At 44.1% G+C, this 144,179-nt stretch overlaps 1 protein-coding gene across 1 annotated transcript; it reads left to right on the top strand.

The window, feature by feature from the left end:
- The first annotated feature begins 41,826 nt into the window (after positions 1-41,826).
- XPO1 (exportin 1) lies at positions 41,827-124,818 on the top strand. The gene is made up of 25 exons (XM_044289459.1): positions 41,827-42,366; positions 72,723-72,854; positions 86,413-86,514; positions 97,879-97,951; positions 98,597-98,658; positions 98,745-98,789; positions 98,891-99,072; positions 101,155-101,203; positions 108,398-108,517; positions 108,628-108,756; positions 108,840-108,998; positions 109,119-109,316; positions 110,596-110,734; positions 111,574-111,755; positions 111,887-112,043; positions 112,142-112,305; positions 112,500-112,634; positions 113,234-113,417; positions 113,519-113,625; positions 119,840-120,034; positions 120,424-120,592; positions 121,402-121,536; positions 122,128-122,287; positions 123,017-123,113; positions 123,785-124,818. Exons 2-25 carry the CDS (start codon positions 72,729-72,731, stop codon positions 123,929-123,931), a joined length of 3,216 nt encoding a protein of 1,071 aa, XP_044145394.1. The 5' UTR covers positions 41,827-42,366; positions 72,723-72,728; the 3' UTR covers positions 123,932-124,818.
- Positions 124,819-144,179: the final 19,361 nt, after the last annotated feature.

Genomic DNA, 144,179 nt, shown 5'->3' with positions numbered 1-144,179 from the left:
CGAAAAATTTCAATAAAAATGATTAAAATTAAAATAAAATCTGTAAAAAGGAGATAAAATTTGCAAAAATATAAAACCAACAACAGGTGGCAAAAGAGAGCAAAACAAATCCCCAAAAATTATTTAAATATATAAATGCTAAAAAACCAAGGTCCAAGCAAGTAGGTCTCCTAAAAAATTGTAACGGGGCCCCCCTTAGCTCTGTATATACAAAAGAAGAGAAAGGAGCTGATATCTGTGGTGCTGGGGCTGTTAGTACATCCAGTGATATACTCAATTAGCTAACTGTAGATATGGTACAAGATAAGTTAAATAAGGTAAATGTGAACAAGGCTCTGGGTCCGGATGGATTACACCCAAGAAAGCTTAAAGAGCTCAGTTCAGTCATTGTTGTGCCCGTTTATAATTTTTTAAGATTCTCTAGGTACTGGTACAATGCTAAGTGATTGGCACAAGGCAAATGTGTTGCCCATATTCAAGAAAGGATCTAGGATGGTCCTTCACAGATAATTATAGACCTATAGGCTTGGAAAGTATAGATTGTAATTGGATTGAAAACTGGCTGTAGGACCGTGTCCAGAGAATTGTGGTCAATGATTCCTATTCAGAATGGTCCTGGGTTAGATAACTTGTGTACCCTAAGGTTCAGTGCTGGGCCCTCTATTATATAATTTATTTATTAATAATATCGAGGACGGGATAATAGCACCATTTCTATTTTTGCAGATGATACTAAGCTATGTAGTACTGTACAGTCTATGGAAGATGTCCATAAACTACTAGATGACTTGAACACTCTGAGTGATCGAGCATCAACTTGGCAAATGAGGTTCAATGTGGATAAATGTAAAGTAATGCATTTTGGTAGTAATAATCTCCGTGCTTCATATTTCCTAGGTGATGTAACACTGGGAAAGTCACATATAGAGAAGGATTTCGGTGTCCTTGTAGATGGTAGATTAAATTACAGCATACAATGTCAATCAGCTGCTTCTAAGGCCACCAGGATATTGTCATGCATTAAACGAGGCATGGACTCGCGGGGCAAGGATGTAATACTCTCACTTTACAAAGCGCTGGTGCGGCCTCATCTGGAATATGCAGTTCAGTTCAGGGCACCAGTCCATGGAAAGGACGCACTGCAGCAGGAAAAAGTACAGAGGAGAGCGACTAAACTGATAAGGGGCATGGAGGGTCTTAGTTATAAAGAAAGAATAAAAGGATTTAATTTATTTAGTCTTGAGAAGAGACGTCTAAGGGGGAGGGGGGACATGATTAACCTATACAAATATATAAATGGGCCATACAAAAAATAGGGTATAAAACTGTTCCATGTAAAATGCCCTCAAAAGACAAGGGGGCACTTCCTCCGACTGGAGAAGAAAAAGTTCAGTCTCCAGAAGCGTCAAAGCTTCTTTACTGTAAGAACTGTGAATCTGTGGAATAGACTTCCTCGGGACGTGGTCACAGCAGGAACAGTGGACAGTTTTAAAAAGGGTTTAGATGAATTCTTAAAAGTAAATAACATTAATGCTTATGAAAACGTGTAGAAATCTGAGTCTCACTTCCTTCTGGGATTCGCGTCCCCACCTATCCCTTGGTTGAACTTGATGGACTTATGTCTTTTTTCAACCGTATCAACTATGTAACTATGTAACTTTGTGACCCACACCGGAGAAAATACAGGGCAAAGAACAGAGCCCCTGCTTCGAATGCAGACTAAGCAAAGAATTGCAAAGTGACGATTCACTCTACAATGAAAGGAGGCTCCATCAGCAACTGGAATAGTGATGTGTTTGACAAAATTAGCCACTGGTGGGTCAAACTTTAGAGCGACGAACCATTTGAAGACCTAATCCGCTGTAAAGGGATAGAGGAGGGCTAGCTGCTTTGGGAAGGTAAAGCGACGGTCCCATCCCTTAGCAAGGACGATACAGAAATTGTCATGCAGAGGTAATACCTTAGAAACATGCCAGGATCAAAAAAAGGAGACACCCTAGTTGGCTAGTAGAGGGGGTAGCATCCTGGATATGAAAAGTGTCACGAATTACGGTGACTATGTTGTCCACCAACGAGTCGGAGTCCAGTTGTTCACCCTCAGACTGAATCTCACTTTGAAAGGAAATGTCAGATTGACCCTCTGGTGGAGGGGGGCAAACTGAGCAACCTGAAGAGGAGGAAAGATGTCCTGTTGAGGCCCATTTATATGATTGTCTGTCCAAGGGGTGGTCTACCAATGAGGAGGTCGGAGCGGGTGTGCCTGATCAACCAGCTGGTCCATAAGGGTAAGGTTGGACTGAGAGATCCTAAAGATCTTAAATAGTGATGTCCAGAACTATTCGCCGGCGAACAGTTCACGGCGAAAATGGCTTGTTCGCGTTCGCCGCGGCGGGCGAACATATGCGATGTTCGGGCCGCCCCCTATAAATCATCATTGTGCAAACTTTGACCCTGTACCTGACAGTCAGCAGACACATTCCAGCCAATCAGCAGCAGACCCTCCCTCCCAGACACTCCCACCTCCTGGACAGCATCCATTTTAGATTCATTCGGAAGCTGCAGTCTTAGTGAGAGGAGGGACAGTGTAGCTGCTGATTTAATAGGGAAATCGATAGCTAGGGCAGTGTTCTGTGTCCACAGACTCATCTGCTGTAAGGACAGCGTCCTGACAGCACCCCAAAAAGCCCTGCGTCTGTGAGAGGCTGCAGGCCCACAGACTGTACTGTGTGCACACCACTCATGTCACAGTACCTTGCAGATAAAAAAAAAGTCAATTTTTATTTTATTTTATATAATCACAGTTGCCAGAAAGTGAGAGGCTGCAGGCTCACAGACTGTACTGTGTGCACAGCATTCATACAGGGTGTCACAATACCTTGCAGATAAAACTAAAGTTAATTTATTTTTTCTCTGTAATAAATATAATCGCAGTTGCAAGCCAGTGAGTGTCTGGCCCACAGACTGTACTGTGGCCATTGGCCAGGCCACCACTCATACCGTTACAGGGTGTCACAATACCTTGCAGATAAAACTAAAGTCAATTTATTTTTTTCTCTGTGATATAATTGCAGTTGCAAGCCAGTGAATGTCTGGCCCACAGACTGTACTGTGGCCACTGGCCAGGCCACCACTCATACCGTTACTGGGTGTCACAATACCTTGCAGATAAAACTAAAGTCAATTTATTTTTTTCTCTGTAATATAATTGCAGTTGCAAGCCAGTGAGTGTCTGGCCCACAGACTGTACTGTGGCCACTGGCCAGGCCACCACTCATACCGTTACAGTGTGTCACAATACCTTGCAGATAAAACTAAAGTCAATTTATTTTTTTCTCTGTAATAAATATAATCGCAGTTGCAAGCCAGTGAGTGTCTGGCCCACACAGACTGTACTGTGGCCACTGACCAGGCCACCACTCATACCGTTACAGGGTGTCACAATACCTTGCAGATAAAACTAAAGTCTTTTTTTTTTTCTCTGTGATATAATCGCAGTTGCAAGCCAGTGAGTGTCTAGCCCACAGACTGTACTGTGGCCACTGGTGGTTGTTTGCAGTGCATTAAAAGGGGAGTTTGGTCTGTCAATGTCTGTGAAGCGGGCGTAACCCTTACACTACCTGATCGATACAACATCATACCTGATCGTATACACACACTGGATGTTTTAAACCACGTTGTTCAAAAAAAATGTAGGATTGTTAGGTGATTTATGCCCTTTATGGATTAAAACCCAACTCTGCGTCAACTATGTAATTTTCCATGGGAGTTTTGCCATGGATCCCCCTCCGGCATGCCACAGTCCAGGTGTCAGTCGCCTTGAAACAACTTTTCCATCACTACTGTGGCTAGAAAGAGTCCCTGTGGGTTTTAAAATTTGCCTGCCTATTGAAGTCTTTGGCGGTTCGCCCATTCGCAAACATTTGAGGAAATTCGTGTTCGCCGTTTGCGAACTGAAAATTTAATGTTCGCGACATCTCTAATCTTAAAGAGACCAGTTCCATTCGGTCAGGGTGGGTGGACAACTACTCACGTCCCGGTGAAGCTGCGGTTGGCCTGGGAGCACAGCACGCAGAGCACAAGGGGTCCGTATGACTGCAGAAAAACTTGAGATCACCCTTGGTACAGGTGTCATGGCTGGGGCGGATGCTGGACAGGTTGAATCACTTGCACATTCAGACTTGGCTGAGTAGTCAAAACTGTAACGAACCTACTGGCTAGCAATGGGGTAAGAGGGGGCAGCAAGAAGAGTACAGGGAAGTAACAATACTGTCCTACCAGGGAGCAGGTCGCAGGAAGGCAGGCTGTATCCTGATCCTGAGGTCCCCTGTAGAGAAGATGACGGAGTCTTTTGCTGCAGAGAGTAGTGGCGGGAAACCACGAGCAGGGGACAAATGGGTGGTTGTGGTAGTAGGCCACAAAAGCCAGGGCCTCGATTTAAAGTCGGGATGGGTAGTGCAGAAGTGGCGACCCAACCGGAGGAGAATGGAGGCAAGGATAGAAAAAATAGGGCAGGAGCTGTGGAGCAGAGGAAGGATCAGCAGCCTTGGTGCAGGAGGATGGGACTGAACAATTAACAGCCCCCGTGGAATATAGGAAGGAAAGATATGTATGCATCCCAGACCCACTATGTATGGTGGAACAGAGAGAAGATGGGTGAGCCTGGGGCGGGGGGTGGGACAAAGTAATGTGGGAAATGTTAGATAATACCACAGTCCCAACTTACTCACCCTGCCTTCATCCTCTTAGCTTGGTTGCCCCCCTCAGTGTACAAGCAGGGTCACCTCTTCAGCTGCTGGCACCGAAAGGGTAGGAGGCTAGAGTAAAGGGGAGGACTGCGGAGATCCAGATGACCACATGGCTGGCAGGTGACAGGGGAGTTGGGCCGCCCTATACCACTTTGTCTTCTAGGGGAGGGTAGAGCAGTGAGGGAAACCAACACCATTCTTCCTCCCCACGTAAACAGGGAGGTGAGGCCAATAGAATGGTAAAATAAAATATAACAATTACAGAAAGAAAGGTGCCCTGCAAAGGAAGGTCTGCCTCCTACGGGAATACATAAAGGGATTCAACAAGGTAAAAGAGGAGAGAATATTTAATAGAAGAAAAACTGCTACAAGAGGACATAGTTTTATTACTTTACTGAGAGAGAAGTGGATGCATGGAATAGCCTTCCTGCAGAAGTGGTAGCTGCAAATACAGTGAAGGAGTTTAAGCATGCATGGGATAGGCATAAAGCCATCCTTCATATAAGATAGGGCCAGGGGCTATTCATAGTATTCAGTATATTGGGCAGACTAGATGGGCCAAATGGTTCTTATCTGCCGACACATTCTATGTTTCTATGTTTACGGAGAGGGTATAGTTGGCAGGAGAAGCTAACACTCTTTTGGCTTAGTGTCACCTCCTAGTGGCAGCAGATATACCAATGGTTGTGTGTCCCCAATGATACAAGCGAGACATAATTTAATTTCCTCTAACAACTTCTGAAACCACATAAAGGTGAAAGGCAATTAATCAATTATTAATGCCGCCACTTGTGTCCTGCAGTAAAGCATTGTAGCACATGCAATAAATTACAGGAATCTTGCTTACAACACATTTAACACTATAAATATGTACAAGCAGTGTGAAAGAAAAGGGAGTCACCGTGAAAACAGGGCTGGTCAGCCAAATGTTACTTACATAACTGACTTACCTTATAAACACACACGACCTGTAATTCAGGTGACGAACACCAGGAGCTGACTGAGGGACGATTAATAAACAAAGCAAACTGCATGCCCAAACAGCTGCCACTATTTAGAAATACTGCTGTAATACACCTCATGTAAATTGAAAGATATTTATATAAATTCTTTATTTAGAAAGAAACATTAAGAACACAATTCCCAAAGAAACAGAAGCAATTAGCATAGCAATACTGATGTAGAAAGGGAACACCAGATATGCATAGCTAAAAAGGCAGAGCAACGAAACAGCAATGCAAAAACTAGCACTAAGGATTGTGGTGCACATTCGTTCCTCTGTGCTTCTCAAATGTCTCTCGTTTGACACTCAATAATAAATCTATTCGAAATACTGTATTGCTTCTAAATTAAAAACTGTCGAATAGCAAGTACCTGCTCAAAAAAGGATCCTTCAGGTAATGAACCCAAATGGTATATCTCTGTATGGCAAAGTTTGTGTGTTCTGAACTACAAGCAATACCATTATTAGGAGTTCATGAGTGCTCTACTGCATATCTGTGTTATATAAATCCATAATATGATGCCCATAGACTGCTAAGGGCTCATACTGTACATGTTATCTAAGCCATGTACACACAGCCTATAGAGCAGTGCAGAATCCTCTGGGTGCGTGGGGTACAGTACAGGTCCAATAGACTTTGTATTGCCACAATGCATCGCGCAGGGCAAGGGCTATTTTGTTTATATTGACACACTGCTAAGCGGCGGATTCCGCCGGGCAGTGTTGACGATGACGGCACTGGCACTAATGGGTGGTCTCTAGCGCTGGCCTAGGCTGTTTTACAGGGTAGAGCAGCGCTAAAGACCGCCCATTAGTGCTGGTGCCATCACTGAGCTCACTGCAGAGTGGAAACTTTCGCCTAGTATGCCCATCAGAAGCCCGGAACGTCACCAGATCTGAAGAAAAAGCCTTTTCCCTGCGATATACAATGCAGGGCAAAGGGGATCATCGGAGCATGAAATGCCCCAATTCTCCACGCACTTCCCAGTTGAAAACGGGGTTATGAAGCTGTACCCCGACAACCCCTTTAAACACTATCAGAATTCAGGTTTTGAGAGGTTATGTCGGAGACCACAGTTAAGGCTCATTTAAACGGCTTTAAAAAACACGGATACCAGCCACGTGCCTTCCGCATTTTGCGGAATGCACAGGGCGAGCGCTATATAGAAATGCCTATTCTTGTCTGCGGACAATAATAGGACATGCTCTATATTTTTTGTGGGGCAGTGGAACGGAACTACGGATGTGGACAGCACATGGAAGTGTTCATTAGTATCCACCCCATAAGATGCAGTGACATTTTCCCCCCACTTTGGGGGAAAAAAGTGAATCTCATGAGGTGAAAAATATAATAAGTGATTACCAACATGGTTTTACTAAGGACAGAAGCTGTCAAACTAACATGATTTGTTTTTATGCAGAGGTGAGTAGAAGCCTAGACAGAGGGAAGGCTGTGGATATTATGTTTTTAAACTTTGCAAAGGCATTCAATACTGTCCCTCACAGACAACTAATGGGTAAATTGAGATCTATTGGTTTAGCAACTATAATTTGTAATTGGATTGAAAATTGGCTTCAAGATCGTATCCAAAGAGTTGTGGTCAATTACTCCTACTCTGAATGGTCCCCGGTTATAAGTGATGTACCCCAAGGTTCTGTGCTGGGCCCGCTATTATTTAACTTATTCATAAGAGGATGGGATTAATAGTGCTGTTTCTATTTTTGTCGATGACACCAAACTTTGTAATACAGTACAGTCTATGGAAGATGTTAATATGTTACAAGCTGACTTGGATACACTTACTGTTTGGGCCTCCACTTGGCAAATGAGGTTTAATATAGATAAATGTAAAGTTATGCACCTAGGGGGCTAATAATCTGCAAGCAGCATATGTCCTAGGGGGAGTAAATCTGGGAGAGTCACTTGCTGAGAAGGATCTGGGTGTATTAGTAGATCATAAACTAAATAGCATGCAATGCCAGTCATCTGCCTCTAAGGCCAGCAAAATGTTGTCTTGTATTAAAAGAGGTATGGATTGCGGGACAGGGAAGTATTATTGCCACTACACAAAGCATTGGTACGGCCTCACCTAGAATACGTGGTTCAATTCTTGGCACCAGTCCATAACAAGGATGTCCTGGAGTGAGAAAAAGTGCAAAGGAGAGGAACTAAACTCATAGCCTGGAAGATCTTTGCTATGATCCAAGATTATGACAATGTATAGAAATCTTGTTCTACACACCCTTTCCCTTTGGCTCAACCCCTCCTTAAACGGAAGATGGACGTTGATCCAGAAATTTGTTCTGATTGCCACATCTGGAGTCAGGAAGGATTTTTTTCCCACCTCATATGTTTTTTTTTTTGTCTTCCCTTGGATGAATATAACAGGGTTACAGGTTGGACTTGATGGACTTTTGTCTCTTTCCAACCTTAACAGCTATGTAACTATGTAACTATGTGGTTAGTAAAAACACATGTAAAACCAGCATATGGTATTACTAAGGTTATTGGCCACACCGTTTTTACAGGTGAAATTTTTTTTTTTTTAATTCATACGTAAAGACCATGCAACCAATAACTGTATTGCGAAACTGTGGTAGAGATTCGGTGGCAGGGCCTGATAAAGCAGTCTAGCAGTACTGTTTCAGCAAATGAGCTTATCCATTGTATGCATTTATTAGTACATTTATTATAACTCTATCTTCCTGTTTTTTATTGAGCCGAGCATTAAATAATAAATAAGATTTATTTATTTAAACCAAATTGCAGGGCTGCCATTAGATACAGGCAAACTGGGCACCTGCCCAGGTCCTTCATTCCCAAGCGAGACACCCTGGCAATCTGAGGCACCGGATTACACTACATGAAATCTAAAGCAGCCTAGAGCTACAGCTTGCCTCAGAGTGTTTGCATATGTACTGTACTGTATTCTGCAGGCTGTTACTCCTTACATGCAGAAGTCAGTGGCCCACAGTTGTCATACTGCAAAGCACACAAACCGCTCACTCATGAGTGTGGAACCGCGCCCCCTCCCTATATGAAGTGAGCACTACATGGCTGACTCTGATATGCAGTTGGCAGAGCTCCATATTCAGTACGTCCTGTTCACACATGGAAGGAACAGCAGCAGAGGCAACAAGAGATGTGCAGGCAGCTACAGCCTGTCCCTGTGAATCCGTGCAATAACGGAGGGGGCTAATGGCTAACTAGAGAAGCTATATCTGTCTGCATATGGTGTATGGGTATATGATATGGAGACAAGTGGCTAACTTGAGAAGCCTTATCTGTGTGTGTGTGTGTGTGTATGTAATATATATATATATATATATATATATATATATATATATATATACATACAAAAATGAGTAAACCCCTAACAATTTAGTGTTTTATTATATCTTTTCATGGGACAACACTGAAGATATGACACTTTGATACAATGTAAAGCAGTGTACAGTTTGTTTAACAGTGTAAATTTGGTGTGCCCTCAAAATAACTCAACACACCTCCATTAAAGGGGTTATCTGAGGCTGGAAATGCCCCCCCATACGCCCGGGCCCCTCACACTGATTCTACTTACCTGGTCCCCTCACAGCCGACACTGCTTCTCCCCGTGCACGGATGCGGTGTCGGGAGAGGGCAGCCAATGGTAGGCGGCGATGGGGACCCGCGATCCTAAGAAGGCTTGTCCCCGTCAACGGCCATTGGCTGCTCCCCCCCGACACTGGATTTTTACAACGCGCACAGGAAGAAGCAGCGGCCGTGTGGGGACCAGGAGCATCGTAGGGAGCGGGAAGCCAGGGAAGTAGAATCAGTGTGAGTGCTAGAGAGCTGAGGCCCGGTGTAAAACCTTCCCGGACACTTGATGTACCCGTGTGCCAAATTTCGTGATTGAATGCGACGGTGCAGATTCCTTTAGCAGACAGACAGACATACATACATACATACATACACACACACACACATACACTCAGCTTTATATATTAGATATACAGTCAGGTCCATAAATATTGGGACATGGACACAATTCTAACATTTTTGGCTCTATACACCACCACAATGAAATGAAACAAACAAGATGTGCTGTAACTGCAGACTGTCAGCTTTAATTTGAGGGTATTTACATCCAAATCAGGTGAACGGTGTAGGAATTACAACAGTTTGCATATGTGCCTCCCAGTTGTTAAGGAACCAAAAGTAATGGGACAGAATAATAATCATAGATCAAACTTTCACTTTTTAATACTTGGTTGCAAATCCTTTGCAGTCAATTACAGCCGGAAGTCTGGAACCCATAGACATCACCAGACGCTGGGTTTCATCCCTGGCTTTTTTAGATGTTGTTTGGCAAACTCTAATCTGGCCTTCCTGTTTTTGAGGCTCACCAATGGTTTACATCTTGTGGTGAACCCTCTGTATTCACTCTAGTGAAGTCTTCTCTAGATTGTTGACTTTGACACAAGTACACCTACCTCCTGGAGAGTGTTCTTGATCTGGCCAACTGTTGTGAAGGGTGTTTTCTTCACCAGGGAAAAAATTATTCGGTCATCCACCACAGTTATTTTCCGTGGTCTTCCGGGTCTTTTGGTGTTGCTGAGTTCACCGGTGCGTTCCTTCTTTTTAAGAATGTTCCAAACAGTTGTTTTGGCCACGCCTAATGTTTTAGCTTTTTCTCTGATGGGTTTGTTTTGTTTGTTGGGTTTGTTTTGTTTGTTCAGCCTAATGATGGCTTGCTTCACTGATAGTAACAGCTCTTTGGATCCCATCTTGAGAGTGGACAGCAACAGATTCCAAATGCAAATAGCACACTTGAAATGAACCTTATATCTGCTAATTGTAATTGGGATAATGAGGGAATAACACACACCTGACCATGGAGCAGCTAAGAAGCCAATTGTCCCATTACTTTTGGTCCCTTAACAAGTGGGATGCACATATGCAAACTGTTGTAATTCCTACACCATTCACCTGATTTGGATGTAAATATCCTCAAATTAAAGCTGACAGTCTGCAGTTAAAGCACGTCTTGTTCATTTCATTTCAAATCCATTGTGTTGGTGTATAGAGCCAAAAATGTTAGAATTGTGTCGATGTCCCAATATTTATGGGCCTGACTGTATATATACTATCAGAAGGACCCGGCTTCGCACGGGTATATTTAATCTATTTCATTTAAAGGGGTTCTCTGGGAATTAAGAAAAGGAAAATACTTAAATATTACTTTATTATAAATATAATCCCAAATACCTTTCATTAGTTATAATGGCTTGTTTTCTCTGAGGAGCAATCATAAGGAGAAATAAAATGGCCGCCGTCCTATTAGTCCACATAAAACCTGTCCTCATCACATAGCAAGACAAGTTACTTCACAACACTGAGATAAAGAGCTGCCTCGTCCTCCTCTCTGCTCTGTTTTAAGATCTTCAGCTGAATCTCTGTAGGAATTGAGTTTATGAGACACGAAGTACAGAGAGGAAGTAGGATGTGGCTGATGAGCAGCAGCATTTGTAAGCAGTCTCCATTACCACAGCCCCACATTACCACCGTCTGTCCTGTCCATCCTCTCTGTACTCCATGTCTCCTCATCAACTCCATTCCTACATAGATTCAGCTTATTATCTCATTATCTGTATTCAGGATCATAATCCCTGCCAAGCAGAGCAGAGTGGAGGATGAGGCAGCTCTTTAGCTCAGTGTTTTGAAGTAACTTGTCCTCCTGTGTGATTAGGACAGGTTTTGTGTGGACTAATAGGACAGTGGCCATTTTATTTCTCCTAATAACTGCTCCCCAGAGAAAACAAGCCATTATAACTAATGAAAGGTAAATTGGAATATATTTATAATAAAGTAATATTTAAGTATTTTCATTTTCTTACTTTCTGGAGAACCCCTTTAATGTTTGTGTGTGTCATTGAAAGATATCGACAGTATCCACTATAACAGTGACATCCACAGTGCCCTCCCCTTTATTAGTGACCTCCACAGTACCCTGTCTCATTAACAGTGATTTCCACAATAACTCGCCCCCTTAACAGTGACCTCTACAGCACCCCACCCCTTAACACTGACCTCCATAGCAGACCATCCCCTTAACAGTGACATCCACTGTTCCTTGCCCCCTTAACAGAGACCTCCACAGCCTCCCGCTCCCTTAACAGTGACCTCCATAATAGCCCACCCCTTTAACAGTGACCTCCACAGCAGGCCGCCCCTTTAATAGGGACCTCCACAGTACCCCATCTCCTTAATAGTGATTTCCACAACACCTCGTCCCCTTAACAGTGGCCTTCACAGCAATCTCCCCCTTAACACTGACCTCCATAGCGGACCGTCACCTTAACTGTGACCTCCACAGCAGCCTGCACCTCGGGTGGCCAGGGGTTCGGTTTTAGCCCGGAGAGTCTGGCTTTCAGACTCCCTGTCCTCCGTCCGGCGTAGGGCCTGGACAGACACAGGGATGTCCTTTTGAACAGCTCACTCTCAGACAGCAGCACTGTGCTGTCTAAATGTGAGCTGCAGGGAAAAAGTCACCCTCCCTCCCTCCCCTGCAGCTCAAAGAAGTAGATTTTTACCTTTATTTTTTCAATCCCCATTGGCTGCTGAGTGGGAGGGTGTGTAGCCTAACAGGGTCAGGGGGCCTAACAGTGTCCTCCACAGAACCCTGCCCCTTTAAAGCTGACTTACAGCAGTGAAGAAAAATGGCTGGGTTGTTATGGAAACCTGGTGTAAAACTGTTTGTATGTGGAGACTAAGGGCCTGCGAGCTTCTATTGGCTGATAAGGGTCATATGACCAGGCTTCTTTTGGCTAATGAATTTTTGGGGAATATCTCAGGAACGGTAAGTACTAGAGAGCCGAGACCCAGTCTAAAACCTTACCGGACACCTGATGTACCTGTGTTCCAAATTTTGTGATTGTAAATGTGACGGTGCGGATTCCTTTAGTGGACATACATACACACACACACATACATACACTCAGCTTTATATATTAGATATATATACACTAATCGCTGTCTTTCAAAATTTTAAGGCTGGAAACAACCTGACACTCACTGTATCCTCTGGATAGGTCATCAGTATCTGATCGGTGTGGGTCTGACACCCGGGATCCCCACTGATCAGCTGTTTTGAGAAGGCACCGATGCTTCTGTGAGCGCCGATGCCTTTTCACTTCTTACCAAGCAACGGCTGTGCTTGGTATTGCATCTCAAGCTCATTCAGTTGAAAAAAAGCAGAGAGAAAAGCAGAGAGAAGGCCACGGTGCAGCTGCCTTCTCAAAACAGTTGATCGGTGGGGGTCCTGAGTGTTGGACCCCCACCGATCAGATACTGATGACCTATCCTGAGGATTTGTCCATCAGTAAGAAAATCCAGTCAGAAAACCCCATTAACCTCTTCAGGACACAGGGCGTACAGGTACGCCCTTATGTCCTGGTACTTAAGGACACAGGGTGTACCTGTACGCCCTGTGTATTTCCGATCACCGATTTAGCATCTCGGCTAAATTCCTGGGGGGCTCCCGTGACCCCCCATGTCGGCGATCGCCGCAAACCGCAGGTTAATTCAGACCTGCGGTTTGCGGATTTTACTAATTGCGGCGGCGGGCGGTGCCATCGGGTCCCCATGCGGCTGTAGGGGGGACCCGATGGCATGGAAGGCAGCGCGATGTCTAAGGAAGGCATTGCGCTGCCTTCCTGTGACGTGCCTGTGAGATCCAACCCCCTGGATCTCACAGGCCCCGGAAACTGTATGAGTAATACACACAGTATTACTCATACAGCCAATGCATTCCAATACAGAAGTATTGGAATGCATTGTAAAGGATTAGACCCCCAAAAGTGGGACAAAAAAATAAGTGAAAAAAAAAGTTTTCCCCACCAAAAATTAAAAGTTTCAAGTAAAAATAAACAAAAACGTAATTTTCTCCAAATAAAGTTAAAAAAACAGGGGAAAAAAAAAAGTATACATATTAGGTATCGCTGCGTCCGTATCGACCAGCTCTATAAACATATCACATGACCTAACCCCTCAGATGAACACCGTAAAAAAATCAAAACTGTGCTAAATAAACCATTTTTTTTGTCACATTACATCACAAAAAGTACAACAGCAAGCGATCAAAAAGGCGTTTTCCCACCAAAATAGTACCAATCTAACTGTCACCTAATCCCGCAAAAAATGAGCCCCTACCTAAGACAATCGCCAAAAAAATAAAAAAACTATGGCTCAGAATATGGAGACACTAAAACATATTTTTTTTTGTTTTAAAAAAGCTGTTATTGTGTAAAACTTACATAAATAAAAAAAAAAGTATACATATCTCATCTCATCCCGCAATAAATGAGACCCTGCGTAAGATAATCGCCCAAAAACTGAAAAAACTATGGCTCTCAGGCTATGGAGACACTAAAACATGATTATTTTTAATAAATTAATTTTGATTAAATCAATGTGTAAAACTTACATAAATAAAAAAAAGTATACATATTAGGTATCGCCGCGTCCGTATCGACCGGCTCTATAAAAATATCACATGACCTAACCCCTCAGATGAACACCGTAAAAAATTTAAAATAAAAACTGTGCTAAATAAACCATTTTTTGTCACCTTACATCACAAAAAGTGTAATAGCAAGCGAAAAAAAAGTCACACACACCCCAAAATAGTGCCAATAAAACCGTCATCTCATCCCGCAAAAATCATACCCTCACCAAGGTAATCGTCTATAAACTGAAAAAATTAGGGCTCTCAGACTATGGAAACACTAAATGATTTTTTTTGCTTCAAAAATGAAATCATTGTGTAAAACTTACATAAATAAAAAAAGTATACATATTAGGTATCGCCGCGTCCATGACAACCTGGTCTATAAAAATACCACATGATCTAACCTGTCAGATGAATATTGTAAAAATAAAAACGGTGCCAAAACAGCTATTTCTTGTTATCTTGCCTCACAAAAAGTCTAATATAGAGCAACCAAAAATCATATGTACCCTAAACTAGTACCAACAAAACTTCCACCCTATCCCGTAGTTTCTAAAATGGGGTCACTTTTATGGAGTTTCTACTCTAGGGGTGCATCAGGGGGGCTTTAAATGGGACAGGGTGTAAAAAAACAACAGTCCAGGAAAATCTGCCTTCCAAAAACCGTATGGCATTTCTTTCCTTCTGCGCCCTGCCGTGTGCCCAAATAGCAGTTTACGACCACATATGGGGTGTTTCTGTAAACTACAGAATCAGGGCCATAAATATCGAGTTTTGTTTGGCTGTTAACCCTTGCTTTGTAAAAATAAAAAAAGATATTAAAATGGAAAATCTGCCAAAAAAATTAAATTCTGAAATTGTATCTCTATTTTCCATTAATTCTTGTGGAACACCGAAAGGGTTAACAACGTTTGTAAAATCAGTTTTGAATACCTTGAGGAGTGTAGTTTCTTAGATGGGGTCACTTTTATGGAGTTTCTACTCTAGGGGTGCATCAGGGGGCTTCAAATGGGACATGGTGTCAAAAAAAACAGTCCAGCAAAATCTGCCTTCCAAAAACCATATGGCATTCCTTTCCTTCTGTGCCCTACCGTGTGCCCGTACAGTAGTTTACGACCACATATGAGGTGTTTCTGTAAACTACAGAATCCGGGCAATAAATATTGAGTTTTGTTTGGCTGTTAACCCTTGCTTTGTTACTGGAAAAAAATTGATTAAAAAGAAAAATTTGCCCAAAAATTGAAATTCTGAAATTTCATCTCCATTTGCCAATAACTCTTGTGGAACACCTAAAGGGTTAACAACGTTTGTAAAATCAGTTTTGAATACCTTGAGGGGTGTAGTTTCTTAGATGGGGCACATTTATGGAGTTTCTACTCTAGTGTTGCATCGGGGGGGGGGGGGGGGGCTTCAAATGGGACATGGTGTCAAAAAAAACTGTCCAGCAAAACCTGCCTTCCAAAAACCGTTTCTTTCCTTCTGCGCCCTGCCGTGTGCCCGTACAGCGGTTTACGACCACATATGGGGTGTTTCTGTAAACTACAGAATCAGGGCCATAAATATTAAGTTTGGCTTGGCTGTTAACCCTTGCTTTGTAACATCTGCCAAAAAAGTGAAATTTTGAAATTATATCTCTATTTTCCATTAATTCTTGTGGAACACCTAAAGGGTTAACAAAGTTCGTAAAATCAGTTTTGAATACCTTGAGGGGTGTAGTTTCTAGAATGGGGTAATTTTTGGGTGGTTTCTATTATGTAAGCCTCGCAAAGTGACTTCAGACCTGAACTGGTCCCTAAAAATTGGGTTTTTGAAAATTTGTGAAAAATTTCAAGATTTGCTTATAAACTTCTAAGCCTTGTAACATCCCCAAAAAATAAAATATTATTCCCAAAATGATCCAAACATGAAGTAGACATATGGGGAATGTAAAGTAATAACTATTTTTGGAGGTATTACTATGTATTATAGAAGTAGAGAAATTGAAACTTGGAAATTTGCAATTTTTTACAAATTTTTGCTAAATTTGTTATTTTTTTATTTTAAAAAATTATTTTTTCTTTACTTCATTTTACCAGTGTCATGAAGTACAATATGTGACGAAAAAACAGAATGGCCTGGATAAGTCAAAGCATTTTAAAGTTATCACCACTTAAAGTGACACTGGTCAGATTTGCAAACAATGGCCTGGTCCTTAAGGTGAAATAAGGCTGTGTCCTTAAGGAGTTAAATAAGATTTTGTTTAGGTAATTACCTAATTAGCACCTCAATAAGTAGAATGAGGTGTGCCTGTTCTGGAATTCAACAAACACTTGAATGGAATGGCTGCCATACATGTGGAGATGCTGATTTAAGAAAAAATTGGAGGGGACTCTTAAGAGTCATTTATTAAGACAGGTATTTTAAAACGCCTTTTAGCTGGCGGTGGATCCGCTGAAGTTATGTAGAGGTCTAGCTGTAAGCCAGCTTCCTTGCTGGTTTAAAGACCATTTTTTTTTTTACCTGGCGTGAGCGGGCAAAAGTAGCAGACTGGGGCGCAAATAACCTTTGTGCCGCAATCGGCACCAGAAATACGCGTACTATAGGCATACTTCTGATATTAAATGACCCCCTTAATTATTTTCCTGTGAATACGGGAAAAAACGTAATTGTCAAATGAAGTCGCAGTTAGCATACAAAATAATTATAAAAGATATTTTTTTCTTAATGCATAGGCACTTGTGTAGCTAAACAAAAAATGTGTTATTTTGGAAATAGAATGAATATGTCTTCACTGTGCTGTATAACAAAGCTGTCTAGAAAGAGCAGTATCTGGATGCTGTTATGATTAGGCAGAAACCCTTGATGCCGTTTTTAAAGGCTATGGACACCTTTGGGTGCAATTCTTTTATTATTGCATTTTGTTCACTTTGGGCTAAAATCTTTTTTTTTCAATTGGTCTTTATTAAGAAATTGTTACTCTACAGCTGACAGTTTCACTGCATCTGCAGACTATTGTTCTCTGCGTTGCACTGAATCCATCAGGGAGCTGCTCATGTCTGATCTCCTGAGAGCACATTAACACTTATTTAAGCCATACTCTAATCAGTTTTAGATAGAATGAGTGTTTATCAGCAAGGCAGAGAGCAATAGTCTGTAGATGCAGAGAAACTGACAGCTATACATGAAAAACTGTTGAAAATGTTTAATAAAAAAGCCTATAAAAAATTACTTTTAATTCAAAATGAGTACAATGCAATGATAAAAAGAATTGCTCCCCCCCTACCAAAAGGTGTCTATGACCTATAAGCCAAAGGCAAGTGTGGACTTAAAGATAGGAGAAGACTCAATCGGGAAGATTTATAAATACTGGTGTAAAGGAAAACTAGCTTAGCTTCCCATAGCAACCAATCACATTCCTTCTTTAATTTTCCAAAGCAGCTCTGAAAAGGGCAACCAAGCCAATTTTCATTTGCACCAATATTGATAAATCTACTCCAGTGTCCTCTGTTTATGATCCATTCTTGGATTTGGCTTTAAAAACTGCATAAGAAAAACTGAATGTGAAAATCTAGCCTAAATGGATTGTCCATGTATTTTCAAGTGTGTGTTAAACATTTAAAATGAGCAACTTGCTAATAAATTTTTTGTAGAGGTTTTGCACTGTTTTTGCTATTTCAGAAGTCAAGTACAGGTATACATCTCCTTCTCCCAGTACACACAGTAGAAGAAATCACAGCACTTCAAGTTACTTTTGTGTTTGTTCACATAGATATGTATAGCGGCAAGCCGGCAACATTTCAACTCGACAATTCAGAAGGCAATAAACAAGTTAACAAGTTAAGGCACTTATACTAAACATACAAAATATCACAAAAATATACCGTTTTTTTCTTTGTGCATAAAGTGATGGAGGGATGCATGATAAGAAATTTCTGCCACAATTACCAATTAAACATACTGTGCATGTGATGGACAATTAAGGAAACTGGACACACCTGCCCATAAGACACACTTAGGTTTTAGAGGAGGAAAATAAAAAAATATACATTTTTCATGAGACCTTAGCTCAGAGCCGCACTCAGACCCCCAATGTTAATAAGACCCCCAATCAGACACCCATATTGATCAGACAACAGAGCAGACAAAAATATTTTTTACTTACCTCTCCTGCTCCAGACCCCGCCACCATTCCTCACATCCAGCCCTATTTTGTATAAAGTGCCTTAACTTTATGTTTATTGTGCTCGCTCCACTTTTCTTTTTGTTACTCCTATATACTTGCCTAAGACCTGACTAAATAGATTTTTGAGCTGGTCTTTCTCAATTGTTTGGGTGAAATAGTGTTCTACATATTCATGTGAACAAACACAAAGGTCTGTGGAGACTGATATATCGCTAAATTGGAATTTCTGCCAGTTGCACATCACAGAAAAGAAAAACATGAAAACAAAATACTTACTAAACAGAACTTGTCACTCACTTGAACAGGTCTGAACCAATCTAAGTCCAAACAAAGCAACCTGTTATACAATACTTGCAGTTTCCTTGCACAGGGTAGCAGTGTCCTCTCAGCGAGATTTGGCTTCTCTCACTTCCTAGGCTGAGGGACCAACGCAGGGTTTACATGCTCTAGAAGTGTGCTGAGCAGTGAAACCACTTGGATTTGCTGCGGTTTTGCAATGTCGTTTTGGTTCCAAGGTTTTCCAGAGGTGTAACGCATTTTTTATATGCGTCACCTGTACAAATTTCATGGCGAAAAAAGCACATCTCAGAACCATGGTAAAAGCATGTGGTTTTGGTGTGTGGTAAGAACACAGTGTACCTCATCAAAACGCAGGCTACAGCTTCTAGATTTAAAGAGGTATTCTGTTTGTGAGAAGTTATCAACAATATGACCTTCACTGATTATGAATAGGACAGGTTATATTTTTTTGCGGACCACGGAACGGAGCAACCGATGTGGACAGCACACGGAATGCTGTCCGCATCTTTTGTGGCCCCATTGAAGTGAATGGGTCCGCATCGAAGCCGCAAAAACTGCGGCTCGGATGCGAACCAAAACAACGGTTGTGTGCACGGGGCCTAATAAAGCTAAAAAACATTGAAGGCAATGCAAATTTCAGTAACACCCCCCCCCCCCAAAACAAACAAACTGCGAGATATACTGCATTTACCCCAAATGGTACTATTAAAACTTGAAAAGACAAGCCTATATATATATATAAATTTAATTCCCTGCGTCCTCCAGGACAAAATTATGGACATAGTTTCAATTATTTCTCTAAAGGTGGTACAATGGGGCAGTTTTAATTATTGTGTCCAAAATGTTCCACATTTATCACAGAACACAGTACCTCATGCTGGACACCTTTCCAAAACTTTATATCACCTATTTTAGTGCACATTTTTGCACCTGAGGCCTGCATTCCCACTAAACACCCTCTTGTCATATGACGATTATAATTTTTGGCCCATTTTGCTTCATAAATATGCCTAAATACTTAATGAAACATTTTGTGCCAAAAATGCACCAAAATTAACACATTTTACAACAAGGTCTATATGCAATTACATGAAGAATTATGGGTCAATGAGTTTATGGGCACACTTACCTCTTCACATGTAAGATATAGATATTCAACAACATTTTTTATATAAACAATATATGTATTTGTCCAGGCTACTATTATCTAATATAATAACCAAAAAAAAGAACAAAACTATTAACCCCATAAAAAATGAGAACACTCATATAAAATATATGAAATTTATTAAGACATGAAATAAACATACAGTAACAAAAGGTACAAGGTACTGGGAGGATGGGGCGCCCCGTGTAACGGAACCACAAATCCTCACCCTCACAAATACCGTACTGACAGGGGAACGTGCCAAGAATACCTGGTGCTGAATCACATAAACATAGGTGAGATGTAACCTCACCCAGAGTAACAGATAGCTGCATGCATCTCACAGATGTACCAAATATCCCCAATCACACACGCCATAGCTGCCAGCCACAAGAAGCGTCCGGGGCCCGCCCTAGATATGGAGCAGGATGCCCGGTAACAAGGGCAATAGCAACAGAAGCGTGCATGAAAGGTAACCAAATAGACGAACAGAATGAAAATACTATGAGAAGCATAAGTTACCCATGACGTGTGAAGGCACCAAGTGTCTAAGCAGAGCTGCACCTCGATGACCGTTTCGCCAGGAAAAGGCTGAAAAGAGATGATTTTTTTTTGATAATTTGAAATTGGGAAAACAACTTATCATTTATTTTACGTAGATTTATGGAAGAGCCTTCGGGCTTCATTCATTTATGCAGTTTTTCTTGTTGTGATCCAAAAGATTCTGCCGTTTACCTGCTTGTTTTATGCCTAAACCAGATTGGTCCTGTTCAAAAAACTTTACGCCTCTTTTGTTTGAAGTTACAGGATGAAAACTGTCCTAATGATTGTTTGATATACTATTACTCTACAGTGATGTAAAAGACTCATCACAAGTTATTGCAAATGTTTGATTGCAGTAGTTACTGCCAAGGGTGGCACAACCTGTTATTAGGTCTAGGGGGCAATTACTTTTTCACTTGGTTGATATAGGTTTTGAGTAAATCTTTATCTTCAATAAATTGAAGGATCACTTAAAAGCTTTATTTTGCTTTTACTCGTATTGCATTTACCTAATTTTAAAAGTAGTTGAATAATCTGAAACTGTTAAATGTGACAAATCAGTAAAAAAAAAAAAAGAAATGAGGTGAGGGGCAAATACTTTTTCATGGTACTGTTAACGTATGTATACAATGCACTGAGAGATTTAAACAATTGTCTTTGCACAATTATTATTTATATAACACCATTATATTTAGTGTTGAGCGAAGCGAGCATCGGATGCTTCATCCGAAGTCACTTTGTTCAAAACTTCGGAATAACACAACGGAGATTCGTCTCCGCACAGTACTAGAATGTATTGGCTCCGATGAGCCGAAGTTAGTTATTCACAAAGTCGCGCGTGACTTTGTTGAATAACTTATTTCGGCTCATCGGAGCCCATGCATTCTAGTACTGTACAGAGATGAATCTCCGTGGTGTTATTCCGAAGTTTTGAACAAAGTGACTTTGGAACAAGCATCGGATGCTCGCTTCGCTCAACACTACATATTTTTTGCAGAATTACACTAAAAAGGATTGAATGCAGAATTACTGACAACTGCAAGAATTTAATACAAATCTGAAATGTAAAGGTGGCGGAAGGGAAATCTGGAGGCGTAAGTAACAATGATTAGGTAGTTTGTTAAAAAAAAAAACAGTTTTACGGTAAATAAAGAAAAGGGTACTTGCAACTTCCCTATGGCCTATGTGCATTACTTTACATTTATCGACATTAATCTTGCCTACTGCTCCAACTTATGACTTAGCAATATAAGGGTAATTTGACTATAAATGTTGTCTTATTGTTTTCTCGTATGATGCCCAAGAATATACTATTTATACAAATTGGTTTCCTTTTATTCTGAAACATTTTGGGTATAAACTTATTACACAATTCATTTTCCATATTGTGAAAACTCCTCATTTTTGTTTTCTGTACATTAACCTCTTCCTGACCCTGTGACCTTGCGTCGTACCTGTGGGCGCTGGTCAGGTCTTCAAAGATGGCACCCACTCACACAGCAGCGATATCTAGGGCTAAAGTTGCCAATAACACCAATCACAGACATTTAACTCCTCAGATGCCATTGTTAATTGTGACCACTGTACATTGTGAGGTAGCTTTCCCCAGGAGCACCACACACACTGCTCCCATTAGCATAGTTTTTCTTGTGTTTTACTACTTTCCTACGATCCGCAGTGATCGTGGCAAAGTAGTAATACACAAGAAAAACTATGTAAATGTGGTATCACTGTAATTGTACTGACCCATAGAATGAAGAGAACAGGTCAGTTTTACCGCATAGAGAATGCTATAAAAACAAAACTCATAAACGATGTCAGAATTTTTATTTTATTTTTTTCCCAATTCCACCCCATTTGGATTTTTTTTCCACATTGAATGTAATATTAAATGGAGCCATTAGAAAATACAACTTGTCCCACAAAAAATAAAATAAAAAAAGTTGTGGCTCAGGGAAGGCAGGGGGTGAAAAATGAAAATGCGAAAACACCTTGAGCTGAAAGAGTTAACAGTACACAATCCCAGTCAACAAGAATAGGACAGGTTATATTTTTTTGCGGACCACGGAATGGAGCAACGGATGTGGACAGCACACGGAATGCTGTCCGCATCTTTTGTGGCCCCATTGAAGTGAATGGGTCCGCATCCAAGCCGCAAAAACTGCACCACACACACTGCTCCCATTAGCATAGTTTTTCTTGCGTTTTACTACCGTATTTTTCGCCCTATAAGACGCACCGGCCCATAAGACGCACCTAGGTTTTTGAGGAGGAAAATAAGAAAATAAATATTTTGAACCAAAAGGTGTGCTTTTGGTGGGTTTTGAACTAATTGTGGTCTGTGGATGGCACTGTTATGGGGGATCTGTGGATGGCGCACTGTTATGGGGGATCTGTGGGTGACGCACTGTTATGGGGGATCTGTGGGTGACGCACTGTTATGGGGGATCTGTGGGTGACGCACTGTTATGGGGGATCTGTGGGTGACACTTATGGGGGATCTGTGGGTGACACTTATGGGGGATCTGTGGGTGACACTTATGGGGGATCTGTGGGTGACACTTATGGGGGATCTGTGGGTGACACTTATGGGGGATCTGTGGGTGACACTTATGGGGGATCTGTGGGTGACACTTATTGGGCTCTCTGGATGGCACTGTTATGAGGATCTGTGTATGACAGTTATGGGGGGATCTGTGGATGACACATATATAGCATCTTATGCTATGTGTCATCCACAGATCCCCTCCATAAGTGTCCCTGTAGTGAATGACCCTCAATACACGGGCTGGGGGCCGGCATCTGCTTTTATAATGACAGCGGGGCCCGTGCAGTGACTGTATTCTACTACACGGGCCCCGCTCACTGTATAATCGTATCTCTAATAGTAAATTGTTAGGCATATAATCGCATAATGAGCGCTGTGTATTACTTACAACTACAAGCGCTCGCCGCTCGGTAGGTAGCAGAGAAGAGGGAGAAGGCAGGCCGGGAGGACAGGTGCTGGCAGCGTTAGTCATACGTCATGCGCCCACGCCGCCTGCTTCATTCATAAAGTGGGCGGCGCAGGCGCGTGACGTAGTGACTCACACTGCCAGCGCCCGTCCTCCCAGCCTGCCTCCTCCCTCCTGAGCGGTGAGCGCTTGTAGTTGTAAGTAATACACAGCGCTCATTATGCGATTATATGCATAACAATTTACTATTAGAGATACGATTATACAGTGAGCGGGGCCCATGTAGTAGAATACAGTCACTGCACGGGCCCCGCTGTCATTATAAAAGCAGATGCCGGCCCCCAGCCCCTCCTCCCTCACAGCTGATACACCCGCCGCGATGCGTGTATCATTGAAAACTCGGCAAAATCAGCAGCATTTGCCGTATAAGACGCACTGCTATTTTCCCCCCACTTTTGGGGGGGGAAAAGTGCGTCTTTATATGGTGAAAAAACGGTACTTTGCCACGATCCGCTGTGATCGTGGCAAAGTAGTAATACACAAGAAAAACTATGTAAATGTGGTATCACTGTAATTGTACTGACCCATAGAATGAAGAGAACAGGTCAGTTTTACCGCATAGAGAATGCTATAAAAACAAAACTCATAAACTATGTCAGAATTGTGTTTTTGTTTTGTTTTTTCCCAATCCCACCCCATTTGGATTTTTTTCCAGCTTCCCACTACATTGAATGTAATATTAAATGGAGCCATTAGAAAATACAACTTGTCCCACAAAAAATAAAATAAAAAAGTTGTGGCTCAGGAAGGGCAGGGAGTGAAAAATGAAAATGCAAAAACACCTGGAGCTGAAAGAGTTAACAGTACACAATCCCAGTCTACAAAACTAAATGCATCCCTTTGATCACTACAATTTGCATTTCTCATATCTACAACTACTGTTTGCACCGTGTTATTATTAAATATCAAATATCATATCATTAAAACTAACCATATTATGGTACTACTGCCCATGTGTTCCTGGATCTGAACATTTGATATTGCATCTAGCCAATTACGCATAATCAAGATAACTATTCCCCGTGCATGATCAAGAAATATATCTTGAAATGGAAATATAAACTTTTTTCCCAGTTATTGGTCATAGACTGTTTTCCATTTGAAATGTACATTTTCACATTTTGTAAGCTTTTCCACTTTCCTGGTTTGGTGCGATCAATAAAAGCTCAGAGAACTCCTACAAGCAGAACTGATCTTAGCAACAAACGGTAAAGTTATGATACTTAAAGGGTCACTGACTTTTCAGAAAACTTTTAATATGTCTTAGAGACATATCAAAGGTTTAGAAAGGTTGGGGTCTGAGTACTCAGACTCCGACTGATCACTAGAATGAGTAGAGAGAATATCATACTCTCTCCTCACTGCAGGAAACAGAGTCGAGACGGGCCCTTAGACTTTCTATTGAGTTTGTGTCTCTTCCTCTCCTACAGTGAGGAGCACTATATGCAAGTGCTTCTCTCTCCTCATTCTAGAGATAAGTAGGGGTCAAAGTTTCATGGCCTTTGGCAATAGCCTGGTGCATCTTGGGAGGCACAGAATTAAGAAGTCTGACAAATGGCAGATACCTCTAGTATTCATTTGTTTTCTGGACATTTCCACAGTTTTTGGTGCATTTCCTGTTATACTTTAATTATGACTAAATAAATATAGCCAAAAGTAAATCTAGGCATACTGTAGGTAAACCCAGCATAGGTTAAAAGCGCAATATAAATTTATCCAGAGATGCCTACTTTATGGTTTAAACCGTTTGAAATAAAAGACTTGTTTTTAAAGGCAGTGGATGCTGGAGAAAAAAAAGCACCATAATCAACTAACCAACCACAATTCTACTTCAACTGAGCAGTGAGCTGGTTCCACATCATATTGGTGTGATTTTGCATATTTATTTACCATGCTACCTAGGTTTTGCAGATTAACATATGGGGTTCTGTATATATGTATCAATACCTTTACAGCATTTTTTTTTTTGCTTTGACAGGTTAAAATTTGTGGGGGGAGGGGGGGGGGGATGAAAATACATATATTTCAAAAAATTGGAATTTGCCCAAAACAGAATATGGCACAAATTGTTGTGCAGATCTACACCTGGTATAGACTTAATTTCTATGACAAGTGTATATTTCATTTTCTAACTTTAGGAAAGCCCAAAATGCATGCGTCTTTCTATATATTTGGCACAAATTGCTCCATCAATCTTTTTTTCTAGCCTGGTGTATGAAATGCCACTTAACAAATGTGGACCTCACTTTTGTGGAAAAATGTCAATATAAGACTATGCTAACACCATATTTGCCAAAGTATATGCTTATATTTAAGTGTTCTTGCATAGCCATATTTACCACCCCAACGCCTCCTACAGTTTTTTCCACTACATAGACAATAATATACCAAAAGGTGCGGATTGTTCCCAATTGGTGTGCTATTACTTTGTGACACGTTTCGCCGAATGGTTCATGAAATATTGGCATTTTTGTGGCGAAATTTGTCCCATAGGATTGAATGGCGGAATGTTCAAAACTAGAGTGGGAGCTGACAAAAGCTAGAGTGGGAGCTGAAAAATGAGGACATGATTTCTAAACTGCCACCACGCCCTCATTTTCAAGCCCACCTACACAAATCTTATATCAAAACATTCAGCTATCCCTGCTGTTACTAAAAATGTCAACAGCTAGGCCGCTAAGCCATAGTCCTGATAGTTTTTACAATATGACAATTTGTTTGCAACTCATGCTTCCCATTGATATTCATTGAAACTCCACTCTAGCCACCTCAAATTTGAAGGGCAATTTCTAAACGGCGATTGTGCCTTCATTTTTTATATTTTAGAGAGCCCTTCGCTGTAGCATTTATAATTTTTAAACTACAACCGTTTGAAGATGGCAACCGCCAGTAAAGTGAGCAAGTTGGAGCAGTTTGTTTTTAACTGCTTTTCTCTGCCCTTTCTGTAGAGTGAGTTGCCATAGGAATCCAGGTGTGTGAGTAGCCAGCAGAGTGACAAAAGCTAGAGTGTGAGCTGAAAAATCAGGACATGATTTCTAAACTGCCACCACTCCCTCATTTTCAAGCCCACCTACACAAATCGGCTGCTAATGTTTATATGTTTTAGGTCATCAATATCAGAAGCCTGGAAAACCTTTTTAATAATTTTTTATTTATTTATCTTATAATAGCAAATCAGACAGATTAAGGTTTTGGTCAACTAACCTTCATCAGACCATGTGTAAGAAGTCAGAAGAATTAACTCAACAGATCTAATTTCTTTGGTATGTTCCAGAAAAGCAGGGGTATTTAAGATGATGTATTTGTCAGTTTAAAATATTTAGGATTTTAGAGCAAGCACAAGTCATTTGCCTAAATCAGCTGTATTTAAGGACGGTACTAGCTTTGGAAAGTTTATTTTGATGAGTTTGCTCCAGGTGACTGCATTGCAACATGAGTACAGGAAGACAGAAGTGTTTGTTGTTTTAAAAACAGAAGTTTGCTAGATATATTTAGTGAGCACTTGTTTTATTGAGTAATTTTTTCATGTATCAGTCATAAGGATTTCTGGATTGGTGCAGTGTAATACTTGTCTGGCTACTGTTTTTCGTAGTACAATTTAGAACTTGGGGTGCTGTCCAATTAGTATGTGGTTGGCTGGTTTATATGGTGACATTTCTAGGCTACAGTCTTTGGTTTGTACTCTTCAGTGTGAGGTTACAAGTCTTTCCCAGCTAGTGTTCGATGTGAAGCAGCCCTATAAACAACTATCTCTCCCGCAAAGATCTCAGAGAGGAGTGCAGAGTGGACAAATGTTGGTTCTGGGAGAATGAGAGTTGTGGAGCATAAACGTGCTAATTTTGGGCTATCCTTATATGATTCTTATGGTGCGCCTTCTGAACTGGAATGTGATGTAGCTGCTAATACAAATAGGACTTCATATGTGCAGAATGATGTTGCTTCTAAGGGAGAGATGGTTTTGCATAAGGGAACAGAGAGGTGCAAACCAGCCAGGTGCGGTGGATGGAATAACCAAGAAGAGAAGGCAACCATTAGAGGTATTAATTTAGGACAGAATGGAGATGTGCTAAAAAAGATGAGATGTCTTCCAGGTGCCACAGTCAATATGGATAAGAAGCGTATTACAAATATAGTTAAGGCAGCAAGTAGGAATTGTGAAGTTGATCTGGTCACAAAATGCTTTGCTTTCTGGGGGAATTCTATCATTTCAGCCAAGAGCTTGGGCTACTTTCACACTTGCGTTTGGTGCGGATCTGCCATGCATCTGCACAGACGGATCCGTTCAGATAATACAACCGTCTGCATCCGTTCAGAACGGATCCGTTTGCATTATCTTTAACATAGCCAAGACGGATCCGTCTTGAACACCATTGAAAGTCAATTGAGGATGGATCAGTTTTCTATTGTGCCAGATTTAGTCATAGAAAATGGATCCGTCCCCATTGACTTATATTGTGTGTCAAAACGGATCCGTTTAGCTCCGTTTGGTCAGACTGACACCAAAACGCTGTCCGCCTCCAAAGCGGAATGGAGACGGAACGGAGGCAAACTGATGCATTCTGAGCAGATCCTTTTCCATTCAGAATGCATTAGGGCAAAACTGATCCGTTTTGAACTGCTTGTGAGAGCCCTGAACGGATCTCACAAACGGATATCCAAAACGCTAGTGTGAAAGTAGCCTAACAGGTTCAGTGACTTTTTCTGAGGTTTTACCGTTCTGTAATCAGAAACACCAGCCACTTCATATCTCAGAGTTTAAAGTGTGGTTAAAACAGAGGTATAAATCTGAAGGCTTTGTTAGCCATCATGCTGGTAGGTGGTCTAATAAGGAATTGTACAAGGACACAAATAACTGGGGCAGAATTCAGAAATTTTTGGGATAAACATTTAAACTAGATGAAGGGGACAGAAATTTAGTAGATCAGGATGATTTCTATCCCCAGTTAGAATGAAGCAGTGTGTTGGTATTGATCAGCATGTGGTTGCTTGTCCAGTAGATACCGGTCAAGAATAATACGGAGGGGAATAGTAAGGTTCTTCATACAGTGTCTACTAATGCTCGTAGGTTAGGAAACAAGCTATGTGAGCTAATAGCCAATGTTTAAGGAATATAATAACTGGGAAATAGTCATACGGTTACCTGGATAAACACTGTACAGGACAGACAGAGAGGACAGAAGAGGTGGGGGAGTAGCCATTTATATAAAGGAAAGTCTATAATCTACAATAATTAAGAGTTGGAAACTCTATGGATTTGCATGCAGGCGAAGTGTCATTAGAATTGGTGTGGTGTAGCCTCCAGGCCAAACTAAAGATTCTGATATCAAGTAGGTTAATGACATTTCTCAAATAGCATTAAAGGGAGATATTGTAGTTATGGGTGGCTTTAAGATGCCTCATGCAGATTGGAATATTTCTATTGCTCTGCTTTTTTTTTTTATATATATAGTTTTTGCCTTCCTCTGGATTAACTTGCAGGGTAGCAGGCTGAACTGGATGGACAGATGTCTTTTTCAGCCTCATAAACTATGCTACTATGTTAATATGGAAGAAAATCTGGGTTCCAGTGATCACCAATGTTTATGGTTTACTATGAAAACAGATTGGAAAAACTTCTACATTACGACCAAAGTATTAAACTTTAGAAAGACTATCTTCAAGTAAATGGGGAAGTGTTTAAAAAATAAATTAAAAGGTTGGGATAAAACAGCAAGAGAAAGCACTATTAAAAGTGGCCATCGTAAGGTCAACTAAACTATATATCTTAATTAACAGAAGTAAAAGGAAGAAGATACCACTATGTTTACTAGAGAGGTAAGTAATATAGTAAAAGAAAAGTCTTAATACAGGAAGTAAAAAGACTCTAGAAGTGTAGCTGATAGGGAGCTGTATAAAATTAGACAGAAGGAGGCCAAACATATTATCAAGGCCACCAAGGCATCAAAGGAAGAAGAAATGGAAAAATATATTAAGAAAAGAGATAAAACATTCAGGTATATTCGTTTTAAAAAGAAGAATAACTATGGGATTACTAAAATTAAAAATGGGGAAAATAATGTTGATGAGGATAAAGCTGTTGCTGACTATTTGAATAGTGACTTTTGTTCAGTATTTTCAGTAGGAGCGCTTAGGCCCCTTTCACACGGGCGAGTTTTCCGTGCGGGTGCGATCCGTGCGGCGAACGTATGGCACCCGCACTAAATCCTGACCCATTCATTTCTATGGGGCTGTGCACATGAGCGATGTTTTTAACGCATCACTTGTGCGTTCAGTTGAAATCGCAGCATGCTCTATATTTTCCGATTTTGACGTGACGCAGGCCCCATAGAAGTGAATGGGGTGTGTGAAAATCGGATGGCATCCGCAAGCAAGTACGGATGCCGTGCGATTTGCACGCATGGTTGCTAGGAGACCATCGGGATGGAGACCCGATCATTATTATTTTCCCTTATAACATGGTTATAAGGGAAAATAATAGCATTCTGAATACAGAATGCATAGTAAACCAGCGCTAGAGGGGTTAAAAAAATAAAATAAAATAATTTAACTCACCTTAGTCCACTTGCTCGCGAAGCCCGGCATCTCCTTGTGTCTCCGCTGCTGATGAACAGGACCTGGGGTGAGCTACTCCATTAAATAGAGCTTAAGGACCTTCGATGACGTCACTCCGGTCATCACATGATCTTTTACCATGGTGAATCACCATGGTAAAAGATCATGTGACGTACCATGTGATGACCGGAGTGACGTCATCGAAGGTCCTTAACCTGTATTTAATGGAGCAGCTCACCCCAGGTCCTGTTCATCAGCAGCGGAGACACAAGGAGATGCCAGCTTCGCGAGCAAGTGGACTAAGGTGAGTTAAAAAAAAATATTATTTTTTTTAACCCCTCTAGCGCTGGTTTACTATGCATTCTGTATTCAGAATGCTATTATTTTCCCTTATAACCATGTTATAAGGGAAAATAATACAATCTTCAGAACATCAATCCCAAGCCCGAACTTCTATGAAGAAGTTCGGGTTTGGGTACCAAACATGCGCGATTTTTCTCACGCGAGTGCAACGCATGACAATGTTTTGCACTTGCGCAGAAAAAATCGTGCATTTTCCCGCAACGCACCCGGCTCTTATCCGGGCAAAAAAACTCACGCCCGTGTGAAAGAGGCCTTAGACTTGTGAGGGTACTTTCACACTAGCGTTTTTCTTTTCCGGCATAGAGTTCAGTCCTAGGTGCTCTATACCGGAAAATAACTGATCAGCTTTATTCCCATGCATTCTGAATAGAGAGCAATGCAGTCAGGATACATCAGGATGTCTTCAGTTCAGTCTTTTTGACTGATCAGGACAGAGATAAAACCGCAGCATGCTAGGGTTTTATCTCCGGCCAAAAAACTGAAGACTTGCCGGCATTTTTTCCCATAGGAATGTATTAGTGCCAGATCCGGCATGCGCAGACCGAAAAAACTGTGAAAAAAATAAATGCCGGATCCGTTTTTCTGGATGACACCAGAAAGACGGAATTTGTATTTCAATGCATTTGTAAGACGGATCAGGATCCTGATCCGTCTTACAAATGCCATCAGTTGGCATACGTTTTGCCGCAAGTGTGAAAGTACCCTAAGAAGTTGTAAGAGAGGAGCTCCTGCTCTAACGGATTTCTTTAACCAGTCCCCTTAACAGGTGATGTTCCTGAAGATTGCAGAATGGCCAGTGTTGTACCCACAAAAAGGGTAGCAGAGAGTGGAAATTACAGACCAGTGAACTTAACACCTGTAGAAGAAAAAATAGTGTAAATCCTCTTAAAAAAGAAAAAAATAAAATTATTGGACCCAAAACTGCATGGTTTTACTAATGTCAAACTAATCTTATGGATTTCTTTGACTATTTCACAAAGTGTTGGATGAAGAAGGTGCTGTGGATATTGCCTGCCTGGATTTTAGCAAAGCCTTTGATCCAGCAGATGTGGTTGGGAAATCTATAATAAGGGAATTTAACCCCTTCAGGACCCTGCCATTTTTCATCTTAAGAACCAGGCAATTTTTTGCAAATATGACATGTGTCACTTTATGTGGTGATAACTTTAAAACGCTTTTACTTATCCTGGCCATTCTGAGACTGTTTTCTCGTCACATATTGTACTTCATGACAGTCGTAAATTTGAGTCAAAATTAGGGGTGCACCGAAATGCAAATTCTGGTCCGAAACCGAAACCGAAAATTCAGGATACCCTTGACCGAAAACCGAACCGAAACTGCCTTTTTGCCCAAATACTTTTAAAATACTTTTTTTAAGTAAAAAAAAAAGGAAAGTGAATTAAAATATAAAGTTAAACAGATACATAGATATTATACACACAATGCCACCCAAAGTGGTTATTTAAAAAAAAAAATTCACTCTCCCCCCCCTCCCTCCCTTGTCACTCTCATTCTACCCCCCCTTGTCACTCTCATTCTACTCCCCCCCTCCCTTGTCACTCTCATTCTCCCCCCCTCCCTTGTCACTCTCATTCTACCCCCCTCCCTTGTCACTCTCATTTTACACCCCCCCCTTGTCACTCTCATTTTACACCCCCCCTCCCCCTCCCTTGTCACCTCTAGTGTAGCCTGTGTAGCGTGGCCGAGCTCTGTTCGGTCCGCGGTACAGGAGCATTTGTTTCTTGTACCCGGCCGGACTGAAAGGAAGTGCACACTAAGTGAGCACTTCCTGTCAGTCCGGCCGGGTACAGGAAACAAAAGCTACTGTACCGCGGAACGAACAGAGCTCGGCCACGCTACACTAACAACAGCAGTAGCACAGAGCAGACACAGCAGGCTGCGCAGCACTGAGCAGGAGATTCTTTAGAGCGGCAAGCGTTTAGGAGGCACAGCATGAGGGGCGCCGCCGGCCGGCCGCCCGAACGTATATAACCAACCATATTTTCTGCCGATATGTACCAATATCGGCCGAAATGGATTAGGCCCATTTTCGGCCGATATTTTCGGCCGCCGGAATTTCGGTGCACCCCTAGTCAAAATATTTCATTTTTATTTATAAAAAAAATACCAAATTTACCAAGGATTTGGAACAATTTGCATTTTTAAAAATGTATATTTCTCTGTTTTTAAAACAGATAGTAATACCTCCTAAACTAGTTATTACTTTATATTTCCCATATGTCTAATTCATGTTTGAATCATTATGTAAATGACATTATTTTTTTTTGGGACGTTAGAAGGCTTAGAAGTTATAGAAGCAAATCTTACAATTTTTAAGAAAATTTCCAAAACCCAATTTTTAAGGACCAGTTCAGGTCTGAAGTCACTTTGTGAGGCTTACATAATAGAAACCGCCCATAAATGGTGCCATTTTAGAAACTACACCCTCAAGGTATTCAAAACTGATCTGACAAACTTTGTTAACCCTTTAGGTGTTCTACAAGAATTAAAGAAAAATTAAGATGAAATTTCTAAATTTTACTTTTTGGGCAGATTTTCCATTTTAATCCAATTTTTTCTGCTAACAAAGGAACAGCCAAACAAAACTCTATATTTATTACCCCGATTCTGTAGTTTACAGAAACACCGCATACGTGGTCGTAAACTGCTGTACGGGCACACCGCAGGGCGCAGAAGGAAAGTAGCGCTATGTGGTTTTTGGAGGGCAGATTTCACTGGGATAATTTTAAGTTGCCATGCCACATTTGAAGACCCCCTGATGCACCCCTAGAGTAGAAACTCCAAAAAAGTGGAAACTACAGGATAATGTGGCAGTTTTGTTGGTACTATTTTAGGGTCATATGATTTTTGGTTTCTCTGTATTAGACTTTTTGTGTTTTGGCACAGTTTTTATTTTTTGTTTTTTTTTAATGTTCATCTGACAGGCTAGATCATGTGCTATTTTTATAGAGCAGGTTGTTACGGACGCGACAATACCAAATATGACTACTTTTTGGTTGTTTGTTTCAGTTTTACATAATAAAGCATTCTGAAAGCCATAGTTTTTCATTTTTTTGGGGTTACCGTAGGGGCTCATTTTTTGCGGGATGAGATGACGGTTTGATTGGTACTATTTTAGGGTGCATATGACTTTTTGATCACTTGGTATTACACTTTTTGTGATGTAAGGTGACAATAAACGGCTTTTTTGACACTTTTTTTTATGGTGTTCACCTGAGTGGTTAGGTCTTGTGATATTTTTATGCAGCAGGTTGTTATGGACATGGCAATACCTAATATGTATACTTTTTTACATTTACACAATAAATTCATTTTTGAAACCAAAAAATGTATGTTTTAGTGTCTCCATATTCTGAGAGCCATAGTTTTTTTTTTTTTTTGGCGATTGTCTTAGGTAGGGTCTCATTTTTTGCGGGATGAGACTACAGGACTTCAACTTCTGGGCCTGATCCCCTCTGCAATGTATTACAATACATCCTGTATTGTAAGACATTGCATGTTAGCTTGTATGCTGACAGCCTGCCTGTGAGACCCAGCCTAAGGGCTGGATCTCACAGGCTTCCATAGAAGGCAAGCCCTGATGCCTATGGAAGCCATCGGGCTAGCCTTCTCTGCCATGACCACGGCATACAAGGCATCAGTGTTTTTTACCGATGCCGGCGTATGCAGCAGGGGCCCAGCTGTCAGTGACTGCCGGGTCTGTGTCGCTGATCGGTCGGGCGCAGCTCCTGCAACCGCCCGATCAGCCCGCCTTACATGTACAGCACTGGTCCTTAAGTGACGTCCACCAGCGCCATACATGTACGGCACGAGTCTTCTACTGGTTAAACATGCCTATCTTCCATGTTTCTATGTCAAAGAATTTAAAAAATGGAGATCAAACTGAATTAATCAATGCCACATTGGTCGACCAGCAGGTTCATCCAACAGTTTATGTATTTTTGGTAAAAGATATATTATAGGTGTGATCGGTGATGGTTTTTTATTAAAATATGTGTTACAGCAGGGGGTGTGGACCCACTGTACTAACCAGTTTGACACTCTAAGGGTGTTATCCTGGCAGTTCCCTGGTATTCACCCTTTAAAGGCTACAGTATGTACACCTTTTGGGATTTTTTTTATTTTTTATTATTGCATTATACTTATTTTGAGCTAAAAATCATTTTTTAAATTGGTCTTTATTAACAATATGGAATCTTTTTCTGTACAGAGCTGAGATGCTCTACTAGCTGCCTGTGGATTTTTTGTCTTTTCCGTCATCTGAGGAGTAGACGGACTTCTTACCTGTGCTCTCTCACATCATAAACATTCATTAAAGCCCAATCCTTATCTTACTGATAAGAATGTGGCTTAAATAAGTGTTTATGGCCTATCAGTAGTTTAGAAAAAAGGGTAATTAGATGACCAGCACAAAGTGAAAGTACCAGTCACACAGTTAGAAAAACAATTAACCGTTTGTGACTGAACAGCTCAATATATTTTTTTTCCCAATTTTTTTTAATTAAAGATCAAACTATTATTTTCCATAAATATTCAAATCAACATTGTTATTACTTTTCTACCTTTACCCATAATACCCCACTACCCACCCTCCCCTTTGCGATGCGTCTCTCTAAAGAAGGAGTTAAGTGAACAAAGACTACAATTTCCAAACACCCTACATCCTAGTCCTTTTTTCCTCTATATGTCTTTCTTTATAAAGAACCTTTTCATATGTCTTGATCTTATTAACCAAGTTTAACCATGTAGTTGCATTTGGTGTATCCAGTGAAAACCAGACACGTGTAACCAAGAGTCTTGCCAGAAACATTACTTTTAACTAAAGAATCTATTCATCTTTATGGCAGTTTACCCTAGATAGATCCCCCTAATACCCAACATTCCACCATAAAAGGGATCCCTACTTTTAATATTCTGGTAATAACAGTGTCACTTGCTTCCCAATACTCTTTTAGTTCTGTACAAAACCAGAACATATGCAAATAATTAGCCCCAGGTGAATAACACCGTGGACAATTAGATGTATTTCTCAAACCACATTTATTAAGCCATGATGGCGTAACATAAACTCTAAGCAAAATATTCAACTGAACAGCTCAATATTTTTATTAAAGGCCAATTAAAAATATGATTTTTAGCCAAAAATAAGTTAAATGCAATCGTAAAAAAAATTGACTCCAAAAGGTGTACATAACCTTTAGCCGCTGTATGGGGATCTGGACTTCGCCACGAGGAATCCACCAGGCTGCAGCTTCTAAAATAGTGTGGCTGTAGGCTGACCCTAAAAGCTCAGACACCATCACACTGGGCAAGGTTAGTTATATACTTTGGGGTAGCCAGTCATAGGTTGTATGAGCTCCCACTGTCCCGGCCACCAGAGAGGTTTGCACTTTTTTCTATAGTGTGCAAGCATGGCCACCACTGATGAATTGCAGGATGGTAGCCACCATGGAAACGAGCAGTGTATAATGGGAGGGAAAAATTTATCCAGCCAGCAAAGGAGGCAATATGGACAATAACAATACATTGGTAAGGCTTCTTTCATACTTGCGTTTTGTGCGGATCTGTCATGGACCGCTTGTGAGAGCCCTGAACTGATCTCACAAACGGAAAGCCAAAAGGCGAGTGTAAAGTAAACTAAGAGGCTTGTATTAACTTCCTCTACATGGTAAATGCCACTTGCTGAACTGAAACAATCCCTTTAAGGGCCTATTTCTCAATACTAGAGAGATTCTTAGAATAGTAAAAATCTCCTCTAGAGACAGTAATTTTTTCTACACACATGAAATAAAAGTTTCAACACCTTTATCGTTTTTTGGTGAGTTAAAGTCGCTCTTATTATGTAATGCCAAATCACTCCACGTTTATGGGGATTTTTTTAAATAAATAATCTATTTCTAAGATTGTTAGTCTCAAAAAAATGCATTCTCAATTGATTAGATGTGCAGAAGGTTAATGAGAAAGTATCTAATGAGAAAGTGTCCCGACTTGTTTTAGAAATGTTCCCTACTTGGAATCTGGTTCTTATCTGTAGTCGACTTGCCACATTGGTCCTCAAGCCATCTTCTTGTATTTTTCAGAAGTGTCTCCAATCTCTGCCTAAAAAAAAAGAGTTCATCTGTGGAATTCTCAAATTTCCATGGTATTTGCTTTTCAAACTTGTATGTTGATAGATTTGATGTGGAGTTGCACCCACAAGGCATAGCCTGTTAATCTATTGGCATCCTGCCATCTATAGGCCCAAACTTTTAGATGCATAAACTTCAGTCTCTTCTTCTTTTCACTTTATTTGACTTGATCTGCTAAGACTACTTTCACACTCGCGTTTTGGCTTTCTGTTTGGGAGATCAGTTCAGGGCTCTCACAAGCGGTGATTCCACAAGTCCCACAAGTTTGCATTCTAATGCATTCTGAATGGAAAAGGATCCGCTCAGAATGCATCAGTTCGCCTCCATTCCGCTTTGGAGACAGACACCAAGTTTTGGTGTCCGTCTGATGAAACTGAGCGAATAGACACAATAGAAAACGGATCCGTCCTTCATTGACTTTTAATTGTGTTCAAGACGGATCCCTCTTGGCTATGTTACAGATAATACAAACTGATCAGTTCTGAACGGAAGCAGACAGTTGTATTATCTAAACGGATCTGCACAAAATGCAAGTGTGAAAGTAGCCTTAGATATAGGTTCCCCTTTCTTTAGGAGCTCTGAATTCTCCTTCTGGCAATTATTTAATTCTTGTTCAGTTGACTGTAGGTACTGTCTCCGTTTGTTAATGGATATTTGTAGATCGATGGTCAAAGTCATCAATTCAAATGAGCATTTCTGGAATATTTGCTCAAATTGCTTAAAATGTTGTATTATCTTTAACAGACTTGGGAGAAGTATAACTCTTAGGCTTCAGGAAATCCTGTGGATCCTTACATATTCAGCAGCCCTTGCACAGTGAAGTTTAGAATGTAGTAATCTTTAGGGGACTATTGAAAGCACCATGTTCATAATTCACTTGGTGAAACTTGTAAAAATGGGGAAACAGTGGGTGAGTATGTAAGATAACATGCTGGATAATGAAAAGGCTTGTGGGTAAAGATAGATAACAGTATCTCGCACTCTGGAATAGCATTTTAGGACTGGCGAGGAGTATCACTTGGAGAGACAACTGCAGCAAAGTATACCAGACAACGGCAACTGTCTCTCCGCAGTGGTAACCTATTGGCACAGCATATCAAATGAATGTAGACAGATTGAGCTAAGTATGGCAAACAGCAGCAGCTAGTACTTTGGAGTGGTACTCATCTAAATCTAGCAGCTGGAGCAAAATTCGGTCAACGAAACAAGGACATGGTCAAACAGAGCCTGTAAAACGAAATCCATACAAGAAAGTAATAAACAGGAGCACAACTCTATAGGATATATAGAACTGAGTAAAAGAAACAATTGAAAGCCTTTGTTTTAAATCTGCTGCGCCAGACAATTCATGCTCAAAAACTCTCTGATATAACTGAACTAAAACAATTCTGCAAAGAATAGAAGCCGAAAAAACCCCTCAAAAGTGATGGAAAAGACTCATCACAAGTTATTGCGAACATCTGATTGCAGTTGTTATTGCCAAGGGTGGCACAACCAGTTAACAGGTTTAGGAAGCAATCACTTTTCACATGGGTGATAAAGATGTGACTGTGTATGTGTGTGTGTGTTCAGGAGTCTGCAAGAGCTGCTGGGTCTTAGCAGTCCCATATTTGCAGCTTCTATCCCTGCCCCCAGCGACCATAAACCATATATCAAAATGACAGATATGGAAAGGCGGCATAACAAAAAAATATAAATAAAATGCAGTTGCATGTTGTGCTATTAACAAAAAAATAAACCAGACTCTCCCCTGTAAGAGTATTCTTTCAAGAATATTGGGAGAAGTTCTGGAATGATGTGACAAAGAAATGAAAAACAACAAATTATGATTTAATGATAAATAATTTATATAAAATGAATGTTACTTCCACCTCTCCTTTACAATTACCACAAATACGTTTTGCTCGTTCGTGGGGTTATTGGCTACACTTTTAGACGGGCAGATTGTCGGGAACGAGCGTTGCAGGCCATCTAAATCCACCTTAACACACCCCTCATCTGCAGCCTTTGTCTCTAGTGGATAAAGATAAATGGTATACCTCTCCATCAGGTATTAGGGCCCGTTCACACGGAGAGTTTTACAGAGTAATTTTGGTGCACCGAAATTCCGCCCATGGCCGCGTCGTTTTTGCTTCCCATACATCTCTAAAGGAGGCAGCGATGAGGATCACGGAGCAGTGGCTTATAGCTGTGGCCACGCTGAAAAGGGACATGTCCGCTCCACAATCCTCAACACTGCCTCCCATTGAACTAAATGGTAGGCAGAAAGGACACAACTGCTGGTGGTTTTAGGTGAAATTTTGGTGTAACTGTCCACACCAAAATTACGCTGTAAAATCCGCTATGTGAACTGGCACTTAGAAAGCCTGATGAAGCACAATGCTAAGTGACAGATGTTCCCTCCGGCGTCCTCCTTGTGGGTCCCTCTTCTGGTCCTGTCTTCTCTGTCCCGCCTCCACTGGGCTAAAATATATGCTTAGATGATGTTCCAGAACGTACCATATAAACACTTGGCTGTCACGGACGTTCCCGCGACAGGTGGCAGGAGATCGGTGAGACTGGCAATACGTGGTTTGATCTGACAGGTTTTCCTTGTGGATCATTAGGCGTCTGTGTTGTTTCTGGTAATGGCCACATCCCTTGCCTCAGGTGTTGCTAATGTGGTCATTTAACTTTCCTTATTTATTGTTGCTTCTCCCACAATGCTGTGCGGTTTATAGCTTCAGTTGTGGATAGCTGGTGTGTGGATCTCGTCAGAGTTCCTGGTGCTTCCATAGCCCCTTTGAAGTTAAGTCTTTCCTTTCCCTTTTTTTTATTTTGTTTCGGTTCTGTGTGTTGCATTTTCCTATTGTTTGTATTAGGCCTGAAGGAGACTCCTATTCGTCCTTCTTTTGGGAAAAACAGGTAGTATTAGAGCTTACTAATGGACTAGTAGATCCCTGAGATTATGGACCTGTCAGGGGACTGTGATGGTGAGCACTTGTCTTGAAAACATTAGGTTCTGTTCTGCCCTAGGGGGAAAAAGTTCTAAAATTTACTCTACACTTTTGCTTCATCCACATCTTCTCCCATTCCCTGGACACGTGTGCTATGCTACTATGGGACGTCCCTATGTGAGGGACAGTCCAGGACCCTACTTGCCACCCATAAAGCAGGGAAAATGCAGAAAACCATGCCACTTATTCCAGTCATGTTTTTCCTTATAGACATTATCAAAGACATTGGTTGCACATGACTCCGATTTGGCAGAAGACCAACCATGATGACACCTGCCCAGTGGTAGGAAAGTGCCCATCTACTGGTCTCTAAAAGAACAACCATTAAAACACTATAAAAGCCATGGGCTGGTGGGTCCAAGCAGAGTCAGCATGTATATTCCAAGCTCCACTGCCCCTTCCATCTAGCGCATACGTTGCCAACTCTCCTGAAACGTCAAGGAAGTTCACGTAACAAGTGGAGACCTCCCAGATGAGCTGGCAAATCTCTTGCACAGCTCATGGTGGGATTTCTTCTCTAGCCATCCATGAGCTAAGGCCAGTTTCACATGGTCATGGCCAGTCCCAGAAACACACTCCATGCAATGGCTGCATTTTCCAGACTGAACACTGGTGCTCTGACTAGAACTGACAGCATCATAATGATTTATGATGCTGTGAATTCCTGTCTGACTGCAGGTCTACTGTACACACACCATTATGTACAATAGACATGCGGTTGGGCAGGAACTCACAGCTTCATCAATCAATATGATGCTAGGAGTCCGGGGTCAGCGGAGAAGTGTTCTCTCCTGGTACTATGGCCATCACACGACCAGCCCGGCAGCCATACGTGCTTTACGCTGCCAGAATTAAAGTAAAATTGCGGTGGCGTCCGCGCAGTAGTGTCAGCCTCTAGAGCTGCCGTTAATACAGCAGGTGGTCTAAAGCCATGGCTGCGCCAAGAAGGCACTTGTCCCTTCTTAACACTGCCCAGACCCAACTGGAAACTATGGCAGGTCTTCGCTCCTGGTCTTGCTCCATGCAATACAACTAAGCGTACTTTCACACTTTTCTTCTGGTATCGAGATCAGTCACAGGGGCTCAATACCGTAAAAAAACTGATCAGTTTTGTCCTAATGCATTCTGAATGGAGAGCAATCCGTTCAGGATGCATCAGTTCAGTCACTGTATGGTCTTTGGACGGAAACACTTGCTGGAATCGGCATTATTTTACATTGAAATGCATTAATGCCGGCCCCAAGTGTTCTAGAAAGACGGATCCGGTTTTGCAGTCTGTGCATGCGCAGACCTTTAAAAAAAAGTGAAAAAGATAAATACTGGATCAGTTTTTCTGGATAACAACCCGAGAGATGGATCCGGTATTGCAACACATTTGTGAGATGGATCTGCCCACAAATGGCATCTGTTTGATCCAGCAACACAAGTGTGAAAGTACCCTAATCCAAAGTGAAAACCAAAGAGATTCTGACAGGTTCAAATCCTGCTGTGTGAACATACCCTTAGGCTCCATTCACATGTCCGTAATTTCGTTCCACATTTTGCGGAACGGAATTGCGGACCCATTTACTTCTATGGGGCAGCACAATGTGCTGCCCGCATCCGGAATTGCGGACCAGAAAAAAAAATATCCTATTTTTGTTCGCAATTGCCAATGTCCGTGTTTTACGGATCCACAAAACACACGGACGTGTGACTGGACCCTTATAGTGATGTCAATGAAGAATGGACTGGACTAGTGCTATACAGTTTATACGGATTGTAGCTACAAATTATTGCTACTGCTAAACTCACCAGGACTAAATCTAATCCTACATTGCAGTGAAGCACAAGGAACATAAACTGAAGGGGGTGAGAACACCTGAGCGATTGGGCGCCAAAAGCTTCACATGATCAGCAACTGTAGAGCCCATACAGCCGCAGAGGAAAGGACCGTTTCCACGGCAACCAAACCTTTCCCTAAAACGGCCATTCCCCTTCAGCCAACCAGTCCCCGCCGGTACAGGGACAAGTTAAGAGTCAGGTAAAGTCAGTAAGTGCTCCTACTAGCAGTAAACCCACTGGGTACCAAACACTCGACTAGCACAGATACTGGCGGGTAAAAAGGTTCTGTTTCTACGGTAACCAAACCCTGTCCCATGACTGACGTCTAAGCGCAGCCAATAGGAGACCAGATCAAACCATACGTCATCGCAGCCTCGTCCATAGTCTCTTCGCGGCAATGAGCTGAAGAAAAAAAAAAAAAAAGAATAGAAAGAGGGCGTGACGATGAGTAAGTTGATGGACTCAGGTGATAACCAGTCAGCTCAGCGCTCATTAGGCTTCTGGCCAATGAGCTGGCGATAGGGGCGGAGTTACACGGGTTTCCAAACGCTCGGCGGCGCCATGGGCTTGAGAACTAAACGGAGATGGAATGTCCCAGTCTGAACCGGTTTCAGCCGGTTGCGAGTGTGTGGCACTAGAGCAGAAGAAGCGCCTCTCTCAGCTTACCTACCCGCTCCCTCGTCCGCCGCGTCTCAGTGACGGCGAGAAACTTGAAAAACAGATCCCGCCTTGCAGTCAGTCGCCTGGAAAGCCTGTGGTATAAAGTGTTAGGGGCCCCGGAGAGATTCTGTGCCATTCATTACACCTCCCCGCTCTGAACTGACTGTGTGTGTGTAAGGCTTGAGGCCTGGAAACTCCCCCCTTCTCCTCTCCATTCATTGGAGCCCAAGGGCGGACTGCGAGCCCGTGCCCACCCGTAACCTCCCCGCACGTTGTACCATTAGCCTTCCCTGAGGGGAGACTCGCCGCTCCGTGCTAGTTCTATGTGCGCTGGTCGGGGGCTGATTCTGCCGGGTGTCGCTGGATTATCTCCCCTTCTATCCCCCCCGCGGCTGAGGAAGAGGCAGCTCCCGCTCTCGGTAAGTGGCTGTGGCCCGCTTGTATCTGCCCCATGTTGTGTGTGTACGTGACTGAGGGGGTGTGTACCGCTCCGTACACAGAGTTGTGGTAATTTGTCTGCCCCCACGTGTGGTAAGTACTCGTCGGGGGTAAGTACTACTTTATAGCTCGTCAGTAATCGCGTCTTATTGGGGGGAGGGGGATAACCCTCGTGTATTTTAACCCTCGTGTATTTTTCTATGACTTAAATATCCGGCCCACATGGATGTAAGCTGGGGATGTGCTGCCCCCACTGTAGGCCTCAGGCTTCTAGGGGGCTTTCCTGGAGCCGCCGCTGGGTGCAGGCAGGGGCAGCCGCGAGCGCCTCGCTCGTGAGCCCGGGGTTTGACGAGTTGTTGGCGGAGTGGAAATTTCCAGAAATGTTGCTCAGTGTGTGGAGAGCTCCGCGCGCGTCACGTGCTGTGGAGGAGGGAGGGGCAGGGAGAGGCCGCTCTGTGTGAGGGAGACGCCAGGCCGCACTGCCGCTGTCACCCGCCGCCTGTGGGCCTTGCTCCCCCGATCCTAGCCAGTCTGCCTCCTCCTGCAATTGGCCATTCCATACCTTACGATTTAGAGACCTCTGCTTGCTGTCAGGGACCGGAAACCACTTCTCCAGCCCCCTGCAGACCATGTGCTGTTCAGTAGAGGAGACTACTACTATCCAGTCCACTTCAAACTGTAGCAAGCCATCAGATCAGGATATAAACCTGTGTGTTAGCTGACAGTGCATGAGACTGCAGCAAACCTTCAACTGATAGATGCATGCAGGCTCTATGGGGTTTCATCCTGGGGATACTGATCATGGCAGGAAGATTTATGTGCTCAGGACTGGTAGTCAGTCTGGCAGGTCAGATATTACCTGTACTGGACCCAAGGTGCATGAAGGTCCAGTGTGTCCTGTGGTGAAGGGGAACTTGATCATCTCTTCTAATGTGGCTTAATGTTCTGGGTTTCTGCATACAGTGCACCATAGATACCTAGAGTCCTGACCTTAGGAAGGTGTGGGTATGTAGAACAGAGTAATTTGTCATGTGCCGGTAGTAGTTGTCACTTGTGACGGGATAGCTTTCACTCTCGATTCCTTGCTCATTCAAGCCAGTGTGCACTTCGTTTGGTTCTGTGTTGACTTTGAAACTAGTTTCACTTTGAGGGCTGTATGTGTTTGGCCAGTAGTCAATTAGTATTGAGTTTTATGCTTTTGTAGTGGACCTCTTGTCTTAGCCAGGGTGCTGAATCTCCTCAAATGGGTTAGGCATCATGCACGTGACCATGCCTGCGCTACAGACTACAAATTGCGGTCCCCAGTGCCCGGGCACCAACCATATGGCCGCCGTCTGCAGATTCTGACCAATTCCCTTGAATGTGGTCTGCGATCCCATCCAACAGTCTGCACCACAACAAAAAAAGTGCAGGCACTACTTTTTTTCTGTGCAGATGCACGGGCAGAAAAAACATGGTCTTCTGATCTGTGCCTCAAGTGAATGGGTCCACATCTGTGAGATGGCTTCACACGGCCGCTGTTTGCGGGCCACAATACTGGCACTGCCAGGCAACAGCTGTGTGCATGAGGTCTTATCCGGGTAAACATAACGATGACCTATCCTCAAATAGGTATTCGTTATCACATCAGCAAGGGTACCGGGACAGCTGTCACAGGGTGCTGCTGCGCTCTCCGGAGTGTACTCAGGCTGTGCTTAGTATCGCAGCTTAGCCACCTTCACTTCAATGGGGCTGAACTGCAACTAGGCTTGGTGACATCACATGGCCCAGCTGCTATAGTAATGGCTGACCTCCAGCACGCCAGCTGAGGTGAAACTACAACTCCCAGCATGCTCCATTCATTTCTATGGAGTTCTGTAAAGAGCCAAGCAAGTGGGGATCTTGGGAGGTTAGCCTTTACAGGCCTAGGAAGAGGCTGCAGAGATCCGGCCTCTTAGCTGATGAAAATATAACCTATCCTATTCTTGTCTGTTTTGTGGACAAGGATAGGCATTGTTGCAATGGATCCACAAAAAAATTCCATACGGGTGTTTGTTTGTTTTTTTTCCCCGGGATCCGCGAAACACATACGGTCATGTAAATGTAACCTAAAGAGTAGGATTCTGGCTGGCTCAGTGTGATGCCTTGAGTAATAATTTATTAAAGCACCATTCATTCCATAGCACTGTACATATAAGGGGTGCGCATACATGATACTGACAATTGCACTAAGCATGAACCAGATGAGTTACAGAAGGAGAGAGGGCCTACAATCTACAAAGTATGGATGAAGGACACAGTAGGTGAGGGTGATGTGACCAGTCCTATATGGACATGCTTCATGGTATGGACACTTACTGGCAATGCTCCATGGGAAACATATGCAAAGAGCTATCTACCAAGGAAAGAGAACAATCTTACTAGTGCAATATGTGGCGCTGACCAGATGGTTCTTCCTTGGGAGATACCTCTTTGCATATAGAATGTGTTTTCCACGTGTGTACTTATACCTAAGAGTTTAGGGTGAGTTCATGCAGAGTTTTTTTGTGCACGCCTCCCATTAACATCACTGGAAGTTCACTATTCCATTCATGCGGCCACAGTTTATTTCCGTGTGGTTTTACAGTCCTCACCATGAAAGGACATGTCCTCTCTTGGTGTGGTTTCTGCTGGAGGAGTACACCATTGAATGAGGCCTAGGTCCTGTTCACAGCATTTTTTTCCTGCAGAATTTTGACAGACACCAGTGACAAAATTCCACCAGTGGCCGCGTCCTTTCTGCCTCCCTTTCAGTAGGAAGCAGTGCTGAAGATCTTGGTGCCGTCGTGGCTTTAAACTGCCGCTCCAGATATCTTCCTTGTGCAGTTAACAATTTTCTCACTCCCATCACTAGAAATTACCATCTTGTCTGCAATAGGGTTTTAGTAGAAAGAGCTGCAGAGTAAAGAATGGATGAGTGAACCAATTTCATATGAATCAGTTTCTCATCGACAAGTTCTTCACCTTTTGGTAGACTTTCCCTTCTCTTGAAGCTCCCCCTGCCTCTTGATTAACAGGGCTGGACATGTTGCCTGACACTGACCATTTTATTCCTCTGCCATTTCCCAGAATAGTAGCACAAACGCAGGGGCTCTGCTTCTGAAACAGCCACTGTTCCTGCCGCTATCCAGAAGTGCAGTGGCACACGCACAGTCGCTGCTCTGGTAGTGGAAGCAGAGCCTCTGTGCAGGGTGAGATATCCAGCGCCGTCAGTCATGTGGCGGTGCGCCTCTTCCGCACCGGTGACAACCCTTCACAGGTGAAGAGCTCATTGCTAGTAGTATCAATACTGTCAAAGGGCTTGTTCATATCTGCCCGGAAGGCTCCATTCAGTGCCTCTGCTGCAGGTTGTGGAAAATGGTGGGCAAAAGTCATTCACGCAGGACTTTTTTTTTTCTCCTCTTAAAAAGCAGAAATCAAACAGATCCCATTATAGTCAGTGGGGTCTGTCTGGCTCCGTTGTTTTTTTGCTGAATCTGGTACTTCTGTATTTTTTTTTTTGTTCTGTTCCTCTACTGATTAGAATGGAAATAACTTGTGCAAATGTGAGCGTGGCCTAATGTTATAACAGTTTTTTAGTTTACCCACATTGTGATTCCTTGTCATATCTGTATTCCAGGTATATAAGCTGGGACGACGAGCAGAGCAACAACCTAAATGTCTGATTGTACAACTTCAGAGTTTACATAATGGCTTGTGCACACTGGGGGCTGATTTAGGTCCCTTGCAGACGAGCGTGTCCTGGTGTATTGCGGCAAACCCGCGCGAGTAGGAAAGCAATTGCAGTCAGTTTTGACTGCGATTGCGTTCCGTTGCTCAGTTCTTATCGTGCGTGTGCAATGCGTTTTGCACGCGCGTGATAAAAAACTGACTGTGGTACCCAGAACTGAACTTCTTCACAGAAGTTCAGGTTTGGGTTCAAGGTTGTGTAGATTGTATTTTCCCTTATAACATGGTTATAAGGGAAAATAATAGCATTCTGAATACAGAATGCATAGTAAAATAGGGCAGGAGGGGTTAAAAAAATAATAATTGAACTCTCCTTAATCCACTTGTTCGTGCAGCCGACATCTGCACGAACCATGGTGATGGATCATGTGACGGACCATGTGATGAACGTAGTGGCATCATCAAAGTTCCTGTTCTTCACAAAACAAGACAGGAGTTGCCGGCTGCACGAACAAGTGGATTACGGCGAGTTACATATATATATATTTTTAACCCCTCCTGCCCTATTTTACTATGCATTCTGTATTCAGAATGCTATTATTTTCCCTTATAACCATGTTGCTAAATACCACATATATTGGACCATGTCGCTATTCCTGCAAAGCCTCCTCCATTTGCTGGAACTTGGGCGCAGATCATTTCTCTAAACCTAGATGTGCCAAATCTTCAGGATAGGTCATCTATATCAGATTGTCAGGGATCCAACTCCTGACACCCCTGTCGATCAGCATTGGAATGAATGGGATGGCTTGGGTGTAATTACACCTGCTCACCCCTGCAGATGCGACGGCGAGCAGGTAAACAAAGAGGAGGCGGCAGCACTGGCACGCCTTCTCTTCAAACAGCTGATCGGCGGGGGTGTCGGACCTCTGCCGATTTGATATTGATGACCTATCCTGAGGATAGGTAAGCAATAAAAAAATAACTTGGACAACCCCTTTAATCAGGGCCTATGGATATGGTCAGCATATTCAATGGGAGCTTTCCTGGCATGTACACTAAAGGTAGGGGAAAAACACAGTGAACAGAGCCTTAGGGCTCATGCGCACAACCGTATGCCCTCTGAGACAGTCTATGAGCAGGCCATATGTCCCGGAGCGGCATACATCGTGCGAATGGGAGCACACCGCATCATAGGTTACATTGAGCCACCCACGGGACTATTGTTCTGCACTCATATGATCTTATGAGTGCAGGACAATACTCCCGCAGGCGGCCCGATGTGCATAGTATCATAGTAAACTATGATGCTGTGCGCATGATGTATGCCACTCCGGGACATATGGCGCGCTCACTGACCGTATGTCTTGGAGGGCATATGGTCACGTGCATGAGCCCTTAAAGGTATGTTCACATGGCAAAATATTTAACGCAGCAGTAATCAGAGGCTGACCCTTAGATTTTTGCTGTAGCTTGCACTACCTCACATCCATGTGATGTTTAGCCCTGTTGTCATTTTAGGGGGTTAATCATTTAAGTGGTTGTGCCAAATTTGTTAGGGTAAGGGATAACTAACTGAAGCTGGGTCTCCGACTGCTGGATCCTCACCCGTCCCGAGAACAGGGTTCCATTCCAGTGTTTGGCTATCTCCGCTCCCATAGAGAGTGAATGGTGCAGCAGGGCGCATGCTTGTCCTGCCACTCCATCATAGTGGAGAAATGGGACATTTGTTCTGAAGGTTGATGGGGTCCCAGCAGTTGGACCCCCAGCAATCAGCTAGTTGTATGTAGGGGATGATTTATAAACCTAGCACCCCACCCTCCCCCCATACACATTAGACCAGGCATGTCAAACTGCGGCCCTCCAGCTGTTGTAAAACTACAACTCCCACAATGCCCTGCTGTAGGCTGATACCTGTAGGCTGTCCAGGCATGCTGGGAGTTGTAGTTTTGCAACAGCTGGAGGGCCGCGAGTTTGACATGCCTGCATTAGACAGATGGCAGTTGAACAATTGTTTGCTGAATGATCATTACATGAAAAATTACCTAATTCACACACCATATTGGCGGTTCCGTTATGGATTCCGCTACCACGAACCATAAGTTATGGTAAGTGACGGTTCGTGGTAACATAACCAAATTCTTAGATAACCCGAACTTGAAACACAAGTTCACTCATCCCTAGTTGTATTACACGTAGACTCTGCCTTTATGGCTTGTTGAACGGTCGTCCGCTCCCACCATAGGTATGGCTATCGCCTTATCGAAACTATTGACTGCGGCTGTTTGGTTTCAGATGATAGTTTGTTGAACTGCCACCTGTCATATTCATGACACAGGATTGGCTTTGTTGGTGCCCACTGGATATATACGTCCTATCTGCGCATATAGTATGTATAATAAACGTTCCGGCAGCGCTTTAATCCCAGCGCTGATCAGCAGGAGCAGGTCATGTCCCGGGTGTGAGACACGGCGGAGACCCTGAGGAGAAGACAAGCGGTTTATTACTGCTTCTGTCTTCTCCTGGCAGGAGAGCGGTTAGTCCTGGCGGTCACATGACTAAGGTGCCACTCGGAACCGAAGCTCGAGTTCATTTCCAAGTTGTTTTGAAGTGGTTTTCTCGTGCGACTTCATGAATAACTTTAGCTCATCAGAGCCCATATGTTCTAATACTGTACAGTGACTTATCATCGTACAGTATTATAACAAATTATTTAGTGAAGCGGCTACGCATGTAGCATCTGAAGCTCGCCTCGCTCATCTGTATAAGTGACGTGCCACTTATTTCTGTGGTGGAAAACCATGCTGTAAATTCGCAGACCTGTTCCTGTGAATGGGATTAGAAAAGTCTGACAAATGTGAATGCATTGTTTAGCGTCTGGTTTTGTGTTGTCTAGTAAGGGTAGACTGCCGCGTGTTACTGTAATACTCGGGAAGTGCCGCCCTCTCCCTGTTGTATAACCACGTGTAATGATATGCACTTGCTGATGAGCAGTCACATGCTGCTGGGAACTTTACACCAACCCTGTTTGGAAGTGTTTTGAAACCAGTGACTTATTGTAGTAATGATCTGGACAGAGGACTCGGTTTAAAAAATATTAAACCTGTAATCGTATGAACTGTTTTGGAGAAAAACTATTGTTACTTTCTTTTTGGCTAATTTTAAATAAACTACAGAATTGTTTACATGACAAATTTCTGATGTACAACACTTTTTTTGATGATCAAAGTGCTTCTCAGAGGCTAGGGAGCCCCTTTCACGTTGCCAAGCAGGGTCCAAAGGATAAAGATAGTTTGTCATTGCTGCTGGCCTCACAGATGACATGTATTGGGCTACTTTCACATTAGCGTTCGGGGCTCTGCTTGTGAGTTCCGTTTGAAGGCTCTCACAAGCGGCCCTAAACGCATCCGTACTGCCCTAATGCATTCTGAGTGGATGCGGATCCGCTCAGAATGCATCAGTCTGGCAGCGTTTGGGATCCGCTCCGCTCAGCAGGCGGACACCTGAACGCAGCTTGCAGCGTTCAGATGTCCGCCTGGCCGTGCGGAGGCAAAGGGATCTGTCCAGACTTACAATGGAAGTCAATGGGGGCGGATCCGTTTGAAGGTGACACAATATGGTGCAATTTTTAAACGGATCCGTCCCCCATTGACTTTCAATGTAAAGTCTGGACGGATCCGTCTGAAGCTACTTTCACACTTAGAATTTATTTTACAATATAATGCAGACGGATCCGTTCTGAACGGATCCATCGTCTGCATTATATGAGCGGGTCCGTCTCAGACGGATCCGCTCTGAACGCAAGTGTGAAAGTAACCTAAGCACGGCATATGACCGGTGGGCTAGGCCACAGATTTATCGGCAGCCGTAACGCGTGTAGACGCCACTTCAGACTCCCAGTCAAGTGGGCATTAAAAGCCCCTGATGCTGGTCGGAGATTTCCTTTTTATTTAGACCAAATTCATGTTTGCAAGCCACGTGATGGCCTCGTTTCCCTGACCAACTGTGGCTTGGCTGATTTTGTATTTTTTCATTCTCTTTCTTAGAACTCTTTCACACGTGCAGACCCATTCATTTCGATGGGGCCGGAAAAGATGCAGGAAGCACACCGTGTGCTGTGCGCATATGTAGTTGTGTTCCGCAGCCTCTTAAAAAATAGCATGTCCTACAAGAATAGGCATTTCTGTCATAGGGCTGGCCATGTCCGGTCTGCAAAATGCAGAACACACGTGTCGGTATCTGTGTTTTGTGGACCACTAAACTCTACCGTCCTGTAAATGAGCCCTTAGCCTGTGGAGAATCGTCCATCAGTCGCATGGCCTTTGTGCAGGTCAGTTCTATCTAAAGGGAACCTGTCACTGCCAAAAAAAAAACATCCCAAGTCGGCAGCAGTAACTGAGTAGCCAGCAGCGTGTTTGTAACGATCATTTTCTTCCTGCAGGTAGTTGAAGCAAAAGCTGTAAAAATGTTTTTTAATCCCCTGCCCGGTGCGCTTCTGTAGTTGGGCTTGAAGTCACGGGGGCAGCGGCCTCCTTGCTCCAAGTCACGGTAACCACGCCCCCTTCTCTGCCCTTTCACTTTGACTGACAGCCGACATTTCGGCAAAGCGCTGTCAATCACAGCGAAGGGTGTGTGGTTACCGTGACTTGGAGTAAGGCGGCCGCTGCCCCGTGACTTCAAGCCTGACTAAAGAAGCGTGCTGGGCAGGGGATTAAAGAACATTTTTTGCAGCTTTTGTTTCAACCTGTAGGAAGAAAATGATGGTTACAAACACGCTGCCAGCTTGAGATGTTTTTAGGAGGTGATGGTTTCCCTTTAAATGAATGGCAGGAGCTGCAGCACCAAGTAAAGCCACTATACAATGCATGGCATTGTGCTTGTCTCGTCCAAGCGTTGAAGCCCAACCCCACTGATTAGATGTTGGTGTAATCAACATTTTAATTCCATGTAAACGTCTCTATCATCTTGGTGTTGAAAATATTTTTCATTTTTGCCTGCTAAGTCATAACTTTATTTTTTTCCCGATTGACAGGGCCAGTAAATAAAGTATTTGGTCATTAAAGGGGTATTCCCTTCACAATGATCACTGTTAAATCTGTTAAGGATTTGGCAGTGATTATTTTTGTAAATACATTTTATTACCCAATTCCCACCCTTTTTGAGAAAATAAGTCCCCTCTTTCCTGATTGTTGTCTTTCGTCTTCCCTCGTTACGGCCACCTCTTGCCTTTCGAATCCCGTGGCCGTGCTTGCGCAGAAGACTAAAGGTTTTCTCCACCGGCCGGGCTGCGCAATGTCCTGAACGCGCACGCCACCGTGCATGCTCCATGGTGACTTCTTCCTGGCCAATAAAGTACAGAGCCGCAAACGCGCACGCCGGCTTTGTACTATACAGGCCAGGAATAAGTCACCATGGCGCGGGCGTGTTGAAGACAGCGCCCGGCCGGGAGAAGACGTCAATCAAGCTGACTGAGCCCGTCCAGCCGAATCCAGGAAGGGAACGTCGCACTCGCCTCAGGTAAGTATGAAAACTGTTGATAGGAATACCCCTTTAAAGGGGATTTCAAGTATTCTGCTATGGTAACCTTTGTTAAAAAGGACTTGTCATGACTGAATGCTGTGCAGTCTGCAGGCATCATGTAATAGAGCGGAAGAAGCTGAGCAGAACGATGTGTAGTTTTATGGGAAAAGATGCAGTAAGACTTTTAATTTCTAAATTTAAATCTATTTCTGTCTCTGACTTCATTTTTCACTTCGCTGCTTTCAAAGCCGAAATTGAGCAGATTAACACGGGGAGTCTAGGTGTCCCAACCTGTTAACAAGCAGGTGGGTGCTTTTCCTGTGGGGACAATACCTCACCGATGAAGAGCTCCTGCCAATGAGATGAATCAATCCATTAGAACTGATCTGCTCATCCCTATCTCCCACGTGAATGAGGACGTCAGAAAGAGGAGAGATTTAATTGTATAAACTAGGGATCAACCGATTATCTGAGTTGACAGTATTATCGGCCGATATTCATCTTGTCGGTATCTGCAGCTAACCTTACTGATGGTGCATCCAGCGTGCTATCACAGAACATGAGCACACTGCTCTCAGCCATGTTCCCTCAGCAGCACAGGAGTCACTCTCTCCATCCCCCTGTGCCACGCTGCCAGTGAGGAGAGGAGGAGGGGCGGGCACACTCCGCCACCAATGATAATTAACGTCTAATACAAATACAGGAGGCGGTGCCCAGCCTATGACAGGAAGCTACGATCAGTGCCGCACTTGAGGAATTAACTGCTGATCACAGCTACCTGTCATATAGGCCATGTGATTCTGTGCCGGCACACCCGCTTCCTGTATTAAACGTTGATTATCATTGGTGGAGCAGTGTGCCCTCCCCAGTATTAAAAACATTGGTGGTGCAGTGTGCCCTCCCACCCAATATTGGTCATTGGTGGCAGTGAACACAGGGTCCCCTCCCCTCTTCATTGGTGGTGCAGTGGCAGCTTCTGATCGGAGGCCCAGCAGTGTAATCCTGCTGCTCCGATCGGTTAATCTCCCTGCTGCTCTGTGTACTTTGCACAGGGCAGCAGGGAGAGCGTGCGCTCCTATTCACCCTAATAGAGCTTTATTAGGGTGAATAGGACAAGGGATGAAAATATCCCAGGTTCAAGCCCCTAAGGGGGGGGGGGATGGTTGTTAAATAAAAAGTAAAATAAAAAAAACACCAAAATATTAAGTATAAATCAGTTTCCCAATTTTGCATATAAACAATAAGTAAAAGGAAGCGGTGTCTCCCCCTTCCCTATGCCGCAACTCCCACCAATGAGAGGAGGACGGGAGGGACAGTGGCCACTGCGCCACCAATGATGTTAACTCGCTCATTCAAATTCAACAGGAGGCGGGATATAGCCGCACCCGACCTCTATGACAAGTAGCTGCGATCCGTGGCAGTTTACCCCTGCCGCACCTGAGCGGTTAACTGCGGTGGGTCGCAGCTACCACTCATAGAGACGCTACCCCCCCCCCCCCCCCCCCAAGCCCAGTATTAAAAACATTGATGGCGCAGTGAGACCCCCAGTATTAATCATTGGTGGCAGTGGCAGCTTCTGATCGGAGCCCCAGCAGTGTAAGCCTGGGGCTCCGATTAGTTATCATGGCAGCCAGGACGCTACTGAAGCTCTGGCTACCATAGTCGGCTCCATGTTGCTGTGTGCACTATGCACAGAGCAGCAGGGAGAGTGTAAAGTCCTATTCACCCTAATAGAGATCGATCAGGGTGAATAGGACAAGGATTGTAGCCCCTAAGGGGTCTGAAAGTTAGTAAAAAAAAAAAAAAAAAAAGTTTACAAATAAAACAAACACCAAAATATTTAGTGTAAATGAGTTTTTTTTTTGTAAATATTTCTAAGTGTTAACAATAAACATGTTCATTTGCAGCAGATTTGTGTAGTATTTTATTTTAAAAAAAAATGAAAATGCACAGAATATCTGTATAAATTATCGGCCTGAAAGTTCAGATTATCGGTATCTGCTCTAAAAAATCAATATTGGTTGATCCCTAATTAAAACATATATATTTTTTTTTTGTTTCAAAAATGCTATTGTGTTAAAGTGAAATAAATTAAAGTATACATATTAGGTATCGCCGCGTCCGTAACAACCAGCTCAATAAAAAATATCACATGCCCTAACTCGTCAGGTGAACACCGTAAAAAAAAAGTGCCAAAAAGAGCAATTCTGTCACATTCAATTACATCACAAAAATTGCAACACCAAGCGATCAAAAAGGCGTATGCCCCCTAAAATAAAACCAAACAGTCACCTCTTCCCGCAAAAAATGAGAACCTAAGACAATTGGTAAAAAAAATAAAAAACTGACTCTCAGAATATGGAGACACTAAAACATAGTTTTTTTTTTTTTGTTTAGTTTAAAAAATGCTATTGTGTAAAACTTAAATAAATAAGAAAAAGTATACATATTGCAGTGCTCCAGACAAAAAAAAAATAGCTAGTAGCCATTGGCTCCTGAACTGAAAAATTTAAGAGCCAAATCTAATTTTTAGTTGCCAAATCGAAACCGAATCAAAATTTTGGTATCATGACAACGCTACGCCGATCAGATCGGCGTGGGGTTGTTTTAATACCAAAATTTTGCTTTGCTTTTGTCGACATAAAGTATTGCGTCACTCAACACCATGCAAAAAAAAAAGCTGCGTGCATTTCGCATTTTATGAAACATTCGGCCCATAATAGAACAGTCCTATCCTATTTTTTGGGGTGACAAGGTGACTAAAAAATGGCGGATGCTCGCCGCATAGGAGATTTTTTAATAATTTTATAGTTTGGACAGCGCTATGTAATGTTTTATTTATTGTTTATATTTATATCATATGTAAAATTGGGAAAGGGAGGGATTTAAACTTAATATTTTAGGGTACTTTCACACTAGTGGTTTTCTTTTCCGGCATAGAGTTCTGTCCTAGGGGCTCTATACCAGAAAAGAACTGATCAGTTATATCCCCATGCATTCTGAATGGAGAGCAATCCGTTCAGGATGTCTTCAGTTCAGTCATTTTGACTGATCAGGCAAAAGATAAAACCGCAGCATGCTACAGTTTTATCTCCGGCGAAAAAAACTGAAGATTTGCCTGAATGCCGGATCCAGCATTTTTCCCCATAGGAATGTATTAGTGCCAGATCTGGCATTCAAAATACCGGAATGCACCCGCACTAAATCTGGACCCATTCACTTCTATGGGGCTGTGCACATGAGCGGTGATTTTCACACATCACTTGTGCGTTGCCTGAAAATGATAGCATGCTCTATGTTGTGCGTCTTTCACGCAACGCAGGCCCCATAGAAGTTAATGGAGCTGCGTGAAAATTGCACGCATGGTTGCTAGGATGAAAGTCTATTCACTGTATTATTTTCCCTTATAACATAGTTATAAGGGAAAATATTAGCATTCTTTAATACAGAATGCATAGTAGAAAGTCAATATAATAAACATTGGTGGTGCAGTGCGCCCCCCCAATATAATAAACATTGGTTGCTCAGTGGGCAGGGCCAATGAGGGTTTAAAAAAACAATAATAAATTAACTCACCTCCTTCAATTGATCGTCTCCTGTTCTTTCTTCAGGACCTGTCAAAGGACCTGTGGTGTCATTGTGCTCATCACATGATGCATCACATGATCCATCACCATGGTAATAGACCATGTGATGAGCTCAGTGACATCACCACAGGTCCTGAAGAAAGAACAGAGACCGGCAGCTACGCAATCAACTGGAGGAGGTGAGTTAATTTTTTCTTTTTCTACCCTCATTGGCACTTCCCACTGAGCCACCAATGTTTCTTATACTGTGGGGTTAAGGGGGGGGGGGGGGGGGCGCGCACTGTGCCACCAATGTTTCTTATTCAAATGCAGGAGGCGGGTGCCGGAATCAAATAGCCAGCACCCGACCTTTGTGACGGGGAGCTGCAATCAGTGGCAGTTAACCCTTCAGGTGCGGTACCTGAGGGGTTAACTCAACTGCAGCTGATCGCAGCTCCCTGTCACAAAGGTCGGGTGCTGGCTATTTGATTCTGGCACCCGCCTCCTGTATTTGTATTACAGGTCAGTTTTCTTCATTGGTGGCGCAGTGGCCACAGCCCCTCCCCTCCTCCTCCCGCCTCTTCCTACTGGCGGAGGCGGCAGCAGCAGCACAGGGGGGAGGGAGAGACTCCTTCTCCACTGCGCTGCTGAGAAGAACATCAGCGGCGGCGGGGCAGAGAACCAATCTCCTGTGCCCGCCGCTGTATTCAACTGCAGAGCTGTGGCGGGTTGTCGCCATTTGTAAATTCTAAGTCGCATTGGCGACCATTTTGGTCGCCATCTGGAGCCCTGTATTGGGTATTACGAAGTCCGTAATCTGCTCTATAACAATTTCATATGACTTAACCCCTCAGGTGAACGCTGTAAAAATAAATTTATAAAAGCTGTGCTAAAACGGCCAATTTATTTTTATATATTTTTTTGGTCACCTTGCCCCATAAAGTGTAATAATGAATGAACAAAAAATCATATGTACCCAAAAATGGTACCAATGAAAACATCAATTTTTTTCTGCAAAAAAACGAGCCCACCTGCACAAGATGATCAGCAGAAAAATAAGAAAAATATGGAGTTCAGAAAATGGAGACACAAATTATTTTTTTTTTTTTTTTGACCATATACTGAACCATTAAAGGGGTTGTCCAGGATCCAAAAGATTTTTAAAAACATGATATTTTACCATGTCTATCTGATTTAAAGCGAACCTTTCACCTGCATTTCACTTAATAAACTATCAAAAGTACCTTATAGATCATCCTCATTGTGTTATCATACAGTCTTGTCCAGCTTTTCTGCCATGTATATGCATGAAAAAATCGCCTTATAAAGTAATCTTCTCCAGCTCCACAAGTCACGATAGAAGTCAAGGGGTAGCCCTTCCCTCACTCCAGACTGTAACTCCCCTGCCCTAACCCCGCCTCTATGCAGTCTAATTGACAGCCGGCTCAGTCGCCGGGACCGCGATTGTACAGGCGCCGTCGGCCTCAGTAGCAGCGCGATCCCGTCTATCGCACGGACTCGAGCGATCTGGTAATTCAGTTACAGGATCGAGCTCGAGTCCGCGCGATAGACGGGATCGCGCTGCTACTGAGGCCGACTGCGCATGCGCCTCCTGTACAAGCGCGGTCCCGGCGACAGAGCCGGGTGTCAATTAGACTGCATCGAGACGGGGTTAGGGCAGGGGAGTTACAGTCTGGAGTGAGGGAAGGGCTACCACCTTGACTTCTATCGTGACTTGTGGAGCTGGAGAAGAGTACTTTATAAGGCTATTTTTTCCAGGACGTCCCTCCATGACAGCACCCATGGAGGTTGTCCTATTGGTCTCTGTAGGGACAGGAAACGAGAGAGATTAAAAGGCCCCCTCCCCTCCCACTCTCCAGTGTTCTTCCTGTCCCTACAGGGATCGGAGCAGAGAGAATCTTTCCCGACTCTGGGAATCTATTTCAGGGCCGAGCCTGGTCGGGGGGGTCTCCCTCTCCTCTTCAGGCTCTGGAGGGCCCTGGGGCTAGCACCTCTCTGGGTAGGGGTCCCCTAGCTTCCCCCGATACCTGTTTTCCTTTCCAGCTCTGTGGGTGGCCGCGGTATCGGGGAGCCGAAGCCGCTTCTTCCGGGTTCGGGAGCTCTGGGATCGGCTGCGGCTCCTGCGCTCGGCACTCCTCCCGTTTGACGTGCAGGCCCATGTGACCGGAAGTGCGGGTCACATGGGCGGAAGCAAGATGGCGGCGCCCAGGGAACGCTGAGCCCAGCGGAATGCACGCAAGGGGGGGTCGACTCTTCGTTTGAATGAGTCCCCCCCCACCTGGATTTAAGGAGGCGGAGCCGCGCGGCAACGGGTGGACCAGGTAGGACATAAATTGTGTGTCAGTTTGATTGTCCAAGCGTGGTATGGAGGTCCAGATGTCAGCTATGGATACTAGCGCAGACATCCCTAACCCGAGTCATGTAAGTAGTGAGGCTTGTATTCCGGTCCCTCTCTCTCTTCTTGGCACTGGACTAATGGTCTCTCTCTCTTCCATACCAGGGAGAGAAAGACACCACGGTTAAAACGCTGGGAGAACCCAAAAAGAAACCCAGAAGATGTGCTCTGTGCTCAAAGAGCCTGGGGGACGCACATGTAAAAGCCCTGTGTAGCGACTGCCTGGCAAAGATCCTCAGAGACGAACAATCCTCCCTTTTGGCTGATCTGAGAGTGATTGTGAAGGAGGAGATCCAAGCGGCCAGCTCTAGTATAGCACAGAGACCCTGTGCCGTCTCCCCTCCCCCCAAGAGACCCCGTGTTCTTAGGGAGTCAGATTCTGAGGAAGAAGGTTTATATCTGTCAGAAGGGGAAACCTCAAAGGGGGATGACGATCAGGGCTCGTCTTATATGGCCGACGACCAGAGAAGATCTCTTCTCGCAAGAAGATCTAGATCCCCTCCTGTCGGCTGTAAGGCAGACAATGGATATAGAGGAGGAAGAACAGACTCGCTCGATACAGGACGAGATGTTCGGCGGCTTAAAAGCTAAGAAGAAAAAGTTGTTCCCGGTAAACGAGACCTTAAAGGACCTAGTCATAGACGAGTGGGCAGATGCCGATAGAAAATTGTACATTCCACGGGAGTTTAACAGACTATTGTTCAACTCAGAGGACACAAAACTGTGGGATATAGTTCCTAAAGTTGACATTCAAGTGGCAAAGGTGGTAAAGAGAACCACTCTCCCCTTTGAAGACTCAGCCCAGCTAAAGGAACCAATGGATCGGAAGATCGACGGTTTACTCAAAAGAGCATGGGAAGTGTCGGCCAACAGCATAAATACCAACATTGCTGCTACCTCCGTGGCCAGATCTCTGTGTTTATGGGTGAACCAGCTGGAGGAACATCTCAAGCGGGACACCCCTAAGGAAGAAATTCTGGCATCCCTGCCTCTCTTTAAGATGGCCGCATCCTTTGTAGCAGACGCCTCGGCAGAGTCCATAAGGTTCGCAGCAAAAACAGACTCCCTAACAAATACGGCAAGGAGAGCCCTGTGGCTAAAATCCTGGTCTGGGGATATAGCCTACAAGAATAAATTATGCGCCTTACCTCTTAAAGGTTCTCACCTCTTTGGTCCGGTACTGGACGAGATCCTGGAGAAAACAGCGGACAGAAAGAAAGGTTTTCCGGAGGAAAAAGGCAAGAAACCCTTGCCCTTTCGTAAGACGACCAGCAGCTTCCAGGGCACTCCCAGAGGTAAAGGGAAGACGGGAAGGTGGAGCTACCCCAAAGGAGGAAAAGGTCGGGGTTTCCTTTTTAATCCCAACTCCAAGCCTGAGAAACAATGACGCCAGACCAGTAGGGGGCAGACTCCAGTTCTTTTGGGAAGAATGGACCCGGATAACCAAGAACCAATACATCCTGGAATCCATCCAGAAAGGGTTCAAGATAGTTTCGCCTTCCCCCTCCTCATCTTTTTCAGGCCACAATATTTCAGTCGACCTCCCTGCAGAATCAACTTCTGGCGGACATCCAAAAACTTCTGAGTTTGGGCGCAATAGTACAAGTCCCTCCTTCAGAAGAATTCAAGGGTCACTATTCAAAACTCTTCCTCATAACCAAACCGGATGGCTCCAAGAGAACCATCATCAACCTGAAATTCCTAAACAAATGGATAACACATCACCACTTCAAGATGGAATCAATAAAATCCGCAATTCCGTTGATAAGCCCAGGGGCGTTCCTATGCACCCTGGATCTAAAGGACGCTTATTACCACGTCCCCATTCACCCTCAATACCAACAATACTTGAGGTTCGCAATCAAGAAAGATGGCAGGATTATGCATTTCCAGTTCCAATGTCTCCCGTTTGGGATCTCATCAGCCCCACGCATCTTTACAAAGGTAGTGGCGGAGATAGTTGCCTATCTAAGACAGAGACAGGTAACTATAATTCCCTACCTAGACGATTTTCTGCTTGTGGCAGACTCGGAGGAGGAGCTAGAGCTTCACAAAGAAAGGACTCTATCTTTGCTCACACGTCTAGGATGGAAAATAAACCTGGAGAAATCAGACCTACATCCAGCAACACAAAAGAAGTTCCTAGGAACCCTCCTAAACTCCGTGACCCAATATTCTCTTCTTCCCCAGGACAAGCAGGTCAGTATAAGGGAAAGAATAAGAGCCTTCAAACTAAAGAAAAAACGGACTCTACGGGAAGCCATGCAAGTCCTGGGTCTGATGACCTCATGCATCACAACAGTTCCTTGGGCCCAATTCCATTCAAGAACTCTCCAGGCGGAAGTCCTCTCTTCTTGGGACAAGGACCACAGATCTCTGAACGCCAGGATATCTCTTTCAGACAGGGCTGTAAGCTCCCTCTCCTGGTGGTTGTTAGCAGAAAACCTGTCCCGGGGGATTTCCTGGAACACGTTACCACTCAGAACGTTAACCACGGACGCAAGCAGCCAGGGTTGGGGGGCTCACGTAGAGGATCAGTTCTTTCAGGGCAGTTGGTCCAATACAGACGCCCTACGATCCTCAAACTACCGGGAGTTAAAATCGGTCTGGGAGTCCCTGAGGGCGGCAGAACATCTCCTCATAGGTCATCATGTCCGAGTTCTATCAGACAACATAACAACTGTTTGCTACATAAAGAGACAAGGGTGGACGAAGAATCCTCATCTCCAGCAGCTAGCGGATCTCATCTTCAGCTGGTCAGAGGAAAAGATCTTATCCATTTCAGCCACACACCTGAAAGGATCTCTCAATCGCACAGCAGACTTTCTCAGCCGACAGTCAGGCCAGGGGAATGGAAATTGAACCAGGAGGTATTCCAGTTGATTTGCCAGCAGTGGGGGAGACCTCAGGTGGATTTATTCGCGTCCAGCAGAAATACTCAGCTGGACTATTTCTTCTCGCTAGACCCAAGAGGAGGACCACTGGCGGTGGATGCTCTTTCCCAACCGTGGGACATGAGTCTAGCCTACGCTTTTCCCCCACTTCTCCTCATACCGCAGATCCTGAAGAAATTGAGAGGGTGCTCATCCACGCTGATTTTGATAGCCCCAGCTTGGCCCAAGAGAACCTGGTTTTCGGTTCTAAAGACCATGTCCATCAGGGATCCAATATCCCTTCCAAAAAGACAGGATCTTCTATCGCAAGGTCCTCTGTTGCACCCCAACCTGGACAAACTGAACCTTACAGCATGGATCCTGAGAGGCAGACCTTAAGGAATAAAGGGCTCTCGGACAAGGTAATTTCAACTTTACAGAGCTGCCGCAAACCTGTCACAAGAGCAATATACAACAAGGTCTGGAAGAAGTTCTCATCCTGGTTGTCACAGAACCATACAGATTCCGGATCCCCCACAGTGGGTTGTATTTTAGAGTTCCTTCAGGAGGGGTTCGATGCAGGTCTGAAACCCAGCACACTCAAAGTACAGGTTTCGGCTCTCAGCTGTTGTCTCGATGGTCCCCTTGCAGACCATAGGTGGATTAAAAGCTTTCTAAAAGCAGCTTCTAGATTGAGACCCACCTTGAGACAGTCGGTCCCCCCCTGGAGTCTAAACATAGTTTTAGAAGGGTTATGTGATCCTCCTTTTGAGCCGATTGGGCAGACATCCGAAAAATTTCTGTCTCTAAAAGCGGTGTTCCTTCTGGCTATAACCACAGCCCGCAGGATAGGGGAAATCCAGGCCTTATCAATTAAACAACCTTATCTAAGGATTCTGGATGACCGCATAATCTTGAGGCCGGATCCAGCTTTTCTTCCCAAGGTGGTCTCTACTTTCCATAGAGAACAGGAGTTAACACTCCCTTCATTTTGTTCCTTTCCCAAAAATATACAGGAGGAAAGATTCCAGAGGCTGGACGTTAGAAGAACAATCCTAGCCTATCTGGACAGAACCAGTTCCTGGAGGAGATCAAGTAATCTGTTCATCCAGTTCGGTGGGAAGAATAGAGGCTTGAAAGCATCAAAACAGACGCTGGCACGGTGGATTAAGGACACCATCAGAGAAGCATACAGACTGCAGGAAATGTCCTGCCCCTTAAATCTGAAGGCACATTCCACGAGAGCGATGGCAACTTCCTGGGCTGAAAGGGCTGACGCTACAGTTGACCAGATTTGCAAGGCTGCAACCTGGTCTAACTTCCTGACTTTTGCCAAGCATTATAGGCTTGATGTATTGGCCGGACAGGACTTGGCCTTTGGGCGAAAAGTCCTTCAGGCAGTAGTCCCCCCCCCCCCTAGGAGATTCAGTTGTTAGTTCTCCATGGGTGCTGTCATGGAGGGACGTCCTGGAAATACTGGTTTAGTTTACCGGTAAATCCTTTTCCAGGAGTCCGACATGACAGCACCCTGTACTACCCTCCCTGTTATGCTGGTTCCAGCCTTGTAAGCAGTGTGACTATAACATTGTATTAATAAAGGTGTTGGATCCTATCCGGTGTAGTAATTTGAAAGAACACTGGAGAGTGGGAGGGGAGGGGGCCTTTTAATCTCTCTCGCTTCCTGTCCCTACAGAGACCAATAGGACAACCTCCATGGGTGCTGTCATGTCGGACTCCTGGAAAAGGATTTACCGGTAAACTAAACCAGTATTTTTATTTTTCATGCATATACATGGCAGGAAAGCGGGACAAGTCTGTATGATCACACAATGAGGATGATCTATAAGGTACTTTTGATAGTTTAAGTGAAATGCAGGTGAAAGGTTCGCTTTAAGGTCCCCCTGTTGTGTTCCTGTATTTTTAGCACTTCTCTGGTGCTTCCACGGTCCCCCACTGAATATTGACATGTTTGTGTATATCTGTGGTAACTTCCTGACGCACTGCCTTGTGGGTCCCACAAGGCAGTGCAGCATTGCGCCGTCCGGGCTGTCGGTCAGATCAGTCTCCACTCCTCCGTGCATTCCACTCCTCCGTGCATTCCCCCCCCTCATTTATATTCCGTCTCCTGCCCGCATATACCTCCTCTCTCTATCTTCATAGATAAGGCTGCACAATGCCCTGTGATGTCAGCGGACCAGAGGACTGTTACACGGCACAGCCTGTTGCCACCTACTACCTGCGCTCTGAATAATGTTCGTGGGTGCCAGTGACTTCACCAGGCTCCTTGCGAAGCGGAAGAAGAGGCTTTGCACTCCACAAAGGGGCCTGGTACGTCACTAACTTGTAGAGAAACGGCACCTCCGGCTCAGAGTTTGGAGATTAGTATATGGGACATCAGAAAAGGAAAATTAAAGATAATGCAGGCATGTATGAACAATTAAGGTGACTACGGTGCACTTAAGCAAATATCACCAATCCCGGACAACCCCTTTAATTTCAATGGATCCGCAAAAAATTTATAAAAAATAAGGTACTCGGTATGCCTTCCATTTCCATATTTTATGAACATGACCTACTATTATCAGCATAACAGACAAGTATAGTACTATTCTATCAGGGGCCAGCTGTTCCGTTCCGCAAAAAACGGAATGCACACGGACGTCATCTGTATTTTTTTTTTTAGAACCCCAAAATACTGAAAAAGCCATACGGTCGTGTGCAAAAGGCCTAAGGGTGCATCGGTGGGCTTCAAATGGGACATGGCTTCTAAAAACCAATTCAGGAAAATCTGCCTTCCAAAACCCATACGGCGCTCCTTCTCTACTGCTCCCTGCTGTGTGCCCTTACATCTGTTTACAACCACACATAGGGTGTTTCTGTAAACTGCAGAATCAGGGTAATAAATATTGAGTTTTTGTTTGGCTGTTAACCCTCAATGTGTTAAAGAAAAAAAGGAAAATCTGCCCAAAATTTGAAATGAAGAAATGTTATCTCCATTTTCCTTTAATTCTTGTGGAACACCCAAAGAGTTAACAGTGTGTAAAATCAGTTTTGAGTAACTTGAGGGGTGTAGTTTCTACATTGGGGTTTCCATTGTGTAAGCCTCACAAAGTGACTTCAGACCTGAACTGGTCCTTTAAAAAGTGGGTTATGGAAATTTTCTTCTAAATTTTAAGAATTGCTTCTAAAATGCTAAGCCTTCTAACGTCTTAAAAAAATAAAATTGCTTTTCCAAAATGATGCAAACATAAAGTATACATATGGGAAATGTTAACTAATGAATATTTTATGTGGTATCACTTTTTTTCTCTTTTAAAAGCAGAGAAATAAAAAAGAAATTTAAAGAATTTGGAATTTTTTTAATAAATGTGAAATATATCGACTCAAATTTACTACTGTCATGAAGTACAATCTCAGAATGGCCTGGATAAGTAAGTGTTATAAAGTGACATGTCAGGTTTGCAAAATTAGGCCCTGTCAGGAAGGGGGGAAATGGCCCAGATGTGAAGTGGTTAAGTTTAAGAGCCAGAGACTACAAGGTAATTTTCTTTTTTCTGGAGAACTGTCTCTGTAGGGGACTTGAACCTGCGATTGCTTGTGCTATACATTACAGTCCTTCTATAGTGTCTTTTCCATTCTCCTATTACACCCTGCTTCTGGGAAGCTGTAATAGGAGCACCTACAAGCCTGGCCTTGTCATTGTGGAGACAGGGTTCCCCCTCTCTCTGTGTAACCGGTCAGGTGCTGCGGCTTAAATTGGCTATAGCCTTTGAAGTTTTAAGCCCTCTTTCACACAAATGCATTTTCTGTCGGGGTGCAATGCGTGAAGCTGAATCCTGACCCCCTTCATTTCAATGGGCCTGTGCACATGAGTGTGGTTTTTCATGCATCATTTCTGCGTTCAGGAAAAAGTGCAGCGTGTTCTATATTCTGCGTTTTTCACACAGCTCTGGTTTCATAGAAGTGAATGGGGTTCCGTGAAAGTGGATGCCTAGCGGTTTTCACTGACTGAGATATAGGTGGTTCGTGTTCGTTTTTTTTTCCCTGAATGGACTCTGAGACAATCTGTAACGAAAGAGGCTCTGTCACCACGATGAAATCTACACAACCAGGCTATAGCATGGTAGGCAATACCTGCTAGATTTGATCACTGAGTTATAATGAATATATAGTGCTAAGAGCAGCCCAAACAATTCAATGTACTAAACACACCAAAAATTAGCACCAAACACGTGTGTGTATGTATGTATGTGTGTGTATATATATATAGATATAGATAGTGTGTCTTTATTTAACATTAATTTAACATGTATAAAAATATACTTTGTAAAAACAGCAGCAAGGAAGGAGGGGAAACCTTTAGTGAGGAAAAAACAACCCTAGAGGAGGCTGAGGGGTCAGCGCACAAGGGTTTATAGATTGTAGAGAGAAGCCGCACACAAGCAGGCCAATAAGGCAATAGAAGCCATCAGACCTAAAAATCCTAAGTAAGGCATAAACAGACTTGTGTGGAAAGGATAAGCAAATAACTACCCAAAAATGCGTGTGGAACCCTCAGCCGCCTCCTCCTGATGTAGTTTCGCCAGTAACACCTGGCTTCTGCCAGTGCTCAGCAGACATTGACTTTTATTCCAGCCACTCCCCTGGTGCTAAATACTAATGCCTTTCTCCTTTATAACGTTCCCCTTAGATCGACCGCTCTAGACTTCAGGTCTAGTGCTGAGATCCTGCACCCATGCTACAGCGGTGCGTGCGCACAACGTCTTTTTGCTGCTTTCAGAGCAGAGAAGATGAATACTGTCAGGTTCAGTGATGTGAACGGCGCCTGCGCAGCATTTATCTTTGCTAAAGACGTGCATAAGCACCATTCTTGTGAGTGCAGGCGTGAGATCTCAGCCGCTGGAGCCCCCCCCCCCCCCCCTCAGTTGCATAGGAATAAAAGTCTGAATTTCTCCTGAACATTCGCACCTGTAGTGAAAATAAAGGTGTCGTTCTAATTGGCTTCATCAACCCTACTGGGCTTTATGCCTGGTTGTATAGGGTTGATCCTGGTGACAGACCCGCTTTAAATGACCAGGACTTAGATATAGTGACTGCATGCCAGTGTCATGGGTGTAACGGCCATCACAATACACATGGATTGCTCTCAGCTCCGGAGCCTGTGCTATATCCTCCTGTGCACATCTGCGGTATCTATTGGTGGATGATCAATGGGTAACGCAGGGATGCCCAACATGCAGCACCCCAGCTGTTGCATAACTAAAACTCCCAGTATGCCTGGACAGCCTACAGCTATTAAGGGCATTTTGGGAGTTGTAGTTTTTGCAACAACTGGAGGGCCACAGCTTGAGCATCCCTGGGTTTACATACATTTGCTATAATCTAGAGTGTGTATTCTTCTTCCCTACAATCTGTGAAAGAAAGGGGATGGGTAAGGTCCATGTATGCTTGTACCATTAGGGTTAATTCTGTGATATTCCCCCCACCTCCCGCTACAAAAACAATTATGTGAATTGTTTGAACATACGCTTGGGGAAATAGCTCTAAACTTGATGCTTACATGAATCATTTGACTCTCACCTGATTGTGGATATTCATATTTCTTCATACATTTTCTCTTATTTTGGGAACTTGTGGTCACCTGGCTGTAGCAGCGACTAGTCACAGATCACTCCTACTTTGCTCTTGACTGACATCCCATTCACCATTGCCAGTGCAGACTTTACACTCCATGCTTGTCTTTGATCGATCGAGTGGTCGTGACCACGGCAGGCACTGATTACAACCGTGGCTAGTCACTCCTGCTGTCCCACCCAGATGACTAGTATAAACTGGTGTGCCCTGGTGTTACTAGTTTTCTCCTCTGTACAGAAACTTGTGATTTCAACAAGGACACACCTATAAAGGTATTTTCTAGCCCTACAGCAACATCCTGGTAGTTAAATAAGCACCCCTTAACTGACAGGTTCCCATTAAGCCTAGCCTGTCAAAGTAGCTAGAGATGAGCAGAAAATACGTTCAGTTTGAGCATCGTCCTCTCGAATCTCTGCATATAATGTAATGTGTAGACGGGACTGCAGGTGAAAGGAGTATTGCACATGTGGGATTTGTATGTTTGGCCATCAGTGATCTTGTACATGGCTTATTTATAAGCAAAGGTGCTTTGTCTGTGACATTTATCATTTGCATTAAAGGTGTATTCTGGTTATAAAGTATAAAGTTATCCCCTATCCACAGGAGAGGGAATAACTTAGATTGGTCCTACAGCTGGGTCCTCCACCGATCATGAGAATAGGAGCCCCATAGCCCAAATTAACAGAACAGCTGTCTGTGTTCGGCTATCTCTGGAACTCCCATAGAAATAAATGTAGTGCATCAACAAGCGTTCGTCAGTTTTGAGGCAGTGTCCCTGCCGCTTGAATGACTGAGTTGGACATTTCACCTGGCTGTGACAAACTTGTGCCTGCAATGCCGCTCCATGTAGCGGTGGAAGAGCAGGTGTGATGTTTCTGCAGCAGCAAATTTTCATGCACCGCTACCTGGGAAGGAAGCGGAGATGCCTCAGCATCGCGGACAGTGCACCACCAATGAAGAAAACTGACCTGTAATACAAATACAGGAGGCTGGTGCCTGAATCAAATAGCAGGCACCCGACCGTTGTGACAGGGAGCTGCGATCAGCTGCAGTTGAGTTAACCCTTCAGGTGCGGTACCTGAAGGGTTAACTGCTGCTGATCGCAGCTCCCTGTCACAATAGTCGGGTGCTGGCTATTTGATTCCAACACCCGCCTCCTGTATTTGTATAAGAAACATTGGTGGCACAGTGCGCCCCCCCAACACCCCAGTATAAGAAACATTGGTGGCTCAGTGGGAAGTGCCAATGAGGGTTAAAAAATTAACTCTCTTCCAGTTGATCGCGTAGCTGCCGGTCTCCTGTTCTTTCTTCAGGGCCTGTGGTGACGTCACTGAGCTCATCACATTCGGCCCATAATAGAACAGTCCTTTCCTATTTTTTGGGGTGACAAGGTGACTAAAAAATTGAGAATGCTCACCGCATAGGAGATATTTTTTAATAATTTTAAAGTTTGGACAGCGCTATGTAATATGTTTATTTATTGTTTATATATTTTATATGTAAAATTAGGAAAGGGGGGGGGATTTAAACTTAATGTTTTAGGGCACTTTCACACTAGTGGTTTTCTTTTCCGGCATAGCGTTCCGTCCTAAGGGCTCTATACCAGAAAATAACTGATCAGGCATATCCCTATGCATTCTGAATGGCGAGCAATCCGTTCAGGATGTCTTCAGTTCAGTCATTTTAACTGATCAGGCAAAAGATAAAACCCCAGCATGCTACGGTTTTATCCCAGGCGGAAAAAAACTGAAGATTTGCCTGATCGCCGGATCCATCATTTTTCCCCATAGGAATGTATTAGTGCCAGATCTTGCTCGGCCACTCCATCCTCAATGCGCCTGCACCGATGACGTCACATCTACACCAGGCGCATTGAGGATGGAGCGGCCACCTCTCAGTGCGCCTGCGCCGATTGAAGACAGGTACGGCCGCTGCGCAGATTTTGAATGCAAACAGGCAGTGCCAGCAAAGAACGATTCCGTTCCCTGGCCCTGTCAATCACAATGCGGAGGGGGCGTCTTTAGGATCGGAGGATGCGACTGCTACCAGCAAGTAGCCGCCCTACTTGCTGGTAGCAAGGTAATTTGCATATTTTAAAAGCATGTTTCAAACAAAATCTACTGGACCAAAATGATTAGATTATGTAGGCATAAATCGCAGTGTAGGGATTATAAGTAAGCAAAAAAAAAAAACGGTTTAGTGGGGTGACAGAAGCCCTTTAAATTATACCCAATAATCAGTCTAACAGTCTTTTTACACAGACCAAAGTTTCAGTCAATTATTGGGGGGAAAAACAAAAGTTCCTGATTGCCTGTCAGCTGAGATGAGGGCTGTATTTAGATGCAGCTGCTTTGTCCCTGTAGAGAATCGTTGTTTCTGGGCAGCAGATCACTTGAATGTCCTGGCTAAGGGTACTTTCACACTTGCGGCAGAGGGTGCAGGCAGTTCAGTCACCGGAACTGCCCACTGGATCTGGCAATACGGACGGCAACAGATGGCATTTGTCAGACGGATCAGGATCCTGATCCGTATGACAAATACATTGAAATGCCGGATCAGTCTCCCCTTTTTTGCGGTCTGAGCATGCGCTGACCGCAATGCCGTATCCGTTTTGCGGGAACACTCTGTGCTGGATCTGGCATTAATGCATTTCAATTGGTAAAAATGCCGGATTCGGCATTCCGGCAGGTGTTTCAGAATTTTGGACGGAGATGAAACTACAGCATTCTGCTGTATTATCTCCGCCCTGAAAAGTCAAAAAGACTGAACTGAAGACATCCTGATTAGTGTTGAGTGAGCACCAAAGTGCTTGGGTGCTCTGGCCGAACACATCAGTATGCTCGTGTGGTATATATCGAGCACAATGGAAGAACCCCAGGCACCCCTGCTTGGTAGAGAAGAGGGTGTCTGGTTCATAAAAAAAAAATTGAAATTGCTGGAAACCCCATCAAAATCGTTTGGAAACACCATTAAGAGGATAGCTGGATGTGTCTTAGACTCCTATTATCTATGACATACAATAGACAACCACTCAAAGGCATTATGCCAAAAGCCAGGTATGTGCAAGCCATCAATCTATCCATGAGACAGATAACAGCCATGTGCAGATATTCCAAACCAGCTCTCATCTGACTAAGAACCAGTAAACCTCAGTTATTTTGCATCTGTTGGATGGCTTGGGTGGACTGGCATAGCTAGATCAATATCATAAGGGTGACAAAGTTTTCTGATTGTCCTAACTTAATATTCAATAACCTTTCTATACAGTTTTGTCATGTAAAAACTAACTTGCATAAACATGAGCTTATGGGAAAGACGTACAAATGAGCAGAATCTGCCTTGTTTTTCAGCTGTCATAAGACTATGAAAACCAATAGATGGCGCTATTAAGTTATGAACAGCGCCATCTATTGGTTTCACAGTCTGACAAGAGTAGACTAATAATTTTGTCAGAAGACTATAAAACCAATAGATGCCGCTGTTCATAACTCAATAGCGCCATCTATTGGATTCATATTCTTCTGACAAGAATATTAGACTGAGTCTTATGACAAGCGTATTAGTGTAGCCTTTTGCATGGAAAATTCACAATAAAAATTATCTATTAGAATATTTGCGATCTACAGTTATTACCCAGCTTTCCCAGTGTCAGATATCATCCTAGTATAGATTGCGAATATTCTAAACGCAAATTTTTATTGCGAATTTTCTATGCAAAAGGCTACACTAATATACTTGTCATAAGACTATGAAACCAATAGAGGGCGCTATTTAGTTATGAACAGCGCCATCTATTGCTTTTATAGTCTTCTGACAAAACTATTAGTCTACTCTTGTCATAAGACTGAAACCAACAGATGGCGCTGTTCATAACTCAATGGCGCTGGTTTGGAATATCTGCACAAGGCTGTTATTTGTCTCATGGATAGATTGATAGCTTGCACATACCTGGCTTTTGGCTTATACCCTTTGTGTGGTTGTCTAACCTATGTCATAGGTAATAGGAGTCTAAGACGCATCCAGCCATCCTCTTAATGATGTTTCCTAACAATTTTTATGGGGGTTTCCATCAATTTCTAATTTTATTTTTTGTGAACCAGACACCCTCCTTTCTTTAGAGCAGGGGTGCCTGGTTTGATGCCCGGGTCTCCCATTGACTTTCATTGTATTAGGCTCCTTTCACACCTGCGTTCAGGTGTCCGCTCGTGAGCTCCGTTTGAAGGGGCTCACAAGCGGCCCTGAACGCAGCCGTCTGGCCCTAATGCATTCTCAGTGGAGGCGGATCCACTGAGAATGCATCTGCCTGCCAGCGCTCAGCCTCCGCTCAGTGAGCGGACACCTGAACGCTGCAAGCAGCGTTCGGGTGTCCGTCTGGCCGTGCGGAGGCGAGCGGATCCGTTCCGACTTAACATGTAAGTCAATGGGGACGGATCCGCTTGAAGATGACACCATATGGCTCAATCTTCAAGCGGATCCGTCCCCCATTGACTTTCAATGTAAAGTCTGAACGGATCCGCTCAGGCTACTTTCACACTTAGAAAAAATTTCATTGTGTCACCCTAAACATATAAATTACACTTTTAATTTCATTTGCAGACGAATTCAATAAGTATTATGCATTTTTTTTTGTACTTCCCGCCTTTTATGCAAATTAACATAGAGTCCTATCTTGTATGACCAGGGAAGAGTAAAATTTTCAAGCTCTGACACATCTCAGGTTAATTTGCATATGTATCAAATCGTTTTTTTTTACACAATAGCACACAGAGCTATGGGGACTGGGTATTGTGGATGTGCTAGCGGCCATCTAGCAACCCATGTCCTCAGCTCTATACCCAAAATCTAGGTAACAGGTTCCCTTTAAAGACAGTCATCCGGTGAATGAGCATGTGCTTGTTTAGCGGGTAACTGCTGGCACCTTGTACACATGCCAATTATGGGAATGGGCCTCTTCATAACTTAGACGGATCCACTGCCGCTTTCTTGCTCTTACATTTAGACCATTTTCGACACCTAAAACAGGCCTAGAAAAAGGTAAATAAGACTGCCCTTCCTTCTATATTTCTCTCTCTCTCTCTCTCTATCTATATATATATATATATATATATATATATATATATATATATATATATATATATATATATATATATTTATTTATCTATAGGGGTGCACCGAAATGAAAATTCTGGTCCGAAACCGAAAATTCAGGATACCCCTTAACCGAAACTGCCTTTTTGCCCAAATACTTTTAAAAGACCCCCCACCCCATAACAGTGCCATCCACAGACCCCCACCCACCCCATAACAGTGCCATCCACAGACCCCCACCCACCCCATAACAGTGCCATCCACAGACCCCCACCCACCCCATAACAGTGCCATCCACAGACCCCCACCCACCCCATAACAGTGCCATCCACAGACCCCCCCCCACCCCATAACAGTGCCATCCACAGACCCCCCCCCACCCCATAACAGTGCCATCCACAGACCCCCCCCACCTCATAACAGTGCCATCCACAGACCCCCCCCCACCTCATAACAGTGCCATCCACAGACCCCCCCCCCACCTCATAACAGTGCCATCCACAGACCCCCCCCCCCCCCCACCTCATAACAGTGCCATCCACAGACCCCCCCCAATTGTACAATTAATAGAAAATAGCGGGGCGGAGCTGGGGGCCGGTGCGTTCACTGTGCTCCGGCCCCCAGCTCCAGTAGTTGTAAAAAGTGTGCCATTAATACGGATTCTATTCATGAGGCCCCCTCTACGCACATCCTACTCACAGGGCTGTTCTGGCCGGCCGGGCAGACGAGCGGCAGCGTCACGACTGACGTCACATGCCTGCGCCGCCTCCTTCATTCAGAAAGTAGGCCGGGCACATGACGTCAGTCGTGACGCTGCCGCTCGTCTGCCCGGCCGGCCAGAACAGCCCTGTGAGTAGGATGTGCGTAGAGGAGGCCTCATGAATAGAATCCGTATTAATTGCACACTTTTTATAACTACTGGAGCTGGGGGCCGGAGCACAGTGAGCGCACCGACCCCCAGCTCCGCCTCCCAGTCCCTCCCCGCTATTTTCTGCCGATTCGTACAAATATCGGCCGAAATGGATTAGGTGCATTTTCGGCTGCCGGAATTTCGGTGCACCCCTAATTATATATTATATATTATATATATATATATATATATATATATATATATATATATATATATATATATATATATATATATATATATATATACTGAGACTAATCGCAGGTGCAAGCTACCCGGCAATAATACAGCAAATAAAGTAGCAGCACACCACTAAATGCACTAAGACTTAGTATACAGGTGAATATGTACATTCTATATCTATATATATCTCTCTCATATATTTTTTTTTTTTTTTTAGACCTGGTGTTTAGCGGGGAGAAGTCACAATCTGCCCTAGAAATACACCTAATTTAAGTGTATTTCTGTTTCATAAATGAACCCCCATAGTCTAGAAAATTAAACAAATAAGAGTACTCCTTTTTTTTGTTTTCATTATAAAATATAACTTGTTTCCTGTGTAGCTGCTTTGTTCTGTCTTTGTATTTTTCACCTTTTGTTCCGCATCCATGTATTTGTATTTAACATGTAATATCTTATTTTGCAGTAATCTATGCCAGCAATTATGACCATGTTAGCAGACCATGCAGCTCGGCAGCTGCTGGATTTCAGCCAGAAACTGGACATCAATCTTTTGGACAATGTGGTAAATTGCTTATATCATGGAGAAGGTGCACAGGTAAATAAGAACATTTTTATATGCATGTATTTCTTAATCTACCGTCCCATTATCCTGTAATTTAGTTAAACCAGAATTGCATATTTGTCATTCCCCAGAGGAGTTGCCTGAAATGGGTGATTTTACCATTGGCTCCAAAATGGTAAACTACGGTAGTTGTTTAATTTTTCTACTTGAAGAACAAGACTTTTACATTATGTAGAGATCATTGGCCCCTTATGTACTGTGGACAATAAACTGTGATTTATACATGGACAGAGGGAAACCTCTGCTCTCTTGTGAAAAGCAGTCAATTGGGGCTCCCAATTACTAATGAAAGTTCCTTTTGAGAAAAATAAAATAAAAATTCAGATGCATGATATGGCTTGTTGTGACTTATTCCAAGTTATTCATTGTATAATTACAAGGTACAAGTTTTTGTAATATATCTTATTTTTGGACTGTAAGACTCGCCTAACTATAAGGCTACTTTCACTCTCACGTTGTATGCGGATCCGTCATGGATCTGCACAGACTGATCTGTTCAGATAATACAACAGTCTGCATCCGTTCAGAACGGATGCGTTTGTATTATCTTTAACATGGCCAAAACGGATCCGTCTTGAACACCATTAAAAGTTAATGGAGGACTGATCCGTTTTCTATTGCGTCATAGAAAACTGATCTGTCCCTATTGACTTGCATTGTGTGTCAGAACCAATCCGTTTGGCTCAGTTTAGTCAGCGGCAGCGCTTTGGTGTCCACCTCCAAGGCGGAACGGAGCCAAACTGATTCATTCTGAGCAGATCCTTTTCTAGTCAGAATGCATTATCGCAAAACTGATCCGTTTTTGGACTGCTTGTGAGAGCCCTGAACGGATCTCACAAACAGAAAGCCAAAACGCAAGTGTGAAAGTAGCCTTACGCTGGGTTCACACCTAGGCGTTTCTCAAACGCGCGTTTTTGTCGCGCGTTTTATGCGCGTTTTTTTTAATAGTGAACGCGCGTTTGACGCGCGTTTGGGTGATTGACAGCAGTGTTGTCCAAAGAGTCTATGGCCCAAACGCGCGTCAAACGCGCCAAAAAAAGCTCCTGTACTTGTTTGAGCGTCGGGCGTTTTACAGCGCGATCGTACGCGCTGTAAAACGCCCAGGTGTGAACCCTTCCCATAGGGAATCTTTGGTTCTTGCCTGTTGTGTGTTTTACAGCGCGTAGGAACGCGCTGTAAAACGCTCAGGTGTGAACCCAGCGTAAGTTTTCTTCGGCCCCCCCCCCCCTCCCCACCAAAAGGTCTACACAATAGGAATTTAGAAAAATGTTTTCTACTAATTAAACTTCCCTGATAGTTTAACCCCTTAAGTACCAGCGCTGTACATGTACGACACAAGGTCCGCAGGGTGCTGGGGCAGGATCGCGGGGGAATCGGGGCACCAAGCGGAAGCAAGCTGTGGGGATGGAAGGGGGGGGGTCATGGGGAGGTGACCGGTGCTGAACTAGCTGGCACCGGTCTCCTCCGAGGTCAGGCAGGGGACTCCAGTGTTTGGCGTCCCCTGCCAGCGCTGCGATTGGCTGGAACAATGCTCCAGCCAATGGCAGCACTATAGCAGCACAGGAAAGGGCTGAACCTCTCTGCATGCAGCCATTCTAGCTGGTGACTGCATGCAGAGGTTTTGTGCTGCTTGTTGACTTGCTTGGTGCACCCCCACTGTGATTTGAGCTTTTCCTGCTGAAAGAAAACATCTGAAATGCACCCACAAGTTCCGCATTTACAAAGGGAAAGATACTCTGATAGAACCCCCAGAATTCCCCCCTCCTAGGAGTCTGTGGGAAGATTGTGTGCGAGTTACTGCACCCACTGCTGGATAAGGGGGTTATCACCTCTGTGGCGAACTATTATACTAGCATACCCCTATTCATGTCCCTAACTGCCAGAGGTACTGTGACTTGCAGCACAGTGCGCAAAAAATCAGAGGGGCCTCCCTAGATCCCTGGTAGTGCAACCAATGAGAATGGGTGACAGTAGGACTCTCCGCAATGAGAATATGCTGGTGGGTAAGTACAAGGACAAGAGGGGATGTCCTTGTACTGACCACCATTCACAGCAACACCAGCCAATGGGGAACAAAATGTGGGGTGCATTTTGTCCTGTTACCCTTTTGGGAAAGTGAAAAACTTGGGTGTAAAGCAACTTTGCATTTAAAAAAATAAAAATTCATTTTCATTGCCAAGTGTTTCCTAATGCCGTAAAACGCTTGATGGGTTAAAGGGCTCACTACATACCTTGAAATTCCTTGAAGGGTATAGTGTCCAAAATGGGGTCACTTCTTGGGGGGTTTCCACTGTAGGGTCACCTCAGGGTGTCTTCATATGCGACATAGCTCCCAATTACCATTCCAGCTAAATCCCCTCCTACCACCATATGGTGCTCCGTCCACTCTGAAGCCTGCTGTGCGCCCATACTTCAGTTTTTGAGCACATATGGGGTGTTTCTGTAAACTCCAGACTCGGGGTAATAGATTTTGAGTGAGTTTGGCTTTTAACTCTTGGTGTGTTGCAGAAAAACTAGATTAAAATTTAAAATCTGGTCATAGTTTCCTTTTTAATTCTCGTGGGACACCTAAAGGGTTAACAAAGCTTGTAAAATCAGTTTTGAATAGCTTGAGCGGTGTAGTTTCTAAAATGTAAGCCCCACAGTGACTTCATAACTGAACTGGTCATTAAAAAAAGTCCCAAAAAAAGTCATTTTCAAAATGATCCAAACAAGAAGACATGGGGAATGTAAAGTAGTAACTATTTTTGGAGGTATTACTACTAGAGAAATTGAAATTTGGAAATGTGCTAATTGTTAAAAAAAAAGTGACTTTCTTTTTTCATAAAAAAATATCTTGACTCATATTTGCCACTGTCATGAAGTACAATATGTGACAAGAAAACGGTCTCAGAATGGCCTGAATAAGAGTTTTTAAGTTATTACCACTTAAAGTGACACGTGTCAGATATGCTAAAAATTGCCTGTTTCTTAACCGTTTTCTGACCGCCCATAGGATATAAACGTCCTATGGGCGGTTGTTTTATTTCTAAATGGAAGTTCTCAAACATATATTCAGAAACAGCAGGGCAACCCAGAGAGAAGGCAGGGACAGTTCCCAGGTGTCCCTGCCTTATAGATCGCTGTATACACAGCGCTCAACGCTATGCGCTTCCTGTCCCGGCCCGGTGGTCATGTGACTGCCGGTGCCTGGGGAGTGCAGGAGCTGTCGAGTCTTAAACAGACCTCAATCAGCCCTGCACTGAGGCTGTACAGCGCAGTATTCTGCTGCACAGCCTCTCTAGGTTTTTTTTTCCCCCCCTGTAACTGGGGCTACTATGTCAGTCCCAGTTAGGCTACTTTCACACTGGCATTTTGGTTTCCGTTTGAGATCCTTTCAGGGCTCCCATAATGATCCAAAACGGATCAGTTTGCATTCTGAATGGAAAAGGATCTGCTTAGAATGCATCAGTTTGCCTCTGTTCCACCTCCATTCTGCTTTAGAGGTAGACGCCAAAACACTGCTTGCAGCGTTTTGATGTCCGTCTGACAAAACTGAGCCAAACGGATCTGTCCTGACACACAATGTAAGTCAATGGGGACGGATCCATTTTCACTGACACAATCTGGCACAATAGAAAACGGATCTGTCTCCTATTGACTTTCAATGGTGGTCAAGACTGATCCATCTTGGCTATGCTAAAGATAATACAAACTGATCCATTCTGAATGGATGCATGCAGTTGTATTATCTGAACGGATGCGTTTGTGCAGATCCATGACGGATCCGCACCAAACGCGAGTGTGAAAGTAGCCTTACAGGAGATATCAATAGTGAAAAAAAAAAGTGAAGTTCAATGTCCCCCAGAGGTCTTGTATGACCTTATGGAGGACGCAAGGGTAACAAAAAAAAAATAAATAAAAAATTTCACATGTAAAAAAAAAGTGAGAAAAATTTCCCCAATTAAGTAATAAAAAAAAAGTTAAAACTAGAAAAAATAGACATATTTGGTATTGCTGAGTCTGTGACAGCCGGCTCTATAAATATCACATGATCCACCCTGTCCTGTAAACGCTATAAAAAAATAAAATAAACTAAAAAAAAATGCAATTTGTCACCTTACATTACAAAGTGATCAAAATGGTACTTATGAAACAGTCGCCTCATCCCACAGAAAATGAGACCCTAAGGCCCCTTTCACACGAGCGAGAATTCCACACGGGTGCAATGCGTCAGGTGAACGCATTGCATCTGCACTGAATCCAGACCCATTCACTTTAATAGGGCTGTTCAGATGAGCAGTAATTTTCACGCAACGCAGGCCCCATAGAAATTAATGGGGTTGCTCACGCAGACCCATTCGTCTAATCACTGTATTTTCCCTTATAACATGGTTATAAGGGAAAATAATAGCATTCTTAACCGCCTCCCGACCACTGAACGCACGGATGCGTCCGGGGGGCGGTCGATTCATTCCTCCTGGACGCATCCGTGCGTCATCTCGCGAGAGGAACGGAAGGTAAGTGAGTGGATCTCCAGCCTGCCGGCCGCGATCGTTCGCTGGCAGGCTGGAGATGCGATTTTTTTTTTTTTTTTTTGTTTTTAATCCCTAACAGGTATATTGTGGGGTGTGGGGTATTTATACTGCCCTGGCATTTTAGGGGCCCTAAAGCGTGTGAAGAAGTCTGGAATATAAATGTCTAAAAAAATTTACGCATTTGGATTCCGTGAGGGGTATGGTGAGTTCATGTGAGATTTTATTTTTTGACACAAGTTAGTGGAATATGAGACTTTGTAAGAAAAAAATAAATAAATCAATTTCCGCTAACTTGTGCCAAAAAAAATTCTGAATGGAGCCTTACAGGGGGGTGATCAGGGAGTCTATATGGGGTGATCACCACCCTGTCATTGATCACCCCCCTGTAAGGCTCTATTCAGACGTCCGTATGTGTTTTGCGGATCCGATCCATGGATGCGTGGATCCGTAAAACACATACGGACATCTAAATGGAGCCTTACAGGGGGGTGATCAGGGAGTCTATATGGGCTGATCAGGGGTTAATAAGTGATGGGTTAAAAAAAACGCATCTACAGCCTGCCAGCGAATGATCGCCGCTGGCAGGCTGTAGATCCAGTATCTTACCTTCCGATCATCACAGGAAATCTCGCCTCTCGCGAGATGACACACGGATGCGTCCAGGATGAATGAATCGACCGCCTCCAGGACGCATCCGTGCGTTAGGCGGTCCTGGAGCGGTTAATTGACCCAGTCAATCTGCCAACATCTTGTATTGAAAAGCTCCACTCCTGAATATTCATGAGCTCCTGACTCTCCCCGCCCACCTGCTGTTGATTGACAGTTATTTTCCATATGAATCAGCAGCAGGTGGGCAGGGGAGTGGCTATAGCTGTTAATTAAACGCTGCACTCAATGACCTCACGCTGGACTCCAATTAACGCATTAGCATACGGCATGTGACAAGTTTGTGTATATATATATATTATGAAGTAACCATCTGTCAAACTAGCAAGTGAATACATCTAAAGTATTTTTTTTTGTAGTTAATGATTGTATATAATTAGTTAGATAATAATCAAATATCCACATGACAGGTTCCCTTTAAGTCACGTTGGGTGACAATGACTGGCAATCATTTGATTGCCCACAGTATTCAGTGATGGCTAAATAGTCGTCATTGAAGACTTTAATTGCACTATATCAATACAAGGCTGCCACCTAGTGGTGTGCATGTGTGTGTGTGTGTGTGTGTGTGTGTGTGTGTGTATATATAGGCTTCGGTCAATTAGCACAAGGTAACAGATTCCACGATCTCAGCCGGGGAAAGCTGTTACCGGACCAGAAGCGTGCGACTTCCAGTTCCGGTCTGCGCAGATGCCATGGTCACATTTGACCACGGCATCTGAAGGGTAAGATGTATGCGATCAGCCTTATGGCTGATCGCATACATGTGCAGCGGGTCTCTGCTATGTATAATAGCAGAAACCCTGCTGCCAAGGCGCCCGCTGCACGTGCGAGCGGGCTTCATTTTAGGGATCGGACCCATGACGTACAGCTAGGTCCTTAAAGGGGTTATTTCTCTGCATGAACAACGCGGGCCTAATTTCATCTTCATGGACGACTATGCGCCAGCTCATCGAGGTTGCATCATTACAGAACGGCTGCTGGAGACTGGGGTACCTCAAATGGAGTGGCCTGCACTTCCTCCAGACCTGAATCGTATTGAAAATCTATGGCATCAGCTGAGTCGCATGTAGAGGCTCATAACCTTGTACCCCAGAACCTCAATGACCTGAGGGCCGCCTTTCAAGAAGAGTGGGATGCCATGGCTCACCAGTCAATATGTCGACTTTTGAATCGCATGAGACGTCGTTGTCGAACTGTAAATTATGCTCAAGGCCACATGACAAGTTACTGAGACACTAATGTTTTTATTGGGGGTACCCACCATTCTTGGCTTTTGTCTCAAATTGTTTGAGATGAGAAAATCACCACTGCCCTACTCTCATGATATAATATTACTGTAGCGTGAACTTTTTACGTTTTCCATTAATTTCACCCGATCCATAGGAACACAGTAAAATTCTCACTTGCCATTGCCTGTTCATGTTCCCTAAAGGAACTATTTAAAAAGTGTAAAAAAAAGTATATAATTTCAAATCATTACAACCACCCTACAATCCAGCAGTGGTGACTGTACTTGGAACACTACAGGAAAAAGCGCCGGGATCATGGGAGTGCACATAGGATGGCACTTTTTCCTATATTGTGCAAGCACAGCCACCACTGCTGGGTGGTCATAACCATGGAAACCAGTAATGAATAATGTAATGGAAAAAGTCAGCCAGCAAAGGAGGCGACATGGATAATAGGGATACATTAGTAAGTGCCTTGTATTAACTTTGTCTACATGATCAATGCTGTTTGAAGTGAGACAACCCTCTAAGCTGTAATACCCCTTTTACATCTGCTAAGAACTGAATTGGATGCAGTTACCATACAAATCGATTTTTTTTTTTTTTTTTAAACCCCTTAAGGACCAGGCTCATTTTCACCTTGAGGACCAGGCCATTTTTTGCAAATCTGACCAGTGTCACTTTAAGAGCTGATAACTTTAAAACACTTTGACTTATCCAGGCCATTCTGAGATTGTTTTTTTTCGTCACATATTGTACTTCATGACACTGGTAAAATAAAGTCAAACAAATAAAAAAAAATTGCATAATAAAATACCTAATTTACCAAAAATTTGGAAAAATTAGCAAATTTCAAAGTTTCAGTTTCTCTACTTCTGTAATACATAGTAATATCCCCATATGTCTACTTCATGTTTGAATTATTTTGGGAATGATATTTTATTTGTTGATATTACAAGGCTTAGAAGTTTAGAAGCAAATCTTGAAGTTTTTCAGAAATTTACAAAAACCCAATTTTTAGGGACCACTACAGCTCTGAAGTCACTTTGCGAGGCTTACATAATAGAAACCGCCCAAAAATGACCCCATTCTATAAACTACACCCCTAAAGGTATTCAAAACTGATTTTACAAACTCTGTTAACCCTTTAGGTGTTGCACAAGAGTTATTGGCAAATGGGGATGAAATTTGAGAATTTAATTTTTTTGCCTAATTTTCCATTTTAACCCATTTTTTCCACTAACAAAGCAAGGGTTAACAGCCAAACAAGACTATCTTTATTGCCCTGACTCTGCTGTTTACAGAAACACCCCATATGTGGCCGTAAACTACTGTACAGCCACACAGCGGGGCGTAGAGTGAAAGGTGCGCCATATGGTTTTTGGAAGCCAGATTTTGCTGGACAGTTTTTTTTGACAGAGATAAAATTTCACTTTTTTGGCAGATTTTCCATTTTAATATTTTTTTTTTTCCAGTTACAAAGCAAGGGTTAACAGCCAAACTAAACTCATTATTTATGGCCCTGATTCTGTAGTTTACAGAAAAACCCCATATGTGGTCGTAAACTGCTGTACGGGCACACGGCAGGGCGCAGAAGGAAAGGAATGCCATACGGTTTTTGGAAGGCAGATTTTGCTGGACTGGTTTTTTGACACCATGTCCCATTTGAAGCCCCCTTGATGCACCCCTAGAGTAGAAACTCCAAAAAGTGACAATTTTAGAAAGTATGGAATAGGGTGGCAGTATTGTTGGTACTAGTTTAGGGTACATATGATTTTTGGTTACTCTATATTACACTTTTTGTGCGGCAAGGTAACAAGAAATAGCTTTTTTGGCACTTTTTTTTATTTACAACATTCATCAACTATGTCAGCCGTTTATACCAGGGTGCCAGCAATTTGCTGGCACCCTGGTATACCCACTAGACGCCAACGATTATGCAATGGGAGGCGGACGGGAGATCGCGATCCCGCTTGCCGCACCTGCCGCAACGCCCCCACTGCAACGCCCACACAGTCTGACTTGACCTGCAGTTTGCTGCGATCGCCGACACGGGGGGGGGGGGGGGGGGCATGAAGCTTCATTTCACTCATGCTCCGTGGTTACGTGATTTGCATCGAGGATTTTTTTATTTTTTTTTAATCTATGAATTGTTTCAGCCCTAATGTCACTGCAACAACCCCTCAATCCCAGGTACTGTAATGCCTGGATGATGCAAAAGAGAGAATTTCAGGATATGTGAAGGTCCTTTCACTCTGGCCATCAAATCAGGGCAATTTTCAGGAAGGAGCATTCCTCGGGACACTTATTCCTTATAATTGCCCCCTGTAAAAGTGCTGCCAATCGCCCAATGAATGAGAACACAAATTCGTTGTATGTGAGCATTGTTGATGCAGACACCAAAATCATTGTTCCCGGGCAACTGATTGTCCTTTTTATAAACAGCGACTTGCCCAGAAACAGTGATTCCCTACATATGCAGAGGAAATGATTGATCGCCTCCTTTGACAAGCAGTTATCAGGACAGGAACGTTTCCTTCTCGATAGTTTCTGCTTTGTTGGCCTATGAAAAGGGACCTTAAAGGGAACCTGTCACCTGGATTTTGTGTATAGAGCTGAGGACATGGGTTGCTAGATGTCCGCTAGCACACCCACAATACCCAGTCCCCATAGCTCTGTGTGCTTTTATTGTGTAAAAAAACGGATACATATGCAAATTAATCTGAGATGAGTCCAGCGTGAAGGAGCGCAGCACTGCCCTGCATCCTCAATCTCCTCCTTGCTCCCCGATGTCAGAAAGCTAGAGCGCCGTATACCTGCGATGCGTGAGCTAGTGCTTGAGCATTTCCTTCCCTGAGGCTGATGCCAGCACACTAGCAACCCATGTCCTCAGCTCTATACACACAATCCCAGTGACAGGTTTCCTTTCATTTTTATTTTGACTGACTTGCATTCCTCTAAAGTTATTACATGTACAGTATGCCATGGATTCTTAAAGGGACTGGCCACTTTCTGTTGTACGGTTGACCAATGTGTTTGTAAGCTGTTTATATAGCACTTACTAATATAGTCTTTCAAATTCTGTGCCATTTTCCTTGTTATTTTCTTTGCCAACTCTTTTACACTGTACACACGGAAATCCTGTCCATAAACTGCCTGCTGATGGTGAGTCATGTGACCAGGCAAATCGGCTTCCATTCAATTACACTACACTTGCACTGTTGGGAGTTTTGTGCAGGTGCCGTATGTGTAAATGAAGGAGGCTGCGTGATGTCTGGCCACATGACCCTTCATCGGCGGCCGTCTTATGGACATTATGGACAGAACCTTTGTGTGAACAGCACTGAAGATTTGTCTGAGAAGGCAGCATGGATTATGAAATCTAGCAGACGGCATAGAATATCCACAAAAAATATTTTGGTAAGTGCCATATACTGATCTTGCATATGCTTTGGTTACAAGTGGCCAACCCATTTAAGCTCTGATGTAATGTGGAGGTGGTCACACATGCTCAGTTCTTTAATTGCCACCAGCCATATCTACTATTAGAGCTGTGATAAGAAAAAGGACACTCCCCGATGAGCCGCTACCCCAGAACAATGAAAAGGAGATCTCTGGATCCATGTGAGAGACAGGGCTCTCTGGCTTTGTTATATCAATATCAGACATAATATAGTACAGGACAATCTCTTGCACATTACTTATTCTAGGTCTGTCTTTTAAACTGTCCAACTATTAGAGTAGTTTAGGGCATTTTCTGTGGTGAGTCTGTTTATTAACCCCTTAAGGACACAGGGCGTACAGGTACGCCCTTGTGCCCTGGTACTTAAGGACACAGGGCGTACATGTACGCCCTGTGCATTTTCGATCACTGCCGTGCGGCTGGCAGTGATCGGAACCCGGCGCCTGCTCAAATCATTGAGCAGGCACCTAGGCTAAATGCGCGGGGGGGGGGGGGGTCCCGTGACCCCCCCATGTCGGCGATCGCGGCAAACCGCAGGTCAATTCAGACCTGCGGTTTGCTGCGATTTCTGCAGTTTCTGATCCCCGCGGATCAGAAACTTTAGGATTAAAAATTGTTTCCTGTATCCCTCCCCCCTGCACCCCTGAGTTGTTCGAGCACGGTGGGAGGTGCAGGGGGAGGGTTGCGGGCGGTGCGGGGCGGTGCGGTAGGCGGGATCGCGATCCCCCGCCCGCCTCCCATTGCGTAATCGTTGGCGTCTAGTGGGTATACCAGGGTGCCAGCACATTGCTGGCACCCTGGTATAAACGGCTGACATCGGTGATGCGATGTCAGCCGTTTAACCCTTTCCATACAGCGGTCCGTACGGACCGCTGTATGGAAAAGGTTAACAGTAAGAGGGAGCTCCCTCCCTCTCCGATCGGGGGGCTGCTGTGCCTTTGCAGTCCCCCGAATGGAGAGGGAGAGAGCTTCCAGGCAGCCCCCCCAAGCCCCGTCCTTACCCTTCCCCGTCTGCGCAGTTCTGGCCACTACTGAGCAGACGGGGAAGGTTCCCATGGCAACAGGACGCCTTCTCAGGCGTCCTGCTGTCCATGGTTCTGAACAGATCTGTGCTGAAAGCATAGATCTGTTCAGACAGTGTAAGTAAAATACAGTACAGTACAATATATATTGTACTGTACTGTATTATGCAGACATCAGACCCACTGGATCTTCAAGAACCAAGTGGGTCTGGGTCAAAAAAAAAAGGGAAAAAAGTGAAAAATAAAGTAAAAATCAAAAAAGGCATTTATCACTGATTAAAAATGAAAAAAATAAAATTCCCTACACATGTTTGGTATCGCCGCGTCCGTAACGACCTGATCTATAAAACGGTAATGTTACTTTACCCGAACGGTGAACGCCATAAAAATAAAAAATTAAAAACTATGATGAAATTGGAATTTTGCCCACCTTACTTCCCAAAAAAGGTAATAAAAGTGATCAAAAAAGTCGCATCTACGCCAAAATTGTAACAATCAAACCGTTCTCATCCCGCAAAAATCATACCCTACCCATGATAATCGCCCAAAAACTGAAAAAGTTATGGCTCTTAGACTATGGAAACACTAAAACATGATTTCTTTTGTTTCAAAAATGAAATCATTGTGTAAAACTTACATAAATAAAAAAAAAGTATACATATTAGGTATCGCCGCGTCCGTATTGACCGGCTCTATAAAAATATCACATGACCTAACCCCTCAGATGACCACCGTAAAAAAATAAAAATAAAAACGGTGTAAAAAAAGCCATTTTTTGTCATCTTCCGTCACAAAAAGTGTAATAGCAAGCAATCAAAAAGTCATGTGCACCCCAAAATAGTGCCAATCAAACCGTCATCTCATCCCACAAAAAATGAGACCCTACATAAGATAATCGCCCAAAAATTTAAAAAACTATGGCTCTTAGACTATGGAGACACTAAAACATTTTTGTTTTAAAAATGAAATTGTGTAAAACGTACATAAATAAAAAAAATTGTATACATATTGGGTATCACCGCGTCCGTGACAACCTGCTCTATAAAATTACCACGTGATCTAACCTGTCAGATGAATGTTGTAAATAACAAAAAAAAAACGGTGCCAAAAAAGCAATTTCTTGTTACCTTGCCGCACAAAAAGTGTAATATAGAGCAACCAAAAATCATATGTACCCTAAACTTGTACCAACAAAACTGCCACCCTATCCCGTAGTTTCTAAAATGGGGTCACTTTTTTGGAGTTTCTACTCTAGGGGTGCATCAGGGGGCTTCAAATGGGACATGGTGTCAAAAAAACCAGTCCAGCAAAATCTGCCTTCCAAAAACCGTATGGCATTCCTTTCCTTCTGCGCCCTGCCGTGTGACCGTACAGCGGTTTACGACCACATATGGGGTGTTTCTGTAAACTACAGAATTAGGGCCATGAATAATGAGTTTTGTTTGGCTGTTAACCCTTGCTTTGTAACTGGAAAAAAAAATATTAAAATGGAAAATCTGCCAAAAAAGTGAAATTTTGAAATTGTATCTCTATTTTCCATTAAATCTTGTGCAACACCTAAAGGGTTAACAAAGTTTGTAAAATCAGTTTTGAATACCTTGAGGGGTGTAGTTTCTTAGATGGGGTCACTTTTATGAAGTTTCTACTCTAGGGGTGCATCAGGGGGCTTCAAATGGGACATGGTGTCAAAAAACCAGTCCAGCAAAACATGCCTTCCAAAAACCAAACGGCGCACCTTTCACTCTACGCCCCGCTGTCTGGCCGTACAGTAGTTTACGGCCACATATGGGGTGTTTCTGTAAACGGCAGAGTCAGGGCAATAAAGATAGTCTTGTTTGGCTGTTAACCCTTGCTTTGTTAGTGGAAAAAATGGGTTAAAATGGAAAATTAGGCAATAAAATGAAATTCTCAAATTTCATCCCCATTTGCCAATAACTCTTGTGCAACACCTAAAAGGTTAACAAAGTTTGTAAAATCAGTTTTGAATACCTTGAGGGGTGTAGTTTATAGAATGGGGTCATTTTTGGGTGGTTTCTATTATGTAAGCCTCGCAAAGTGACTTCAGAGCTGTAGTGGTCCCTAAAAATTGGGTTTTTGTAAATTTCTGAAAAATCTCAAGATTTGCTTCTAAACTTCTAAGCCTTGTAACATCCCCAAAAAATAAAATATCATTCCCAAAATAATTCAAACATGAAGTAGACATATGGGTAATGTAAAGTCATCACAATTTTTAAGGGTATTACAGAAGTAGAGAAACTGAAACTTTGAAATTTGCTAATTTTTCCCAATTTTTGGTAAATTTGACATTTTTTTTTTATGCAAAAAAAAAATATTTTTTTTAACTTTATTTTACCAGTGTCATGAAGTACAATATGTGACGAAAAAACAATCTCAGAATGGCCTGGATAAGTCAAAGCGTTTTAAAGTTATCATCACTTAAAGTGACACTGGTCAGATTTTCAAAAAATGGCCTGGTCCTAAGGTATAAAAAGGCTGTGTCCCTAAGGGGTTAATGGTAGTAAATGAGTTTTTTTTTTTTTTTTTATATAAATGGGGCATTTGAATAATGTACATAACCACTGTCTACATGATTTTTACCTTACAAATGTATGCTTATCTCTTTAATCATAGCAAAGAATGGCTCAGGAAGTATTAACTCACTTAAAAGAACATCCTGACGCCTGGACAAGAGTCGACACCATCCTGGAGTTTTCACAGAACATGAACACCAAAGTAAGAACATGAAACGTTTACAGCAGAATACCCGTAATTGCTTTGCTCCTCTACACTGTTGTGCGAACTACTTTGAGGAAGGTGGCTTTATTGTTCGGCTCCAGCTTTTGTCTGCCAAGACTAGTTCTAAATTATTTTTCACAAATCAAAATATTTAAAAGGGACTATGGTTCCAGCTTTACTCTGATGGCCCTTTAGTGTAGATGGTATAGAATCCTTAAAGGGGTTGTCTGGGTTCAGAGCTGAACCCGGACAAACCTCTATTTTCACCCAGCCAGCCCCTCTGACTTGAGCATCGGAGCAGTTTATGCTCCGATGCTCTGCGCTAAATCGCGCAGGGCAAAGGCTCTTTTGTTTACAATAACACACTGCCGGGCGGAGGCTTCTGCCCGGCAGTGTGTTTCGGAGACTTCACTGGCTATGATGGGTGGGCTTTAGCGCTGTCCTAGCAATTTTACTGGCTAGAGCAGCGCTAAAGACAGCCCATCAGTGCCGGTGATGTCACCGGGCTCTCTGAGCAGCCGGAAGAAGAGGCTTCAGCTCGCCTGCAAGATACCCGGTACGTCAGAGTATAAGAAAAGTCACTTCCGGCTAAGAATTTCCTGTATGAAAACGGGGCTTCAGAAATATGTGGCAAACGAAGAACATGCATGCATGTATGTAATATGTATGTCACTCTAGTACTATTACACCAATGTCCCCAATCCTGGACAACCCCTAATGCTTGTGTTTTTGAGATGCCTGTGCTGAGTGGACTCTAGAATCCTGTTTTCTGCAGAGTAGATGCCTCCCAATTATCTGGTTTCAGAAAGGAATAATTGGGGAATACAGCCAACTTGCAATTTTTTTGTCACTTCAACTACCCAATATTTTTTTTATTAATTAATCAAAAAGTCATATACACTTAAAATTCGTATAACTGAAAAGAACAGATCGTCCCGCAAAAATTAGCCCTCACACAGCCCTGTACACATAGCTACAAAAAAGTTAGGTCAGAATATGGTTATGAAAAAAAATAAAAAATTTCCTCAAAGGTTTTAATTTTTTTTTCCAGTATTAAAACGCAAGAAAAATTATTCAAGTGTGGTATCGTTGGAACCGTACTGACCTGGAGAATGAAGATAACAGGTCAATTTTACCGCATAGTGTACAGTGTAAAAAAATTCAATAAAAACCTTTATCAGAATTGCATTTTTTTCCCAATTCTACCCCATTTGGAATTTTTGTCCTGCTCCCTACTACATGGTATGCAACCGTAAATGGTGCCATTAAAAAGTACAAACTGTCCCGCAAAAAATTTGCCCTCATAGGGCTATGTGAAATGGAAAAATTAAAGTTAGGACTGGAAAATCCCAGGGTCCTGAAGGGGTTAAGCAAGTTTTTATTTTTTATTTTTATTTTTGTATTTATAAATCCCATAAGTACTTTGAGCTTCTCCTGACCACATATTTTATACCCATCAGTGACCTGACAGTGTATCAAACAAATAGTTTATTTGGCGGTTTGTTCAACACAAGTCACATGCATTAACCATTTTGACGTATTTGCAATAATGTAAATGTGTGCAATTATTGGATTTCAAATTTACTTTATCTTGCTGTTGTGTACAATGTATGCCAGTTTTTGCTGTTGACTGCCTATTCTGAAAAAGCGCCCCTTTTGTATTAAAAAATATATATATATATTTTTTTTTAAAGGCATCATTGTTTAATCTTCCTCAAAGTGCTAACCATAGTTAACAGTTTTTGCTTGCCTGGATGTTTTTTTTCTGCTGTTAAAATACTGACAGACATTACTAATGTTTTAAGTTGATTTATCAACAGTACTTTTATAAAAAAAAAATCAAAAAAAAAAATCTAATTGTCTTGTGAAAAAATGACATGATTAACGGAACAGAAAGAAAGCAGCAGGTAAAGAACTCTTCAATTTACATAAACTGCAAATGATTTGGTGCTAAATTTTCTGCACTATTACATTTTGCTTTTATGCAATTTTGATTTTTTTAAGCTGTTAACGCTTCCTGATATTAATCATAATGTTCCATTATGTTGATTGCTTGTAATAGGAAGAAAAGGGGTGTCTTCCTGTGCAACTGACACAGCTAGGCTTTGACGGCAGGCCTCCACAAGGTCTACCCTTTTCATTCCCTTTAACTGAATTCTGTTCATCAATTGTTTTGTTTCATGGGTGGGTGGTGGGGGTTTGGGGGACCAGTGTATAGATATAATTGAGTATTTGCAAACTTCAGCCACAGGGATCATTTTCATGCATATTTGCTGTTGGCATGCTCTGTCCATTTGCTAATGTACCGTGCTGAAGAGCACATCCAGCTATGAACATGATTTTATATTTCAGTCCAAAAATTTGTTAAAGGGATGGAAGTGTTTCATGCTTCCTCTTTTTTTAAATAAATCTTTAGACCCAAAATACTTGAATAACTAGCCATCACTAATCGGCGTTCTTAAGCTTGTTGGTGAGAGATGGGTTGGTGCAGGATTATGAAACTAGTCTGTCTAAATTTGGAATTGCACAGTGGCACTGTATTTGGGGGAAACATTTAAAATGTCATAACATCAAAAGATTTGATTGGCGGCTCTTCTCTCTCTCCTTGTTTTTTGGAATTGACAGGGATCTCTGTACTTGGGCTCCCAATGATCAAAACTCTTTATGTTTTTATGACTTATCAAATGTTTTCCCAAAGTACCAAGATGCTTTAAAGGCTGCAATTTTTTTTATTTTATTTTTTGTATGATTGCATGTTAATCAATTTTGGTTAAAAATCATATTTTCAATTGGCCTTAAAAATATTGAGCTGTCACAGGGTTAACTGTTTTTCTAAGGCTGAGTTTACATCAGCGTTCAGCCTTTCCCTTCTCCTGCTCAGTTATAGGAGCAGGAGAACTGAAAAGACAGATTCGGCATATAACTGAGCGGAACGGAGGCTACGGACACCATAGCCTATAATGGGGCCAGTTAGGTTTCCGCTCAGAGGAAGATTTTTGAAGCTGAGACAAAAGTCCTGCGGGCACAACTTTTGTCTCCGCTTCAAAAATCTTCCGCCGAGCGGAAACCTAACGGAGCGGGAGAATGGAAAAGCTGAATGCTGATGTGAACTCCGCCTGTGACTTGTTTGACTTTCACTTTGGGCCATTATCTTATAAACCTCATCTCTAAATTACTGAGATATCATAAGCCCTTATTTAAGAACTGTGCTATGAGTGTTTATCATGTCAGAGAGCAGAGATAAGGAGTCCGTCTGCTCATGGTGTGACGGAAACGATCCAAAAAGACCAATAAAAAATTAGCTCAAAATGAGTACAATGCAATAATAAAAATAAAAAATTGCCCCCAGAGGTGTACATAGCCTTTAAGGCTTGGTTCACAAATTACTGAAAATCTAGCAGAAAAATCGACTGCGGAACGGAGAATTGCATTTCTGCAATAAAACTGCACACATTACCTGCTATTTTTTTATGGTGGAACAGCAACAGACTTCACACTTTCCATTGAGAAGGGTGAAATACACTGTATAAATTGACAGGCTGCTGATTTCAGCTTTCATCCACTTTGCTGGTACTGTACAATGCCATGGATGTTCCGCATAAAAATCCGCAAAAGCTAATCAGTCATGTGTGACCCCAGCCTTAGGCTTAGTTGGCACAGTTTCATATTCCATTAACGTTTCTGGACAAAATGGCACAAAATGCAGCCCTATTTTTCTGGTAAATGCTATGCCGGGTAATGGAAACTTGACGTACCCTATTATAGTCAATGTGGTCTGCTGGGTGCCATTTGTATCATTCTGTTCCCATCAGCATACCATCCCTGCTATAGCAAAATCGGTGTATATATGCTCGTAGCTGTGTGGATTCGCTCTTAAGGCCCTAGGGGCCTCTTACAAGTATGCTATCAGTTTAGTTACTTTTAAAGGGGTTATCTGGGAAATAATATTGATGACCTATCACATCAGCAGGTGTCTGAGTCCTGTCTCCTTGCCCTTCAGTTGTTTTGGGAAGCCATGGCGCTCACCGGAGCTCAGGTGATGGCGGGGGTCTCTGGGGAGTTCATCTGGCCCAGTACATTGTATAGCAGCTGTGATTGGTGACATTAGACATGGCCTAGGAAGAGGCTGTAGCACTGACGGAGCTCCCGGCCTCTTCTAACAGCTGATCGCTGGCATCTTGTGTGTCGGTCCCCAGGCAATGTGATATTGATTACCTCTCCTGAAGATAGGTCATCAGTATTAATTCCAGAATAACCCTTTAAAGATTACCTTAGTGTTTCTAGGACTGGTTGGTTATAGGGATTCTGTTCTGCAAAATACAGAATGCATCGGGCTGGTATCAATGTTTTGCAGGTCTGCAATTTGCAGACCACAAAACCGCAGTCGTGTGCACGAGCCGTAAAGCAAAACAAAAGCCACCAATCTTCTGTGAACACATAGGTGGACTAGACATCTGTTGTGATGCCGTTTCTAGATTCCCAACAGCATCCAGCTGCAGTTGTCGCTTGCACATTGTGTGAACTGCTTCTATGATCCCTTTGGCTGAAGTTATATTGATCAACTTTGTCATCTAATGACTAACCTTTTGCCGTAAAAACTTTTATTCTGGGTCAAATTATTAGCAGAATCTGCAAAATTTACCTTTCAGGTATTGCTGCACTGGTTGGCCTTTACAGAAACCCTTTTCTTGTGTAATTAAGTTCCTGAGACTATTTAAGAGTAATTTATTTTCATAATGTCCACTATGGAATCTAAAATTGTATAGTAATGTATGTTGTAGTAACCACTTACCTGGTCATGTGGAGAGATGAAAAAGATAATATAGACTTGTTTCAAGTTAGTTATATAAAGCATATCTTGCTGGAGGCGCCATTGTAAGCCAGATTATAAATATAACTTGAGTTTGATCCTATAAGCTAGACTGATACTAGCTATTACAGTTTAGTTATATGATTTACAGGTTTTTTTGGGGGGGGGGAGGGGGCAAGAATGGAGGCTGACTGCATGATCAGACTACACAGGTCTTTGAAGTCTGCAACCATGGAGACAGTAGTGTGCATAAATGTCCATTTTTTTCAAAGTGATGGCTTATACTGAGGATAGGCTATCACTAGCTGATTGTCAGGGGTACGGCAATATCGTACAGTTTCTTTGCAGAAATTCAGCTCTTTGTGACCACGGCCTAACAGTGCAGAGCTCCCCTGCACAGTGTCCTGCAGCTCATGACTGGGGCAAGTCTTTTAGTAAACAATGAAGGTTTCTATTGAATAACGGCAAGGAAAGATCCCTGAGGAATTGATACAAAAGTGTATCGTATTAAGATTTCCTACCATTGAACAATGAATAAACCTTTTCTTGCTGATACCATAAAGTCCCTTTTTAGTAATCCCTGCAACCACTTGGTATTCAAACTGATGCAGAAAACGCTGTCAGTGACTCTGCAGTACTTTGTGCAGCACCCTGGAAGGTAATGGTATTGTCGACACCCGGGACCCCCGTCGATCAGCTGTTTGAGAAGGCAGCGGCACTCCAGCAGCGCCGCGGCCTTCTCACTGTTTACCGCCGGCCCACTGACGTCACGACTAGTGTCAACTGGCGTGGGCACGGCTAAGCTCCATTCAAGTGAACAGAGCTTAGCCGCGCCCACACTAGTTTATACTAGTCGTGACGTCAGTGGGCCGGCGGTAAACGGTCAGAAGGCTGGAGTGCCGCTGCCTTCTCAAACAGCTGATCGGTGGGGGTCTGACACCCGGGACCCCCGCCGATCAGAAGCTGATGATCTATCCAGAGGATAGATCATCAGTTAAATGAAAGTGCAGAACCCCTTTAAAGACTCCTCTCCTGACATGTCTGCTTTAGTAACTACTTGCACCCCCCCATGCAACAGTTCTGGAGCATCTATTCTTTTGACTGTTGTGCCGTTTATGGCTAAATGTACCGATGGGCGTTATCAATTGGGGATGTGTCCCTGCACAATCTGACACTGCCAAATGTCAGAACATGCAAGGACACACCCCCAACTGGTAAAACCCACCTTTTTCCATAAACTTCTAGCAGAAGAAGAACATCACGAGAAGAGAAGAACATCGCAACATAGTCATAATAAATGTTGCAGAAGTTTTATTACATGGGGATTACGATTTGTTAAAACAGACATGTCGGGAGAGTTTACAGGTCATCTCAGTGCTCATTCAGACAACCGTATGGTTTCTGTGCCCATATGGTAGCGGTTCACAATGCACGGGCACCAGCCGTGTGAATCCCGTATTGTGGTGCAGACAGACGTCGCAATGACTCCTGTACAAGTGACATGGACGCCTGCCTGTTCAGGCCATTTTACTCCCTGGAAGAAGTCTAAGGCGTACCAATACGCCTTAGAATTTTCCCTGCCATTCTTCAGCACTGTGAACGGCGCAGGCAGTGCAGCAATGCTGCTGCCTGAGACAGCCAATAACAAGGCTCCTTACAGTAAGGGGCTTTGTTGTTGGTCAGTTTGAGCGGGCTGTCGGAGCTTATGACACACTGCTTTTAATTTTAATGCATGATTCGGCATTCCGGCAATTAAGGATTTTTGGCTGGAGAGAGAAATGCAGCATGCTGCAGTTTTTTCTCTGTCCAAATAACTTAAAAGGACTAAACTGAAGACATCCTGAACGGATTGGTTTCCATTCAGAATGCATTAGGATAAAACTGATCACTTTTCTTTTTCTGGTATTGAGCCCCTAGGACGGATACCTGAAAACTTTAATGCAAGTGTGAAAGTACCCTTAGGCCCCTTTCACACGAATCAGTTTTCCCGCGCGGGTGCAATGCGTGGCGTGAACGCATAGCACCTGCACTGAATCCTGACCCATTTATTTCAATCTGTCTGTGTACATGAGTGTTTTTTTTCTTTTCACGCATCAGTTCTGCGTTGCGTGAAAAACGCAGCATGTTCTATATTTAGCATTTTTCACGCAGCCCTGGTCCCATAGAAGTGAATGGAGCTTCACTGAAAAAAATGCATTGCATTCGCAAGCAAGTGCGAATGCAATGTGTTTTTCACTGATGGTTGCTAAGAGATGTTTGTAAACCTTTCAGTTTTTTATCACACACATCAAAATGCATTGCACTCGTGTGGAAAAAAACTGAACACAATCGCAGACAAAACTGACTGAACTTGCTTGCAAAATGGTGCGAGTTTCACTGAACGCATCCAGACCTAATCCGTCATGCCTAAGGCCTCTTTCACACGGGTGTCCCGGATTTGCTCCGGATGCATCACGTGTGCATTGCGGGAAACCCGCGCGTAGGCACACAATTGCAGTCAGTTTTAACTGTGATTGCGTTCTGATCAACTTTTTTCGCGCAAGTACAATGCGCTTTGCACGCGCTTGAGAAAAAACTGAATGTGGTACCTGGACATCTTCACTGAAGTTCTGGGTTAGGTGTTCTGTATATTTTATTAATTTCCCTTATAACATGGTTATAAGGGAAAATAGCATTCTTAATACAGAATGCTTAATAAAATGTTGATTGAGGGGTTAAAAAAATAAATAACTTACCTCATCCAATTGATCGCGCAGCCACCATAGTCTTTCTTCTTTCAGGACCTGCAAAAGGACCTTTGACGTAATCGTGCTCGCCACGTGGTGAGAGAATACGTCAAAGGTCCTTTTGCAGGTCCTGAAAGAAGACTATGCTGGCTGTGCGAACAAGTGGATAGGGTGAGTTAATTTTTTAACCCCTCAAGGCACATTTTAGTAAGTATTCTGTATTAAGAATGCTATTTTCCTTTTCTAACCATGTTATAAGGAAATATAATACAGTGAATAGACTTTAATGGGGTCCGGAGTTGCTCATCCCTATCATCTCCTAGCAACCATGCGTGAAAATCGCCCCCGCATCCGCACTTGTTTGCGGTTGCTTGTGATTTTCACGTAGAACAAGGCAGAATATAGAACATGCTTTTATTTATTTTTTATTTTATTTTTTTCACACGCAACGCACAAGTGATGCGTGAAAATCCCCGCTCATTGGAACAGCCCCATTGAATAAATGGGTCCGAAATCAGTGCAGGTGCAATGCGTTCACCTCGCGCATTGCACCCGGATGGAATTCTCGCCCGTGTGAAAGGGGCCTTAGGTTTTTAAAATGTTTGTTTCTTACTTCTTGAGAAAAGGACTGGTGATGGAGGGTATGATTCCCTCCTTTTAAAGGTGGTTCTGTTTCCTGTCCTGAGGAGTTGGAGGCGGTCTCTCCAGGCCAGGAGCCCTGTCATAGGCTCAAAGAAACCAGATTACCGGTAAGTGTAATCCAATATTTTCCAGTGGGCCACGGAACCGCGTATGCGGACAGCATCTTTTGCTGCCCCACTGAGATGAATGGATCCAAGTCTGAATGGGCCCTTAAGGGGGTTGTCCGGGTTCAGAGCTGAACCCGGACATTCCTCCATTTTCACCCAGGCAGCCCCACTGACTTGAGCATCGGAGCAGTTCATGCTCCAATGCTCTCCTTTGCCCTGCGCTAAATCACACAGGGCAAAGTAATTTTTTTGGAGATATGGTGACGTACCGGGCTCTCCATGGTAAAAAGTAAAGTAATAAAATAACGACCATCTAATCCATTTTAGTATTAGATGGTCATTATTTTATTACCTTAGTTTTTTTTGTGTGGATTGCACACTGATCCATTAATTTCTATGGTTCATCTGTGTGCTGTCTGTATCCATATGACTGTTCCACAAATGATAGAACCTGTCCTGTTGTACTCCATATTGTGGACAAGCATAGTCCCTTCTAGTGATGGGACTAAAAGAAATGCAGCTACCCCAGTCCCTGATTTAAGCATGGACCAATGTTTTCTCAGGGTTTGGTATATTTTTGGTAGAAGGGGATAGGTAGTAACGCAAGCATATATAATATACCCACCGTATTTTTCGCTTTAGAAGATGCACCCCAGATTTTAGAGGAGGAAAATAAGAATTTTTTTTTTTTTTTCATCAGACCTAATCTCAGATTAGAACCAAAACTTTGATATATATAGATCAAAAACAATCACAAATCATAACTCCACCACTAAATATATTTAAATCATCAATTTTATTAGGTATTTCTGGAGTTCCGAAACCTGGCCTCACATAGGTTAAGAACATTTAAAATCTATCTCAGACGGGGTGTATGGTAATTACAATTCATACATATAAAGGGCTTAGTGCAAAAAAATACATATAGAGTAATATAATCAGTGCATTCAAAAACTGCTGTCCTGTCCACAGTATGTGCAGGTCACAGAGCCAAACTTCCGACCCTAAATCTCATGGACATTACAAAGCACACTGCCATACATCAATATCATATAGTTAGCATAAAGCATAGCATACTGACCCAAGTATTTACCACAACACCATCAGACTGTGCGCTTATTAGTATTCGCTATATATGATGCACGGCCATCTTCACCCCATACGGTGCATGAGGCCTTATGCATAGTGTGGTAACGTTCTGGCACAGTTTTTCTTTATTTTTTTTTGGTCTACTGGAGGGTGGCACCTGGTGACTTTCCTTAGGGCACTGTTAGACATGACAAATTCCACACTCCCTCCAGATCACCACCCCCCACTGATAACCTGGCACACTGCAGTGCCACTCTCCGAGGCTGTCACCTCTCTGGTTGGTGGGTGGCTGCCATGGAGTTCTTCAAAGGGCTCAGTGACGGGAAGTAAAGGGCATCCCAGGCTACATGTATGTGCTAACAACTAGCCAGCTCCCAGCATGCACTGCGGCAGAGGCCCATGGGCAGTAGACGCTGGTGTCGCCACAGGTAGGCAGCCCACGGAAGGGTGGCGTGAAGCTCCTGTGTATATGGCAGGGAGGGGGCAGCAGCCCAGGGTAGGCTTCTCTCAACTGGTTTAGGTGGTGGCTTGGACATGATGTGAGCTGAGGCAGTGCTGATATCCCGGTTGCTGTAGTCTGCTAATAGTCACTGTCCGTGCAGATAATGAGGAAGCTAGCAATCCTGTGCAGGGGCGGGCCGATCCTGCAGGCCCTGCTCTCATCCACACAAGCTGGCAGAAACATGCACAGTGACTGCACACATGGGCACCACTACAGGTGACCTGTATACACTGACAGCGCTGTCCTCGGCAAAGACAAGGGTTTTAAGTCCATCTACCTGCCCCCCTAAACTGTTACCGCCACAGCACTCTGCTCCCTTAACAGTGTCATCCACAGCGCCCTGTCCCTTTTCAAACTGACCTGCAGCAGTGAAGAAAAATGGCTGGGTTGTTATGGAAACCTGGTGTGAAACTGTGTGCATGTGGAGACTAAGGACCTGCGAGCTTCTATTGGCTGAGAAGGGACATGTGACCGTGTCTATGGCAGTTAGGATATGAAGAGAGACCTGCAGACTTCTATTGGCTAAATTGATGGTTGAGTTTTTGAGTGATCGCGGAACGTACATACGGGGCATACATATATGTCTTTCTTTAGCTATGGAGATGTTTTTGTTGGTTACATAAAAATACCTGAAAGGTAAATCTGTATTGCAGTCTGCTTTGGCAGAGTATAAAAGTTCTGAAAGTTTGTCTATTTTATATGCTGTGGGCAGGTTGGGTGGTTTATCTGTGGGATACATTGCTGGACTTGTAGTTTCACACCAGCGAAGTCTGTGGCCAGTGGCAGCTTTTATGTAAAATAAGTAGACTTTCTTACTACTGTAGCACCTGTTCTAACTTTTCCTCCTTCCCTCAACTCTCATTATGTTGTATGTCTTTCTTACTATGAAAAGTGACTTCTAGTTGCCCATCTGGCTGCAGAGAGCATATTTGCATCTTCCTGGTGTGATCATGATCAAACGGCAGTGGTAGTAGTCTACATTCAGGGGTATTCCCATCAGACAATTGGGACATACTGGTAGGTTATGCCCCCATTGTCTTAAAGGTGCGGGTCCCACCTCTGGAACACGCACCTACACTGGAAACGGAGCGGGGAGAGTGGCCACCACAAAGCGCTCTCCCCATGCAAGTGAATGAAAGCGCATCGCGCTTACGCGGACACCGCTTCTATTCATTTCTATGGGGCCAAGAGTTTTCAGTGGCCCCATAGAAATGAATGTAGGGCAGGGCACTGCACATGCACACTATGCACTCTGCCACCTTTCCATGGTCTGTTCTCGGTGTCCTACCGATATGCCCCCATTGTCTGTGATGGGAATACCCCTTTAATTGCATGGAAACTCATGGGCCTGTAGATAAATTGTTTTAGTTGAATTGTCTTTGGTGTTCGAGTGAATGATTTGAATGTATGCATTTAGCGAGTCATTTTATTTTTGAAAAAAATGTAGCTTTGATTTACTTACCTGATTTTGTTCTCCAATTTTAGTACTATGGACTGCAAATATTGGAAAATGTGATCAAGACGCGATGGAAAATTCTTCCTCGTAATCAATGTGAAGGTAAAGGTTCTTTTTGAACCTAAATATTTGCTTATAAAACTTGTAATCTAATTATGAATTTTAAGTTTAATAATCTGTTCTTTTTGAACTTATTTGCTAGATACAGTTATGGGAAATATTTTGTATTGTATAGTTTTTCTTAAGGGCTGCAGCAGTTTGTTTATTAAAGGGGTTGTCTTGCCTCACCTTTCGTGCTGCTGCTCGCCTGCAGTGAGGCAGTTCCTGGCTTATTGTGGAGTGGGTTTCTCTGTTAACAGTACAGGCAAGTGGCGCTGTGATAAGGTCATTGTGCAGCTACACTGTGTGCATTTCATTAGCAGTGTTGGCACTAGCTCCTAGAACAGCTCCAAGGCTGCTGTGCGTGCCCTGGAGCTGTACTTCAGAAACTGTAGATGCTAGTAAGAGGTTGCCGGACTGGGGCTGGTGTGCATGTGTTGCTGTGTGCGCGCTCCCGTGCGCATGCCCTCCCATACAAGCAGAAAGATTGTGTTGCAGTGTAGAGGCAATTTCAGTAATGCTTCTTCTTGTGTACGTTCTTTATATTCCATTGGTCTACAAGATAAGACTACATCGATGAGGTGGGTAATCTCTGCGTTCTACAGTCCAGGTTTGTGAAATAAAATGTTTTTGAATCTCCTTTTCCAGGTATAAAGAAATATGTGGTTGGACTGATAATCAAAACCTCTTCAGATGCAACATGTGTTGAGGCAAGTAACTTTTTTGACATTCAACTTGTAGGCCAAGTGTGGGACTGTCAGGAGTGTAATAATAATGTAATCTGTTTTTCATTTAGAAAGAGAATGTGTACATTGGAAAACTGAACATGATACTAGTTCAGGTAAGAGGAGCTAAAAAGTATAGTCTAAACCCTGACATGACTTTCTGTGGTGAACTGGAGGCTTTAGGAGAGAATGTAAAAATGCTACTGTATCATTTCAGATACTGAAACAAGAATGGCCTAAACATTGGCCCACATTTATCAGTGATATAGTAGGAGCCAGTAAAACCAGCGAGAGCCTCTGCCAGAACAATATGGTAATTCTGAAACTTTTGAGTGAAGAGGTTTTTGACTTTTCCAGTGGACAAATAACACAAGTAAAAGCCAAACACTTAAAAGACAGGTAAATGATTTATTTGAAAATGACTTCAGTTTTAATGCCAAACAGAATTAAGGTCCCGACAAAAGCGTCTGCGCTTTCACTCACACACCCAATCAAAAATGTTTGGCATTTCTGTTTTTATTCATTTTGAAAGGTGATTTAGAGCAGGCATGCTCACCTGCGGCCCTCCAGTACTTGCAAAACTACAATTCCTATCATTCCCGGACGGCCTACAGCAGGGCATGGTGGGAGTCGCAGTTTTAAAACACCTGGAGGGCCGCAGGTCGAGCATCCCTGATTTAGAGCTGCTTCTGTAATGAGACATTGGTTAAATATGACAGATTTATGGTGTTGGGCTAACTGTATATGAAAGAAATGCTCATAACTCATTCTTAACCCTCAAAACTGCGTTATAGGTGACTGGGAGATTTGCGCAGGCATACTTAATATCCAGAGAGATAGTTATATAGGTTTCATGGCTCAGTCCATGCGTTCAAACACTTCCTTCTGTTCAGTGCCCTGGACTCTATGCACTGGGTGCTTTCTGGCCCCTCCCCTCTGCTCTGAGTGAGTTTTAGCAACCAATCAGTAGACCGTTAGCAGCACCACTGGCATGAGATCAATGCTTTCTGGGTTCTGTTACCCGCACGACTATCTCTACGTATGTCTGTTCGGTCAACTGTTTAATAAATCCCTCTAATGCTAAAAATTGAAAAATTGTTTGACGTTATACACTCCAGAGCCCGAGGCTGCACCACTGAGATTGTGACAACGTTTGCTGGTCTGATTTGTCAGGTGCAGTGTTGTCATGAAGACCATGTGTGAATCCAAATGATCAAATCCATTGATATACACAACTGGCACTATGCAAGCCAGGTAGGGAGTAGATATATATTTTTGTGTTTTTATTTTTTAATCCTACATTCTTCATGACAACACTCCACCTGTTTGTATCAACAGGAAAGCTTCTAGAAAATTGTTATATTCAGAATTTTAACCTTACATTCTAAGGCTACTTTTACACTGGCGTTTCTGGTTCCGCTTCTGAATGGATAAGGATCCGCTCAGAATGCATCAGTTTGGCTCCGTTCCGCCTCCATTCCGCTCTGGAGGCGGAAACCAAAACGCTGCCTGCCGCTGAGTTTAGAAGTAAAGGTGACTATACACATTGAGTAAGTGTTTGTTTGTGAAATGTTAATCCTCCCAACTTCCTAAACATGCATGCCCAGAGTGACTGAGCATGCGTGTTTTTATCGAAGGGACAAGCAGCAGTTAAGTTGCTGTCACACGTCTGGCAGCGGGTTACCCTTTTTGACAAAGTTTCAGCTCCTCTGAACCAAAAACATTGTGCAGTTATAGTCCAAACTGTAGGTAATCTTACAGCCAACCACCACTTCTTGGCTACTTGCACTTGTTTAGATTATTTTTTTTTTTCTATCGGACATTGATTGGATATGTCATAAATTTTCGGCTGGTAGAGGCCTGACGGTGTTGGCCAATATACAGGCAGTGGTTTGTTCCTGGTCATTGTCCTATCCTTGAGCCACAGTAGAGCTGCTTTTACAAGCAGTAGTAATCTTTGTGGTATGGGGATGTTCATCGTCTAAAGGTGGGTTTGGATGGGCAGATTATCGGGAATGAACGTTTTGGTAATGCACGTTCCAGACAATCTGCCCAACTGATGGTGCAAAATGCTTGTTCATCGGGTGAGTCTTTTTTGTGCAGGCACCTAAATTATCTTTTCTGGGCAGCAGATCATGCCATCTAAACAGCAATCTGTTTCTCGGAAATAATACAGCTGTATGAGGACGAGCGATCTCAATAGCAATCCCTCGTTCTCATACTCCGGAGGAGATCGCTGCATGTAAATGCAGATCTTTACCCCACTTAACGAGCAGCCGACTGTCGGGAAGGAGAATTACTTACCGACAAATGGCTGCTCCTCGTTGTGTCTAAATGATCCTTAACTTTTGTATGGGTTGATTTGCTTGTTATGGTGCCTTTTCTAATCTTTAAGCTGTAATTAAATTTAGTAAGTTGTGATCAATTGCAAAATTTGAAAAGTTTTTACAATGTGACTTACACCTGTTTCCTCTTCTACAGTATGTGCAATGAATTTTCAAAGATATTTCAACTCTGTCAGTTTGTTATGGTAAGTGTACATGTCCCTTTGTTTGGTAGATCATCCTCAAAATGTGGCAGTTGATGTGACGGTCCCCACCTTTCAGTAACTAAACCCTGAAATTAGTGACTACCAATACAGGTGTACCCCTCCTTTAATGGCTAAGATTGGAGAAACCTCTAGTCTAGTGATGGTGAACCTTTTAGAGACAGCGTGCCCAACTGCAACCCAAAGCACACTTATTTATCGCAAAGTGCAATCATGGTAATTTACCCTGAATACCAATATAGTAGATCTTCCATGTACTTTATTTAGCTATATTAGCCTGCCTACATTCAGTGCGCTGACTGTGCTGTTCATAGTGTGCTCTGCATTGATGAATGGCACGAAAAGTCTGTCATATTTGTACACCATAGACCAGGGGTGACCAACCGCGGCTCTAGCTGTGGAGCTGGGAAGCAGTCAGGCCAGCTCACTCTCCACCCCATGCTCAGATCTCTTTTCCTGATCGGGCACTGTTGCTACTTTGCAGCTCCAGCTCACTCTCCACTACGTCCTGAAGCACACAGTGCGAGAACATAGTACGTGGAGACACGGACTATAACCTGACGTTGTGCTCATCAGGTCACAGTGGAGAGCAATTCAAACCTGCAGAGTAGCAGGAGCCCAGTGTCTGATCAGGAGAGGGAAGAGATTTTTATTTATTTCACAATATTTTAACTTTAAATTTAGTGTACAAACAAGTTTTAGGTACACAATTTTAAATCAATACATAAATTACAGAACTGAGCATGGGGCTCTGATCTGAGCATTGGGTAGGGGGGAGGAGATCTGAGCATATTGGGTCTGACACTGAGCACTGAGGGTCTGACACTGGGAGTCTGATTTGTGTTGTCTGATCCGAGCATTGGGGTTCTTATTTGGAGGTCTGATGAGGATTGGGGATCTGATGAGTTTTTCTCTTATTTTTTATTTTTTTGTTAATACCTAGGTGCATCTTGTAGGGTGACTCGTGTGTAAATGTATAGCTTGTGGCTCCTGGTAGTCATACGTTTTTTTTTTTTGACTCTGTGTCTTTAAGGTTTGCCACCCCTGCCATAGACTTTCCAGGTTGTGGGCTCCCACAGAGAGGGCTCTGAGAGCCGCCTCTGGCACCCTGTGTCATAGGTTCGCCACCACTGCTCTAGTCTTTTTATAACCCCTTAGATGCTGTGACCAATAGCATGGATGTGACTTCAGAGAAAGGCCCTTTCACCATCTCTGAGATTTCAGGGTACTAATGGTTGCTGTAGAAGCCGGAGGCCTAAGGGTCATTTCACACCACTGATTTTGAAAAAAGACACTTGAGAAAAAAAGGATTTTTTTTTTTTGCTGATTTTGAGGCAGAAACGGTCTAAAATCGCCAAAATCTCTGAACTGGCTCCTCCTGGGTCTGCAATGTACAGAAGCATTGTAGGCCCAGAGGCAGGATCTAATAGACTGTAAGTTAAGCTACATTCACACAAACGTATTTTGTTTCCGTGTCCGTTCTGTTTTTTGCAGATTGGATGAGGACCCATTCATTTTAATGGGTCCGCAAATAATGCGGACAGCACATTGTGCGTTGTCTGCATCGTATGTCCGTTCCATAGATAGGCATTGTTTTAATGGATCCACAAAGAAAGCGGATGCAACATAGAGGTCACACGGATGTCATCCTTCTTTTTTGCAGAGCCCCAATTTGCGGACCGCAAAATATACGGTTGTGTGAATGTAGCCTAAGTGTAATGACTGGAATAATACATCTGGTGCATCTATTTCTAGGAAAATCCACTGTTCTTATGCCATCAAGGGAGTTTAATTTATATGATTAAGGGGTGTGGCCTGCTGGAGATGTCTAACGCTAGTATAAAACTAGCCTAAGATGTAACGTGTATGCCTAGACTGCCTACGTTTTTCTACAGGATTAATAAATCTCTATTGCATGCCAAAAACTGGTAAATAATTACTGAATCTCATTCTGGTGCACGGAGAGCCAAAAAAGGCAGGTAATTTATGATGAGGCCTGCGCCTCGTCATAAATTACACACCTCCAGCAATTGCAGGCCCCATCAAGGACAGCGTAACATGAGCCAGTCTCAATAATCCAGGGCCAACGTTCTGGATTGGCCAAATCAAAGTCCTGACGTTAATCCAATAGAATTGTAGTGGAAGGACCTGAAGAGAGCAGTTCATGGGAGGAAACCCACCAACATAAAATAATTGATGCTGTTCTCTACAGAGGAAAGGGCTAAAAGTCCTCCAAACCAATGTGCAGGACTAATCAACAATTGCCGGAAACGTTTAGTTGCAGTTATTGCTAACACACCATATACTGTAAGAAAAGGTTCACCTAATTTTGACAATTACAGACAAGTGATCGCTTTCCTCCATAAATGACCAAGTCTAATTTTTTTTTTTTACTAATTTATTTGATTTGATTATCTTTATATACTTTTAGATAAATCTCATGTAGTTTTGGGTTATGTCCTTTCTAGGCACAGTCATGGTTATATACTATATGACTAGGACTATAGCTATAAACTGCAGTCGCATGAATGGCAGTGCAGCCTCCCATTGAAAACAATGTGTGAATGGCCCATTAAGGACCATGCCATTTTTTTTTTTGCAAATCTGACATGTCACTTTATGTGGTGATAACTTTAAAACGCTTTTACTTATCTAGGCCATTCTGAGATTGTTTTCTTGTCACATATGGTACTTCATGAGTCCCCCAATTTTTTTTCCCAATAATTCTTTGTTCCTCAAGAATTTATGGAAAATGGAGATACAATTTAACTTTTTGGGCTGATTTTCCATTTGAATCAATTTTTTCCGGGTACAAAGCAAGGGTTAACAGTCAAACAAAACTCTATTTATGGCCCTGATTCTGTAGTTTACAGAAACACCCCATATGTAGTTGTAAACTGCTGTACGGGGCACACGGCAGGGCGCAGAAGGAAAGGAACACATGCGTTTTTTGTGGAAGGCAGATTTTGCTGGACTGTTTTTTTATTTATTTTTTTTTATTTTTTTTACACCATGTCCCATTTGAAGCCCCTCTGAATGCACCCCTAGAGTACAAACTCCAAAAAAGTTACCCCATTTTGGAAACTACGGGATAAGGTGGCAGTTTTGTTGGTACTATTTTAGGGTACATATGATTTTTGGTTGCTCTATATTACACTTTTTGTGAGTCATGGTAACAAGAAAAGGCTGTTTTGGAACCTTTTTCTTATTTTGTTATTTACAACATTCATCGGGTTAGATCATGTGGTATTTTTATAGACCAGGTTGTCACGGACTCAACATTTTCAAATGACAACTTTTTTTTTTTTTGTTTTAGTACTACATAATAAAGCATTTTTGGGAAAAAAAAAACATTTTTAGTGTCTCCACATTCTGAAAGCCGTATTTATTTATTTTTATTTTTTTTTTTTTTTTTTTTTTTTTTACCTTGGGTAGGGGCTTATTTTTTTTTTTTTTTCAGGATGAGATGATTGGCACTATATTTTGGGGTGCGTATGACTTTTTGATCGCTTGCCATTAAGCTTTTTGTGGTGTAAGGTGACAAAAATGGTTTTTATTTTTTATGGTATTTATCGGACAGGGTGGATCATGTGATATATTTATAGAGCTGGTCATTATGGACGCGGCGATACCTAATGTTTTTTTTTTTTGTTTTGTTTTTTCCTTCTGGTTTTTATTATAAAATATGGGGAAAGGGTTTTTGTTTTTTTTTTCCCTTTTATTTCTGTTCACTTTAGGGGTTTGATCCCCCCTGCAATGCATTACAATACATCTGTATTGCCTGTAAGTGTATGACACTGAGTCATACACTAACAGGTTGCCTAGGAGACCCAGCCTGAGGCTGGATCTCCTTGACTCCCACAGAAGGCAGGTCCCGATGCCGTGCAATGCATTGGGCAGCCTCTGCACGGCCTCTGGCTGCCTTCTGTTCACTCAACTTTATTTGCCGAACATTATTGAAGAACGGAAAGATTTATGCACAGATGTTCTTAATAGTAATCTGATTCTAGTGTTTTCCCTAACTAGGCTCCTGGTATGTTTCTAAACAGATCCTTCAGTCTTATGTCATGGCTTAAAAAAGAAAAAAATGTTCCTTCCTGATCATTGCCCTGTGTGAGCATTTCCAGAAAGCAAATGTTCACGTGTCTGATATGTGTATAATATGTTATGCAGAAAAAAAAATTGTCTGAAGCACACCTTTTGTGGTGCTGACAGTAACTGAGTCCAAATGTAGTGGCGGTGAAATAGAAGTAAACAAGCACAGATTGATTTGCTGTCTTGTCAATCGGTGGTAGTTACAAGCAGATTTACCCGTGTAAGTGGTGAAAAATGTATTCAAGGGTACTTTCACACTAGCGTTTTTCTTTTCCAGCACGGAGTTCTGTCAAAAGGGCTCAATGCCAGAAAAGAACTGATCAGTTATATCCCCATGCATTCTGAATGGAGAGTATGGTAATCTGTTCAGGGATGCATAAGGGCTCTTTCATACTTGCGTTCTTGTCTTCCGGCATAGAGTTCCGTCGTTGGGGCTCTATGCCAGAAAAATCCTGATCAGGATTATCCCCATGCATTCTGAATAGAGAGAAATCAGTTCAGGATGTCTTCAGTTCAGGACCGGAACGTTTTTTGGCCGGAGAAAATACCACAGCATGCTGCGCTTTTTGCTCCGGCAAAAAATCCTGAACACTTGCCGGATCTGGAATTAATGCCCATTGAAAGGCAGTAATCCGGATCCGGCCTTAAAGGGAACCTGTCACCGGGATTTTGGGTATAGAACTGAGGACATGGGTTGCTAGATGGCCGCTAGCACATCCGCAATATCCAGTCCCCATAGCTCTGTGTGCTTTTATTGTGTAAAAAAAAACAATTTGAGAAATATGCAAATTAACATAAGAGTCATATCTTCCTTGTGTGACCAGAGAAGAGTCATATTTTCAGGCTCTGACTCATTTCAAGGTAATTTGCATATGTATCAAATCGGTTTTTATACACAATAAAAGCACACAAAGCTATGGGGACTGGATATTGCGGATGTGCTAGCTGCGATCTAGCAACCCATGTCCTCAGCTCTATACCCAAAATCCTGGTGACAGGTTCCCTTTAGGCCTCTTTCACACTACAGTATGTTGAATTCAGTGTTTTGCGTTCCGTTTTTCACGGATCCGTTGTTCCGTTTTTTGCTTCCGTTGTGGTTCCGTTTCCGTTCCGTTGTTCCGTTCCGTTTTTCCGTATGGCAAATACAGTATACAGTAATTTCATATTAAAAATTGGGCTGGGCATAACATTTTCAATAGATGGTTCCGCAAAAAACGGAACGGATACGGAAGACATACGGATGCATTTCCGTATGTGTTCCGTTTTTTTTGCGGACCCATTGACTTGAATGGAGCCACGGACTGTGATTTGCGGCCAAATATAGGACATGTTCTATCTTTTCAACGGAACGGAAATACGGAAACGGAATGCATACGGAACACATTCCGTTTTTTTGCGGAACCATTGAAATGAATGGTTCCGTATACGGACCGTATACGGAACGCAAAAAACGGACCGTATACGGAACGCAAAATACTGTAGTGTGAAAGAGGCCTTAAGCTAAACATTGTTTCGGCGCATTACAGGATCCGACGTTTAGCTTTTTCTGAATGGCTGCCAGGACGCTAAACTCCTGTTTGCCATGGTAAAGTGTAGTGGGGAGCAGTATAGTTACCGTTCGTGCGGCTCCCGGGGCGCTTCAGAGTGACGTCAGGGCGCCCCACGCGCATGTCATTCTGGAGCGCCCCGGGAGCCGCACAGGCGGCAAGTATACCGCTTCCCCACTACTACTATGGCAACCAGGACTTTAATAGGGTCCTGGCTGCCATAGTAACACTGAACGCATTTTGAAGACTGATCAGTCTTCAAATGCTTTCAGTTCACTTGCGTTTTTCCAGATCCGGCGTGTAATTCCGGCAAATGGAGTACACGACTGATCCGGGCAACGCTAGTGTGAAAGAGCCCTAAGTATGTCTTCAGTTCAGTCATTTTAAATGATCAGGCAAAAGATAAAACTGCAACATGCTACGGTTTTATCTCCGGCGAAAATAACCTGAAGACTTGCCTGAATGCCTGATCCGGCATTTTTTTCCCATAGGAATGTATTAGTGCTGGATCCGGTGTTCGGAATGATGGATCTGTCCTTCTGGTCTGCGCATGCGCAGACTGAAAAGAAAAAAGGTGAAAAAAAGAAATGCCAGATCCATTTTGCTGAATGACACCAGAAAGACTGATCCGACAACTCAATGCATTTTTTTTTGACTGATCAGGATCCTGATTAGTCTTGCAAATGCCATTACGGCTCTTTCACACTTGCGTTCTTTTCTTCCTGCATAGAGTTCCGTCGTCGGGGCTCTATGCTGGAAGAATCCTGATCAGGATTATCCCCATGCATTCTGAATGGAGAGAAATCCGTTCAGGATGTCTTCAGTTCAGGACCGGAACGTTTTTTGGCCGGAGAAAATACCGCCGCATGCTGCGCTTTTTGCTCCGGCCAAAAATACTGAACATTGAAAGGCATAATCCGGATCCGGCCTTAAGCTAAACGTCGTTTCGGCGCATTGCCGTATCCGACGTTTAGCTTTTTCTGAATGGTTACCATGGCTGCCGGGACGCTAAAGTCCTGGCAGCCATTGTAAAGTGTAGTGGGGAGCAGTATACTTACCGTCCGTGCAGCTCCAGAGTGACGTCAGGGCGCCCCACGCGCATGGATGATGTGATCGCATGGCACGTCATCCATGCGCATGGAGCGCTCTGACATCATTCTGGAGCGCCCCGGGAGCCGCACGGACGGTAAGTATACTGATCCCCACTACTACTATGGCAACCAGGACTTTAATAGCGTCCTGGCTGCCATAGTAAGACTGATCCGTCTTCAAATGCTTTCAGTTCACTTGCGTTTTTCCGGCTCCGGCGTGTAATTCCGGCAAATGGAGTACACAACGGATCCGGACAACGCAAGTGTGAAAGAGGCCTTAGTTGGCATACTTTTTGCTGGATCACTCTGCCGCAAGTGTGAAAGTAGCCAAAGATAGAAAAGCATAGTCTTGTAATCTACCACCTGGTACTGGTTACATTTATAATATACTTCTTATAGAAAAGATGTCTCTTAAGTATCTAATTTTATTTTACTACCTGTAGGAGAACTCCCAAAATGCTCCACTTGTTCATGCAACCTTGGAAACTCTTCTGCGATTTCTAAACTGGATACCACTTGGTTACATATTTGAGACCAAACTGATCAGCACATTAATATATAAGGTACGGTATTTGATGTGCCTGAATGACTTGTGTAAGCTGTGTAAGAAATTGGAAGAAACATTAACCTTTTTTTTTTTTTTTTTTTTCTTCTTCCCCCAACCCTCATCCAGTTTCTAAATGTTCCAATGTTCAGAAATGTTTCTCTAAAATGTTTAACTGAAATAGCCGGAGTAAGTGTCAGCCAGTATGAAGAACAGTTTGTGACACTCTTCACACTGACTATGATGCAACTTAAACAGGTGAGATTATTTTTATTTATTTTTATTTGAAAAGGAGGGAAAATATCCTTGCTCTTAAAATGTCATATTTTTTTCGATTACAGATGTTGCCATTAAACACAAATATCCGTCTTGCATATTCCAATGGAAAAGATGATGAGCAGAATTTCATTCAGAACCTCAGCTTGTTCCTGTGCACTTTTCTTAAAGAGCACGGACAACTCATTGAAAAGAGGCTCAACTTAAGGGAAACTCTGATGGAGGTTGGTTACATTACCCATAGCAGTGTTTTTTGAATTTGAGTTTTTTTTTTTCATGTTTTGAACACTGTAATGGGGTTTACTTCTAATATATATATATTTTTTTCCCCCTACTGTATTTAGGCTCTTCATTACATGTTGCTGGTGTCTGAAGTAGAAGAAACTGAAATCTTCAAAATATGCCTGGAGTATTGGAACCATCTGGCTGCAGAGTTGTACAGGGAGAGTCCATTTTCAACTTCAACATCACCGCTACTTTCTGGCAGCCAACATTTTGATGTCCCTCCTAGAAGACAGCTATATTTGCCGGTTTTATCAAAGGTATAATCTAGTGCTTCTCATTTGAAAAGAAAAAGCCAGGCTAAATTCAGGCTAAATTGTTGTGTTGACACTTTGCGATAAATACGTGGGTTTTGTTAGTTTGGGCACTCTAACTCTAAAAGATTCACAATCACTGGTCTAGGTGAACTTGGGTTAGTAAACATGGCCTACTGTTTTGTGCAGGGACCCGGATTAAGTCATTCTATCATGGAAACGTGCTACTTGTAAAATGGATATCTCGCTAATTGATGGGGGTCGGCAAGAGCTCTGCGCCCCATCCCAATAGTTAGCAATAGACATCAATCTTTCCAATCAGTCCTATAATACTTTTTATGCATTTGAGCAGCTATCACCACGACCCCTCATTAATGAGGCTACTTTCACATTCGCGTTTGGTGCGGATCCATCATGTATCTGCACAGACGGATCTGCACCGATAATACAACCGCATGCATCCGTTCAGAACGGATCCATTTGTATTATCTTTAACAGTGCCAAAACAGATCCGTCTTAAACACCAGTGACTTGCATTGTGTGTCAGGACAGATCCGTTTGCCTCCACATAGTCAGGCGGACACCAAAACGCTGAGCGCAATGGAGGCGGAACGGAGGCAAACTGATGCATTCCGAACGGATCGTTATCAATTTAGAATGCAAAACTGATCTGTTTTTGGCCGTTTTTGTGAGAGCCCTGAAACGGATCTCACAAACTGAAACCAAAACGCCAGTGTGAAAGTAGCCTTACAGGTCAGACTTAACTTGTAAGGAGCGCTTATTAGCAATTAAGATAGATATATTTTTCGAACGCTAGAAGTTACGTTTTATTTAAGACAGAAACCAATCAGGGTGTTGTGGATAAGGTGATTCTTTAAGGCAGGTATGGCCAACCTGCAGCTCTCCAGTTGTTGTAAAACTACAACTCCCACCATGCTCTGCTGTAGGCTGATAGCTGTAGGCAGTCCAGGCATGCTGGGAGTTGTAGTTTTACAACAGCTGGAGAGCCTCAGGTTGGCAATGCTTTAAGGTAATTAAATGTTTGCCGTGCAGCACGGATCATCACGCACCACCCTATCAGCTATTCCCCAGCCCCTAAAATGGAAGAAATAAGAAGATTGTTTCAGAAACATGCAGAAATTCCCCCAGACTAGTATACAGTGGGGACAAATGTATCTCCTGTTTTGCTTTCATTATTTATGTCTAGGTTTAGTGTCCTTTTTTTAAAGAATGATTTAATAGAAATATGTTAATTGCTAATAGTTTTTGTATATTCCCTCTCTAGGTGCGTTTGTTGATGGTTAGTCGAATGGCTAAACCAGAGGAAGTTCTTGTTGTAGAGAATGATCAGGGTGAAGTTGTTCGAGAATTTATGAAGGACACAGATTCGATCAACCTGTATAAGAATATGAGGGAAACACTAGGTAAATTTATTCTAAATCTCAAGTTGTTCCATTCATGAACTATAGGTTCTCCCCCGCAAAAGAGAAAAAAACAGTGGCAATTATGGAGTATCAGTGTGTGTGCATATTTTATTTTTTAAACACAATAGCAAACACCTGATTACAAATGGCATCAGATGTTCAGCAGTAGCTCCTGCATCAGAACTACAGCCTTGTTCATTGTGGATTGAGCTGTGTAGTTTTGGTGCCAGAGCTACTGCTGAACAGCTGATCAGCAAGGTGTTGTACCCCCATCAATAAAATATTGTCTGGTCTATCCTGTAGATGGGCCATCAATTTAAAAGTACTGAAAAGCCCTTTAAAGGGGTTAACCAAATTAGGCATACAAGCATACATGACTTTGTAATGTCCCATAGCTGTCATTGAAGCTCCCCGATTGTCTAGTTTTTGGCAGAATAAGCATCTTCTGTCCATGAGCTGGAGGATGTAATGTGAGTATGTTTTACTTCACCGATACAGGAGCAGCTGAAGGCCTTCATTGTGACTACTGGGGGACAGTACAAAGTCTTGTGTGCTTGTATAGAGCATACGTAACTACAATGACTTATCTCAAAATGCCATAAACAAATTGGCCAAATCCTTTTAATAGGGTTTTTAAGTAGTTCTGAATTGATAGCCTATCGTCTTCTCAGGATAGGCCATCAATATCTGATTGGAGGGGTTCCAGCACACCGCAGAACATGTTTTGCATTAGCTCTGTCATCAGAACTTGGCTGTCATTTACTGTGCAGTTTTTTGCTTTAGCATTAGGATGAGTTGATGCTGCGATCCTGACCTTCAAAAAAATGTTTTCTTTTCAGTATACCTCACACATCTGGATTATGCAGATACTGAAAGAATTATGACTGAGAAACTGCACAATCAAGTTAATGGCTCCGAATGGTCATGGAAAAATCTGAACACTTTGTGTTGGGCCATTGGTTCAATTAGTGGAGCCATGCATGAAGAGGATGAGAAGCGGTTCCTTGTAACAGTTATAAAGGTATGTCTATGGCTGTATTCGGTTTGTGGCGGTCCATCAATTTTTAAACCAAACCTAACATTTTCTGACTTGTCACAGGTTTTTGTCTGTCCATGTTACCTGCAAAGATTTTTCTTTTTTTTAATCTGTAGGATCTCCTTGGTCTCTGTGAGCAAAAGCGTGGGAAAGACAATAAAGCCATAATTGCATCCAACATAATGTACATTGTTGGCCAGTATCCCAGGTTTTTAAGAGCCCACTGGAAATTTCTAAAGACAGTTGTGAACAAACTATTTGAGTTTATGCATGGTATGGGATATATTTTAACTTAATCTAGCACCATATGAGAAGTTAAGCAAATGTTGCTTGTACTGTACTAATGGGGTACACTATTTTATTTTTTTCAGAGACCCACGATGGTGTGCAGGATATGGCATGTGATACCTTTATCAAGATCGCTCAAAAATGTCGTAGACATTTTGTTCAAGTGCAAGTTGGAGAAGTTATGCCTTTCATAGATGAAATTTTAAATAATATTAATACTATAATATGTGACCTTCAGCCGCAACAGGTAAGGTAATGTTTATGGTAATGTTAGTTACTGTTTATTCTCTACATCAGCTGTTTGAAGAGAAGTCAGCTCCCCGCTTATCTGATATTGATGACTTATCCTGAGAGTAGATCATCAATATAAAACAAAAAACTAACAACCCCATTTAAGTAATTTACATTTCTTACATTTTATATTTATTTTAATTTTTTTAGGTTCACACATTTTATGAAGCAGTTGGATATATGATTGGTGCTCAGACAGATCAACCTGTGCAAGAGCATTTGATAGAGAAATATATGTTGCTTCCAAATCAAGTATGGGATAGTATTATTCAACAAGCCACTAAGGTGGGTAATGTACAAATTTAAGAATTTTGCTTTAAAGTTATTAACATTTGGAAAGTAATCTAAAGAGAATTGCAATGCAAATCTGAAAGGGAATAATTTCATACCTTTAACTAAAACCATCAGCCTCTGTAGATGTGCGCTTGTCTGCATATTCTAATGCGGTTTCTCATCTCTATATGTGCTGCCAATTCATAGAAAAAAAAAAGCCTCTTTTATGTTTAACATATTAGCCCCATTGGTGTTACAAAGTCTCATGGCAATGCATTTGGCGCATGCACTTCCATGGGACTTCATGGTCAGGTGTGGGTACATTCACACTGCCTGGTCCTGTCAGTCAAAGCTGTTGGGGCCTCCGACTGCAATGGCAACGTATAAAGATGGGACGTAGAGCATTAGCATGTGCTGGGAAGTGCATGTCTATCTAAACATTTTCTTATTTTTTATTATGGCCTATGCCAAAGCTCTAAGTGTCACTCCTCAGAATTTGATCAGGTGCAGTGTTGTCATGAAGTTCTGTGTGTGGGTCTATTTTTGATTCATGGGGCAAATAAAGTTGAATTCTAGAATCTGCAGCTATTTTTTTTTGTTCCCTTTTATAGAATGTTGATATCTTGAAAGATCCAGAAACGGTGAAACAACTCGGCAGTATCCTAAAAACAAATGTTAGGGCATGTAAAGCGGTTGGTCACCCTTTTGTTATTCAGCTTGGAAGGATTTACTTGGATATGTTAAATGTGTACAAGTGCCTAAGTGAAAATATTTCTGCAGCTATTCAAGCAAATGGTAAGCTTGACAAATTTTCAGTCTGTTTTTTTTGGAGTGTATCGCCCATTAGACATGGAAGTCATAATCATAATTTTTTATTTATTTTTTCATCTTTATAGGTGAAATGGTCACAAAGCAACCTCTGATACGAAGTATGAGAACAGTAAAAAAGGAAACTTTAAAACTGATTTCCGGCTGGGTGAGCAGGTCTAATGACCCCCAAATGGTAAGTATATCTGTGTTTACTTTAGGCTGTATAAACAGTACAAGTAAACAGTTTGCTGTAACCTCTCAGCATAAAAATGCTATCCAGTCTACATGCATCGTATGATAAAGCAGAAAGAGCTGAGCCAACTGATTGTTTTGTGAGAAAAGATTCAGTAAGAATTATTGACTCACCAACACCCATACAGGGAATGTTGTCCATACATGACTCCTAAGCACAGAAAGAACTTGGATTTCAATCAGTACGTTACATACAATTTATATGCAACTTTCTCGTTAATGGCATTGGGGGACACGGTACCATGGGTATATGCCCAGCTACCACTAGGAGGCACTAGATAACAAAAAAGTCTCCGCCCAGGTTTGCTATACCCTCTCCACAGCACTAGGCTGTTCAGTTTTAGTCTAGTGTCCGTAGGAGGCAGACATGACCTGCTCTTTTTTTCACAGGTCCTGTTGCATTTTATTTTTTTTCCTTTCTTCTGCAGGTCTCGACCTGCTGCAGGATGGGGCTCCATTGTGGCTTGCCACTTTAGTTGCTCTACCTGTGGGCGCTTACTCGGGTACCTCGCCGGTCACCCAGTCCCCATTGACTGCTGTGGCGCCCGAAGTCATCGGACGGTGACAATTTCCCCTGTGTCCCTGTCCCAGAGTTACTGGGGGTCCTGGGTGAGGTCCCCTATCGTGGCCAGGGGGTGGGATCCACCTTTTTGGAGAGTCCGGGGTGCTATTCCGCTGCCTTTAACCCCTTCTCCCCCAAGTGGGGAGGAATTTCTCCCTAAGGGGGGGCACACCCAAAGGCTCCTTTTCTCTTCTCTTCTCCCTGGCCATTCCGCTTCCCTTGCCGCCTCCCCCCATCCACTCCCCAGCCTCCTATCTACTTTTAGTCCCCGGCTTTCCCTGCTGACTTCTGCATCCTTTCTGACATTTGGATGTTTGGCCATTCTTTTACCAAATCCAGACTGCTGTACTTGCCCCTTCTGGGACAGTGTTATACAGTTTGCTGGTCACTACACTTGGGATGGTTGGTCACCCATGGCCGATGTTTCCTTGATTTTGTCTATTATTGTCCTTAGGTGGTCCGGTTCTTTGGACCCTTCTTGAGCCCCTGTCCAGGTAATCCTGCTTGGAGTCCCTGACCCCCCACTCTTTCTTAGACCATCCAGCTGGCCGCTCCCTTCTGGGGAAGCTACCCATGGCATTTTGACCGCTCAGGCTCTGTATAACTGCTGCTTCTTTGGGCTCGGTTTGGTCCTTTTCCCTCCTGGGTCCTCATAGGTTGTTGCCTTGAGGCTTTCCCCCGTTTGGAGAACTGTTCCTCCTTAGGCTGTTTGGAGTCCTCTCCTTCTACTCCAATATTTCGTTCCTGTCTCCTGACCGTTACCTAAGGTCCCCCCCCCTTCCTCCGGGGGTTGGCTGTTTTCTCTGGCAGATAGAGGTTTCCACCTTCTCATATGGTGTTTCTCTTTTCCCGCCTTCCTTGCTGTGAAAGGAGGCTCGCTCCCTTTCCTTGTGAGTCTGTTATGATTTCTCTCAAGCGTTTAGCCTCCAGTGCTTCTTTGTTTCCTCTACCCTTGCCTTTACCTGTGGTTGACCACGGACAGGCCGTGTTTTTGGTCTGAGACACCTTAGATGTTTTTTGTTTTTTCTTTGGTTGAGGACTGCTTTCCTTTTTACAGGCATTTATCTCCTGCCAGGCACCCTCATAGTCTATTTTCTCTTGTTGGGTCTGTCCTCTTAGGGCTTGTCCTCCTGGAGCTTCCTTCCATATGCAGAGCGCTAGGTCGTTGGTCGTTATCAACAGACGTTGCTGTGCTACTTTCCTGCTTCCTCAGGGGGAGCCCTGGTTCTTCTTGATCCTTCCTCTGGCTCTCTAGTGCACTCTTGGTCAACTCTTGTTTCTCGCGCATGGTACTGTGTCCCGCCATTAACGAGAAGAAGAGAATGTGATCCTCAAAGGAATGTACGAGATGGCCAGACAGGAACCAAAGATGGTGGATCCACCGTACGCAGTAAATGGAGAACGTGAGTACAGTGTCACCTGAGAGAGAAGGAAGTGTAGACACTCTCACAACTAGGGAGAACTGCTTGTATACTCCGCACAAAATACAGGGGTCGATACTCCACAAGGAGGAAGGGGTTGTGGAATAACCCACAGGTGCAGTGTCCCCCTGGTAGTAAAATTATTACGCCAAGAGGAGGATGGTAATGCTACTAGATTTAAGTATGCAGATGCCGTGCCCACCTATAGAAGGGAGAGTCCTATGGGAACGAAACAATCCAGTATTCGTACAATTACTCTGCCTGCGGAGGGGGTAATGCAATAGGCACTATGGCATCCGATGGAGGTGCATTACTTTGCCTAAGGAAGGAGGGTAATGCCACAGTCTGTACAGGAACCAGTGGTAGTGAAATTACTCTATGGCAGGAGGATAATGCTACAGAATGTACAGTACCCAGTGGAAGTGCAAATACACCCACTATGGAAGGAGGGCCATGTTACTGGAAGAAAAGGACCCAGTGGTAGTGTAATACTCCGCCTATGGAAGGAGGGAATGCTATAGGGCATAAAGTATCCAGTGGTAGTGGTATAAATTAGCCTATGAAAGGACGGAAGTAGAATAGGATGTGCAATATCCAGCGGTAGTGGCATTACTCCTCTTGAAGGAGTATAATGTTACTGACTGTCATCCCATGGTGGACAAAGAAGCCGGTGCAAATACCCTGCCAAAGAAAAGAGTGAAATGCAGAATGAATAGGAGCCAGTGGTAAGTTTAAATACCCCGCCTCAGGAAGGAGAGTAATGCTATAGGCTGTACCGTATCCAGCTGTAGTGCCTCACCGTGGGAGAACCACCTCGAGATCATGGCATCTCACCTGCTAGGGCTAAGTATAGGGCTGTGAGAACCAGGCCCAGAGAACCGGAAGCTCGAATGGGTTAAGAACCAGGCCCAGAGAACCGGAAGCTCGAATGGGTTAAAAATCATTAAAATTACATACGGTCCCAATGACTAATCAGCCTTCTCCTTGCAGAGCTGTGAGTGTGGTGCCTCGGACATGAGGCTGCCATGTATTTACACAATGCGCCAGCACCGAGAGGTTTAGGCTGAGTGTTGGAGCAGAGCTCAGAGGGCCGCTGGTGTAGTGGGGACCTGGGCACAAGTTTTGCGCCCAAAAGCACAGGTCCCGTCCCCTTTAACCCTCCGGAAAGATGCAGCCCAGTAGGCCGCAGAGCCAGGGCCTTGCGTACAGGCGGGGCTGACCAGAAGAGCCTCAGGCTGGAAAGCTGATGGAGGGAGCGGAGTGCCAAACAGAGGAGGCTGGGAACGGCAAAATGATGCCCAGCAGAGAAAGGCAGCTGGCGCCTGCTGGGAACGCACTGTTTGCAGGGCCTGGTGGAAGGCGAGGGGGCTGGGGACTGGAGGAGAGAGCGATTTACTCCATCTGTGGATATGCTGGAGGCCCGCTCTGTTCTGTCCCCAGAGGGGGGACACAGTTGTTCCAAGGAGGAAAAAAAGAAAGAGAACAGCAGACCTGCAAACAAAGCAGGAAGGTCTGCTTGGACACCAAGCTAAAAACTGTTTTAGCTTAGTCCCTGTAGGGAGGGTATAGCTTGAAGGGAGGAGCTCACACTTTTGTGCTTAGTGTCGCCTCCTAGTGGCAGCAACTATACCCATGGTCAAACCTGTTCCCCCAATGATGTGGATGAGAAAATGCTTCCGTTACCATAATGCAACCGCATGCATCCGTCATGAACGGATCTGGTTGTATGATGTCTTCTATAGCCATGACGGATCAATCTTGAACACCATTGAAAGTCAATGAGGGATGGATACATTTTCTATGGTCAGAGAAAACTGATCCGTCCCCATTGACTTACATGGTGTCAGGACAGATCCATTTTGCTCTGCATCACATCGTGGACAGAAAAACGCTGCTTGCAGGGTTATTCTGTATGTGATGGGGACGCAACCGAATGGAATGCATTTTGGTGCATTTCGTTCAGTTTTGTCCCTATTGACAATGAATAGGGACAAAAATGAAGTGTTTTCTTTTGCTATTGAGATCCTATGACTGATCTCAAAAGCAGAATTTAAAACGCTAGTGTGAAAGTAGCCTTAGACACCTCTTGGGCATCCATCAGCGGCAGAAAGGAACACATTTTCACGCAAAATAGGCCTTGTGCACAAAAAATGGGGAACTTTTTGGCGCCACTCCTTTGGTATCAAACATTCCTGAAAAGTTTTGCCAAGTTTATCATGCCATGTATTTATTAATACTAGGGATGTCCTGATACCAGTATCTGGACCGATACCGGACATTTGCACGAGTCAATGCAAATGTCCCCGATACCACTGCCGATACCTGTGCGCCGCTTCTAAATGTGTCTGTGTCCATCCACGGCCTGCCCCTGCGTCTCGCACAGCAAAAACAGCTGCTTCTTGCTCCCAGTCTCCGCCCCTCACCCTGATTACCAGCGGCCTCCGCTGTCCCCGGCTCCTCGCATGTTTAAGACTCCGCCCACAGCCATCCAACGTGACCAGTTCTGCATGTGGTGTCTGGAAAGAGACTAACACCCACCCCCCCCAATGTTCCCGATGACTCCACCCACAGACATCTGATCTCCGAAACGGAGCACAGGAGCAAGCCAGCTCTGGAAAAGCCTCTCCAGAGTTCAGACACCCTCCGGCCTCCTCAAACAGAGTTTGCCTGCCAGTAGTTTTAAAAGTTATAGGAACCAACCCTAGTAAGTGTATAAAGCTTAGTTAGAAGATTATAACCAGCCCAAGTGGTCACAGAAAGAAATAAAGGTGTTGTGTCTGTCTTCTATGGTCCTTCCCTTCCTGCCTGCGAGCTGCACATTGATCTCTAAAAGCAGGCATTAGGGCAAGAAGAAATATGCATTACTGTATGAGGGAGGGGCTTCAAAATTGTTGTCCTGACTCCTTACAGTATGTCTCCTTGTGGCCCCCATACAATCTCCTTGTGGCTGCCCCCCATACAGTATAACGTCTCCTTGTGGCTGCCCCTCCATACAGTATAACGTCTCCTTGTGGCTGCCCCTCCATACAGTATAACGTCTCCTTGTGGCTGCCCCTCCATACAGTATAACGTCTCCTTGTGGCTGCCCCCCCCATACGGTATAACGTCTCCTTGTGGCTGCCCCCCCATACGGTATAACGTCTCCTTGTGGCTGCCCCCCCATACGGTATAACGTCTCCTTGTGGCTGCCCCCCCATACGGTATAACGTCTCCTTGTGGCTGCCCCCCCATACGGTATAACGTCTCCTTGTGGCTGCCCCCCCATACGGTATAACGTCTCCTTGTGGCTGCCCCCCCATACGGTATAACGTCTCCTTGTGGCTGCCCCCCCATACGGTATAACGTCTCCTTGTGGCTGCCCCCCCATACGGTATAACGTCTCCTTGTGGCTGCCCCCCCATACGGTATAACGTCTCCTTGTGGCTGCCCCCCCCATACGGTATAACGTCTCCTTGTGGCTGCCCCCCCCCATACGGTATAACGTCTCCTTGTGGCTGCCCCCCCATACGGTATAACGTCTCCTTGTGGCTGCCCCCCCATACGGTATAACGTCTCCTTGTGGCTGCCCCCCCCCATACGGTATAACGTCTCCTTGTGGCTGCCCCCCCCCCCATACGGTATAACGTCTCCTTGTGGCTGCCCCCCCCCCCCATACGGTATAACGTCTCCTTGTGGCTGCCCCCCCCCCATACGGTATAACGTCTCCTTGTGGCTGCCCCCCCCCCCATACGGTATAACGTCTCCTTGTGGCTGCCCCCCCCCCCATACGGTATAACGTCTCCTTGTGGCTGCCCCCCCCCCATACAGTATAACGTCTCCTTGTGGCCTTTTGGTTGGTCAGTGGTCACAAAATACATGTTAAAATTGGTATCTGTGAGTACTTAAATAAAAAATATCGGTACTCGTATTGGGCATCCCTAATTAATACAATATGGTGCAGTTTATAGCATTTTGCTATTTGCTACATTTTTCCTGTGAGAATTGATAAAACTGTAACCATAATAATGTAGATTCATCCTGCTGGATCCACCACTGGATGTATAGTGTCCATCTCGTGTAGTTTGAAGAAAGAAAAAGCTTAATATGAATTATCATAATGAGTGTTTTTTTTAGTGTGCCAGACACTAATCGTATTGGTCTTAGGTGTGTTAATTTTTATTTTTTGTGCTCAGGTTGCTGAAAACTTTGTCCCCCCTTTGCTGGATGCTGTTCTTATTGACTACCAGAGAAATGTTCCTGCTGCCAGGGAGCCTGAAGTACTTAGCACAATGGCTACTATTGTAAACAAGCTTGGAGGCCATATTACAGCTGAAATACCTCAAATATTTGATGCTGTGTTTGAATGCACATTAAATATGATAAATAAGGTATGTGGAAGGATTTCTTTGTTGCCGCAACATTCTAGTGTTTGTTTTTTTGTTTGTTTTTTCTCTCCCATACTTCATTTGCTGGGATTTTGATGTTATCTCAGTGGTGGTCCAACTCCTCACACAGCCACCAATCAGCTGATTGATGGGGCCTTTCTGGCTTTACAGGGCACAGTTCTGTAGACTTTCTAGTGGCTGTGTCTGGTACTGAAGCTCATAGGAGCTGAATTCCACTCAGATGAACAGAGCTATACTGTAATATCGGGGTGGGCAACTACAATATTGTCAGAGCTGTACATGGTAAACATTGAAGAAGCATGCAGTGTAAATGTCACAAAACTGTCAGTATTGAAAAAATTCACTCCTGTTATGTTTTATATGTTATCCAGGACTTTGAGGAATATCCAGATCACAGGACAAACTTTTTTCTGCTCTTGCAAGCTGTAAATTCTCACTGTTTCCCTGCATTTTTGGCTATTCCGCCAGCACAGTTTAAACTGGTTTTGGACTCCATAATTTGGGCATTTAAACACACAATGAGGAATGTTGCAGACACAGGTATTTGAAGATCAAAAGAAATCTGTTGTTAAAGGGGTTGGTTCTGATAAGAAAAAGGGGATCAGTCAGCACATCCCAATGCGCAGGTGCACGTTGGCATGGCTAGAAAAAAAACACAATGCAACAGCACTCTGCAAACACCTGCCCACCTATTTCTTACTGCACCTGCTAAATGCAACCCCCACTGCCCATGGTGTTGGCATGAAAAGAGTGGGTGGCAGCATTGACTCTTCAGCCATAGTTCCAACATGGTGGCGGTCACATGATTTACCTGCGTTGACTGCCCCTTTGACGCTTATCTTCTCTGCTGACACTTAGTGGCATATTCTCGTGTCTGCGCAATCACTGAATGCTTTCAGGGCCACCACAGTACAGTGGTCCCTCAAGATACAATATTGATTGGTTCCAGGACGAGCATTGCTTGTTGAAACAAGCTTTAGTAAACGATTCCAAAGCCCCAAAATGTCACCCAAGATGAGATGATGAAGATTTAAGGAAAAATGGCAGATGACTAAGACAGATGAAACAAGTCCTTACCTATCAGTCAGGAATAGATGATAACTAGCAACTAATACAGTTATTTTACCAGAGAAGTAGCCTTGACTAGTTGGTTCGGAGTCTGAGACATTGTTGAGTGTAGTTTCAACTTACAATGGGCCAGAAAAGACCTTTTTATGTTGAAAATATTGTATCCTGAGGCCATTGTATCTTGAGGCCATAAGTGGACAATAACTTTAAGAATTAGTTTTGGTTATTAGATAAAAATCTGTATGGTGCATTTTGCTAACTTGATCCACTGTCGTTTTCAGGATTACAGATCCTATATACTTTACTGCAAAATGTTGCTCAGGAGGAGGCTGCTGCACAGAGTTTCTATCAAACATACTTCTGTGATATATTACAGCACATCTTTTCTGTTGTGACAGATACCTCTCATACAGCTGGTAAGTATTTCTATACATTGCCACTTATTTATCTTTAGATGGTCTAATTGGGGTACCTGTCTTTTCATAAAAATTTTGACCATTCATAGTGACATGTCATGAGATTTAATTAGTAAGACCCACACGATCCCTGCAACAGTGGGATAGAAGTGCTTAGCTTAGTGTGCTACTCTCTCCTCTTTTGAGTCCATGCAGAGTAATGTACAGGTTGATGGAAAGTCATGTGTCCTTATGCCACTGTGCTTGACTTAAAGGAGAGCTAATCAGAGCAGAATGGGTACAGTGCTCAGCCAAATGCTTCTGACCATTTATTGAATTCATTGCTGGGGTTTCAACACTCAGACTGCCACTGAAAAAAACATCTACCATATCCTTATGACGTTTCATAAATTGATAAAATGACAAGATATGCAAATAGTAGTTCAGATTACCAGCAAATATGCTGGGATTCAGCCGGACTAAATCCTCTGCACGCAACAGTTTTTGTCCGGCTGATTCCCAGCATCCTCTACCAGATTGCTGTCCTGCGCATGAGAAAGTAGCCTAAACAGAATGCTAACATTAAACAAAATCGGTTATTTTTTTTCATAGGTTTAACAATGCATGCTTCAATTCTGGCGTACATGTTTAACTTGGTAGAGGAAGGAAAGATAAATGCAGCATTAAATCCTGCAAATCCACCAAATAATCAACTATTTATTCAGGAATATGTGGCCAATCTTCTAAAATCTGCATTTCCTCATCTACAAGAGTAAGTGATTCACTTAAAAATCATATTTCAAATGTTTTCATTTTAGGTATTTATCAGAACTAATGGATATAAGGGTTAGGGCCCTGGGACAGAACTGAAGCCGCTGTGATGTGAAAATTGCAGTTTGCTAAGTTGATAACCCTTTCCTGACCTCTGCCATTTAATGTACAGCGGAAATTGGGGTTTTAAACATTTTGCCTGCTCAGGAGCCGAGCGATCTAAGTTTCTGCTGTTTTAAACAGCAGACATCTGGAGCTGATGTGTCTGATCGCCGACCAAACTGATCACTAAGAAATTTTACCCTCCGATCCCGTGGACAGTCGTGACCATGGCATCGGAGACGCTCACCCGTGCAGAGATCAGGTTGCTGATGGTTGGAAGGCTTGAGGCTACAACAGCAATAGTTCTTGTGGAACCCTGCCTTTGACTCTATAGGAACATAATGAAACTTCCATAGGCTGCAATGGTAACGCATTGCAGTCTATGGGACAAATGATCATTTACCTCTATGAAATACTAGGACTGTAACAGGGAGTGGTTGTAAATACCTGCTTAGCTAATCACTGGCTGTAGTGTTTTTTTTTTTTTTTGTTTGTTTTTTTAAATGCCCCCCTCCAGAGAACCCCTTTAAGGAACTCAAAGCCTAGAAATGAATTATAAAAATGGGCAGGTCTTAGAATTACTATAGTGTAACTTAATGAATTGTTTTTTTATTTTTGTCCTCTTTAGTGCACAAGTTAAACTTTTTGTGACTGGCCTCTTCAGCTTAAATCAGGATATTCCCGCATTTAAAGAACACCTTAGGGACTTTCTTGTACAGATTAAGGTAAGCATTCTACATTTAATGATTCTGGCATGTTTTTGTGTGGACTGTGGATTTGAGATTCGGTGTCCTTTTTATAGTCATCATAAATTATATATTGTAGCTTGTTCAGTAATGTAAAATTTGGGTTGCTTGACTGCTTATTTTCTGCTTTTTCAATAAGTATCCTATGTTTTATAGTTTTAAGAGTTGAATATAAATAGAGATGAGCGAATTTCCTATTTTGAAATTCGTTCACACTTCGTTTGGTGATAAAAAGTGAGTTGCGTTATGGATTCCGTTACCACGGACCATAACGCAATTCTGTGACTGAATGCATAACTGAATGCCTTTTAGAGGCATTTAGTTATTAATTCCATCTTAATAGGAGTCCATGGGCTGCAAAACGGATCTGTCCCGTTTCCATTATGCAGGGGAGTCCTCTCCTGAATAACGGAAACAGGACAGATCTGTTTTGCAGCCAATAGACTTCTATTATAATGGAATGCCTCTAAAGGCATTCCATCATAGAATTGCGTTATGGTCCGTGGTAACGGAATCCATAATGCAATTCACCTTTTACATCCAAACGTAGTGTGAATTAATTTCATGAGCGGAAATTCGCTCATCTCTAAATATAATGTTTTATTCCGATACATCCATATTTACAACCTGTTCTTCTTATCTCTCTCCAGGAGTATGCTGGAGAAGATACTTCAGACCTGTTTCTGGAAGAAAGGGAAACTGCCCTTCGGCAAGCCCAAGAAGAGAAACACAGAATACAGATGTCAGTTCCTGGCATACTTAACCCTCATGAGATTCCTGAAGAAATGTGTGATTAGTTTTTAGAAGCCAAGTTATGCCGTCACTGTCCCTCCTCCCACTGAACATTTGGTTTTGTTCAGGATAACATCACTTTGATTCTTGTTGACCAAAATGATGCCAATTTGTAAATTATGTCACCTAGTGGCCCTTTTTCTTATGTGTTTTTTGTATAACAGATTTTCTGTGAATTTATCCTTCCATTGTTTAAAGCTTTGGTCATCTTTAGGTTTGCATGACATAAAGAATTACGTTTTTTTTTATATATATAAAAAAAATTCTCCCCCTTTTGTGGCTGTGGGGTTAAGGGCGGTCAAATTTATTTAATATAAGTTTATTGCTGCAAAATAGTTTCCTTCACCCCTATAGAAGATCCATATTTTTGATTGAGTTTTCTCTCTGGTGGGTACTGCAGCATAGAAGTAATGTCATTGGAAAAAAAAAACGGCTTTCGGAGACAAGTAGGGGATTGCTGCATTCTCTGAAGTAGTGACAGAATTATTTTGAGTTGAAGTGGGTTGGATTAACTACATCAAGTTGAATAGACTTTTGCAGCAAGATCATGTGCATATCATCCCATTGTAAAGCAACTATGGAAAGTATGGGAACACAGTACAGTTAGTTATTTTTACACAATTTTTTTTGTTTTTGTGTGTGCTGTCGCTTTGTCGACAACAGCTTTTTGTTTTCCTCAATGAGGAGTGTTGCTCATTTGTGAGCCTTCATTAACGAAAAGTGAAATGGTTAAAAAAAAATATTTATCCTGTTAGAATAGGCTTGCATCTTTTTAACAACTCATAAAACTCTGGCTTTTGAGATGACTTGTACTAATTTACATTGTTTACCATGCTGTAGTGCTTTAAGAACACTACTACTTAAAAAGCAAAATAAACTTGGTTTACATTTATTTCTCTGGCCTCTAATCTTTCAAAGGCGATTGAGAATTACTTGGCGTCCACTAAAGAGTGCCACTTTGACTGTTGTAATTAGATCTGTTTCTTGACATTATACAACATATGTAGCACCTGTTCTTAATATATAATCTAGAACTTCAACACAGTTTGTCAGCAGATTTGTACCTGAAACTAGCTGACCTGTTCCATGTGCGCTTGGCAGCTGAAGGCATCTGTGTTAGTCCCATGTTCATATGTGCCCGCATTGCTGCTAAAAATTATGTTTTAATATATGCAAATTAACTTCTAGGGGCAACAGGGGTGTTGCCATTCCACCTAGACTAGAGACTTTGCTTTCTACAACTGCTGCGCCCTCTGCAATTTTATTGACGGGGCCAGGCAGGGAAAGTGTAATTGTGTCATTGTGCCTGGTCCTGTCAATAAAAGTGCAGCAGTTGCAGAGAGACCAGAGCCTTAGATGTAGAGGCTCATTTGCATTTATTAAAACCATTATTATTTTCAGCAATATGGCAACATATAAACATGGGACCAACACAGATGCCTTCAATTGGCATGGCCATATGCAACAGGTCAACCAGTTTCAGGGGTACAAATCTGCTGACAGAAGCCCTTTAACTCCACAAGACTACAAATGAGAGACTGAACAGATCTGGAAATCCCCTTGATTAAAAAAAATGCCGCATATGAGCAGATTTTCTCAATATTTACGCCTCATGCACACAATCGTATTTTTCATCTAAGTTCTGGCGCCACTTACCTTTTCACTTCTATGGGGCCATGCACACATCTGTATTCTTTTGGGTTTCATTTGACCTTTCTACAAATTATAGAGCACATCCTTCTCTAATTAGTATTGCGGACAAGAATTGTACTTTCTATGAATGGGAGCAAGAAAAAATACAGAATGCACACAGAAGGCATGAGGCCTTAAGTTGTAATTCACATGGTTCTCTCCCTTAGGGCTCATGCACACAAATGTTTAAAAAAAATAATAATAAGGCTACTTTCACACCTGCGTTCAGGTGTCCGCTCGTGAGCTCTGTTTGAAGGGGCTCACAAGCGGCCATGAACGCAGCCGCCTGGCCCTAATGCATTCTCAGTGGAGGCGGATCCACTGAGAATGCATCCGCCTGCCAGCGCTCAGCCTCCGTTCAGTGAGCGGACACCTGAACGCTGCAAGCAGCGTTCGGGTGTCCGCCTGGCCGTGCGGAGGTGAGCGGATCCGTTCCGACATACAATGTAAGTCAATGTAAAGTCTGAACGGATCCGCTCAGGCTACTTTCACACTTAGAAAATTTTTCTAAGTTATAATGCAGACGGATCCGTTCTGAACGGAACCACCGTCTGCATTAATATGAGCGGATCCGTTCAGAACGGATCCGATCGAACGCTAGTGTGAAAGTAGCCTTAGTTGGTTCCATGTTTGTTTTTGGTTTTTTGTGGAACGTATGCGGAACCATTCATTTCAAAGGGTCTGCAAAAAAACAGAAGTGACTGTGTGCATTCAGTTTCCATATGTTTTGTATTTCCGTTCCGCAAAAAAAAAAAATAGAGCATGTCCTATTATTGACTGCATAACGGACAAGGATAGTACTGTTCTATTTGGGGCCAGCTCTTCTGTTCCGCAAAATACGGAATGCACACTGACATCATCCGTATTTTTTGCGGACTGCAAAATACCTACTTTCGTGTGCATGAGCCCTTTGGCAGTGATAATACCACAAGAGTTGGGGTGATAACTAGGAAATGCCTGATTACACGTTTTAGTTTTACAAGAAATGGACAGATCAACAGTATATACATAAGCAATGAAAAGTGTGTTTTCTATACCAGGATCTAGCACAATGGATCTTATTTATACATGAATAAAGGCTTTACCGAATTCCTGCAGCCTGCCTCTGTAAATAGAAGATTCATATTCCCCGCCATTCCGGTCCAGTGTTGATGTCCGCATGTCAAACTTCTAGTCCCTGGACTGTTTGGATCTGGAGCGTAACATGCTCTGCAGCAGCCAATGACTTTTCAGCAGTTATGTGTCCATTGTGGCCATTCCACCACTGAATCCCCTGCAGTGGAGCCTTTGACCAGCCAGATGTAGGCAGGACAGAACTGGAATATGGACATGTAGGAGCTAATGTAAAGGTATGTTTCTCGTACTTTTTTCCATTGGGGGACACAGACCATGGGTATAGCTTAGAGGTATTAGTAGGAGGGACACTATGCAAATGAAAGAGCTCCTCCTCCTCGGGCTATACCCCCCGACTCCACCAGGAGGAACTCAGTCTTTGCTTAGTGTCTGGTGAAGGAGGTTGACACTCTCTGATTCTACTCCTTTTTGTTATTTTTATTCTAGATGGGGACACAGGTCGGCATGGCGCCTTCCTGGTCCCCCGTGGAGTGCCCGCCGCCGTCTTTGGGACGTTGCCTGGCTGCCTCCATTTCCCCCCAAGAAGATGAGTGGATCCGGGCTCGACCTGTTAGCTCCGGCATCCCACCAGCTGCTGGGACGCCTGCTGCCTACCCTCCTCCAGAGCACTGTTCTCCTGGATTGGAGTCAGAAGTCTGAAGAGGCGCATCCCTGCTGGTCTGGACATCGAGGGAGCATGCTGAGCAGATAAGTATTGCCCAGTCCCTCCCCCTCCCTCTGTGTCTGTTTGTCTGTGGCTACCTGGGTGAGCTTGAAGAAGGATCCTGATGGGGCACTTTCTTCATTTTGGCACTGGAGTACTGGCATCTCTTCCCCCTTAAACTGTGGGCTTCAGCGCTTCTCTCGTCAGGCCTTGGCTGCTGCGCTCTCTCAGCGCCCGCCGGCAGGCCGCTCCTCCACGTGGTGTTTGTTCGCACGTGCGCTTATCTTCGCGCGTGCGTTTATTTTCGCGCATATTTTCGCGTGTGCGCTTATTTTCGCGCATATTTTCGCGCGTGCGCTTATTTTCGCGCATATTTTCGCGCGCGCTTATTTTCGCGCATATTTTCGCGCGATTATTTTCGCGCATATTTTTCGCGCGCTTATTTCGCGCGCTTTTTTCGCGCCATAGTGACGCGTTCGGGGGGGCGGAGCCTCGGCATGCCGCTCTGACTCTCCTTACACCGGAGACTCTGTTTGCTCACGGCCGTGCAGCTCCTCATCACTCTACTCCGTTTTGTGCCAGGCAAGCCGGTAGCTCAGTGGTAATGCTGCTGCTGCTGCTGCCCCATGTCCAGGCTTTCTGACTTCAAAGCCCCTTTCAGCCTTCAATAATTGTTTACATTATTCTAGATGGGGACACAGGTCGGCATGGCGCCTTCCTGGTCCCCCGTGGAATGCCCGCCGCCGTCCTTGGACGCTGCCTGGCTGCCTCCATTGCCCCCCAAAGAAGACAAGTGGATCCGGGCTCGACCTGCAGCTCCGGTATCCCACCAGCTACTGGGTCTCCTGCTGCCACCCTCCACCAGGACACTGCACTCCTGGACAAGGAGTCAGAAGCCTGAAGAGGTGCATCCCTGCTGGTCCTGGAGTAGAGGGAGAAGATCTGCAGGAGCAGATAAGTATTACCTGCATCCCTGCCTTACCCCCCTCCTCCACGTCCATGGGAGCCTGCGGTCCCCGCTTGGGCATCTGCCATGTCCAGCGCGGCCGCTAAATTGGTCTTAGTCGCCAAGGCAACCATGTCCTTTAATCCTGTGGCGCTAACAACTCCATCTCTCTGTGGTCCCCACAGTGGGTGACTGACTACGAAGAGGCAGCGTGAGCGGCAGCATCCCACCTCGGATATCTCCGTCTCTCCACCCCCCTCACCTCGCCGGTGGCGCTTGCGGACTGCTCTTCCCCCTCCCTAGGGAGAGTAATCCGAAGGGGAATTATCCGGCTCGGACGAGCCAGGTCCCTTTTGGACTATAGGGCATTTTCAAATCCTGTGACGCCAACCACCTCTCTAAGTGGTTTTCCACAGAAGACGCCCGACTACTAACAGGGAGTGTGAGCAGCAGCATCCCTCCTCGGATGGCTCCGGCTCTCCCCCCCCCCCCCCCCCCTCGTCTAGAGGCGCGTTGGGGCGACTCTCCCCTCCCTTAGGGAGCGCAAGTCTGAAGGAGAATTTCCGGCTCTGATTAGGTCATGGAGCGGGACCCCTCGCCTAAGCTCTCCACCAGGGTGGCTGACTTAGTGGCGGCTGTCCGAGACGCCTTTATTCTCCAAGGGGATTCTCCTCCTTCCACTGGTCAGGAGTTCCCCCTTTTTCCGTCCAGGCAGTCGGAGACTACCATGTTCCCGGTCCATGAGGGATTTTTCCGCGGTCATGTCCAGGGCCTGGGGTAGTCTTAATAAGGTTCTCGACCACCCAGCGCATGAATATACTTTCTTTTCCCTGCTGACGGCGAGGAGAGGTGTCTCCTCCCCCTAAGGTGGATCCTCCGGTGGCCGGATTAGCCAATTATATGGCCCTTCCTGTCTTAGTCAGTTCCTCTTTCCAGGATGCTGTAGACAGACGCATAGACTCTCTTCCAGGTCCTTTTTTCGCTGGCAGCGCGTCCCTGTGACCTACCTTTCACTCAGCAGGAATAGCCAGTGCTCTCTCGGTGTGGTTACAGCACCACCACCAGGAACTGGCGGTACGAGATGCGGCTACTAACACACTGGAGTTGGTTCTCCAGATGTCTCAGGCTTCTAAGATTCTTTGCAAAGCTTCTAGGGACATTGTTTCCCTCTTTGCCCGCAGGTTGGCCATCTCTGTCACTCAGCGCGAAGAGATCTGATTGAAGGTGTGGGACGCTGACGCCTCCACCAAGCGTTCCCTTGCTAATCTCCCCTTTGGGGTTTCCAGACCTTATGGGGATCAGCTGGACGAGTTCATCTCTGCATGCCTTTTGCCGTTTCTCATCTGGTAGGCCGTCGCCTGCTTCCTCCGCTGGGGGTCTCAGGTCGCCCGCAAAGAGGCCTTCCTTTGCACCAGCCTTCCCGGCGCTAGAGGGCCCAGTCAGCCCGCCCTGCTGCTCCTAGGTCTATCACATGTCCCGATTGCGGAATCCCACCATCGATTCCTGCGCTTCGCCATTATGAGTCGACACTGTCAGTTTGTCGCCCTTCCTTCGGGTTGGCGACCACCCCGCGGGTCCTTACCACGGTCCTGGACCGCTCATGGCGCTTCTTCGTACCAAGGGCATTCCTTTGCTGCCCTATCGGGACGATATCCGGATAGAGGCCCCCCTCTCTACCGCAGACCAAGGACAGCGTCCGGATCACTGTTCAGACTCTGGAACGGTTCGGCTGGCTGGTAACTTTCCCAAACTCCTGCCTCTTCCCGTCCCAGAGGCTCTCCTTCCGGAGGATGATTTTGGACACCTCGGCTGCCAAAGTATTCTACCAGCCTTCAAGTCCTCTCAGATCCAGGGGGCAGTGTCGCATCTGCTGCGCTCCCCGTGCCTCTCCATTCGGGAATACTTGCAGGTCCTGGGTCTTATGGTAGCCTCTTTCGAGGCCTTCCATATGCCCAGTTTTCACACTCGCCTGGCGCAACAGGAGATCCTTTACCTTTCAGCGGGTTCGGGCAGCTCTCCCTAGGTGGCTGTTCCCGATGAACCTGAGGTCGGGGAGTTCCTTTCTCGCATTCTCCTGGACGATCGCCACCACCGATGCCAGCATCCTGGGTTGGGGGGGGCGTTTTCCAGTCTCGCACGGTTCAGGGGATTTGGTCGGCGGCAGAGTCTCGCCTTCCAATCAACTTTCTGGAACTGGGGGCGATTTTTTCCGCTCTCTCTCTCCTATTGGACCTCTCTCCTTGCGGGCCTCCCAGTGCGGGTTCAAACGGGCAATGCTGCGGCCGTGGCCTATATCGCCCATCAGGGCGGGACCCGCAGCCGGATGGTGATGCAGGAGGTGAAGAGAATTCTGACGTGGGTGGAGACGCACGTTCTGGTGTTGTCAGCAGTTGGCATTCCAGGAGTGGACAACTGGACAGCGGACTTTCTAAGCCACTACACGGTGGATCCAAGCGAGTGGTCTCTGCATCCAGAAGGGTTCGAAGAAGTCTGCCACAGATGGGACCGTCCGGATGTGGACTTAATGGCGTCCGGGTTCAACAACAAGATCCCAGTGGTCCTGGCTCGCGCCCGAGATCCGGAGGCGTACGGATGGATGCGCAGGTGTCTCCGTGGCAGGACTTCAGCCTCCTCTGTTTTCCTCTCCTACCAAAGGGTCTACGCCAGTTCGAGGCGGAAGGGAATCCGACCGTTCTCATCACCCCAGAGTGGCCTCGCCGCGCGTGGTTTTTCGGACGTGGCTCGGTTGCTGACGGACGCCCCATGGCCTCTTCCCGACAGACAGGACCTACTGTCTCAGGGCCCGTTCTTCCACCGGAATTTGCGGTCTCTTCGTTTACCGGCGTGACTGTTGAAACCGCCATCCTGATGAAGATGGGGTTCTCGGATTCAGTGGTTAGGACCATGATCAGTCCGGGGAAGTCTTCTTCCTCCCGGATTTACTATCGTACCTGGATGGCCTTCCTGTCCTTTTGTGAGGGTTCGGGGTTCCCTCCCCTTCGGTTTTCCATCTTGATGGTACTGTCTTTTCTTCAGTCTGGGCTTGTGCAGGGACTGTCGCTTAGTTCCCTGTAAGGTCAGGTTTCGGCGCGGGCCGTCAGAGGTCCCTTGCTCTTAAGGGTCCGGTGGTGACCTTTCTTCGGGGGTGGCGCATTCGGTTCCCCGTATGTTCCCCCTTTGTCTCCTTGGGATCTCAATTTGGTTCTGCGCGCTCTGCAGTCGGCCCCCTTCGAGCCTTTGAGGAGGGTCTCTCTGACTGTTCTCATCTGGACTTCCTTGTGACCATAGCTTCTGATACAGCTACATAGCGTAGTGATTAAAGTTCTGGGCTATTATGCAGTGGCTGTGAGTTCACATCCCATCACGAGCTTTTAAGTCAGACTGGTGTCGAAGCTGGCCGCTCTTTCCTGTCAGGAGCCTTTCTGGTTTTCCACCAGGATTAAGTTGTGCTCCGTCCAGTCCCCTTCTTTTTGCCCAGGGTGGTCTCTCCCTTCCACCTTGATGAGGATCTTGTCCTGCCTTCCTTTTGTCCTTCTCCGGCTAACCCCAAGGAACGCACTCTGCAGTCCCTGGATGTTGTACGGGTCCTGGAGGTGTTTCTCGCGGCTACTGCTTCCGTCCGCCGTTCTTGGCGCTCTGGATCTGCTTGGCTATTTCCGCGGCTTGTCGCGCTTGTGGTGGAGTTCCCCCGGCTAGGATTGTCGCTCGCTCCACTAGGGCGGTGGGGGCTTCCTGGGCAAGACGCAATCGTGCCTCTGCGTCTCAGCTGTGTACGGCGGCCACCTGGTCGTCCTTGCATACCTTTGCAAATTTTTGTCAGTTGCATTCACTGGCTTCGGCTGATGCGGCTTTGGCCGCAGGGTTTTGCAGGCTGTGGTTCCTGTTTGACCGTTGGGCGTTCCTTCTGGCGGTGCTGATATTTTTTCCCACCCCATGGACTGCTTTTGGACGTCCCATGGTCTGTGTCCCCCAATGGAAAAAAGTACGAGAAAAGGAGATTTTTGTGAAACTCACCTGTAAAATCTTTTTCTCGTCTTTTCCATTGGGGGACACAGCTCCCACCCATTATTCCTGTTGCAGGAGGGGTCTTTAGTTCAGTTTTTCTGTTTCTGGTTGGACCTTATGGCTTGGTCCGATGGTTTCCATGATTTTTTCTTGCTCCTTCTCCTACTGCTTGTGCAACGCCTGAGTTCCTCCTGGTGGAGTCGGGGGGTATAGCCCGAGGAGGAGGAGCTCTTTCATTTGCATAGTGTCCCTCCTACTAATACCTCTAAGCTATACCCATGGTCTGTGTCCCCCAATGGAAAAGACGAGAAAAAGATTTTACAGGTGAGTTTCACAAAAATCTCCTTATCTTCTATTTACCCAAGGTAGGCTGTGGGCATTAGATAAAGTCTTTATTCCTGGAGAAACCCTTTATAGGTTTTTTCCATGTATTTAAAAAAATTAACTTGGATGTGCATAATGCACTGTAATTTGGTACACGAGTAATTGTATATAAAATGGTGTATAAAGTACAGAATTTGTCACTTTGCACATTGAAAGTTTCCAAATACACTATCTTAGGGATGTTAAGAGTAACATGATGCTTCCCATTTGAGGCCACATTTAGACAGCCCAACTGGTAGAACATCTGACTAGAGGGGCAGCCATGCTGGGCTTAGTATTAATCAATAGACCTAAGAAAACGACGGATGTGCAGGTTGGGGTACACCTGGGAAATGGTGACCATCGTATAATAAACTTGCTATTATAATTCATAAGGGTGTTTTTTCAGGGAGGCACAAACGCTGAACTTCTGAAAAGCAAAATTTGACCAGCTTGGATTACATCGGCCTCGCTAACTGGGACAATGTCCTCAAAAATAAAAATACAGCCTTCTAAACTCATTGTGAAAGATGCATAACTTATGGAAATAAAAGGGTCAGGTACAAAAAAACAATGCAGATAAATAGAAAATGGGGCCATAAATGACAAAAAGAAAGCATTTAAATCACAAACAAGAATGTAGCGAAGAATCTATAGCCACGCTGGTGACAGAGGCTCCTTGCCAAAGAGTAAAACTAACCCTAAAATGTTATTCAGTTATATAAATGGTAAAAAGTGTTGGCCCTATTAGCAGTTATGTGAGAGTTGTAGAGAAAAGCGAAGAGAAAGTGACTCTTTTTTTCTGCATTATATACAAAGAAGAAAATTAAATGCAGAGTGTCGAAGTAAACTTATAAAATGTGATTTGACTCAAGAAGATGTGCAGAGGTGTCTTAACCACCTCAGCCCCCCTAGCTTAAACACCCTTAATGACCAGACCACTTTTTACAATTCTGCACTACACTACTTTCACCGTTTATTGCCCGGTCATGCAACTTACCACCCAAATGAATTTTACCTCCTTTTCTTCTCACTAATAGAGCTTTCATTTGGTATTTCATTGCTGCTGACATTTTTTACTTTTTTTGTTATTAATCGAAATTTAACGGAATTTTTGCAAAAAAATGACATTTTTTCACTTTCAGTTGTAATTATTTTTTTTTTAAAACGACATCTATAAATTTTTCTCTAAATTTATTGTTCTACATGTCTTTGATTAAAAAAAAAAATGGTTTGGGTAAAAGTTATAGCGTTTACAAACTATGGTACAAAAATGTGAATTTCAGCTTTTTGAAGCAGCTCTGACTTTCTGAGCACCTGTCATGTTTCCTGAGGTTCTACAATGCCCAGACAGTAGAAAAACCCCACAAATAACCCCTTTTCGGAAAGTAGACACCCTAAGGTATTCGCTGATGGGCATAGTGAGTTCATAGAACTTTTTATTTTTTGTCACAAGTTAGCGGAAAATGATGATTTTTTTTTTTTCTCCTTACAAAGTCTCATATTCCACTAACTTGTGACAAAAAATAAAAACTTCCATGAACTCACTATGCCCATCATGAAATACCTTGGGGTGTATTCTTTCCAAAATGGGGTCACTTGTGGGGTAGTTATACTACCCTGGCATTTTAGGGGCCCAAATGCGTGCAAAGTAGTTTGAAATCAAAATCTGTAAAAAATGGCCGGTGAAATCCGAAAGGTGCTCTTTGGAATGTGGGCCCCTTTGCCCACCTAGGCGGCAAAAAATTGTCACACATGTGGTATCGCCGTACTCAGGAGAAGTAGGGCAATGTGTTTTGGGGTGTCATTTTACATATACCCATGCTGGGTGAGAGAAATATCTCGGCAAAAGACAACTTTCCCCCTTTGTATATAAAAAAAAAAAGGGGGGGGAAAGTTGTCTTTTGCCGAGATATTTCTCTCACCCAGCATGGGTATATGTAAAATTACACCCCAAAACACATTCCCTAACTTCTCCTGAGTTCGGCGATACCACATGTGACACTTTTTTGCAGCCTAGATGCGCAAAGGGGCCCAAATTCCTTTTAGGAGGGCATTTTTTGACATTTGGTTCCCAGACTTCTCACGCTTTAGGGCCCCTAAAAAGCCAGGGCAGTATAAATACCCCACATGTGACCCCAAGGTAGTCAATGAGGGGCATGGCGAGTTCATAGAAATATTTTTTTTTTCCCCACAAGTTAGCGGAAATTGATATTTTTTTTTTTTTTTTTGTATTTTCTCACAAAGTCTCCCTTTCCGCTAACTTGGGACAAAAATTTCAATCTTTCATGGACTCAATATGCCCCTCACGGAATACCTTGGGGTGTCTTCTTTCAGAAATGGGGTCACATGTGGGGTATTTATACTGCCCTGGCATTTTAGGGGCCCTAAAGCATGAGAAGAAGTCTGGAATATAAATGTCTAAAAATGTTTACGCATTTGGATTCCGTGAGGGGTATGGTGAGTTCATGTGAGATTTTATTTTTTGACACAAGTTAGTGGAATATGAGACTGATTTTATTTTTATTTTTTTGTTTTTTCTTACAATTTCCGCTAACTTGTGTCAAAAAATGTCTGAATGGAGCCTTACAGGGGGGTGATCAATGACAGGGGGGTGATCAGGGAGTCTATATGGGCTGATCACTCCCCTGTAAGGCTCCATTCAGACGTCCGTATGTGTTTTGCGGATCCGATCCATGGATGCGTGGATCCGTAAAACACATACGGGCGTCTGAATGGAGCCTTACAGGGGGGTGATCAGGGAGTGTATATGGGGTGATCACCCCCCTGTAAGGCTCCATTCAGACGTCCGTATGTGTTTTGCGGATCCGATCCATGGATGCGTGGATCCGTAAAACACATACGGGCGTCTGAATGGAGCCTTACAGGGGGGTGATCAGGGAGTGTATATGGGGTGATCACCCCCCTGTAAGGCTCCATTCAGACGTCCGTATGTGTTTTGCGGATCCGATCCATGGATGCGTGGATCCGTAAAACACATACAGGCATCTGAATGGAGCCTTACAGGGGGGTGATCAGGGAGTGTATATGGGGTGATCACCCCCCTGTAAGGCTCCATTCAGATGTCTGTATGTGTTTTGCTGATCCGATGCGTGGATCCGTTAAACACATACAGACATCTGAATGGAGCCTTACAGGGGGGTGATCAATGAGTCTATATGGGGTGATCAGGGGTTAATAAGTGACAGGGGGGGTGTAGTGTAGTGGTGGTTGGTGCTACTTTACAGAGCTACCTGTGTCCTCTGGTGGTCGATCCAAGCAAAAGGGACCACCAGAGGACCAGGTAGCAGGTATATTAGACGCTGTTATCAAAACGGCGTCTAATATACCTGTTAGGGGTTAAAAAAAACGATCGCCGCTGGCAGGCTGTAGATCCAGTCTCTTACCTTCCGATCCTGTGTGCGCACGTTCCCAGGAAATCTCGCCTCTCGAAAGATGACGCACGGATGCGTCCAGGAGGAATGAATCGACCGCCTCCAGGACGCTTCCGTGCGTTAGGCGGTCCTGGAGCGGTTAAAAAGCTTAAAATGGACAACTAACCCGGTCCAGATAGATGGCATACATTCCTGTATCCTGAGAGTTAAGTAATGCAATAGACAGACCCTTTTAATGATACTTAAGGACTCTATAATGACAGTGTCTGTTCCATAGGTTTAGCACTTAGCACAAAAAAAAGGTCAAAAACAGAGCCTGGAAAATATAGGTCAGTAAGTCTAACATCTGTTGTGGGTAAACTGAAGGGTTTCTAAGAGATGCTATTCTGGAGTATCTCTATGAAAATAAGAGTATAGCACGGCTTTGAGGGATTGATACTGTCACAGTAAGCTAGTTTCTGTGAGGAGGTAAGTTCTAGCCTCGAGTCTTTGACTGTCCTATATCGGGGGTGGCCAACCTGTGGCTCTTGAGCCACATGTGGCTCTTTGCTTCTTCAAATGCGGTTCTAGCTGTGGAGCCGGGAAGCAGTCAGGCCGGCTCACTCTCCACCCCATGCTCAGATCTCTTTTCCTGATTGGGCACTATTACTACCGTATTCGCCCCATAAGACGCACTTTCTCCCCCCCCCCCCCCCCCCCCCAAAATTGGGGGGGGGACATGCCCCTGCGTCTTATGGGGCAAATGCTGACAGTTTAACATCGCTGGATGCGATGTAGAGCGAGCTGGGGCCGGGGAAGGGACTGGGAGGAGGAGCTGGGGGCCGGGAATAGGGGCGGGGCGGTGCAGTCAGTGTACTATAGCCCCGCCGCTCCGGTATAGTAGTATTAAATGTCTTATTCAATTAAAATGTATTACATATGCCCCCTCATTCCTAATAGTACCTTACATCCTATTCCTAATAGGTTCTGTATAATGCTGGGCGGGCGGCAGCGTAACTCCCTGATGTCACGTGCCTGCGCCGCCTACTTTATGAATGAAACAGGCGGCGCAGGCAAGTGACGTCAGTGAGTGACGCGCCGGCCGCCCGGTCTGCCTGCTGCAATTGTACTGAACCTTTTAAAAATAGGATGTAAGGTACTATTAGGAATTTAGGAGTGAGGGGGCATATGTAATACATTTTAATTGAATAAGACATTTTATATTTGTATACTGGGGGGGCTGATCCATGGATGGCACAGTTAAGGGAGGGGGGTGTCTGTGGATGGCACATATATAACCAGTGCCAGCCACAGATCCCCCCCCCCCCCCGTAAGTGTCCGTCATCCACAGATCCCCCCTGTAACAGTGTCCGTCATCCACAGATCCCCCCTGTAACAGTGTCCGTCATCCACAGATCCCCCCTGTAACAGTGTCCGTCATCCACAGATCCCCCCTGTAACAGTGTCCGTCATCCACAGATCCCCCCTGTAACAGTGTCCGTCATCCACAGATCCCCCCTGTAACAGTGTCCGTCATCCACAGATCCCCCCTGTAACAGTGTCCGTCAGCCACAGATCCCCCCTGTAACAGTGTCCGTCAGCCACAGATCCCCCCTGTAACAGTGTCCGTCAGCCACAGATCCCCCCTGTAACAGTGTCCGTCAGCCACAGACCCCCCTGTAACAGTGTCCGTCAGCCACAGACCCCCCTGTAACAGTGTCCGTCAGCCACAGACCCCCCTGTAACAGTGTCCGTCAGCCACAGATCCCCCCCTGTAACAGTGTCCGTCAGCCACAGATCCCCCCTGTAACAGTGTCCGTCAGCCACAGATCCCCCCTGTAACAGTGTCCGTCAGCCACAGATCCCCCCTGTAACAGTGTCCGTCAGCCACAGATCCCCCCTGTAACAGTGTCCGTCAGCCACAGATCCCCCCTGTAACAGTGTCCGTCAGCCACAGATCCCCCCTGTAACAGTGTCCGTCAGCCACAGATCCCCCCTGTAACAGTGTCCGTCAGCCACAGATCCCCCCTGTAACAGTGTCCGTCAGCCACAGATCCCCCCTGTAACAGTGTCCGTCAGCCACAGATCCCCCCTGTAACAGTGTCCGTCAGCCACAGATCCCCCCCTGTAACAGTGTCCGTCAGCCACAGATCCCCCCCCGTAACAGTGTCCGTCAGCCACAGATCCCCCCCCGTAACAGTGTCCGTCAGCCACAGATCCCCCCCCGTAACAGTGTCCGTCATCCACAGATCCCCCCCCGTAACAGTGTCCGTCATCCACAGATCCCCCCCCGTAACAGTGTCCGTCATCCACAGATCCCCCCCGTAACAGTGTCCGTCATCCACAGATCCCCCCCGTAACAGTGTCCGTCATCCACAGATCCCCCCCGTGACAGTGTCCGTCATCCACAGATCCCCCCCCCGTGACAGTGTCCGTCATCCACAGATCCCCCCCCCCGTGACAGTGTCCGTCATCCACAGATCCCCCCCCCGTGACAGTGTCCGTCATCCACAGATCCCCCCCCCCGTGACAGTGTCCGTCACCCACAGATCTCCCCCCCGTGACAGTGTCCGTCACCCACAGATCTCCCCCCCGTGACAGTGTCCGTCACCCACAGATCTCCCCCCCGTGACAGTGTCCGTCACCCACAGATCTCCCCCCTGTAACAGTGTCCGTCAGCCACAGATCCCCCCTGTAACAGTGTCCGTCAGCCACAGATCCCCCCCCCGTAACAGTGTCCGTCAGCCACAGATCCCCCCCCCGTAACAGTGTCCGTCATCCACAGATCCCCCCCCGTAACAGTGTCCGTCATCCACAGATACCCCCCCGTAACAGTGTCCGTCATCCACAGATCCCCCCCCGTAACAGTGTCCGTCATCCACAGATCCCCCCCCGTAACAGTGTCCGTCATCCACAGATCCCCCCCGTAACAGTGTCCGTCATCCACAGATCCCCCCCGTAACAGTGTCCGTCATCCACAGATCCCCCCCCCCGTGACAGTGTCCGTCATCCACAGATCCCCCCCCCCCGTGACAGTGTCCGTCATCCACAGATCCCCCCCCGTGACAGTGTCCGTCATCCACAGATCCCCCCCCCCGTGACAGTGTCCGTCATCCACAGATCTCCCCCCCGTGACAGTGTCCGTCACCCACAGATCTCCCCCCCGTGACAGTGTCCGTCACCCACAGATCTCCCCCCCGTGACAGTGTCCGTCACCCACAGATCTCCCCCCCGTGACAGTGTCCGTCACCCACAGATCTCCCCCCCGTGACAGTGTCCGTCACCCACAGATCTCCCCCCCGTAACAGTGTCCGTCACCCACAGATCTCCCCCCGTAACAGTGTCCGTCACCCACAGATCTCCCCCCCCCCCCGTAACAGTGTCCGTCATCCACAGATCTCCCCCCCCCCCCCGTAACAGTGTCTGTCATCCACAGATCCCCCCCTGTAACAGTGTCTGTCATCCACAGATCCCCCCCTGTAACAGTGTCCGTCATCCACAGATCCCCCCCCCCGTAACAGTGTCCGTCATCCACAGATCCCCCCCCCCCGTAACAGTGTCCGTCATCCACAGATCCCCCCCCCGTAACAGTGTCCGTCACCCACAGATCCCCCCCCCCCGTGACAGTGTCCGTCACCCACAGATCCCCCCCCCGTGACAGTGTCCGTCACCCACAGATCCCCCCCCGTGACAGTGTCCGTCACCCACAGATCTCCCCCCCCGTGACAGTGTCCGTCACCCACAGATCTCCCCCCCGTAACAGTGTCCGCCACCCACAGATCTCCCCCCCCCCGTAACAGTGTCCGCCACCCACAGATCTCCCCCCCCGTAACAGTGTCCGCCACCCACAGATCCCCCCCCCCCCCGTAACAGTGTCCGTCATCCACAGATATCCCCCCCGTAACAGTGTCTGTCATCCACAGATCCCCCCCTGTAACAGTGTCCGTCATCCACAGATCCCCCCCCCCCGTAACAGTGTCTGTCATCCACAGATCCCCCCCCCCCGTAACAGTGTCCGTCATCCACAGATATCCCCCCCCCCCGTAACAGTGTCCGTCATCCACAGATATCCCCCCTGTAACAGTGTCCGTCATCCACAGATATCCCCCCTGTAACAGTGTCTGTCATCCACAGTTCCCCCCCCCCCCCCCCCCCCCCCGTAACAGCATCCGTCATCCACAGATCCCCCCCACGTACCAGTGATGAAACCGCCCTAGGGCATTTAAGATGCAGTCTGGTGTTCCAAATCAATGTATCCCCCTCCCCCGGGGTTAATATCCACGCGTGGCTGAGAGACTAGACACTGACACAGAAGTTGGTCAAGGCAATCTCTAACTTTAATTACATGGGGGTAAGAGTATATACATCTTCAGAAGAGGGCAGTCCTCACTGAGGCTAAAACATTGTTTCATTGGTCAAAAAGGAAGAAGAGATAAGAGAGAGGAGATAGCACCCTGGCTTCTGCGCACTGGGTCCTACTTTGGAATGTGAACTAATGTAAACATCTGGTTACCATCGCCATTTTGTAATGGAGTTTATTCTAACAAGAATACTGCCTACGTCATATGTGACACTTCAAAGAGGTGCTTCTCTATAGAATAATATATACATATCATCAAGCCATATGATTAGCTTACGCATTCCACCACACTCTATGGGACACCTGTAGAAAGATGAGAAATCAGACACTTCCCACAGCACAGCTCTTTCCCCCCCCTCTCTCTCTCCAGTCTTGAAACAAAGAGGTTGGTGGGTGGGCACTTGGAAGTAGAAAAAGTTAACTCATTACAATCCTAGATATACAAAATATAGAATAAAATTCACACATCTTTAACAGTCCCCCCTTGAATTTCCTTCTCTCCCTAAACATCTGTCCCAATGTTCCGCCTCCTCTTCACCAGCTTCCACGACAAGCCATACCTAGCGAACAGCCTCCCGTGACACTGGATTTGAGCAAGGGGAAGTCAGATGATCTTTCCCTAACTGGCGTTAACATTATATGGGGGGACTGGAGGTCATCAGTGCTCTGGATTTTCTGGATCAAAGTTTTCATACAATTTTTCCATATTCTTTTGAGTCATGATCAACAGTCACACAAGGGAAAACCAGTCTCAACACTTCCTTGAAATCAATCCAATTATGCTTTTCTTTGAGCTTCACTGTGCTTGTGGTCAACAACACTCGGAATGGACCATCAAACCAGGGTTTTGGGACTTTTCTAACGTGTCTTTTTCTACCACCCAATCTCCAGACACAAGTGGGTGGGTTCCTGGTACTTTATGAAAACCTGGAAGTGAAGCAAAAACTCGAAAATATACTTTAGTCAAATGCTTATACAAAACTGATCACATAATCTGTCAGACAACTATGTTGCATCTGGAGCTGCTGTGGGAAGTAAAATCCTATTCTAGGGGCTGACCCAAAAAGGACCTTATAGGGACAAAGGCCTGTCTCACGGTTAGGCGTATACCTTACTAAAAGAGGGCTACCAGCAGGCACTCTATTAAGGCTTTGAATCTTTAACTTCGTGTCCCGTTCAGTTCCTTTTTCCTACTCTACTGCTGCTTTGTGGATGGTACGAAGCATGTAAGGCCTGTCCTACACCCAAAACCTTTGTCATCTCCTGCATCACTTCACCTGTGAAGTGAACACCTGTGTCCCTTTTAATGATCTAAGGTACCCCATACTTGCACACTTCGGCCATAATCTTCTTTACTTCTTTGGGTACGGTTTTGGCCATCCTGAAAACAAGTCATCACATATCAATACATACTCATACATGCCCACCTTGGGTATTTGAAGGTAGTCTGCAAACGTTAAAACAGATACAAAAAGCAAGACGTGTTTCTTGGGTACCTTAACCACCTTGCCCACGTTGTTCTGGGCACAAACCATTTATCCTTGAGTATGTCTGACTGTTACAGTGCTGAACCCTGGGGCGTACCATATGCTGTGTACTAAATCACACATAGCAGTTTTTGTCTGGTGCATCACTCCATGGGTTGCCTGTGCCATTGTTGTGGAATCATATATCTAGTATCAAATGTATACTTGCTTGTATTATATCTAACAGTTTGCTTAACAAAATGGCCCCTGAAGTAGCAGCCAGCTCCCTTAATAATCCCTTACTAATCACTTTATGATATTGAAATTGCTGACATATTGCTGACATATTGCTGACATAATGGTGACTCTTGCTAAAGTATGGAGTGATAATGTGATACGTTATCATGGGACTTAGTAATGTGACAATTAGATCAAATTAGCCGAGTCATAAAGTTCCCCTTTTCCTGCTATAAAAAATCATGTAATCTGAATAATAAACGGAACATCTAGCATTGACTTCTCTGTGACAGTCTGTGTGTGATCTCTCGTGGCGTACGTATGCCTATCATTTCATACCATTCGGAGCAGTACATCAACCTTCCCTGACTATTGGGTCAGATCCAGAATCAGAGCCATATCAGTTGGCGCCCAACGTGGGGCCTGAGGATTGGACCTCCTGCTGGCGTACCCCCAGAGACTGGACCCAGAGAGACAAGCCAACGGACACCGGGACCGCGGCCCGTAATAAGAGGTGAGAAAATATATTCATCTTACCTATTCTGTGTCCCTTGGCTTAGTCTATCCATATTTGTTCTAGGGAGGGGTGCACCGACAGTGAGGCATCCTCAGGGGCATGAAAGTAAGAACCCCATTGTATTGATAAGCTTGATGTATTGTGTTTTATTATTTTTTTGTGTATGGTTGGTTTCTCTGGGAGAAAGGAGAGGCATAGACTGACAGAACAATAGAAGTCTCCTAAAGTGCCTACATTGAGGGGTAACCCCGGTGTGTGACCCCAAGAAATAGTAGAAGGGAAGGAGACAGCTTGCTGATAACCCAGTGGTGTGTTAATCTCAAGCTCAAGGTGTTTGTTTGTCAGTGTCTGTGCTAATCCAACTATCAGAGACAGTAAGTGAAGGCTCCAGAACGTGTTGAAGGCTCCAGAACGTGTTGAAGGCTCCAGAACGTGGTGTTTTGAAAAATAAAATAAAAAAATGGGTAACCGAAATAGTGTCCCGAAGGGCTATTGTTCACCTGAACAGTACGTGGCGGACCGGAGAGGAAAAGGTTATGTTAAAAGACTAAGCAAGTTAGAAAAGAGTTATGATATTGCAAAAGGAGGTGTATTGTGTTCTGCTATATGGCAGACATTGTTGACTGAGAAGAGAGGCAAATTGAATGATCATAAGTTGATAGATACAGTTAGGGTATGGCTGGACTGTAGCAAAGAATTTGAACAGACAAAAGGAGAAGCAATGTTTGATGAAAAATCAGGACTCCATTACTATCGGCCTGGCCCAGTCTTAGTACAGGAACAGCCACCGCCCTATAATGGCGCAGCTGAAAGAAAAAGGGAAGTTGGACTTGTACACATTGTGGTCAGCAGAACCCTGCCCCCCGTGATACGTGCTTAGCCTGTGGTGCTCCACGCCCACATAATCATGCTCTTTTAGCCCCCCAGCACGTCTCACCAGTCCCAGCAATGACGCCATCTTGTCCTCAGCCAACGCCCAAGGCTGGACTTGTAATCTCCCCAAACCCTGCTCTTTCTGTCATGCCACAAGTCACTACTATATACCCACTTGTAAATCCTGACGGCACCTACATGCTACCCAGTCAGCCCATAGCTCCAGCTCATATAATGGTAGGAGGTAGTGGTGCTGTAGATCAGGAAGATGAGGATGGGGAGAAACAAAAGGAAGATGCAGGGGAAGACTCACAGCAGACAGTGGACTATGCACCTGGTGCTGCAGCACAAACCCCGGGATATCGCAGCCCACCGCACCTTGGACGATTTTCTGATATTACCCTAAGTAGCCAGCAGGGTGCAGCAAGAGCAGTGAATGAGTCTTTTCAAAACCAAATTACAGAGCTGCAAAGAGAGATCCATAACATAGGACAAGGAAATCTTGAAGCCTTAAGGGAAATATACTTGAACACTCGCCCAGTCGGGCCACCTAAGTATGTGTCCTTTACCCCCCAGCAGTTGTTCACCATAGTGAACCTCATGCCTGACCCAGATACTCACCCTATGCCCTTTTACAGAAAAT

This window comes from Bufo gargarizans, chromosome 4 (assembly GCF_014858855.1).
Source record: "Bufo gargarizans isolate SCDJY-AF-19 chromosome 4, ASM1485885v1, whole genome shotgun sequence".
Lineage (NCBI taxonomy): Eukaryota > Metazoa > Chordata > Amphibia > Anura > Bufonidae > Bufo > Bufo gargarizans.
Note: the sequence above shows the minus strand (reverse complement) of the source record. Positions and strands in the feature narration are given on the sequence as shown.

Excerpts from the sequence above, each read along its gene's own strand:
- XPO1 (XM_044289459.1), top strand. The coding sequence starts at position 72,729 with ATGCCAGCAATTATGACCATGTTAGCAGACCATGCAGCTCGGCAGCTG. Across the intron at positions 99,073-101,154 it reads GCCAAACACTTAAAAGACAG|TATGTGCAATGAATTTTCAA; the intron begins GTAAATGATTTA and ends CCTCTTCTACAG. Across the intron at positions 120,593-121,401 it reads GAGGAATGTTGCAGACACAG|GATTACAGATCCTATATACT; the intron begins GTATTTGAAGAT and ends TGTCGTTTTCAG.